The sequence below is a fragment of the Pelophylax lessonae genome (genome assembly GCF_965119305.1).
Source record: "Pelophylax lessonae genome assembly, chromosome: 8".
NCBI lineage: Eukaryota > Metazoa > Chordata > Amphibia > Anura > Ranidae > Pelophylax > Pelophylax lessonae.
In genome coordinates, this window is record NC_138775.1 from 74,041,219 (window position 1) to 74,185,397 (window position 144,179).

Genomic DNA, 144,179 nt, shown 5'->3' on the forward strand with positions numbered 1-144,179 from the left:
TTGTAACAAGCTCTGCAGCTCCATGAGTAATATCTTGCTGGATCTGGAACAGGTATATAAGGGATTTTTCCCACTTACAGTGAAGTTCAGTGCCATCTGAAGAGTGATCCGCATTTGACAGGTGGTAAAGACCTGTCATATTGCAGCAGTAACAGTATTTGTAACATTGCCTGTAATAGTAGCATTAACCATAGTTATTGTATGGTTAACCAGTTGTAATTTCATGTTCAAGCTGCAGGTAGTATTAGCAATAGTAGTATCCATAGTTTAGTAGTATTCCAGGGCTGGATTTCATTTATATGCCCCCCCCCCCCCCAGGTCACTGTGACGGAACTTCTTCTATGAGTACAACCATTGTTGTGCTGTTCAAACATGTGTGACTTCAACTAATATGTGTAGCTAGAAGTGCATGCCTGACCTGGGCAATGTCTGATGTGTACGCAAAGCCTGGCTTGTAGGAAAATTGTCTAAGGATCAATTACTTTTACCTGCTTGGCAGCTACATATCACCTGTGTCTGGCCAAGACCAGCTGTCACATAGCAGATATCCCCTAAAGGCTGCAGAGGAAATAGGCATGGAGGCACTTAACTTGTACAAGAACAGTAGTGAAGGTCCATCGTACAGCCTTTTTGCTGCATTCCTCTAGTGATAACCTGTAATTATACACATTCGCTGTAGTGTTTTCTTTACAGGCCATTTATTTCTGTTTGACCCATTTGCAATAATTTGTCAACTCTCCCATATATTGCCAGGGAACTGCTTGGTGATACCTGACTTAAACGCATGGAGGTATAGTATACCCCATTACTGCTATTAAATATATTATTAAAATTGAAAAAGTAGTGTTAACACCTTGGGATTGCTGGTTTCTTGATGCACAGAGGAATTTCCTGCCATTTACATCTCTTGTGATTGGCTGATTTCTCCCCAAATAATTGATCCCTCTAGCCAGTTGGCTTTGGCTAGTGACAGCAGGCATATTTACAAAGTTCATTTGAGATTCAGCAATGACCGAATCATACGGTTTGTGCACATTTTAAATTATGATAGTTGAGAACACAAAAAAGTAAGTCCCTTCACCCAAAACAAGTGAATAAATAACTCAAAACAAGAAAAATCTATATATAAATGATTAATGAATTAAAAGTTATCACAACTCGAAAAAGTTTATAACCACTAAGTCCATTAATGATGAGTTAAAGCGGAGTTCCACCCAGGGGACACTTTTTTTAATAAAAATCCCCCCGGGACAGTCAGGGCTAGTACATTCCACAATGGATAGCCTCTGATCTGTCCCGGGTTGCACTTACCTTTTAGGAGAAATACTTACCTTGAAAAAGTATTCTCCAGCGCTGCCATCTCAGGTGTGGGCAGCTTGAAGCCAGCGCGATCCTCTTCTGTGTCCTCTTCCTTCTTCTTTGGTCCCATGATGCACTGCACCGGCCCCGCCGTCACTTCCGGTGCGTGCGCGTCATCTCTCCACAGCTTCTGGGCATGCCCAGAAGCTGTTTAGAAGGGAATGACGCGCGCGCACCGGAACTGACGTCGGGGCCGGTGCAGGCGCATTGATTTCTGGGAGCGATGACGTTCAGCTCCCAGGAATCATTGCAAAAGCCAGGAAGTGACGAATCGCCGTGGCCGCCGAGGGGAGGAAGACGGAAGTAAGGTAAGTATATTTTCTCTACAAGTAAAAAAAAAAAAAAATTGTGATTATCCATTTGTTTTTCAGGTGACCCGGAGCGAGAAGATGGAGGTAAGTATAAATTTAGGGTGGAACTCCACTTTAAGTGTCCCAATAACCGTGATGATAATGTAAGTTTTCACTCTTCTTTATTCCTCCTGTTCAGATACATGTGCCATCACGTGTGGTAAGAATGCAAACTCACTGCAATAAATTGACCTCTTGCCCAATAAAACTGGTAGATCAGATTACCCCATCAGGTCAGGGGTTGCCTGATTACATTATCATATGCAGATGAAATTGTATACAGAAATATAATTACCCTGAACTAATTAGCAATTAATAATGGGACAGACAGGCTTAACAGAATACACATCACACCTCAATACACAGACAATAGGAAGAGACCACCAGTGACAGACTGTCCGTCTCTGACACTGAAGAACGTGGAACAGAGGCCAATGTGATTAGCTCTTTCAATTAACATGTTCAGATTTAAACAGGCCAGGAATAGTTCTCACATATTTCTCGAGATACATGGCTGACAAATATTACTGTCCCACTTGAAGAAATTCCAAACCATATTCTCAGTGTCCATTAAGTACCTGTCTTCCACTCCCAGTGACGTGAGTCCCGTCACACCGCTTCACTTGGCCACGTGTCTTTTTAAATTCCCTTTTGCTAAAAAGTGTGTTCCCTATGCTAGGGTCGCCAGTACGGTATTTGTACCATGATATCATATCCCCTCTCAAGCGTTGCTTCTTCAGCGAGAATAAGTTCAATGCTTGTAGTCTTTCCTCATAGCCTCCATAGTCCTCCATTCCCCAAATGATCTTTGTTGCCCCTCTCTGGAATCTCACCAGTTCCAGCACATCCCTCCTGAGGATCGGTGCCGAGAACTGGATGGCATACTCGAGATGCGGCCAGACCAGAGGGTTGATTTACCAACACCGGAGAGTGCAAAAGTTGGTCCAGCTGTGCATGGTAACCAATCAGCTTCTAAATTCAGCTTGTTCAATTCAACTTTCACAATAAAACCTTGAAGCTGATTGGTTTCTATGCAGAAGATGTTGCACTCCAATTTTAGTAAACCAACCGCAGTGTTTTGATAAAAATGGGTCAGGTGCACTTTAGGATGCAACGTAATGTCCGTTAATGAGTTTGTGTTAATGTGCAAAGCTGGCATTAGGGCCCATTCAAGCCTATTCACACTAATTTTTTTTTTTAACACACATTAACCACTTTAGCCCCGCTCACTGTGCCTCTACTGCGGCACAGTGGCTCGTTCCCGTCCAGCGACGTAGACCTACGTCGCTGGACTCCTCCCCTTTTGGGCGGCGCTCGCGCGCCGCCGGAGGCTCGCTCCCGATGTAGTCAGTCACAGCGGGAGTCGGGCCAGGGGAGGAGCAGCGGCGATCGCCGCTGCTCTTCCCCGATCGTCGGGGAATCGAGTTTGGAGATCCGCCTGCTTGTGTAAACAAAGCGGGCGGATCTCCTAAGTGACAGACAGCATAGCTGAACATGCGATCTGTCCCTGTGTCACTCAGTCACCTCCCCCCACACATGTCAGTAAGCACCAGGCATACATTAACCCCTCCCTCTCCAATAAAATTAACCCCTTCCCTGCCAGTGTCATTTTTACAGTAACAGTGCATATTTATAGCACTGATTACTGTAGAAATGTCACTGGTACCCCCAAAAGTGTAAAAAATGTCAGTCAGGGGTCCGATCTGTCCGCCGCAATGTTGCAGTCCCGCAAAAAAAAATTGCAGATCGCCGTTATTACTCGTTAAAAAAAAAACACCAAAAATGACAGAAATCTTTCCCTTAGTTAGTAAACGCAATAACTTTTGCGCAAACCAATCAAAATACGCTTATTGTGATTTTTTTTACCAAACATAGGTAGCAGAAAACAAATTGGCCAAAAATTTAAAAAAATTTAGATTTTTACATTTTTTTGGGGGGAATTTCATATAAAAAAAATTGAAAAATATTGTTATTTTTTCAAAATTTACGCTTTTTTTTGTTTATAGCGCAAAAAGTAAAAATTGCACAGGTGATCAAATACCACCAAAAAAAAGCTCTGTTTGTGGGAAAAAAAGGACGTAAATTTCATTTGGGTACGGCGTTGCACGACCACGCAATTGTCAGTTAAATTCGCACAAGCCGAAACGCAAAAAGTGGCCTGGACGTAAGACAGCAAAATCCTCCGGTGGTAAAGTGGTTAATGGATGTTCACAGACTTGCTAATTTATTTATTCAAATTTTTTTTTTTTACAGAATAGGGCTAGTTTTACAAATGTGTGATGTGCGTTAGCTGAAAAAGTCCATGTTTGTATTCTAAGGTGTTGACACACATTAACAGGCCCGGTGATAACAATAGCACCTCATAAAAGCATGATAACACATGTAAAATTGCATGAAAATGCATATGGAAAGGTATACACTCAGCATGAAGGAAACATACAGTGCTTGTGTACGTGTTTTATTTTCTTATTATGGTCAGCTCATAACATTTTAAACTATATTTTTATCATTTTGTGAGCTCTCTTGGGTTTGTGTTAAAATTATGACTGGCACATACCTTTATTTTTGGAAAGTCAAACTGTACTATACTGTATATTTCTTGAAACTAGCACTACCTCCTTTTGCCCAGAAGAGGGCACACTGATAAAGTTGGAGTACAAAATACATTCATCTGCAACTGTTACAAGTTTTAGCAGGCACTGAGCTGACAAAAACTCACATAGTTATTTAGATAAAATGCATTTTTTACATTCCAGTCAAAAAAATGTTTTTTTTTCTATTTTACATTTGTATTTTATACATTATGTCATAAAATATATTTAAAAAAGTGTTGTTTTGTTAAAATAAAATATATAATGTACAGGTAGGTGGAAAGTAGACATTTTTAAGGCTAGCTCTATCTATTTTTACCCATACAAGGATGCTAGTTTTTTATGTGATGGTCAAACACCCATATGGTTCTTCTTTGAGTAATATCCCCATCTAAGAAAGACCAACCAAGGCCCATTTCTATCGGCAGTCACGCACATAAAGAGAAGGATGATAATGAATGAGCTCTTCCAGTCTTTTTCATTATTCTTCTGGAAATGTGCATTCAGTGAGCAAACTTGGCCAACCGACATTTTGCTGGCCTGCTGTAACGATGAGTGAACAAACTCTTCTAACTTTTCCAGTCCAACTTCTGTCCTGCAACTTGTTGCTATCTGGGCTTTGAACTCAATGCTTGGAATAGTTTATTACATAAATTACTTAAAGTTATACTTAAAGCAGAACTCCAGCAGTTGTCTTTATTGTCAACTTACTGTGGTCAGGATTGTAGGTGTGGAGGGCTGTTGGAGATACTGAAAGCCACAGTAGAAGTCTAGTCTACATACACTGATGGCTGTGATCTTATGGGTGCTACTCTCAGTGGCTTTTCCACTGCATACTAAACGCAGATGGTTGCTTGTTTGGCTCTGCCACCAATCAAAGAATGCCTTGTATTTTTCCATTGAATACAAGTCGTTCTCTGATTGGATGAGGTAGATAGGAATGATAGGACATCATGAGCTATCTTCGTCCAGTAAGGGGATGATGCTTTGTATTCATTGAAAAAATGAATGGCGGGGTGGGGGGGGGGGGTGTCTGAGCGAGTGTGCAGAAGCAAAGCCGCTCAAGGAGGACCCAGAAGATCACAAATATGTAGCTTTGTCTTTCAGCAATTAGCATAGAGTATAGTTTTCGGGGGGGGGGGGGGGGGTTTTTGGCCATCTGTCTTTCCTAAGGAGGGTTTCTCTTTACTTCCTGTCTTGAAGACTTAACAGGAAGTGGGGGAATCTTTCCAATGTGGGAGAAATCCTGTATGTAATAGTTGTAACAGGAACAAGTGTTGTCATTGGAGGATTTCTCCTCTATTCTGTGGCAGCTCACATTTTTGGCATTACCCTCACTTTTGGTTCCTGGTGACATTGGTGATAAGAACAATTCGAGGGAGTAAATCCTAGGAGATATTGGTGGAGGGGTGTTGGGAGGGTATTTGTACAGGTTATCAAAATGTGGATAAAGTCATTACTTGAGCCCAATAGACTTTTATTTGGCAGTTCACCACAAAGACAGGGTCCCCTCCCCAAGGAGAGGACATTCACCCAATTTGAGAAATCCAAGTGTAATAGGTGAAAGAGAGTGCCAAATAAATATACCTTAGGAGAAGCAGGATAAAGATTATTCAATGCATTTCAGGAGCCACAGACTCTCCCTTCATCAGGGCTGCGTGAAATGGTATGGTAAATGGACTCCAAATAGAGTGAATGGTAAATGGACTCCAAATTACTCCTAAAAAGACTCATCTGTATGCAAAGGATGTTATAAACAACAGTCAGTGCTGGTTCACAGTAGAAGTGGCAAGGTTTGTCTATCCCTGATGAAAGGGGATTGTGTGGCCATCGAAATACGTTGGATGTCTTTTGCCCTGCTTGTTGTAACTAGTTAAACAAAAAAAAATGGGGACTCCTAAAGATTTCTTATTCGGCAGTCTCTTTCACCTATTACAACAGTAAAAAACCCGGCAGGGGTTCCAACCCCCCACAATTCCAAATAAAAAAAAAATTAAGCTTTGCATTTAGTTATACTTTAGACAGCAGGGTGCCTCTGTATGGTCAGAGAAATTCTCGTCTCTCTATACTCAAGTGCTTTGCACCATGTCATACAAAACTTGTTCTAAACCAATTCGTATGAGCAAGTGTACAAATGCTGGCATGCGATTCTTTTTATGGAGAATTTTTAGCATTAGTCATGGCACAGTACTTTTTACTCTCAGTCCTTAAAGTGATACTAAACACAAACTGTTGATTTATATTATCACTTATATTTCTGTGTATGGATGATGGCACTGTAATTATTTTAATAAAAAAAAATCTACATTCCATATGCTCTAATTGATGTACAGCTTGACCCATGCTCTTTCCCAGCCTGTCTGCAGGGAAATAGTGGCAGGAGGAGCTTCCATTCCTCTGCTGCTGGTCACATGTAAAAAAAAAAAATAGCCTTTGGGATACAAAGAAAAAATAGATAATTAATATCAATAAACTGTTCTAAATCATCATACGAATCTATATTTGACATCAAATCTTTATTATTTTATGGCAGTAACATGGTGTGGGCAGATTTGCTGTGTCACCCCCCCCCCCCCGTGCTTAGGTCTTAGAATAGGAGGGAGGTGAAGCCTCCATTAATCTACATGTAATATACTGCTGCCATTTTGTTTAGCTGGTTAGTGAGCATGGAGGAGGAGCAGGAGGAGGGAGGGAGTGGGCTGTCATTTACCACTGTGTATACATCCACATGTGTGATTCTATAGTCACACGGATTGCTCGGATCTGATAGGAGGAAATGCTTTGCGTAGAAAATCACTGAAAAGTGAGCATGTGCAGAGTTGCCACTACAGCTGCAAAATCCCTAGCTGAATTGGGAACATGAACAGAAGGTGGCAATAGAAAGCAGCAGGATCAACCAGTTTTTTTTTTGTTTTTTGTTTGCAGAATACAGAAAACGAATCTCATAGTGACTAAGTGAGTATGTACAGCGTGTAATACACCATTTATTAAAAGTTTTTTTAATGATGTGGGTTTAGTGACACTTTAAAGCTGAACTCCAGGCAGAAATGAAAAAGCATGTAGCCTAGTAGTCTGAGAACTAATGCTTTCATCACCAGCATTCCTTTATTGACATATCCTCAAGCAAATCAGTCATCAATCAGTTTGCTATGAAATAGACTGTCACAGAAATCACATCTACTGTTTAGTCCTCTTGCCTGTCTAGCTGCAGTGTGTCCCTCCCGGGTGCACCAATACAGTGCCTGAAATGGGCTAAAATGCTTTATCACAAAAACATTACAATTCCAGTAACCACTATCTATAAATTATACATTTTACAGGCTATCATACATTTTCAATATAACCATATAACAGGAAAGGTGGAGTAAGAATATATTTGCAGAAAGAAAGAAGCAGGAAGATATTTGCAATGCAGGCCATCAGGTACAGCTTCCTCTCCAGCAAGGAGAACAGTGAGTAGCACAGTACTGATATCAACAAATCCTACTCTGAATGTGCTAAAACTAGCAGACCCGGGAACAGTGCTTTAGATTATCTCACACTGCAGCTCTACACACTTATGAGACTTTAGGCTCCGTTCACATGTCAGCGTATGGATCGCGGGCAGAATCACAGCGATTCCGCCTGCGATCCGCAGATTATTGCAAATCGCGGGACGCCTGTGCGTTGCCCGTGATTTGCAATAGCCCCCCAAACGCTGAGCTATGTTGCCACAATTTCCACCTGCCAAATCGCGGTAACATCGCACAAAAAAATCGCGTGACGCAATACGCTCCAAAGAAGCTCTTGTACTTTTTTGGGGGCGTAATGCGTCCCACGATTTTTTTTGCGCGATGTTACCGCGATTCGGCAGGCGGAAATCGCGGCAACATCGCTCAGCGTTTGGGGGGCTATTGCAAATCACGGGCAACGCACAGGCGTCCCGCGATTTGCAATAATCTCCGGATCGCGGGCGGAATCGCGCCGCGATCCATACGCTGACATGTGAACGGAGTCTAAGGCAGGGGAGGGGAAAGTGCTATTTTTCAGGGAAATTGAAGACAAAAGTTACAGTTTCAGGGTGCTGCTCAGGCGCACTTAACATTTCTAGCTGTTCCTAGCCTAGTGACCAAAAAAAAAAAAACAGGCATTTTGGAGGTGGCAGTATTGCCTCCTGAATGCCTATAAGCCACATCAATGCCACTCTGTGAAATGTGATCCAACGTGGACTGCTCTTCAAAGAGAAACGCAGGTGTTACTGAGCCTTTAGAGTTTAAACACTCACAAGTCATCTTACCAGACAATCCTCTACCAGTGCAATTTTTTTCCTATTGCTTATCATTTATACCATAGTATATGTTTTGCAAGCGTTAAACATTTGTTAAAGATTCAGTCGAAAGGCCATTCCTTCTTAAAGCAATGTGGGAATTGCACATTCTAGGAAAAGGGATATGATCCTTTTCCTCTCTGGCCTATCTGCTATTTTCTGCACTTCTGTACAGGTATGATATAGTGCTCCAACATCAATGCATTATTTATTGGAATGCAAATGGTTCAGCTGGCCATAATGAGGAAGGGTATGGTGTATATCCAGATGGGGAGTTTATTATAGATGTAAGTGGAGGGCAGCAAAACTTTCTCAGATTTTATTGGTGAAGGCCTATACATTGATGCGCATCAGGAGAGAAAGCTCTGCAAAAAAGCTTTGCTTTGGGAATAAGTTAATAAATGGCTCCCAATAGACATATACAGTACAACAAAACCCATGTATTCTGTAGTGAACCAAGGCATGCAGATTGTGAGCCATTTATGTGTTGTGGTGCAAAAAAAGGGTGCAAGTACAAATTTTTTTGTGCATTGAGGAGCACTGCCAGCCCATTCTTAATGAATATGCTGCGCTTATGCAACACATTGAATGAATTGGTCTTTAAAGGAGAGGTACAGGCAAAGCTGAATTGGCTGTACCTCTCCTGTGGATCACTTATTCATTCTGCACTCCTGTGACCCATTTTCAGCATACAGCGGGCTGAAGCCCGCTGTCGCCTGATGTCCCAGAGCCGGTCCAAGCTTGGGCAAGATCGCAAAAATATGGTCAGGATCCACCCACAACCTTCGACTGACACCTCACTCAGCCTCTGCTTAGAAATGAGCCAGCCAATTCCACCCCCTCCACAGCCCAGCGCTCGAGTAAGCGCATGGGGGGTGCAGAGCAGAGAGCAGTGACTGATAGTCACCAGCTCTCTGCTCACAGAGTTCTGAGAACCGAGCGATCAGCGATGTTTGATGGCTCAGTTCTCAGTCTTAGAGCCAGCGGGGGACAGATGCAGCATCCACCTAGGTAAGTATGATTTTTGATAAAAAACAGAAACCTATACTTCTCTTTTTATCTGCTTCCGTGAGCTGTACTGTCAATCAGCCTGGTGCAATACAGAGGATGGCACAAGCACAGGATTGTTATGGGTGTCAAACTTTAGACAATGATTTATTTTCTCTCCCTTTACAAGAAAAGATAGGCAATAGTGATGACTAGTTATACTTAGTCATTTCAGCATCTCAACAGTATCCTGTTCTTCTTTGAGGCCAGAGTATTTCTTTAAGCTTACTTGCCACTTTACAGCACCTTGAATTGCACAAATTCATACATCACTTCTAGTGTTTGCTTTAGAAAGCAATCATAGTGTGAGTCTTACATTGCTGGAATAACTTGCAAAATGACGAGAGCCTTCTCAGCATCTCTTGAATAACACCTGGAACACTAGTGACTATTCTTCCTGATAGCAGCTGTAGACCTGGGTTCCCATTCTGCCAACAGAATAAATAATCAGGGACTCAATAAAAGGTAAAGCATACTTAAAACCCAACAACAAAAATTAAATATATTTCAGCTTGCCAAACCTTAGACATTGTGGTTGCATTAGTTTTATTGTTATACTTTTTTTCTTAATTCCTCATTCACATGGGTGTATGTGTACAGCTGCGCGAAGGGCTGACTTTTCCCACACAGGATGCTGAAGTGTTCCATACATCTGCATGCAGGCACTCCCATTCATGTCTATTGGGATGCAATGGCTGCATGATCACAGCTGCTGGTCCCTGTTTGACAGCTGTGTGGGTGCGTGTCCCTGAACGCAGACAGCATGCAGACAATATTTTCACCTGGCTATACTGCAATAACATACTCCCTGTCTTAGGGTGACAACATTTACTCACTGTACTGTACATAAAGAGGAGCAGCATTGTCAACTGAGGGCAGGACTACAGATCACCTCCTACTCTCCTCTACAGGAAGGTATAAGCTCACAAGATTTCTGTCAGGATTAACGGGTACCTTTGCATTTATTGAACAGATATATAGGAAAAAAACTCAGTGGTATATTTAACAGACCCAAAGAGAGCAAACAAGAGAAGTTAACGGTTAGGGTTTACTTACACATTAATTTGTAATCATATTCAATAATCAGAACAAAGAGTCCAGGGGATATGCGAGTACAAAAATATAACAATCAGTCAGAATTCAGTTAACTGCACTGAGTCTGAGAAACTGTGCTAGGATAATAGAATAAACACTTTAATAAGTGATCCAAGCTATTAATAGCATCAACACTAACTCTGAATAAGTTTGATATAGAGTATAGGATCAGGCTCATTCTGCATTGCAATCTTTAAAAAAAATGTTTAATTCTTTCATTTGTCACAGATAAGTCAGTCAACACGCAATGGAGAGACTATATTCACCACTGAGCCTCTGGAGAAACTATGCTTTACTAACACACTATGGAGAAACTATGTTTACCAACAAGCTATGGAGAGACTATGTTCACCAACAAGCAGTGGTGTATTTTGGTTTTGTGCTGCCCTAGGCAAGACTAAAATCGGGCGCCCCCCCCCCCCATGTCAATTTTCCCCACTCCTTTTTTAACAGATGTGACTCCATCCAAAACTGAAGGACTACAAGTCCCAGCATGAACCCCTGAGATCTCACGGGGGGGGGGGGTAAGAGAGAGAGAGAGAGGGGTGGGTGGGTGAGGGAGGGAAAGAGAGGGGGTATGAGAGAGAGAGAGAGAGAGAGAGAGGGTGGTTGAGGGAGGGAGGGAGAGAGAGAGGATGGGTGAGGGGGGATGAAAGAGAGGGGAGAATCAAAGAGAGAGAGAGGGGATGAGAGGGAGAGGGGGTGAAAGAGAGAGAGAGGGGGGGTGAGAGAGAGAAAGAGAGAGGGGGGATGAGAGAGAGAGAGTGGGGGATGAGAGAGAGAGAGGAGAGCGAGAGAGGGGGGGATGATAGAGAAAGAGAGAGGGGGTGAGAGAGAGGGGGATGAGAGAGGCAGTTCTAGCAACTAGTGGCCAATAGAGTCTCAGGTGGAGGGGGGGATGGCTTTTTTGCTACCCCTCTGCAAAGTGCTGCCCTAGGCCTGGGCCTTGTTGGCCTAGGCCAAAATACAGCACTGTCAACAAGTTATGGAGAAACTATGTTCACCAACAAACTATAGAGAGACTATGTTCACCAACAAACTACAGAGTGACTATGTTCACCAACAAGTTATGGAGAAACTATGTTCACCAACAAACTATAGAGAGACTATGTTCACCAACAAGCTATGGAGAAACTATGTTCACCAACAAACTATAGAGAGACTATGTTCACCAACAAGTTATGGAGAAACTATGTTCACCAACAAACTATAGAGAGACTATGTTCACCAACAAACTACAGAGTGACTATGTTCACCAACAAGTTATGGAGAAACTATGTTCACCAACAAACTATAGAGAGACTATGTTCACCAACAAACTTTGGAGAAACTATGTTCACCAATAAACTATAGAGAGACTATGTTCACCAACAAACTATAGAGAGACTATGTTCACCAACAAACTATAGAGAGACTATGTTCACCAACAAACTATAGAGAGTCTTATGTTCACCAACAAACAAACTATAGAGAGACTATGTTCACCAACAAGCTATGGAGAGACTATGTTCACCAACAAACTATGGAGAGACTATGTTCACCAACAAACTATAGGGAGACTATGTTCACCAACAAACTATAGAGAGACTATGTTCACCAACAAACTATAGAGAGACTATGTTCACCAACAAACTATAGAGAGACTATGGTCACCAACAAACTATAGAGAGACTATGTTCACCAACAAACTATAGAGAGACTATGTTCACCAACAAACTATAGAGAGACTATGTTCACCAACAAACTATAGAGAGACTATGTTCACCAACAAGCTATGGAGAAACAATGTTCACCAACAAGCTATGGACAGACTATGTCCACCAACAATCTATGGAGAGACTATGGGGTTGATTTACTAAAGGCAAATAGACTGTGCACTTTGCAAAGTACAGTACCACGCTGCAAGAGCAGTTGCTCTAGAGCCTAGTAAATGAGGGAAAGCTCTGCTGACTTCCATCACCCAATCACAAGCAAGCAAAAAGGCTGTCTTTTTTATGTTCTTTGCAAATAATTAGGTATTCTTTGCCAAGTGAAGCTTTACCTTATTTACTAAGCTTTGGAGCAACTACACTTGCAGAGTGCAACTGCACTTTGCAAAGTGCACAGCCTTTTTGTCTTTAGTAAATCAACCCCTTTGTTAATTAACCTATGGAGAGACTATGTCAGGTAACAAGCTATGAAGAGACTATTTTCTACCAAAAAGCCATGGTTAGACTATGTCTGCCAACAGGCTATGGAGAGATTATGTCCACCATCAAGCTAAGGAGGGACTATGTCCACCAACAAGCTGTGGTTAGACTATTTCCACCAACAAGCTATGGAGAGACTAGGGTTAAGGGGTGTATACCTGGGCAGAATATCAGGCGGCATCGGCTGGTTCAATAGAAACCGGATCAAATTCAGCCAGTGTGTACAGCAGCCAGTTCGACAGAAGCATGACCAAATATAGGTCATGCCCCTGTCAGATCACAATAGCTTAGCGGGGGGATTGCTGTACTAACATTGGATGGTTAGTACAGCGGCTCCTCTTGAGATTTTCAGTTTTTTTTTCATTCAGCCCGATGGATTGACCGAAAAAAAAAAAACGTATAGAGTGTACTAGGATTTAGACTATATTCGCCAACAAGCTATTGAAAGACTTTATCCAACAACAAACTATGGAGAAACTATGTCCACCAACAAGCTGTGGAAACAATATAGGGTTGATTTACTAAAACTGACAAAATGTGGTGCAGCTCTGCATAGAAACCAATAAACTTCCAAGTTTTTTTGTCATAGCTTAATTGAACAAGCTGAAGTTAGAAGCTGATTGGTTTCTATGCAGAGCTGCACCAGATTTTGCACTCTCTAGTGTAAGTAACTCAACATCTATGTTATTCAACAAGCTATGGAGAAACTAGGTTCACCCACAAATTATGAAGAGACTGTGTCTGCCAACAAGCTATTGAAGGGCTATGTCCTCCAACAACCTAGAGATAGACTATGTCCACCAACAAGCTTTGGAGAAACTATGGTGTTGATTTACTAAAGGCAAAACAACTGTGTAGTCTGCAAGTGCAGTTGCTCCAGAGAGTGGTAAATGAGGTAAAGCTTTACTTTGCAAAAAATACCCAAACACGAGCAAGGAAAATTAAAAAAAAATAAGAAACAGCATTTTTGCCTGTACATGATTGGATAATGTAAGTCAGCAGAGCTTCTGCTCATTTACTAAGCTCTGGAGCAACTGCACTTTGCAAAGTGCACAGTCTTGCAAGAGCACGAGTCTACTTACCTTTAGTTAAAGAGGTTGTAAACTCATAAAATTTTTTTATTTTTTTCCCCAACCTGAAAGAGAAACACATAATGAGCTAGTATGCATCGCATACTAGCTCATTATGAAATACCTTAGAATGAGCCCCCGTCGTGCCGCCCGCTTACCTGTATGACGGGCAACATGTTCAGTCGCCCGTCTTCCAGGATCGCGGCATCCGGCCATCTGATTGGCCGGACCCGCGATAACGTCATTCCCGCGCATGCGCGCGGGAGCTGCTGTTCACAGCATAGGGCTCTGAAGGAGCGGCACGGGTGGCCGTTCCTTCAGAGCGCATGCGCCAATTATGTCATCGGCTGCATTCAATGTAAATATCTCCTAAACGGTACATGTGTAGGAGATATTTACAGTACCTATAGGTAAGCCTTATCATAGGCTTACCTATAGGTAAAAGTTGCAGAGGAGGGTTTACTTCCTCTTTAATCCACCCCTATGGCAACGAATAAGCTATAGAGAGATCATGCCAGAGCACAAGCTCCACCAACAAACTGTGGCAGATGCAGAAAAGTTGTTACATTCAGCACAACACTCATCACATTGGTGAGGATAATTGTGTTACAGTTGCGAATAGTACTTTCCACACTCACGCAAGATGTATCTTTATATCTCCCTGTTACAGAATCACAAAACTTGGTAGCAAATTTTTGTTTTTTTTAACAGCAAAGATGGTCCTAAGAGCTCATTCACACTGCCGCGACTTGTCAGGCTGACAAGTCGCGGTATGTCGCGGTCCATTGACTGGTACAGGACCCGTTCTAATAGGAGCGTCACAAGTCGCTCCGACTTAGAAAAAGGGTCCTGTACTGCTTTGGGGCGAACTCGGAGCGACTTGCATAGTCTTCCATTATGTGAAGTCCCTGCAAGTCACGCCGAAGTCGCGGTGCACAGCGTTGCACGCGACTTCACGGGTCGCCCCCCGAAGTCGTGCCGCTTCAGTGTGAACCGGCACTAATGGTCAATAACATTATCTTTACTATATACCTAAGCCCAGCCCAATGGGGTCGTGGTGGGCAAATATAAACTGCAGACAGACTGCAGTTTTTTGCTTTAGTTTATTGCTACTTCTGGCTTGTGTATAGAAACCGGGGAGGGAAATACTTTTGTAATTCAGGTATGCGTGTTGTTGTTTTGTATAAATACTACATTAGTAATACTGTACTGCAAGCTTGAAATCAGTTTCGGTGCTGTGATTTATGTCCTGGATTCCAGGAAAAGGCTATAAATCTACTTCTCAAGCCTGTACTAAACCACAATTCAACCTGGGATCAAGCTTCGCTCTGCCATTCAACAATCAATTGCCAGAACCTTAGTGACCAGTAGAAGCCCTGATATTGGATGGTTAATGGTAGCGGTTGGGCTTAGTGCCTGAAGGGGTGAGCCTAATGCAAGCATGGAAAGAAAATGACATGAAAACTGATCTGAAGAGTAACCCATACTTGACCAAAATTCTTAGTGGAGATAATGAGTAGAACCTGACAGGTTTAAAGTTATGCTAAGTCCTAAGTATTTAACCAGTTCTGGACCAGAAGGATTTGCCCCCTTAAGGACCAGTCCATTATTTGCGATTTGGCACCGCGTTATTTTAATGGAAAATTGCGCGGTCGTGCGACACTGTACCGTAATAAAATTGATGTTCTTTTTTCCCCCCACAAATAGAGCTTTATTTTGGTGGTATTTGATCACCTCTACGCTTTTTATTTTTTGCACTATAAACAAAATAAGAGTGAAAATTCTAAAAAAAAAACGAAAAAAATATATTTTTCACATTCAGCTATAAAACATATAAAACATTCCTCCAAAAAAATGTAAAAATCAAAAATTTTCATCCTTTTAAGCCAATTTGTATTCTGGAAAATATTTTTGGTAAAAGAAAATCGCAATAAGCGTATTTTTGATTGGTTTGACCAAAAGTTACCGCGTCTACAAACTAGGGGAAAGATTTATGTAAATTGTATTTATTTTATACTAGTCTGCGGACTGCGACATTGAGGCAGACAGATCGGACCCCTAACTGACATTTTTGACACTTTTGGGGGGACCAGTGACATTACTACAGTAATCAGTGCTAAAAAAATATGCACTGTTAATAATGACACTGGCAGGGAAGGGGGTTAACCTAGGGGTGATCAAAGGGTTAAATGTGAGCCTAGGGTAGTGTTTTCTAACTGTGGAGGGTGGGACTTGTGAAATGACCATAGAGACCTGTGATCCTATATAGAAGGATCACAGGAGCTCTATGACCATTTCAGAGAGAAGAACGGTCAGCTGTGTTTACAACACCTGACCGTCCTTCTCTATCAGCGGGGAGCGGTCGCGGGTGCCCAGCGGCAATTGCGGCTGCCGGCCCCGTGCATCGGCATCCCCGCTGCCTAGTGCCACGCGCGTGACCAACGTAGAGCTACGTCGTTTCGCGTAGCTGAGTAAAACTGCGGCGGGCGGTCGGCAGGTGGTTAAGCTAGCCATACACTGCTCATATTTGGTCTGATTTCTGCTACGCCAGACAAGATCAGAGCTGTGAATGGCCCTGTGGGCACTGGATCCAATTGACAGAAATGGATTTCTTAATCGACTGAACAGCATCTTAATGTAGCTTATCTCATGAAGCCTCTTTGCAGCTGCAGAGCATTTCTCAGGGGGAGTTTCCTGATGGTGACAACAGTAGTCCATGCCTGCATAATGTGTGTTGAAATAGCCAGTCTTGATCCGAGCATCATTGAAGCAGAGAGCTGCCATTCTATTATAGAAGGTTCCCAAACACTGACCTGCACCACTGAATCACCAGATATTATTATGCTAAGAGCTGCGGATTTTAAAAAATATTAAAAATGACTTTTGAAATGACATTGAAGCTGATCTCAGGGCCCCCCTATCCCCCACACCCTTTCCCGTTCCAACTGAACACTGAAGAAACAAACAAAAAAAAAAACTACGTGATTGCCCTTTTTACTCACCTATAGCCCCTGACATGTGACACTTCAGTCTCAACTCCTCTCTCTTCTTCTGTTTACAGGAGCCTTTGGGTATCCTTGTTACGTAGACACTTCCTATTGGCTGTCCAGCAGTGGGATACTCTCAGGATCCAGAAGAGGAATCTGCAGTGATGCTGTAAGTGCAAGTAGACTGTCAGGATCCGCAGTGCTGGGTTTGCAGTACTTCTAAGCGACCAGGAAAGCAGATAAAGGGGATATAGCTTCACAAGGTAAGGCGGTAAAACAAAAACAGATGGGTTGGGGGGGTGAGAGAGAGAGAGGGGTGGGGGTAATATTTGCCTGGAGATGAGATGTAACATATTAAATCAATATTAAACCCAAAAGCAAACATTTATTATATTGCAGCTTACAAATTCTTAGATGTGATGGCTGCATTCGTTTTCTTTTTTAGGCTTTTTTTTTCTTCTATTTTCATCTGGTGATCCAGCCAGTAAGTCTGTTGATTTTCAAAAGAAGCTCTCTACAGATGTATCAGCTTACAGGTATGAAACAAACCATGTAACACTGACAGGGATGCTTACAATGATCATATGTTATTTACTTATATAAAACCTTTATGCCAAAAGAGAAAAAAAAAAACATTTGCTGTAACTGCTTTTAAAGTGTGAGCTGGAGTTTGGCTTAAATTTGCTAGTGTATTTAAGTTTGCTAGTAAATCTAACATTCTTCTCATTCTTCTGCCCCCAGACTGACAATGCTGCTGTCCAAAGGTGCCCCCCTGTGCTTCTTCATTCAGAGTGGTGGCACTACAATAGGTGTGGGTCTCTCCAGATCACCAGGCGAAAACAGAGAGAAACAGAGAGAAAAAAGAAAACGAATGCTGTCACCACATCTGGTGATTGGTAAGCTGCAATACATTACATTTTTGGTTTAATACTGCTTTAAGCTCATATATGAATTTAGTGTTTGGGTTTACTTTATACTTGAATGCACCATTATATTTAATAGCCATATTATTTAGTTTGTAGGTGATTATGGGCTGTTTAGCTTTGATCTATGCAATCTGACAGCTGTAGGCTCAATTCATAAAAACCAGGGCCAAGTCACACCACATGCAGTCCAGTGCTTTCTTTCTGCATCACAAACACATGGAAAGTAGGTCATATGGTTTCCAATGGCATAGTTCACATCAGTGCTTGCAGTTCCAGTGCATTCAAGTTCCATAAAAGAAAAGTAGAACATGCTGCAATTGTCCTGCACTGGACTGTACTGGAATGCTGTAAAACGCATTAAAAATGCATTGGAACGCCCTGGAATGCACCTAAATGCACCAAAAATGCACTGTAACACACATGTCCTTATTTAGGGTTAAGAAAAGAGGGGGAAAATGCACTGGACTGCATCAAAAAATGCACTGGAATGCATCACAAACGAGCATGGAAAAAAGCATATGGAACGCATCCAGACTGCGTTTCTATGGTGTTTCTATGGTGTGAATTGGCCATCAAACAACAGGATAAGGATATTGTAGCGGTGTGACTGTATTTCTCAAACGTCAAACTTTTGCAAGTGGCTACATGAGAACACGCTGAGACAGCTTTTGAATTTACTTCGGCTTTTATTGATTGTTTTTATGTAAGTGCAATTGTGTTTTATTCTTTACTAAAAGTCAACAGTTTTTATTAATGTTCTCCCGTCCTTTTCATGGTGATATCTACGCTGGTTCACATTTGGAGAGTGAAATGGAGGAGAGGAGGTGGTGATAAGGATCGATTATACAGTCATATGCCTGAATTGGATACCACTAACAGCCAAGCACCAATACGTGGAAGAAGTATATATAATCAAAGCCTGTTTTATACATACAGCTGGTGAGTGGGGGCACATAGGAGGGGAGCACGCCATTTTGGATTCACATTGCATCAAAACTCAGCTTTGGGGTCCTTTCACACGAACGATCCGATCAGATCCGCCTGTCAGTTTTTTAGGCAGACCTGATCGGATGCCCCATGCATTCCTATGGGGCAGCGGATGTCAGCGGTGACATGTCCGCTGACACCCGCTGCTATCCGATTCCGATCCTGTCCGTGAAATCCGGACGGATGGAAACCCTATTTTCCATCCGTCCAGTGGATCGGATGAGAATGGACAGACGGACCGTTCTCATCCGATTCCCCCATAGAGGACAGCGGGGATCTGGCAGCTCCATCTCCACACACAGAGCGGAGACGGAGCTGTCATCCGCCTGCTCAGCAGGGATCGGCGGATCGATCCCCGCTGAGCAGCACGGAGTCCGCCGGCGGAGGCAGACCGTGTCAAAGGAGCCAAAGTTTATGGGCTTTTTTCGTGTATATGGACTATTTGATTTGATACTGCACTGAGCACTTTTATTACTAGCACTGTCTAACACAGTTAGCACTTTATCTTTAGCACTTTACCAAATGTTTATTTTGTATCACAATAGATGAATGTTTTGCTCATTATATGAATGAACCTTAATTAGGGCAGTGCTGTAGTCACTACACACTACACACTATTACCGTTTCAAAGTGATCAGTCTATGGGGTTAATTTACTAAAGGCAAAAAGACTGTACACTTTGCAAAGTGCAGGTGTAGTCTGCAAATGCAGTTGCTCCAGAGCTTAGTAAAATCTTCTACCTGGCGCCGGCATCACTAGTGTGGGCACCCGGCTGTGACAACTTGCGGCTTCACAGTCAGGTGTGCACTGCGCTTGCGCAAGTCTCGCTGCGCGTCGTAAAATGGCCGGGCAATCATCTTGGACCTGTGACGTGTTCCAGAAGATTGCAGGGAGGGAGGGGGAGAGGAGAACTTCTGCTCGAGTCTAGGCGGCCGAGTGGAAGTGGGATCGGGTACCTGTCAAATCTAGGTACCTGCTCTCCCCCCAAAAAAATGACATGCCAAATGTGGCATAACAGGGGGTCGAGAGAACTTAAAGCAGAAGTTCCACTTTAGTGTGAAACTCCGCTTTAAAAAAAAAAATTGTTTTGGTTAGAATTACACTTAGAGCCAAGCAATCAGTCTGGGGAAACCAGTGTGACTCCCTTTTCCCCTGACTGACAGTGCTGCTGTCCAAAGTTGTCTCTGTTGCTCCTTCATCCAGAGTGTAGGCATCTAATACAGGAGGTGTGTTACTGGCCAGATCACTAGGTGAAAACAGAGGGAACAAAGCCTTAAAAAAAAGAAAACGAATGCAGCCACCATATCTAATGATTGCTAGATTTATAGGGTTAATACAACTTTAGAGTCCTTTTACACAGGGAAGACTCTTGCTGTGATCCACTTGCTCAACAGAGGATCTGTCCGCTGACAGTAATGTAGCAGTTCCTCTCATTGCACAATTTTATATACTATCCTACATAGCAGCGTATAAGGAATCATATAAAACTTTGCAAAGTGCACCACCTGTTTGCTTTTAGTAAATGAACCCCTTGTGTGCTTTTAGTAATTCAATTGCCTTACGTCGCTTGCAACCTGTTTTATTCTTCAAAACTTAAAAAAAAAATAATTTTGGTTAGAGTTACACTTTAAGCCAAGCAATCAGAAAAGCGAGACAATGGTGTGACTCCGGTGAATGCTCTCTCGGGTTTCTGTCCAGTGGAGGGTATAGGACAGAGGAGACGTCTTCATCTGCTGGCTTGTCACTGACTTTCAAAAAGGGGGAGGGAGCTGTCAGAACCCGGCAGGGAACAATATGTTACATACGCCTGGCATAACTTTAGGAAGAGTCCGCCGTACAAAAAAAAAACAAAAAAAAAATGAAAAGATCAGAAGTCTAAGTGGAGAAGGAGGGGCTGCGATATGAGTGGTAAACAGATATAACCAGCCCCCTGCAGCATTGTCCATACTACAGTAGAGGAATACTACACACCCTGCTAAAGGATCGCCTGACAGACAGCCTGAGCTGGAAGATTCACAACACAAGAGGAATGCACGCCGTGAAACAGGATCCCAGTGTTCCAACTTCAGGTATTCACCAGACACTGGCCAAGCTGTCTACCTGTTGATTATCACATGAAGAGACTGCTGGCTCTTCACCATGAAATCCACTCTCTCCGCCGACATCGGCTGCAAACCTCCAGCTTCAGGAAACAGGTGAACGTCCTGCGGATTTTTTATTTTTTTTGGCTTTTTTAAGTTTTTAAATTTTTTTTTTTGATTCCCCCCCCCCCCCCCGCTACGAATCTACCCCCCAGTGGGAGACCACACTCGAAAGGAAACATGCACTGGATGATGGAGAAGTGCGATCACTAAAGGGTGAGCTTTGCACGCTGGCTGCATCACCCAACTCCACGTGTGACTGGCATACAAAATCCTCAGCTAGCCCCGAGTAAAGGAGGAGACGTTTTTTGGGGGGGGGGGTGGGGGGGGGAGAGGCTGCCCACACAGACCGGACCTGGCTCTAGTCCCTTGGGATTTACAAACACTCACTGACTGATCTCGTCACCAAAAGGGCTTTTGGTGTGCTTTGCTTTTTGATGCTTTGACCTGGATCTCCAGTCCCCCCCCCTACCCCCTCCACCCCCAAGACTGCCGGCTCTCAGCGCTTTGGATCCCCCTTTCCTAATCCAGGAATATGAACAAGAAGACGAGACGTTGGATTTTTCATATCTTTCTAAGTCTGGGGATTGTCTATATTAAGATTGGGTAAGTAGGATGGCAGCGAGCATGACCAGCAGGCAGTGATCACTGACTGGGAGCTGTGGTCAGTACGCATTGCTGGCTCCCAAATTCATTCATTCATCCTGGCTGCAGCATGTGAGAAGTTTGGGACTGGATTGAACTTAGTTTGGGAGGTGCAGGGTGTGAGGAGGTGTATTACACACATGACAAGTCCACTGATGCTCAAAGACCATAGACTGTGTATTGTGTGTACCTGTAATTCCATGCACAGAAAAGTATTCCTATGGTATTGGATCAGCGAGCAGCCTAAGGCTCACCATACACGTTACAATCTGACCATACAATCAACTTTATGTTAGATACATGTGCACCAATTTTATTTTCAGATCAAATTGATACAATTGAATAACTTTCCTTTTTGTGATTGAGCAAGACTTGATGTAGATCAGATTCCATCAAAATGAGCTGATCAGCCAGGGTGGAAAATTATTGATCGATTCCACATCTATCAGTTGCACTACATCTGATTGTACCTAAAATTGCATATACAATCATTTACTTAAGATCATATCTTCCACCAAATGATCGTAGCCCATCTTCTTTTATGTGTTTTAATGGTCAAATAGGTTGACATCTATAGATCAATTTTAATTATCTAGTGATAACAATGACCGATTTTATTATCCAATGATATTAATGACCGATTTTATTATCCAATGATAATAATGACCGATTTTAAAATCCAGTGATAATAATGATCAATTTTATTATCAAATGATAATAATGATCGATTTTATTATCCAGGGATAGTAATGATAACAATGCCCGATTTTAAAATCCAGTGATAATAATGATCAATTTTTTTATCTAGTGATTATAATGATAATATGATCGCTTTTATAGTCCAACTGAAATGATGAACAATTAAATAACCATACCTTCCTTTGCAATCGAGAAAGCCTTGATATAGACCAGATCCAATCACAGTGAGTCGATCAACCAGGGTGAAAAGTTATTGATTTATTCTGCATATATCAGCTGCACTATATTTAATTAGGATATTGTACATGAAATTGCAGATGCAATCAAATTACTTAAGATCGTATCTTCCAACAAATGATCGTAACCCGCCTTCTTGTATGTATTGGTCAAATGGATCGACATCTATGTCCAATGACTGATTTTTTTTATCCAGTCGAAACAATAAATGATCAAATAACCATAACTTCCATTCCAATCAAGCAAGACTTGCTATAGATCAGATTTGATCAAAGTGAGTCGATCAGCCACAATGCAAAAAATATTGATTGATTCTACATCTGTCAGCTGCACTACATCTAATTAGGAGATTGTACATGAAATTGCAGATATGTTCAATTACTTAGGATCGCATCTTCCAAGAAATTATCATAACCCACCTTCTTTTATATGTTATAATGATCACATTGGTTGACATCTATAGATTGGTTTTATTATCCAATAATAATGATAATAATGACCAATTTCATTATCCAATTAAATCGATAAACAATCAAATAACCATAACTTCCCTTGCAGTCGAGCAAGACTTGATATAGATCAGATTCAATCGAAGTGAGGTGATCAGCCAGGGCGAAAACATTAATTGATTCTGCATTTATCAGCTGCAGTGCATCTATTTAAGAGATTGTATGAGAAATTGCAGATACAATCAACTACTTAAGATAGTATCTTTCAACAAATGATCATAACCCGCCTTCTCATATGTGTTATAACGATCAATTGGGTTGATGTCTATAGATCGATTGCACATAACGGGATTGATAGGAAAATGAATTGATGATTTATCAAAGCATGTGCTAGATTTGCCAAAACTATATAAAATTGCAATTAATTACTTAAGATCGTATCTTCTAACAAATGTTTTACAACAATTGAATGGATTGATGACTGCAGATCAATCATTTTTATGCATGTGTTAGATTTACCAAACCCATGTAATATGAGGACCTGTCTAAACTATCCAATTAATCTGATTGAAATCCACCTTCCTGTATGCTTTATAAGGATTGAATGAATTGACAACTATAGACTGATTGTTCAGAATACATCAATCGGAAAATAAATCAATGATTTATTGATGTGCCTAAATTTGCCAAAATACATGACATTTCAGGTGAGATTACTTAAGATCGTATCTTCATGCCTTCTTGAATGTGTAATAATGAGTAGTCAAGTAGACTATAGATTGATTGTTCTTACTGGAATAAATCAATCAGAAAAGAAAATGTAACGTGTGTGCTTAGCTTACTGCTGGCCATACACTGACCAATCCAAGTTCTTAATCTTGGTTATTGATACTTTTTCACCACCATTTCAATAATTTTTGGCCATGGGATGAAAGAGATTGGTTGCTAGGAAAAATCCAGCTGATGTGATTTGTGTATGAACACTTTTACTTCCTATATAGTATAGGGCAGGGTGAAGCAATCAGCACCTTGGTATGTAGCTCTTATCCTGCTTCTTGTACCCAAACAGACACCCAAAAGGGATTTGAAAAGTCTAGATTTCCAAACAGAAGCTTGTGTGTCTATGTGTGCCATACACATATCAATCCAATTGTTTGATGAAACCTTTGTTTTTATATACTAATCTAGCCATTGTCAATTCTTACAACTATTTAGATCTTATTTTGACCAATTTTGTATGATTGTTTTCAAGATAGTTTTGTGGAATAATCTATTGTTTCTAAAATGATCACTTTAGATTTTTCTTTACTTTTTCCACTTTTGAAAGTGATTAGATGGATTTGGGCAATCAACAGTTGTTTTAGACATCTAACTAATGAAAACAATATGAATGAATGAAAACTCAGGGTGTATGGCGAGCATACCCTGTGCACATTGGTAAACAGAAGCTTTTTTCCCATTGGGCATAATGTATAATTCAAGAGTCTCTGCAGGCACAGGAGACACAATAGGTAATCCATTGTATTAATAAAGATGATTATTTTACTGTCCCGCGTTACCATTTGGAGAGTGCAGTTAGGACAGCCATAGACCGCATAGACTTGGGTACAACCAGCCTGCCGGATTCACTTGCGATTATCACTAGCTGCTACTATAGCCGCTAGAAATAATCACTGTGTTCTCCCGGGAAGGGACGGCTTCCCCCCTCCCCATCGGGAGCAGACAATTGCTCAGCAGGAGGGATTCCCCTTTCAGCACTGTCAGTGTTGATGGGGGAATCATGTACATTTCTTTCCTGCAACCCATGGTTACGGAAAACAAAATTTGTACCGTCTATGGTAGACCTTACTGAAAGCAATATCAACTAGTCACTTTGACATATAATGGCATGGCACTGATTATTGACATGACACTGATTATTGACATGACACTGATTATTGACATGGCACTGATTATTGACATGACACTGATTATTGACATGGCACTGGTTATTGACATGTCACTGATTACTGACATGACACTGATTTTTGACAAGGCACTGATTATTGACATGGCGCTGATTATTGACATGGCGCTGATTATTGACATGGCACTGATTATTGACATAACACTGATTATTGACGTGGCGCTGATTATTGACATGGCACTGATAATTGACATGGCACTGATTATTGACATGGCACTGATAATTGACATGGCACTGATTATTGACATGGCGCTGATTATTGACATGGCACTGGTTATTGACATGGCACTGGTTATTGACATGTCACTGATTACTGACATGACACTGATTATTGACATGACACTGATTATTGACATGGCACTGGTTATTGACATGTCACTGATTACTGACATGACACTAATTAATGACATGACAATGATTATTGATATGGCACTGATTTTTGACATGACACTGATTTTTGACATGGCACTGATTATCGACATGCCACTGATTATTGATATGCCACTGATTATTGATATGCCGCTGATTATTGACATGGCGCTGATTATTGACATGACACTGATTATTGACATGGCACTAAGTATTGACATAGCACTGATTATTGACATGGTGCTGATTATTGACATGGCACTGATTATTGACATGGCACTGGTTATTGACATGTCCCTGATTACTGACATGACACTGATTGCTGACATGCCACTGATTATTGACATGGCACTGATTACTGACATGGCACTGAATATTGACATGGCACTGATTATTGACATGACACTGATTACTGACATGAGACTGATTATCGACATGGCACTGATTATTGACATGGCACTGATTATTGACATGGCACTAATTACTGACATGGCACTGATTACTAACATGGCACTGATTACTGACATGGCACTGATTATTGACATGACACTGATTACTGACATGACACTGATTATCGACATGGCACTGATTATCGACATGGCACTGATTATTGACATGGCACTAATTACTGACATGGCACTGATTACTAACATGGCACTGATTATTGACATGGCACTAATTACTGACATGGCACTGATTACTAACATGGCACTGATTATTGACATGGCACTCATTACTGACATAGCACTGAATACTGACATGGCACTGCTTTTTGACATGGCACTGCTTTTTGACATGGCACTGATTACTGACATGGCACTGATTACTGACATGAGACTGAGTATTGACTTGGCACTGATTAATTAACCTCCTGGATCAATGAAGGAAAGTAGTCACAGGTCACACTGGAACGTTTCCAGACCTTTGTTTAGACATACTGGAGATGTCTAAGCTTTCACTTGCTGCTTCTGCTGTTGGCACTAAAGCCAGCCATAGACGGAGCGATTTAATCATTTTCTACTCATATCTGGTACCCTTGAAAGCCTTTTGCCATAGAATTTCTTGGCAATTTTTTTGCAAGATTGGTTGCCAGGTTTCCAAAATTTGTCAGCTTGGGACTAGCATAAAGAATGTGATAACACATGTGCTTATCTGATTTGTTCACACATAGTAATGCCAATTTAGATGGGGGACTTTCCAGTATTTCTTTGGAGTGTGGGAGGAAGCCCACATAAACAAACCCAATGTATATAGTGTCCTGGCCAATATTTGAACCAAGGCCCCAAGTGCCCACACAAGCGCAGAGCGAGCCTGAAAACTCAATGCAGATAGTGTCCTGGCCAACATTCAAACCAAGAACCTAAGTGCTGCAAGGCATAAGTACTAAGCCCCTGTGCCACCCAGACAATTTCATATCTGTTGCCAATGTGGGAAATGCAAGCTTAACTGGCAGGACCTTTTAGAACTTGCTCACACCAGTATGCATGCTTTACCAGGAGTGCATTGAGGTACACTGTTATGTTTCAAAGCACATTCCATTTTTGAAAGACTCCGATTTTAAATTACTTGAATGGCAAACGGTAGGTCTGTATATACACATTCACCATACTTTTGCCCTCACCACTCTGACGCATGATCAGTGGTTTGTAAAGTATTTGCATCAAATTCCTATATCTTGGAGGACATTGTAAGAAAAGAATCTTCACATTTGTGTTTCAGAGTAGGAGATGTTGGATGTGGCAATCCAAAGAGCAGTGATAATCTTCCTGCAATAGCGCCATCATTCTTCATCTTCATTCATCATTATCCTGCAATAGCAAACCATCCATTTAAGTTTTCAGGAGACATGTGCTTGAATAATAAATTCTTGATTGGTTATTTGGGGTTGTTTTACAAAAACTGCTGGAGAGTGCAAAATCTGGTGCAGCTCTGCATGGTAGCCGATCAGCTTCTAATTTCAGCTTGATCAATTAAGCTTTGACAAAAAACCTGGAAGCTGATTGGTTTCTATGCAGAGCTGAGCCAAATTTAGCACTCTCCAGGTTTAGTAAATCAACCCCAAAGTGTTTTCTGCGTATTGACATTGCCATGTCCTTACTAAATAAGCCCATAATAGCATCTTTATGTTTTTTTAAACAGTGAACAGAGACATTTGTGGAACTACAAGTCCCATGTGCATATCTATACAATAATTAACGTTGAGGGTTAATCCAGGTCATATATGATGTAGAGACCAGAGCAGAATTTTGGCAGGGGGGAGATCCATATTATAGTAGATCTAAACTTTAGTTAGACAAATTATTTTGCTAAAGCACTGTATATCACATATACATGATCTGTTTTTTTGGGGTTTTTTTTTTCATAAAATACTGCTTTTAACTTTTCAACTTTTTTGCTTCTTGTTGCTGATCACCTTAATTTTTTTTCAGCCACTTCCTATGTACAGGTACTCATTCCATCAACGGCTGAACAGCCTAAAGCCCCGTACACACGCACAGATTGTTGGCCAACTGATCGGCCAACTTTTGTCCAGTGTTGTTTGTTGGTTGAAATGTGCTCTAGACTTGCACTGGACTTTTGTTGCCCAACAAAAACCAACTTCAGAAGTGATGTCATGTTCTGGTTGACTTTCAGTGTGTTTTTTCTTCTCTGAGCATGCCCAGTTTTGCTCATCTGATTTTTGTCTGCCGAAATCTGTACTGACTGAGGAACAATCGGCCGTTCTTTGTTGGCCAACAAAAATTTTATAGCATGCACACCAGATTTTGTTCGGCCGAAAATTTGCAGTTGGTTGTCGGAAGCATCATACTAACAAGCCTACAATCGGCAGATCGGATGTTGGCCAACAATTTACGGCCAACAATCTGTGCGTGTGTATGGGGCTTTACTCCCAATATTGACAGTGATGGACCATGGTAAAGCAGTGCCTGTCAGCATGGCCACTTGTAGTCTCCATCAGGGGTGCATATGACAGGGTCATATGTGCTCCATAGCAGTATTTGATCTTGTGTGTAGAGTGCTGGAGCCACTGATAGACGCCACCATATTCAACAATCATAAGATGTGTAACCAACGCTTATTTTCTTGAAGAATGCCAATACTTTATTTGTGTATGGTTGAAGGCACAAAATCAATGCAACATATTTGAACCTTGCATGCTTCCTTCGTCAAGGCACAGTGTCAGTTAACCTAACCAGCCTGCTGGATTCACTTGCGATGATCGCAAACGGCTGCTATAACCACTAGCGGTAATCACTGTCTTCTCCCGGGAGAAGGCAATGGGCTGGCAGACAGCGTTGATGGGGAAATAAAGCAAACTTTTTCCTGCAACCCATGCTTGCAGGAAAGAAATTCGCTCTGTGTATGGCCGGCCTAAGACCTGCCTCTGTGAAGCACTAACACTGACTGAGGGAATATATAAGAAATGGGGAGGGACTAGCTAGGACTAAACAAGAGGAGAAGACAGAGGGAGAAACTAGAAGTACATAATAAAGTTGTAATGGCCCAAAACCTTATGTAGATGTTAGCGTACTACGGAACAATAATAACCTGATGCAGTTCAATACAACAGGGATCTTCAAACTGTGGCCTGGGGCCAGATGTGCTTTGCTAGCCTTCATTCGGCTTTTGGAGCACTATTCATTCCACTGGTATGAGACACTATTCTGCCCAATGACACCAACAATGGGGCACTGTTTCTCTCACTGACACCAACGATGGGGTACTTTACCCAATCAGGTGCAAGGAAAATAAAAAAAGTTTTTGCTCACACATGATTTGATGATGTAAATCAGCAGATCTTTAACACATTTAGGCCATGTTCAGATCTCATGTACCCGAAATGAGCGTATGTCTGGGCACAGATGTCTTGATCTCATCCTGCTAACCTTCATGAGATTTTGGGGTTGTAGCACTCTCTATATTGTTTCATCTCTGTGTATCATCCAAGGCTGTTCGCTTCACTGGGTATATGTGAGGGTTTACATCCACTTTAAAGGTTAGGCTTTAACGCCCACTTCATGTGTTCACTGTGATTGGCTCTCACAGTAGTCACATGATCGGGAGCTGGCCCCACAGTTGGGACCAGCAGCAATGAGCATGCTCTCAACACAGAAACATCTGCTGTGCAGTGATGCGTATGTGTGGTATGTGGGCGTGAAAGCCTAACCTTTAAAGTGGATATAAACCCTCACATACACCCAGTGAAGCGAACAGCCTCGGATGATACACAGAGATGAAACAAATTTCCCTACATAAGTTTTATGTGTATACTGTATCTGCTGTCTTCAGCTTTCTATACTGTTTAGAAGGTGAGCAGTGTGTAAGAATTTTTTCTTCCTGTTCCAGCACTGGTTGTGGAGTCTAGGCATACACTTTGTGACAGCTGATTGGAGGAAAGGCACACCCCCCCCCCCTCCAGATAGGCAGAGGAAGGAAGAAACATGCAGAGCTGTGCTGTGAATAGACAAGCTCTCTGCTTATCTATCTCTATGCACCCATTCCGACACAAATTTCCAGCTGATTTTAAATCCTGTGTTGGAGAACTTGTCAGAAGTTATCATGCTGATAACAGAGGAACGGAGCAGCAGAAAGACACGGGACTTGGGGCTTTGGAGAGAGATAAGTAAACACTACAGGTTTATGTGTGAAACATTACACAACATTTTGTGCAATATAAACAAATGAGTATCAAAGGTGAACATCAACATTCCCTTCAGACTTGCACAGTTGTACAGACTCCTCTTTTGCACTGAAATTGCTTACTCTGATTTCGCTGAACACTGTAGGCCCCTTGCATTGTGCTTTAGAAGCTTAATGAGCCTATCTCATTTCCTGGCTGGTGGACGTCCAGCATCATAGAGCATTCCTACCCAGCCTTACTGTTCATGGCCCACCCCTGTCATATATTGGATTTCAGTTTCAATTATGGAGGACCAGCATTACTTGTTGACATTATCTAGGGCGGTCTGCATACAAATACAGCCTACCTAGCAACACTCACTCCACCAATCAAGGCATTTTGAGATTTGAATAACTAGATAAACCAAGATCCAGACCACTGCATGCTTCTGAAACGAATACGAAAGCGGCACCGTCCCACCAGTTGCATAGGGAAGCACAGATTACATCACTGGGTCTAACATAAAGTATCTAATGGAAATGGAAAGGCTTTTTTAAAATGTTCATTACCATGTTGATGAAGGGGAAAAAGAAGAACCAGGGAAGGCAGAATATAAGCAGAATATATAACTGCACCTTTAAATAGTAAATTTTTTATTCAGATCTCTACACCAGGCCTAAAAGAGGGACATTCAAGGGTGAAAAAGGGACAGATGGATTTGGTTCCACAAGAGGGACAGTGTCTTCAAAGGAAGAACAGTTGGGAGCTATGCTAGTTTAACATAATGGCTTTGGCAAGTAGAAGCATGCTGGCTGTGCTGGAGAATGCAGCAAAATGAAGGAAAATGCTTTTGTGAACAAGTCCTCATATAAGGGCCACTTTGAGGCACTACTGAGGCTCTCAACAGACTGTGCTGGCATTTGTCTGTCTGAAGGTAGATAAGATACCATACCTGTCTGGAAGGCAAAGTAATCTGTGTGGGGCTTGATGACTGAGACAAGTGATTCTTAAAAATGAACCCCCCCCTTCTAAAATAAATGTTTTGGGTTTAGATATCATTAATCAGAAGCTTCAGTATCCCCCCAAAATTTAAGTCAGCAGCTACAAATACTGTAGCTGATGACTTTTATTATAAGGACACTTACCTGTCCAGGGATCCAGCGATGTCCTCTTCAATCGGCTTCGGGTGCAGGTGTCGGCATCTTAGGTAAGGAAAACTGGCAGTTAAGCCACAGCCGGTTTCCTACTGTGAATGCCTGAGCCGAGCTGTGTTTTGTGAATGGTCCTGCAGTCTTCTGGGACCTCTGATGTGTCCCAGAAGACTGTGGGGGGGGGGGGGGGAGGAGGAGGGGGATGAACTTCCGCACACATTGTCGCTGCGATCTGACCGGAGGTGGGAGTGGGTAACTGTCGAAACCAGGTTCCCTCTCCCCCCTTATGTTCAAAAAGTGTGCAAGTGGAGGGGGTGAAAGCAAGCAGAACTTCCCCTTTTGGGGGAAGTTCAGCTTTAATGTTTTTTGGGGTTTTTGACTGGAATCGAGGGAACCCACATGCAACCCATAAAAGCATGACAAATACAAACTCCAAGTACATAGGTCTGTGGTAGGCATTGCACCCAAGCCTTCAGCAATGCAAGGTAAGAGTACTAGCGTGGCTCAGCCACCTGATTTCACTCCCCCCCCCCCTCCCAGCTGCCTATGTGAACGAGCCCTTAGGGTCCATTTAGGCTCATTTTTTCTATATTACCGATTTTCAATGCACATTATAACGTGTTATGACGCGCTGTTGCATTAATTCCATACACCTCACAACGCTTTAGAATAGACAGGTCACATTTTTGGAATTATGCTGTAAACAGTGCAAAACCTTATTTATAACACTGGGACTATGTGCACACATTTTGTAGTGAGCTGGTACGGTGTGAACCGGCCCCTAGTATTCCAGCTTGGACTCTGGATCCGGTACTATAGACCAGACTTTTTCAAGTATGGTGCCCAGGATCCTTGGTATGCCTTGAGGTTTCTTCAGGGGTGCCTTGGCAAAATGCATAAAAATTTAATAAAAATGATATACAAGCCAGCATGTGGATAAAGCCTGCCTTTAATTTACACAAAGCCAAGGTTTTTTTTTATTATGCACCATTACAACTTTCTAGACATGAATGATATCATCAGTTAATAAGGAGGATGTCTGGTGCCTAACAACCAATGACGTCATGAGTTAATAAAGAGGATGTCTGTTGCCTCCACAGCATCCTTGTTTGACCTTTCTCTGCTTCTCTCCCTCAGCACTGGGGTGACATTAGCTGACTGATCGAGAGAAATTGAAGGAGAAGAGAAACATTGGAATACTAGTCAGTACCAATGTGCAAAAGTGTATTTGCTTTGGAAGAATAAATCACCTCTAATGTTAGGTGTCCTACTTGTGGATGTTGCTGCTTAATATAAAGATAGTAGAATCGTTTTCTTACATTTTAGAATGGGGTGCCTCGAGACTGTCCATAATTTTTAGGGGTGTCTTGAGATTGTCTATAATTTTAAAAGGTGCCTTGACTAAAAAAAGGTTGAGAAACACTACTATAGACAACTAGTAATAGCTTTTTCCTTCCACACTTGAGAATCAGTACGGCAGCTTGATCGCCCTGCACCGCTTCTACTATAGCCTTGTGTGTTATTGTACACTTGTACTGAGCGCTCTTTGATTTATGAGTCAGGAAGTAATGTCAGGATTTGGCACAAGACACCGGCTTTTTATCAGTGTTATAATTATAGCAAGAAAAAAAAAATCACAAAAACACACACTCGCAAACTGATAGGGAAAAGGCGAGGTTGAGCTGTCTGTGAAATTTACACAATTCTTCCTCCCAGCGTCATTTGTGATTACAAGAGCTACTTTTGGAGAGGGGGAAGATGTTTAATAACAGACAATAATGCACACAAAACCCGTGGTGTCTTTTGGATGGAAATGTCTTCAGATCTGCAGCTGAATGAACTTGTCATTGTTTAGTCTCTCAAAGCAGGAGACAATAGGTTAACCAAGCAATACATAAAACAGGGAGGAACTGAACGAGAAGAAAGGAGATCCCTACTTATTATTACAGCTGGGATATCCAATCCTGCAGGTTTCATCAACAAGGCTTTAAGGCTTCATTTAGAAGGGTGGTTGAGGGAGCAACGCGCAAATTGCGCATTTTGGTCACCCAACAACTGGTCCCCCCCCCCCCCTTAAGCTGCAAAAGGCAGAGGATGGAGGATTTACATGACGTAGTCACAATGCTTCTCTTTGCACCAGAAGTAAAGTTTACCTGACAAGCCCGCTGAACGCTACACATTCAAGCAAATATGGAAGTATCACAAACGCTGCAGTTGCAGCATGTTCGTCAGCAAAAATGGGGTTAAAACACGTGGTGAAGAGGTGTCAAATCCATTCCTCACCACCTGTCAGTAACCTCTGATGTGTGATCCAAAAGCATGTCAGGCTTCAGAGGACAGGGAGATTTAGTCGCACTTTTAAATCCACCCTAAATGAAAAAAAAAAAAAAATTCTGTTAATGTTTTTAGAAAAAAATAGATAATAGCAAAATGAGAAAAAGGCACTCCTGTTTTTTAAGCACTTGACCTTCGGAAAGGTTTTACCCCTCTTCATGACCAGGGCCTTTTTTGCTTTTCAGAATTTTGCTACTTTAACTGGCAATTTCTCGGTCATGCAACAGTGTACGCAAATTCAGTTTATATCATTTTTTTCACATAAATAGAGCTTTCTTTTGGTGGTATTTGATCATCACTGGGCTTTTTATTGTTTATTATATAAACAAAAAAAGACCGAAAATTTTGAAAAAAAACATTTTTTTTTACTTTGTGTTTTAAAACATATCCAATTAAAAAAAAAATGAAATTTCTTCATCAATTTAGGCCAAAATGTATTCTGCTACATGTCTTTGGTAAAAAAAAAAAAATAATAATAATAATAAAAAAAAAGTGTATATTAATTGGTTTATGTGAAAGCTACAAACTATAGTATCTATACTGGAATTTACACAGCTATAGATGCTATACTGTAAGGCGATCAGTGACTTATGATGTGACCGTGGTAGGGTGGCGGGCAATCTGGCGCTAACAGACACTGGATGGGAGGGTCACTAAATGACACTGACATTGCTAGTGACACTAATACAGTTATCAGTGATAATACTGTACACTGACACTGTACTAATGGCTGGGAAGGGGGTTTACATCTAATGGCAATCAAGGGGTTACCTGCCTAACAATGTGTAATGTGTGCTGCTTTTACTTACTAATCTGGCTATTTTTCTCTTTCGTTCATTGATGGACACAACTCCTGATCTTCGTAATCATTGGGTTATACTGCCCCCTACAGGAGTATACTGCCCCCTACTAGGCAGAAAAAAAGACTGACTACCCCTATGGGCAGTCCCAGGGGGTATACTCCCCCTCTCTGCTATAGGTACTCAGTTTTGTTACAAGCAATGTCAGAAGAATTACAACTCCAAAGAGGGGTTGGTGCTGTGCCCGTCAATGAACGTCAGAGAAATGGATTTTACGGTAAGTCAAAAATCCCATTTTCTCTTTCATTCATTGATGGACACAGCTCCTAATCTTTATAACCATTGGGACGTCCCAAAGCAGTGTCAAACATGAGGGGTTGGAACAGCAAGAAAAAATTCCCAAGGCTAAACAGTAGCCAACCAGGCAACAGGAGCTCAACCAAAAAAACAACTGGAGTCCACCTGAAAAAAACATTACACCCTTAAAGATGACCAGATCCTCTAAGCCGCAGCCTGCAAAAACCTTGCATCCAAAAGAAGCATCCATAGATGCCAACACATCCACTTTATAAAACTTTGTGAAAGTGTGCACTGACGATCAGGTGGCCGCCTTGCAAATCTGCGTCACTGACGCCTGATGACAGAAGGCCCAGGAGGCAATGAGCGCCCGAGTAGAGTGCACCTTGACAGGGAAAGGAGGAACCTGACCTTTAATTGAATAGGCCTGAGTCACCATCTGTCTGATCCATCTGGAAATGTTTGCAGCTCTCTGCTCTGCCCTCTCCTCGCTCATTGGAGCGCTGAGCTGTGGAGAAGCGGGGAACGGCCGGCTTAGGCTCCCAGCTGCTCCCTGGGACGCTGAGCCAGGTGTTGGCCCAGGCACCTGGCTGATCCCGACTCCTTGGTTGGCATGACGTGTTGCCTGGACCGACTTCTGTGACATCAGCAGAGAGCGTACTTCAGCCTGCTCTCTGCTGAAAACGGGTCACAGGATTACAGAACAAACTGCACTCCTGTGATCCATAGGAGATGTACAGCCAAACGAGCTTTGGTTATACATCTCCTTTGAATCAAATCAGGTTTTTGGGCCATGCTGGAACTTGTAACCTGTCGCTCCAACAGGTGTTTCAGGCCTGTGTAAAATAAAAAGGAATTGTTTGTTGCATCTCCTTGCAACTGTCACAAAGATTAAATATCCTGCAGTGCAGTGACCCCTACTTGCTTGCTTTTAGGGCTCATTTACACTTGCAGTTGGAGAAGGTGGTGCAGTAAAAACAAGCAGTTGAGCCAATTTTTTTACTGCCCCTCCTTAAAGTGGTTGTAAAGGCAGAAGATTTTTTACTATTCTATGCACACTTCTATGCACACTATGCACAGAGCATCAGACGGAAGATTTGGCCGCCGTATGCAGCCAGAATACATTGCGGGATCCTGGGGACAAGGTAAGTAACCTCTTCCAGGATCCAGCGACTTCTCCCTGGTGGTACCCCGAGTGTGGCTCGGGGTTACCGCTAATGGCACTGAAATTCCACCCCGAGCCTCTCTCGGGAATACCGCCAAGGAGGTTAAAGTAGAACTAGAGACAAAACTTTTTTTTTTCATTTTGGATAGTGCAAGGGAGGGTTATAACCCCTGTCAGTTTTGGAGAGATTTCCCTTCACTTTCTGTCCCGTAGCCAAAATAAAAAGTGAGAGAATCCATGGTTGTCACCAAAACTAGTGTCCCCATTGGAAGATTTCCCCATTATTACTGTTCTGACATCAACTGGCTGGTACTGCTGGTAGTTACTGCTGTCTGGTACTGCTGGTGGGAAATGCTGGCTAGCACTTTACTGCTGGTGGGTACTGCTGGCTGGTACTGCTGGTGGGTACAGCTGGCTGATAGTGCTGGTGGGAAATGCTGGCTGATACTGCTGGCTAGTACTGCTGTGAGTATTGCTGGCTGGTACTGCTGGCAATATATATATATATATATACATATATATGCGCATATATATATATATATATATATATATATATATATATATATATATATATATATATATACATATATATATATATATGCGTATATATATATATATATGCGCATATATATATATATATATACCGGTATATATTTGGAGATGGTATATGCTCACAACAGTGATCCCAGTTTACACTGATGATAGGAGAAGAGGATGGGACTATAGCGGACTCAAATGTCAAAAGTTTATAGGTAAGCAGGGAAAACAAGTTGGAAATATTAAAATATAACAATATTTATTAAGAGAAATATAAAAGTCGACACATAGAAAATGAAAAAAGTGACACAATTCAACATATTTCACATATGACTTGGTAGTAGTCGATCGAACGGGTGAAAGCCTTATGTTCAATGCATTTCGCCTTAAGCTTCGTCAGGAACTCTGGCATAATACATTCACCCTTTTGTAGAGTCAGGACTACATTAGGACCTTCAAAATGTTTTGATAGAGAAAAAGAGAGATATACATAAATAAACAAAAATCAATATCATGATAGTTTAGAAAATCTACAATTTTCATTTTAACCTTAGTATTAGTATATACTAGTAAGTATATATCATGAGATTTTTTTTTTTGTACTAGGCACAACATTTTGAAGTGTGGTAAGCTGTATGTTTTCTTTCTCATGACCTTGTATATACTAATACTAAGGTTAAAATGAAAATTGTAGATTTTCTAAACTATCATGATATTGATTTTTGTTTATTTATGTATATCTCTCTTTTTCTCTATGAATACATTTTGAAGGTCCTAATGTAGTCCTGACACTACAAAAGGGTGAATGTATTATGCCAGAGTTCCTGACGAAGCTTAAGGCGAAATGCATTGAACATAAGGCTTTCACCCATTCGATCGACTACTACCAAGTCATATGTGAAATATGTTGAATTGTATCACTTTTTTCATTTTCTATGTGTCGACTTTTATATTTCTCTTAATAAATATTGTTATATTTTAATATTTCCAACTTGTTTTCCCTGCTTACCTATAAACTTTTGACATTTGAGTCCGCTATAGTCCCATCCTCTTCTCCTATCATCAGTGTAAACTGGGATCACTGTTGTGAGCATATACCTTCTCCAAATCTCTAATCGGGATGAGGACCATTTGTCTAGACATAGGATATTTCCCATTTTTCCCATATACCGGTATATATATATATATATATATATATATACCGGTATATGGGAAAAATATATGCACACACACATATACATATATAAAATTATATTATTGATTCAATTATAATTAATGCGTTATATATTATATATATATATATATATATATATATGTGTGTGTGTGTGTGTGTGTGTATATATATATATATATATATATATACACACACACACATATATCTATATATAATATATAATGCATGAATTATAATCTAATCAATAATATAATTTTATTATATATATTATATATTAAATAATAAAATAATATTATTGATTCGATTATAATTCACGCGTTTGTGTTTCAAATTTATCACATCTGGGATGTCTACTAGACTCTTGTTTTGGTCAGGTTTAAGTCAGTAATTACTAAGAATTGTAGGCCTATAATACATAACGCTAAATTTCCATGAAAACAATTGTACCGCTTTTGGTATGTAATTCCTGACATAATCATACCGCCAGGGAGGTTAAGGGGACACCTGTAGCAGGAACCCTGCTTACTTTGGAAGATTACCTCTAACTTTCTGTTGCTTCTGTGGGACAGGAAGTAAAGGGAAATTTCCCCAATGACACATAGAGGTTGATTTACTAAAGGAAAACAGATTGTACACTTTGCAAAGTACAGTTGCCCTCTACAAGTAAAGTTGCTCCAGAGCTTAGTAAATGAGGTAAAGCTTCACTTTTCAAATAATACCCAATCATGTTCATGGGAGATAACAAAATAAAAACATATATTTCTCTTACGTCCTCCGACAGTCGCCGCCACTTCATAATCTTCACTAATGGGGTATTGACCTTTGCTCCGTAGGAGTAGCTAGGCAACAAGATTTGTTAATATAAAAGCTTTTAGCATATCACACCCCTAGGGGGCGGTCCCCTCAGTCAATACCTCCCTGCTTCCTGCATTCTCAACTCAGTTTCTAATGCCTAGCTTAGGAGTAGCTAGCTGATCCTGTGCTGGGGCTTTCAGTCTCAGCTTTCTATCCTCTTTTTGATTTTATTTTGAGTATTTTTCTCTTTCTTTTACTAGCTGTTCTTTTTCTCAGCATTAGTTTAGTTTCTTCGGATGAAGATGATCATGCGGAGCTGGGTCTCGGACTGGCCACCCTGGATCCCAGGGCTCAGGGGTTCCCCAGCCTGCCATCGAGCGTTCAGTCAGGTTTCCCTGGCATATTGAACGACCCATCCCTGTTCGCTGCAGGGATGCTGCCTGTGAGGTGGCTACCTCACCGGACGCCATTTGCGGTTTCGCACCGCAGTTTCACTGCGTCCTGGCTGCGACACTCCCTGTCCTCAGTACAGCGGTTTGGTCGCTGGAGAAGGCTCCCCACGCCATCCGGACTGGTAAGTGCAAATTCTATTTGGGGACCTGTCTGTTTTGGGTGTCGGTCTGTGACTGTGTGACCCTGCATGTCTGTGTATATGCTGAGCTCCCTGTCAGATTCCTGTGTGGAATAGCTGCCTTTCTGTGGGCTGCGGGGGGGGGGGGGCTCTCCCGCTCTGCTATGTGTACTGTGTGGGCAGACTGGGCTTAGACATGCTGTGCGGCAGCCGCTATTGCGGTCCGCCAATTTTTTTGCGGCAAAATTGTGGTGACCGGCCCTGTGTGGTAGGGCGCGGTGTTTTGGCGCCAAACGCCGCCATTTTGGCGGCGATCGATCGTACAACCACATGTCGGTGCCATTTTCTCATTGCCCAAAAATGCCTCAGCCGAACGGCCATGTTTGTGTAGCCTGCATAGGCTGTATAGGGCGGTCAGTCATTACATCACTTCCTTTTGCTCTGGGACAGCGATCGGTGGCAGCAGCCTGTGTGGTCTCTCCAGGTTTTTACCTTTCCTTATCCTGTATTTCCCTGCTCAGTGTTCTTATCCCTGTGGGGGTCGGTACATACTGTAGTGTGCGGTGGGCTACGCTCGCCGCGGTCTTAAAGGGGCAGTACTCCTTTTTCCTATTATTGCTGGGGCATGGATTCTCAGGATTGCAAGTTTCCTCCCATCTTGGTGGGGGGCCAAGGGGCTGCTGCATCCCCCGAGGGGGCTGATCTGGCTGCTATTGTGGCGAACCTGGCTTCTCAGGTGCAGATGCTAATGGCTGATCGATCCGCAAAACGGCCCAGATTGTCTATTTCCTCTGATTCAGAGGGCGATGGGGCTGCTATGGCTGGAGTGCCCTTCTCAGGGTCTCGTTCATCTCTGGACCTTGGGGGTCTGAGGGTGAGGCTGAGGTAGAAGGGGTTGATAATTCTCCCCCTGGCTCGCCTGAAGAGCTTGCACTCATGGAGGAGTTGGTTGCTCCTATCAAAGAAACACTGCGTTTGCAGGATGAACCATGTCCTCCTGCTTTGATGTCCTCTTATGGGATGCAAAGGAAGTGCAAAACCGCGCAGGTTTTTCCCTGCCCTGCGGAATTTCAGCACGCTGTTGATGAGCAATGGCGCAATTTGAAGAAGCCTTTTACTGTGCCAAGTAAGTTCAGGCTGCGTTATCCATTTACACCCACCACTGATGAGCGTTGGTGTGTGCCGCCTCAGGTGGATCACGCGGTGGCGGTGTTGAATAAATCTACTGCGATCCCTGCTGAAGATACCCCGGTTTTCCGGGACCCTACGGACAGGAGATTGGAGTCTCTTGCCCGTCATGCTTATACGGTTGCCGGTTCTATGCTGAAGCCTATTTTTGCTTCCATTTTGGCAGCCCAGGCTATTGCGGATTGGACGCAGGTGCTCAGGCGCACCCTGGTGGCTGACTCTGCTCCGCCGACAACATTGGCTATGGTGGATCAAATTCATCAGGGTGTCATGTATTTGTGTGATGCGGACTTGGATTTAGTCCCTTTGACTGCACGCCTCTCAAGTGTGGCGGTATTGAACCGTCGCCTGATATGGCTGAAATGTTGGTCGGTTGACCAATCATCTCGCAAGACTTTAGCTAATTTGCCCCACGCGGGTTCTCGCCTTTTTGGCGAGTCTTTGGATACGCTGATAAAGGGAATTTCCGGGGGTAAGAGCACTCTCTTACCCCAATCTCACAAGAATAAGTTTGTTCGCGGTAAGAAGAATACCTCGTTTAGGCCCTCTCAGGGGTCCTTTCGTGCCTTTAGGTCGCAATACAAGGGCAAGCCCTTCAAGGGCCAAGGCTCCCAGAAGAAACCGTGGGCAGGTAAGCAGAAGTCCGGCCAGTCCGGGTCCGCTGCCCATGCCAATTCGGCCTGAAGGGGCGCCCTCACCCGGCTCTGGGGTGGGGGGACGTTTGCTCGGTTTTCTTCAACCCTGGCTGGCCCGCATTCGGGACAGGTGGGTTCAGGAAATCGTTCGATCTGGTTACAAGATCGAGTTTCTCTCTCGGCCAGCGAGCAGATTTTTTCCCTCAAATCTTCAACTGTCTCCGGAGCGTTTGCAGGATCTGCACCTGGCGGTGCGGGACCTGCGGGCCCAGGGAGTGGTGGTTCCGGTGCCTCATGGGGACAGATTTCTGGGGTTCTACTCCAATCTGTTCACTGTGCCCAGAAAGGAGGGCAAGGTACATACGATTCTGGACTTGAAAGCTCTGAACCGCTCTGTGCGGGTTCGCAAGTTTCGCATGGAATCCCTGCGCTCGGTGGTGGCTGCCCTGGTTCCGGGGGAATTCATGGCCTCCATCGAGTTGAAGGATGCGTACCTTCACATCCCCATTTTCGAGGGTCACCAGAGGTACCTTCGATTCGCCATTGCGGAGGATCATTACCAATTTGTGGCGTTGCCCTTCGGTCTCGCTTCGGCTCCGCGGGTTTTCACCAAGGTGCTTGCACCGGTCCTGGCTTTGTTGAGAGCCCAGGGCATCTCTGTCTTGGGGTATTTAGACGATATCTTGATTCGGTCTGCGACCAGTCAGGGCCTGGTGAACGACCTGTCCGTCACGATGCAGACTCTACAGGAGTTCGGTTGGACGATAAATGTTCCAAAGTCGACGCTGTGTCCGTCGGTTCGTCTTCCCTACCTGGGGATGATACTGGACTCTGTTCAAGCGAAGGTCTTCCTGCCGGACACTTCAGGACGAAGTCAGGTCCCTCAGGGACACTCGGTGCTCGTCCATCCGGACATGTATGAGGTGTCTGGGATTGATGGTCTCGGCTTTCGAGGCGATTCCCTTCGCCCAGTTTCACACACGGAATCTTCAGGCGGAGATCCTGGCCAGGTGGGATGGGCGTCTGCAATCTCTGGATCTGCGGATTTCGTTGAGCCGCCTCACCCGAAGGGGTCTTTTGTGGTGGCTCCAGTCCCCGGCGGTGTCGGGGGGCAAGTCCTTTCGTCCTTTGTCGTGGACGGTGATCACCACGGATGCCAGCCTGTCGGGCTGGGGTGGTGTTCTGGGCGTTCTGTCCGCCCAGGGAACTTGGTCGGGGGAGGAATCCTCCCTTCCGATCAACATTCTGGAATTGCGAGGGATAAATCTCTGCCTTCTGCGTTGGACGGACAGGCTTCAGGGCCGTCCGGTTCGGGTGCAGACGGACAATGCCACAGCAGTGGCCTACATCAACCACCAAGGGGGCACCAGGAGTGCCCGAGCGGCTCGGGAAGTAGCCGACATTCTGTCTTGAGCCGAGACGCACGTCCTGGCGATATCTTCAGTTCACATTCCGGGAGTGGAGAACTGGCAGGCGGATTATCTGAGTCGCCAGACCCTGGACCAGGGAGAATGGTCCCTTCACCCGGATGTATTTCAGATGTTGTGCGCGAAGTGGGGTTCCCCAGATGTGGACCTGTTCGCGTCTCGTCTAAACAACAAGGTGGAAAGGTTCGTAGCAAGGACGCGCGATCCTCGGGCAGACGCCTCAGACGCGTTAGTGGCGCCCTGGTATCAGTATCGTCTGATGTATGCCTTTCCACCGATTCAGCTGCTGTCCAGGCTCCTTCGCAGGTTGGCCTCGGAACCACGCACGGTGATTCTGGTGGCGCCAGACTGGCCTCGCCAGTCTTGGTATGCAGACCTCGTGAATCTGGCGGTCGACGCTCCGTGGCGTCTACCCCTTCGGGAAGATCTCCTGTCTCAAGGACCGATATTCCATCCTGCTTTACAGTCACTGGCTTTAACGGCCTGGCTGTTGAAAGCCAGGTCCTGAAGGATAGGGGTCTCTCCTCTGAGGTCATTCCCACTTTGATCAAGGCTAGAAAGGCCTCTTCGGGGAAGATCTACTACCGTACTTGGAAAGCGTATTTTGCCTGGTGTGAGTCCAGGGGGTATTCTCCTCGTTCATACTCGGTATCGAGAGTGTTGGCCTTCCTTCAAACGGGCGTGGACCAGCGTTTGGCGTTGGCCACGATTAAGGGTCAGATTTCTGTGCTGGCCGTTCTCTTTCAACGTCCTGTGGCGTCTAATTCCTTGGTTAGCACCTTTGTTCAAGGGGTGCGACACTTGGTCCCTCCTCGGAGGGATCCTTTACCTCCATGGGACTTGAACCTTGTTCTGTCCGTGTTACAGCATGCTCCCTTTGAGAAGATCAGGGAGATCTCGTTGTCTCTGTTGTCCAAGAAGGTTGCCTTTTTGGTAGCGATCACTTCGGCTCGCAGGGTGTCGGAGCTGGCGGCCTTGTCCTGCAGCTCTCCCTACTTGGTGATTCATTTGGATAAGGTGGTCTTACGACCCAACCCTTCTTTTCTTCCGAAGAGAATCTCGGAATTTCATCTCAATGAGGACATTGTCTTGCCTTCGCTTTGCGCGAAGCCTAAGCATCCAAAGGAGGTGGCTTTGCATTCCTTGGATGTTGTTCGGGCGATCAGGGTTTACCTGTCATCGTCGAAATCCTTTCGCAAGTAGGATTCTCTATTTGTCCTTCCAGAGGGTCCTCGGAAGGGCATGGCAGCGTCGGCTGCGACCATCGCAAAATGGATCAGACAGACCATTGTGCAAGCCTATGCTTTGAAGGGGAAGGTTCCTCCTTTCCCTGTGAAGGCGCACTCTACCAGGTCTCTGAGTACGTCTTGGGCCTATCGTCATCAGGCTTCTGTGGCCCAGGTGTGTAAGGCGGCGACTTGGTCGTCCCTTCACACCTTCTCCAAATTTTACAAAGTGGATGTTTAGGCATAGGCAGATGCTTCCTTTGGCCGTAAAGTTCTTAGTGCGGCAGTGCCTTAGGGTCCCTTGTTTGGGCCCTTGGCTGTTGGGGTGTTTTTACCCCTAGGTTACTTGTTCTTTCCTGGGTTGTTGCTCCTGTTGAGCACGTTTTTTCCTGTTGCCCAGTTGGTTCTCTTACTTTGGTAAGGTTCCTTTCTCTGATGTGGGTACTGCGTTGCTTTAGGCGCGGCTGCGTTTTTCCCACCCCTCATGTCTACACTGCTCTGGGATGTCCCCATTAGTGAAGATTATGAAGTGGCAGCGACTGTCGGAGGACGTAAGAGAAAACTGAATTTTTGTAAAATCTTACCGTAAAATTCCTTTCTCTGAGTCCTCCGACAGTCCCCGCCCCTCTTTTGGGGTTTGTTTATGTACTCTACTGCTATGCTACTGAAACTGAGTTGAGAATGCAGGAAGCAGGGAGGTATTGACTGAGGGGACCGCCCCCTAGGGGTGTGATATGCTAAAAGCTTTTATATTAACAAATCTTGTTGCCTAGCTACGCCTACGGAGCAAAGGTCAATACCCCATTAGTGAAGATTATGAAGTGGCGGTGACTGTCGGAGGACTCAGAGAAAGGAATTTTACGGTAAGATTTTACAAAAATTCCGTTTTTTGCTTGCACATGATTGGATGATGGAAGTCAGCAGAGCTTCTGCTCATTTACTAAGCTCTGGAGCAACTGCTCTTTGCAAAGTGCACAGTCCATATGCCTTTAGTAAATCAACCCCATATACTGCAAACATTTTACCTGGTAGTGGTTTTAATGCTTCCCTACTCTATCCAAAACTAAAAAAAAAAAAGAAAAAAAAAGTTTGGGCTATTGATACATAATGTATTACTGATTGCTTTAGGGGGTTAAAAAAATCTTGTTTATTTCATTTAAATGTATATTTGCCATAACTTAATGAATCAACATAGACTCTGGGGGTTGATTTTCTAAAGGCAAATAGACAGTTTCTTCTGCCTCTCAGGGACTTTAGTGTTGGAGGTCCTTGGTCTGAACACCTTTTATGGCCAATACGTAAGATATATATAAGATCCTACACCCAGTTGAAACTATATGAATTTTGTAATATTGTGAATGCAATTGGAGGTGCTGAAATACCCAAAGCTAGGCAGGACCTCCAAAAAAGGGGCAAATAGTCTGTGCAGTGCAGTTGCTCCAGAGCTTAGTAAATGAGGTAAAAGCTTCACTTTGCAAAGAATACCCAATCACATGCAAGGGAAATAAAAAAACTACATTTTTCCTTGCACATGATTGGATGATGGAAGTCAGAAGAGCTTTTACTTAATTACTAATCTCTGGAGCAACTGCTCTTCCAGAGTGCAACTGCACTTTGCAAAGTGCACAGTTTATTTGTCCTTAGTAAATCAACCCCTCTGTCTTCTGATAAGTATGGAGGCTGCCATTGCCGGCCTTCCTCAGAAAAGTGTCAACAGTGCTTATTTCCTCTTGTTGCTTCAGCTCAGTCATATAAAAGCAATGAAGCCAATGACTGCATGATATCCAGGCAACTAGCATTTTCATAAGAGGGGCTGCAATGACAGACTCTATACTTCCTAATGATGATTAAAGGACAAGTTTATCCAGGACTGATATTTTAAGTTGAACCACTCAAAGGCTTCTTTTATCTCTTGTGCATCTCACATTTCCTTACCATAGTTCTCCACCATTTCTTATACTGCCTTGGAATCCTCCTGGACTTTTTCTGTGTAACGGAGATTCCAATTCTGCAGGCCATTTAAAGCGAGGGCTGCACCGAAACAAATGCAAAAGTGGGTGTAACTTTTTTTATTATTTATATAGGTCTTTCACATTTTACATATTGGTAGAGTCTTCCTCTATAGTAACTCCTATTTTTCACTGCTGGTGAATAAAGGATTCCAAGCAGAAGCAATGTGCTGCCATTGAGTTCTTCACAGAGAAGAGGTACAGGCTGTCCGATATTGATGGTCTTTCAATGCGTGGTTTATTTTCAGTGCTGGTTTCCCCTTCTGTAAACTTCTTCATCCTTCTGTGAACATTGCTCTCGTCAATGGTGTGATCCCTGTAAACATTCTATAGCCTTCTGTGGATGACCGACAGCCTGTAGCCCTCCTACATCAAAAACTCAATGACAGTACAGTGCTTCTGCTTGGAATCCTTTATTTATCTGCAATGGAAAAGAAGAAGGAAGAGTTATTTGAATGACCTAGGTAAGTTAATAAAAAAGTTCCGTCCAGCTTTGCATTACTTTCGGTACAGCCCTAGTATAAAGCATATTAATATTACAAAAGGGAACGTGAGATCAGCTTGTACTGACCTCAGCATGTAGGATCCCAAGGACCACCTTGTCCTTAAGAGGTAAGAGAAGCTGGTGGGTTATTAAATTAACAAGTATATACCAAAAAGTGAGTTTTTGTATCAGTCGCGCATGGGATGATCCTCTTGGTAATGAATAAGAGCCAAGCGAAATGTGATACGCACAAGCAATGAAGACAGATGTTATTTCTAATTAACAACATTGTTAACGACAGACAATTCCTATGATAGTTCTACGTTTTAGAAGGACCTGTGATTGATTTATTAGGTCAGGCAATGGCTGGTACTAATGTTACTCTTTCTCCTGTCTCCTATAATAGAGGCTTCTCTTCCGTGGTGGCACTGGGGGCCAGTGTAATCTGCAGTAAGATTCCAGGCTTGGCACCCAGACAGAGGACTATCTGTCTCAACAGACCTGATGCTATCATCGTGATCGGAGAAGGAGCTCAGATGGGGATCAATGAGTGTCAGTTTCAGTTCAGACATGGACGCTGGAACTGTTCCGCCTTGGGAGAAAGGACAGTGTTTGGGAAAGAGCTGAAAGTGGGTATGTTACTAATGATTTGATACTGTACAGCTGACATCTCAGTCATTTTCTTACCTCTGAACAATAGCAAAGTTATCTGTCCAAGTCAGCCATCTGCAAAACTGGGTCATGTACTGGGGAGTCACTCATCGTAGAATCTTCAAGGAGTCATTCATGAAAGTCTTCTTTCTACTTAGTGTGGAAAATTCCACATCTAGAGGTATTTGATCATAACCCTTTTTTTGTCTGTGGTTCATTTTTAATCCTAAAATAAAAGTTATCTAAAATAAAAAAGCCTGCAAAAATTTCACAAATATATAGTAAAAAAAAAAAAATCCTATGGCTGTATAACACAAGTTCACAGGCTCTGAGCCTGCGTTTTGCCCATGCCGGACAAAAAATGGTTTGCATCATTGCTGCACTACTTTGCTACTTGTTCTCATCTTCCATTCACTTCCTCACCACCCCACTCTCCTATTGGAGCCCAAAGCAGACAGGTTGGAGCTTAAACAGAGTTAAGGACACAACCCCACATGACAAGCTTGAGGGCCTCCTCCCCATTCTAACCTGCATGCATACAGTCCACTGGTGTATATCCGTATGCTTGTGCATGTTTACAAAAGTACCGGCCTATACCTGCATAAAGCCATTGATTTCTATCTTTGTGGCTGTACGCAACACCTCTGACTCCTCGGTGGGGAAATATGCCCATATTTTATGTCATAGGGCCCAGAGTGTCTGTGTGCATGAGGTCTTACATTGTATGTAAACTCTTAATTTCTCTCATGTGCTTCCTTTTGATCTGTTCTATATATACCATAAAAAAGGTTGTATTATATTTGTTCAAAAGTGCGAAAAAAGGTAGCTGCTCATCCAGCCGGAAATCTTGTAAAATGATCATTTCTTGTGCTCTTTTCCTCTGTACAGCAATCAGCATTGTTCCCTGTTATCTCCATGAGCTACAAAACATCTCCCACTGTTATGCAGAAGAGAGAGAAATTTTATGTAGTCTTGACATAGTTTTATGTAGTCCTAACACACTCCTGTCCTAGGGTGACAATGTTGCTCAGTATGACTCTGTCTTGTCCTTGGGGAATTAATTAAAGCGGTTGTAAACCCTAAAATAAAAAAAATAAAAAAAACTGCAAGACAAAGGCATAATGAGCTAGTATGCATCTCATACTAGCCCATTATGTGTAACTTACCTTAGAACGAAGCCCCGACACGGACCCCCGGACATCGCTGCGGGCGCTGCCATGATCCCTCGCCGTCTCTTCCGGGTTCGGCGGCTCCGGCGCGGTGATTGGCCGGAAGAGACGGCTCCGGCGCGATGATTGGCCGGAGCCGCGATGATTTTCCGGCAAGCTCCCGGCAAATAAATTGAAGGTCTCCCCGGACCTTCAGAGCGCATGCGCCGCTCGCGCGAGCGGCTGCATGCACTGTAAATATCTCCTAAACCATGCCGGTTTAGGAGATATTATTTGTACCTACAGGTAAGCCTTATTATAGGCTTACCTGTAGGTAAAAGTGTCAAAAAGCGGGATACTACCGCTTTAATTTAGGCCATCAGCAAAAGAGCTGGTGGTGGTGGGGGGGGGGGGGGGTTGTTGTATAGGTATGCTTTAAAGTATTGAAACCCAATATTTTATAGCAAACTATGCATTTTTTTTATTTTGATATTGCTTCAGAATGCTATTTTCATCATCCCATATAATGCCATTTGTCTGTTTAAGGGGTTGGTATAGGCATAGGGGTTGATTTACTAAAGGAAAATAGTCTGTGCAGGTACAGTTGCTTCAGAGCTTAGTAAATGAGGCAAAACTTCACTTTACAAAGAACAGCCAATCACATTCAAAGGAAATAAAGGAAATGATTGGATGAAGTCAGATGAGCTTTTACGATATTTACTAAGCTCTGAAGCAACTACACTTGCAGAGTGGAACTGCAACTATTTGCCTTTAGTAAATAAACCCCCTCATCACCTCATGCGCCACTGTCTCCAGGGTGCATGGGCAGCATAGGAATCATTTGTGGGCAGAAAAGGGGGTGATCATTGCAGCCATTGAGACCCTTTTAACAACTGATCACATTGTGTGTCCCTCCCTGCAGCAGCTGAAAGCCAGCTTCTAATTCTCTCCCTCCCTCCCTCCAGCTTTTAGCTATTGCAGAGAGAGACATACACAACAAGATTGGTTCTTGTAATTGCCTCCGCTGCACCAATCATCCTCCCTGTCTGGGACTTGATAACCCTGCTGACCAGGCCCCCCTGTGTGCTCCTTGTCCCCCCTGCAGCTTTGCTGGCTTCCCTCCACTCCTCTCCCACCAGCTGCTGCAGGCACACAGGATGGGAGATCTTCAGGACGGAGAGCTGGATTTACTGGCCCCATCCTTTTCTGAATATCTACAGGGAGTGATCGGGACCCATCACTCACTGTGCTCATTCATAACTGAAGCATACTTAACTGTCTTTATTATGCTTCAGTTTGTGAATGAATAGGAGCCTCTGTACAGAGCCTTCTGTTTATTCACTGTCCAGTGCAGTTGAGGCTGCAGAGAAAGGGACAGAGGAATTAACGTTCTCAGCTACTTTCTCTGTCTCAAAAGTGAGATATCAGTGGTCTTTTTAGATCCCTGATATTTCACCAAAGCCCCCTGCTCCTTACAGTAATGTAAAATAAATAAATAGCAATACAAAAATTGTAAAATATAAAAATAAAAAATTGTAAAAAAATAATAAAAAAATGTAAACAATAATAATAAAAAAAAAAGTGCTTATTCACTATACAGTGTTTGTTACTCTATAAGTATACAGCAGCTGTATGAACACATGTGCAGGTCCTATTGTGACAGGTGTGCAGGTGTGGGTGAGGGGTCCCAAATGCACACTGTATTCAGGGTCATACATCTGCATCCACATGCCTGCAAATTAGGACCTGTAGCTGTGGTTGTACAGTTGCTGCATCCCCCTAGTATACCATAGGCTGCCTGCACACAGCTCCAGCCACATAAGAAAAAAACACTGTACAGGTCACAGCACCCATGTAAATGAGCCCCAAGGCCTCATTTACACACAGAGCTTTATTTATTACTTAATACAGTTTTATCTTTATCTACAGTTTTATCATGCACATGTGTGTTTGAGCTTTGTGGTGCACACCCTAATGCAATAGGCTGTGCACACCTATGTTCTGGTATGAGGTCTGGCCATACAATAGATTTTCGGATGAGAATGTTCGTAGGAACATTTGTACAAAAATTGTTTGTACATTGGATGAATGGATGAATGTTTTTCAAAAACGTAACATTTGATTTTACAGTAAATATAATTCTTGAAAGAAAACCACATAGACTGTCTAAAAATGCTTGTTTGAGAAAAATTCTCTTTCCTGCTCCTTTGAATTTTCTCTTGACTGTAGTAGAAAACGAACATTGATCTTACCCAACTAACGATTCGAAAAATCCAACAAACGTTTAAGAACGAAAATTTTCAAATTAAAATCTATACGTGTATGGCCAGCATTAGTTCATATTTGGACAAATAAACTTGTAAATTTTTTTGATAATTGTGGGGAAAAAGTATATAATCGGTATAAATAAATCTCCTTGCATTAACGATCAGATATAGAGGACTGGCAGAGATGTCTTTTAAATTGGGTTATTTATGTGATATTCATCTTTATTAATTTACTGCAGATCTCTCACTATTTCCCATTCATCTTATTGTATTTAATCTCTTTCTGTACTAAAGAATCTATCCAATCCATTCAATCTCAATGCATCAGGATGGCCTATTTTAACTTTCTTTGTCCTGCAATTTTTCACGCATTTTTTGCATGTTAATAAGTCTTTGAGTTTCTGAATTGACTCATCTCCATTTAAAAACCTAAAAACCCTTAAAGGGTCTTATTATCACGTACTTTTCATTCTGTGACAGCTCTCATGGTTTTACAAAGGGTGTTCAGTTAAGCATAATATCCATACATGTTAAAGACACCACAATACGATGTTGTTTAAGTGACTTTAGAAAATACAGTTAGCCTTGCTCTTAACTATGTTTTTACAAGTGTGGGCTTTTTTTGTCGAGAGAACCCAGGTTTCTCCCACGGTCCAAAAACCATGCTAGTTGGTTAATTAGTATCTGACAATAATTTGCATATTTAGGTAAGTGCAAGTTGGCCTAGTATATATCAAAGCTGCAATAGCAGTAAACCTATACTGGAAAATGTCTTGTAATGTCCACAAATGTATGTGTTAAAATATCCATGTAAATAATCTAAGACAGCTTTCTAAATACCCTTGAAATCATTTTCAGGTCTCAGGGAACCCTTGTTAATATGGACTATATCTACAGCCACAATACATTAGCGTGATGGTCAGTAGGAAGCATGCTTTGTATATTTGTGGTCAGGGAGAAGAATGAACTCTACAGATTAATAAAAAGATCAGTGGTTACTAATGTGAGATGCAAAAATTGCTTGTCAATTAAGGAACGCCTACCAACCCATGGCAGAACCATGGTTGACAAAGTTTGAAAAGATGTTTACATTGTGTCAGATATTCTGTTGTTTCTATTTGCTACTTTAGCCTGGCACACTTAAAGGGTAAGTCCACTTATGTTGAGAACTTTGTTATGTCCGTCACAAGGACTTTAACAAATTTATTTACTCCTACATTTTTCTACTCTGAAGAAAAAGTTGTTTTTGTAACCATGTCCTTTGCAGACTGAATGCGAATTGATGGGACTGATTCATTATAGTTAGCTGGTGCCCTCTCAGTGTTCTGATAGGAAAAACTGCATTGTCTGCATCCCTTTAGAAGTCTTTAACCCTTGGATAGTTTTTCACCAAGACTGAAATTCCTTTTGCAGAGGGTGCTTAAAACATGGCTTCTGGGAAAAAACAGTGCGCCAATCACACAAGCAGTAAATTACATTTCTGGGGGGTGTTTCATACACTAGTTGTGTACAGAACGCCTGCAGGTTGCCATATTGCATTGCATTTTACAGAAAACTACAGTGGACTACTGCGGATTAAAAAGGAAAGGTCATTTTTAAAAACATTAAAATAAAATATGGCTTTTCTAGCAATTGTATATGCTATATTAATATTGTTATTATTATTATTTTTTGCTATTTTTCTTACATAAACTTGGAGTTATCCCACATACATTAGAGAACATACACCCAATTTTAACAAATGTGGTCCTATCAGGGAATGTTCATGGAATTTTTGTAGGCACCCCCACGACTGACATGAAAGTGGTAGGTATCAGCATTGATGACTGTACCAGCAGGGCTTTGAAAAGTGCTGCAGGTACATACATGCACTTCTAGTAAATACTGATACGTTAAGGTTGTTCTTAAAGTTAAGAGTTTACCAGAAGTGATGTTAAATGGGAAATATGCAGCTGCAGTGCTCTGTTCTAAAATGCACCCCTTACTAGTGGACTTACAACAACATGGGGTTTTCAAGGAAATTTCCTTTAACTTGTTACTGTGAGATCCGTGAAAGAGATGGCACTCTCTCTCACCAGAAATCTAAAAAATTAAATGTGTTGTCTACTACTCTGGGGCCTCTGAGGTCCTGGCAAATTCAGATGCCACAGACTGTGTTCTGTCTTGGGCCCCACTTCTTACCTTCAAAGTCTCACTTATAGATAATGAACTTTTCATCTTGGATTTGCTGTGGCAACTCATCTGCTACACTTGGAATTCTTACCCAAACCTGGTCATGTCAGTAATAGGAGGGCTGTCTGTAAAGACCAAACCCTACTGAAGTACTTACTGAGGTAGAAGAGGCAGGATTATTGTTGAGCAAGCAAATATTCTTGGGTTGGAGAATAACCTAAAGCTGGCCATACCCTAGAATTAGAGTTTCATGCAAACATTCACATAAAGATCATTAGAGATATCGATAATACAATCAATGACTTTACAAATTTCATATAAAAGTCCTGCAATTTTTTATAGGTTTGCCATGCTAATGATGCAAGATTTTACATTTGATTTGGGATGAACAGAAGTTAACATAATTCCAAACAGGATACACATTCATGGTTAGAAATGTGGTTAATCAGATAATTTTAAAGGAAAAAATTCCAACCTTCACTTTTGATATTTCCCGTCATTACGGTTGAAAATGATCGTCAGTTCCACCATACTAACCATTAGAAAATCTAATAAACGTTTCAAAAATGACAGGTTTTCAACAAAGTTCTACCAGTGTAAGGCTAGCTTTACTAACACAGTTTAAGTAGAATTAAGGACAAAGGATAAAAAAGAGTAACAAAGAGTTAAAGCCCCTGACAGTTTCTAATTCACCATCTGTATCTCTTTGGAGAGAATTCCCTTCACTTCCTATCCCATAGCCAAAATCAGAAGTAAGAGGAAATCCTTCTAAAATTAGGGAATCCCTGGCTGTCAACAGAACTAGCACCCTCATTGGATGATTTACCCCTATTCCTGTTCTGGTGACAACACAACATTTTGGATTTTCTTTCACTTTTACTCGTGGTGATTAAGGTAAACAGGACAAATGGAGAGTGTAAATATCCCTAACAGGGGCACAGACAGCAAAAATAAAACCTTAAATGATCCCTCTCCATAGTATCCAAAACTAAAAAAAAAAGCAGATAAGTGCTGACTATTTTTACTTGTAATAGTTTTTGCTATGTACTGATGTGCTTATTAATATGCATTTTATTGTAAGGAGATAGGAAGATGCTTGGTTTTGCTTTCTTTTGCCACTGTTTTATGTCAGCCAATTGTCATTAGGTTATCAATTGTCATTAGCAATATATGTTTCTACTGCCATCATTTTTTTATTCACATTTTTCCCTTGTGTAAAATATTCTCTGAATTCCCATAGTTAATATCCTAAAGTTTTGTTTATTTTATCTTGCAAAAGTGGCTCCTTAACTGAACATAATATTCAAGATGCAGCCTTAGCCCCCTTTCACACAGGCTGTCAGTTTTTTTGGCGGATCTGACCTGTCCCCCCATGCATCCCTATGGGGCATCGGATGTCAGCGGAGACATGTCCGCTGACATCCGATCCGTCAAATCTGGGCGGATGGAAACCCTATTTTCCATCCGTCCAGCGGATCGGATCGGATGAGAACGGACCGATGGTCCGTTCCCATCCGATTCCCCCATAGAGATGTATGGGGCTCTGACAGCTGTGTCTCCGTACACAGTGTGGAGAACAGCTGTCATTCTCCTGCTCAGAGGGGGATCGGCGGATCGATCCCCCGCTGAGAAAAACGGAGTCCGTCCGACGGACACATAGTGTGAAAGGGGCCTAAAAGTATATGTAAACCAATAAAAAAAAAAAAATCAGATCATTTTCAACATGTTAATGTCATTTCAAAAAGACTTTTTAAAATGTTCAAATCTACAGGTTTTATTAAAATAATACCTGGTGATCCCACTATTCCGCAAGTTCCTTGTTCAAGCATTTCTTAATTTAGCATGACAACTCGTGCGTATTTTAGATGAATTTTATTATGCATTTAGAGTTTCTCTAAGAATATGTTTTATGCATAATTGCTAGTTTTTTTGTCAGCCATCTTCCTTGGACATCTATGGAAAATAACTTGGAGAATATATCACAAAGTAACTGCACTTTCATGGGAAAAAAATTATATGCAAATAAAAAAAATATGGCATATACAATTGCTACACAAGCCTTGTTATATATTGTTATTAAAAAATACATTTTATTTTCAATCTGCATCCACTGTAATTTTCTGTAAAATACAATGCAATAGGACAACGTGGAGGCGTTCCATACACCCATGGTGTACAGAATGCCCCCGGAAATGTAATTTCCTACCTGTGTGATTGGCTCAACAATTTCCTAAAAGTCAACACTAAGACACAACTCCCATTTTAGATACCCCTTGCAATAGGAATTTCAGTTTTAGTAAGATACTCCCAAAAGGTTAAAACTTTTTGATTGATGCAGGCACTGAAGCTTTTCTCATTAGAACTGTAAGAGTGCACCAGGTGATTATAATTAACCAGACCCTCCCAATCAGAATCAGTGTTCGAAGGACATAGTGAAACAAATGACTTTTTCTTCAGAGCAAAAAAAAGTAGGATCGTGCAACAAAGTTTGTTAAAATCCCTGCATTGTACTGATCCTCCAGAGGGGATTATTTTTTTTTTTTCCCAACAAAAGTGAAGTTATTCTTTATAGTGTATCTAAATCCAAGATCAAAAATATAATATATTGTATAGGGAAGTTATGCTGAATATCTGAAAGTCACAGGTACCACACGCCTTGAAATTGTAAAAATAGGCAAATATAAAGAAAATAGGGTTTTCAAGGAGCTACACACAGAATAATATTTTTGCAAAAATATCCAAGTTTATTAGTACATAGTTAAGAATCAACAGTAAGAACCATCTTTGCATATAACATGCAGTTAATCCAATTCACTCAACATGTTTCGCTATAATTTAGCTTCTTCAGGAGATAATTATGGATGCTGCATATGTAAACACTATGAGAGAAAATATATCAAATCAATCAAAACACAAAATTGAGTTTATCGTACGAGAAAACAAAACAAAACCAGCACAATATTTAAACAGTGTATTTTTATGCTTACATTGATAGGTCCTCTGGAAGGACTTTTAGCCTTATATGAATACATGATGGCCTTATATGTATTAGAAGCAAGGGAGACACTTAGACTGTAACAGGTGGTGTTTAATAGGGAGATATCAGCATACCACAGGGGAAGACAAACCAAGTGTTTAGGTACTCCAGGCCTCTGCGTTCCCATTTAAAACTTCCCTTTGTCCAGGGGTACTTAAACCCTTGCGCCACAATGAATGGGAGGATGCTGTAGCACCATTTGGTTTGGCGTCTGCAAAGATGCTCCACGGTTGCCAATATTTGAGGGCTCCATGTACAATTAATGGAACCCCTTGTGCCTGCTAAAAATGCAGAGTGTTTCACTGTGGTGTGGAAACATACATGATTTTGTGTGCGTTTCTCACGCGCAAATATGTGAACCTAGGGTAAGACTTGTACCCACACTGCAAATTGTTCTGTTTTATAACACTAACACCCATATTTGTGAATATTTTCTTCTTAAAGCCCATTGCTTTTACATAAAAGGAGTACAAGGGATTCTTGGGGAGGGGCTGCCTTACAAGCCTTTAGAAGTGAGAATTCCCAAGACTTTGACACTACCATTTGTGCTGCCTCATTGCATCTTCTGAGAAAATGACACCTGGGCCTCTTTCCGTTAAGCTTTGATGCTGTCTTCTTCAGGATGAAATGCTTCATTTTCTTTCAGTTAAAGAAGCCAAACACTTCTTTTAAGAGAGTGTTTCTGTATGGCATAATGAGCCACAGTCAATCAGTGAAACAAATTGAGATAGAGCATTGTGATTTGTGTAAAGATGTTGTCATTAAATGTCCTACATTTTTAAATGCCATGCCACTTTCCCATCTTTTCTTTTGAAATATATATGGAATCTTGGCAATGCATGGGTCACTAGGGACACAATGCACTAACCTTGTCCCTCCTTTTTTTTCTAAGAGGGTTTCTTTTGTTGTCAACTTTGATTTAGTAGTTAAAGTGTGCCTTTCATTGAACAGTTAAAATTAAAAATATTATATTGAATACATACTGTATATTACAAAAGCTTCCTGTGAGATGTACACAACATGATTAAAGAAGAACCCCATCCAGAAATACCAATAGCCCATTAAAAGATAAAATAAAAAAGCAGCTGTTGTTGCAATATTCACTTTCAACCAGGAGCTCCCTCTGTAGTACTTCTTCTTCTGCCATAAGATGTCCTCAGTCTGATGACCAGTATCATTAAGTCCGCTTCCTCTAAGTCCAACCTGTCCTACCCCAGGTTGTGAGTAGACAGTGAAAGCAGAAGCAGCATAGTCATGAGCTCACCTCTCTGCCACTCTGACCTCTCATCCTATCAGCATGCTGCTTGTCAGTACATGAACTTATTGCCTTCTTCTGCTGCTTTTTCTTCCCACACTTAAGCCTTAAGTACTTAAGCACTTAAGCTGAAAAGAGGCCACAAGAACGATACCAGACCAAATTCAGGTACCTATGGTGCGTGCATTAAAAAAATGTATTAATGTTTACAGCGCTGCATTCACTTGTGTCTATTACGGCCTAGAGTTCAGCTTTAAAGGGTTAGTTCACCTGTACAATAAAATTGCCGGTGCTACCTGTAAAAAAAAAAAAACTGCCCATGCATTCCAGCATCCCCAGTTAATAAAATCATTACTACTACTAGATTTTGAAAAAGAAGCTTCAATGTTATACATGTAGACCATGCCTGACCTTTCCTAAGCCTGTCCAATTAGCTCCTAGGTAAGCGACCTCTTGCAGGAAGGAGTTGCTTCTTGCATAGAAGATAGCCCAAATGAAGGGTATTAGCAACACAGAAAAGGATTTTGGGACTGAAGATACAAATTAAAGAATTAATCTGGGTACGCACTGGCTAAATAAGGTAGGTTCGGCAGGAAATGGCTGAGTTTTGGCCCATGTGTACAGCTCTTACAACCGGCTTCTGTCAAACGAGCATGGTGGAAAACCAGCATCAGATCACTGGCAGTCCCCCTGTCAGAACACATTAGCTCAGAGGGGATATTGCCGCACTAACATCAGATGTGTTAGTAGGGCGATCTTTACGTTTAATTTAATTCAGCCCGATAGGTTGAATGAAAAACATTTCCCGCGTGTACCCAGCATTAGTAAATGCAGGTCTAATTTGCTGTCTTTGTTATGGTACAAAAACCATGCTCTCTAAAGAATCTAACTACCAAGATTTTTTGAAAAGTGACAGACATCAGTGTATTTTTTCTGATTTCCAAGTTGTAGTGATGTTTATTTAAGTGTTTTTTATGCACATACAGTATGTAATATTAACGTGCTGGTCATGGTGACAAAAATGTGTTTTCCCAGTTTTGGTCATGCAGTTCGTGGCCAGTCTTAAATAATCATGCATTCAATCTCCCAAACACATTCTCTTTGAAAGACCAGAAAGTATAGCTACTGAGCATACTGTTTAATTGTTGTTATTAAATGTATAGTATACTAACTGAGATTTGTGTCTTCCTGGAGGTTTCCCAGTGACAACCACACCCCCAGTGTTTTGTACTGGTGTCACAGGGCAAAAGCTTCAAAACATTTTACCAGTCAGGACACAGACAGAAATAAAAACCTAAAATATTATTCCATTAATTCCAAAAGAAAAAACAAAATCAGTGAAATAAGGCTTAAAGAGATTGTAAAGGCAGAAGTTTTTTTTCCTAATGAATTCTAAAAAAAAACCTTCTGCGAGCAGCAGCCCCCCATTTAATTACTTGAGCCCATCTTTATCCAGCGATGTTGCAGGAGTTTCTCAGCTACCTGGGACTACCCTTCTAATTGGCTGAGACAGCAGCGCAATGCGACTGGCTCCTGCTGCTGTCAATCAAAGTCATTCAGCCAATCAGGAGAGAGAGGGGGCGGGCCAGGTCACGGCTCCGTGTCTGAATGGACACAGAGAGCTGTAAAGAGAGTATACTCCGTGTTAAAAAATAAAGGGGGCATATAAGGCTGCGGCCTCCCCTAAATATAACCAAAGTTATATAAGTCTCAGTTTGGGGGGGGGGGGGTAGGGGAATGGCGCTGCCGAAGGAAATAGAGGGTGTAGCAAATTAATACGTGGGTATAGAAAGAATGACTTAAAACACAGACTGGGTCCTAAATGATAAGTAAAGTAAGTCCAGTGGCGAATGGAGATAGTATGATAATAAATATAACATTCATGGTGTAGACAGGTAATAATAAATCTGATAATATATTCAAAAAGCTAAACATGTAGTGAATAAGGTGATGGATGCCATAAAGTGCAAAGGCTAAACAATAATACATTAAATTCCGTGATAATAGTGACAAGTATACAATAAATGAACAATAAAATTAAATAAAAAATAATATTATATAAAAAACAATGAAGTAGATCAAGGTGCTGGTATTAAGGGACTATGAAATGGAAAGTACTGTGTGACTAGGTGTTAGCAATGATCCGTGGCTGGATAAATAGCTAAATAAAGGTGGACCTGTATAGGGTATATACAATATCTGAATAAAGTGATACTGTGCAGAGGTAGATAATGACTAGTAAATATAACAGTCCATAATAGTGTAAAGCAGGTGCTTAGATCTTCATGCGATAATCCTAACGGTACATACGTGGTGGGTACAGTGGTAGACTGCTGGTGATCCCTTAACCTCAAGTAAATAACGCACTCACCAGAAATATCCACCCCACACAGGGGTATTGGGCAGGATATATCATGGTCTTTAATTTATTATTGTTTAGCCTTTGCATTTTATGGCATCAGTCACCTTATTTACTAAATGTTCAGTTTTTTGAATATATTATCAGATTTATTGTTACCTGTCTACACCGTGAATGTTATATTTTTTATCATACTATCTCCATTTGCCACTGGACTTACTTTACTTTTCATCATTTAGGACCCAGTCTGTGTTTTAAGTTATTCTTTCTATACCCACGTATTAATTTGCAACACCCTCTATTTCCTCCGGCAGCGCCATTCCCCCCCCCCCCCCATACAGGGAGCTGTAACTTGGCTCAGGTGCCCACACAGCAAGCTGCTTGCTGGGGGGGCACTCAACAGGAGGGAGGGGCCAGAAGCACAGAAAAATTTAAAGGTGAACTTTACACCTTCTTCACCCCCCCCCTCCCCAGTCCCCACTGTACTTACCTCCATGGGTGAGATATCAGTGCCCACACTGCCGGTGTAGTGGTCTTGAAAACTCCGCTCTACTCCCTCTTATTTTGGATGCTCTATTCTGAAACTCTGCCCTGATCAATCAGAATCCCTCTTGTTCATCCCTTATGTCAGATAAATAAGAAACACTGCATGTTACTATTATCTATTCTTCTTTTAAATCAGTTGATTGTTTTGTAGTTTGCTTTTTACCTGTTTGGCTGTTATAGATTTCTGTGCTAAAAAGAAGTATGCTTCTTACAGAAGTAGCTCAAGCAGAATGGGACAAAAGGATGGCTCATCCCTTATCAAACATCTCTCTAAAGTTTCAGTCAGACAATGAGCCACAAAGCAATCAGTGTCCATTGAGCTGTGCCTTTAGCTAAGCCATACTGCTCTGAGAATCCTTTGTTGTTTTTCTTGGATGTTTACATGCAAAAAAGTTTTATACAGTACATAGTAAAATATATTGAATAACAGTATAAAATGAGTAAACCTTTAAAAATATAATTAAAAAAAAAAACAACATTTCCTTCCACTATAATAATTCAGATGGTGGGAACGTTTAATAAGTTATCTCCACACTACTAGAATTTCCCTGCTTTCTTTCAACTGTAGTTCCTTATGTAACCAATAGATGTTAGAAGGCACATTCGAGGTCTACTGGAGTCAAGATTAACTGGAGTCTCCACTAAGATTTTCCACCCTTCAGTTAGATTAACTGCACTGCAAATAAACTTATTTGTTTTTCTTTAGTAGACTTCAGTTCACCTTCAGAAATGTATGCAGGCCATAGACCGTGCAAATTTCTTTCCTTCAACCATGGGTTGCAGGAAAGCGATTTACACAATTCCCCATGAACACAGACAGTGCTGACAGGTGAATTCCTCTTGCCAAGCAATTGTCTGCTCCCGGGAGGGGGTGGGAGTGGGGCGGAAGCCGTCCCCTCCAGGAGAAGACAGGAATTATTGCTAGTGCCTATAGCAGCCGCTAGCGATAAGTGAATTCAGCAGGCTGGTTGTACCCAATTTGATTGATCGATCAACTTGGTACATTGAGGCTGCCTACACACTGTTCAAATCTTGGCCGGTTCCTGCTGAATCGGCTAAGTTTCAAACTATCTATGGCCGGCCTTATAACGCAATAGGAAAAGCCATGTTAAAAAGAACCCCTGTCAGGTGTCCTTGTTAAGCAGATACACTTTCTTTATTTACCCTGATGATCATTGCCATTGAGACTGAAATTGAAGGAGAATCCAACATTTTTTGTTGTCACCAGATCAACAATGGAAGGGGAGATACTCCAGTGGGGACATTTGTTCTAGGGGACAACTAAAAGGGGATTTTCCTCACTTTGGAAATTTCCTCTCACTTCCTTTTCTGTCTACTGTACTGAAGTGAATAGAAAGCTCTTGAGTGGGACACATATGCCAAAAAGAAAAGGTTTAATTCCAATTAAGATAAAGGTTTGGGATTATTTAATACTTTAGGTGACCTATGAACTAAAAAAAACGAAGTTGGCTAACCCTCTAACAAGAGTGATGTTTATAATGCTGGGCATCCTGGCCTAATCAAGCCTAACTGAACTACTTGCGTAGTTTGCTTTTATTGAGGAGGCAACTACATTTAGAGGGGATCTTTCAATCCTTGGGAAAGAACAGGCTGTGCTGGCCTGCAGATAGACTGTGTGGTAGCAGCTCTGTAAGTGAAAGATTAACAGGGTTAAACTCTCTGGCATAGAGGGACATATGTTGTAATTTGTATGTAAGTACCAGACCGGCTAGGATTTATTTGAATTTATTTTTTTTTCTCTGGAGACCTAGTTGATTTGGGTGTTGGAAATACTGACCATGTTGGTTTGCTGCTAAAAAATCAATATTGCAAACCCAAGATTTGGGTAAAGCAAGGCTGCTGTTATAGTAATTAACAATACTTTACTATTAACTCACTGCTGAAAAGGCTGCAGGGACATTAATATATAATCACAGGTCCTCATTAATGTATTTCTTTAGAGTCCGATAATTTCCAACCTCTGTCCTAAAGACATTCGCAACGCAGAGGCCTAATGTTAACTTATGCTCAGATGTTTGCTATGTTATGTTTACAGTCTTGAGTGATGATTAGAAGGACTGAAATACTTACCTGGAGCAAATGTTCTTTCTTGCTCCCTTTAGTAATGGTCATGTGACTAAAATTTTAGGCATTTGGTCATGTTATCTCTGTTAAAGTATCATATTTAACCACTTTACCACTAGAGCATTTTGCTGTCTTACGTCTGGGCCACTTTTTGCGATTCGGCGCTGTGCGAATTTAACTGACAATTGCGCGGTCGTGCGACGCCATACCCAAACGAAATTGACGTCCTTTTTTTCCCACAAACAGAGCTTTCTTTTGGTGGTATTTGATCACCTGTGCGATTTTTACTTTTTGCGCTATAAACAAAAAAAGAGCGTTTATTTTGAAAAAATAACAATATTTTTCAAATTTTTTTATATAAAATTCCCCCCAAAAAAGATGTAAAAACCAATTTTTTTTTAAATTTTTGGCCAGTTTGTTTTCTGCTACCCATGTTTGGTAAAAAAAATCGCAATAAGCGTATTTTGATTGGTTTGCGCAAAAGTTATTGCGTTTACTAACAAAGGGAAAGATTTATGTAATTTTTGGTGTTTTTTTTTTAACGAGTAATGGCGGCGATCTGCGATTTTTTTTGCGAGACTGCAACATTGCGGCGGACAGATCAGACCCTTGACTGACATTTTTGACACTTTTGGGAGTACCAGTGACATTACTGCAGTAATCAGTGCTATAAATATGCACTGTTACTGTAAAAATGACACTGGCAGGGAAGGGGTTAACTTTATTGGAGAGGGAGGGGTTAATGTATGCCTGGTGCTTACTGACGTGTGGGGGGGGTGACTGTGTGAGACAGGGACAGATCGGATGTCCAGCTATGCTGAACACTCCGATCTGTCACTCCCTGTCACTGAGGAGATCCGCCCGCTTGTGTTTACACAGGCGGGCGGATCTCCACACTAGATCCCCGATGATCGGGGCAGAGCAGCGGCGATCGCCGCTGCTCCTCCCCTGGCCCGACTCCCGCTGTGAATGAAAACAGCGGGAGCGCGCCTCCGGCGGCGCGCGAGTGCCGCCTACAGGGGAGGAGTCTGGCGACGTAGGTCTACGTCGTCAGACGGGAACGAGCCACTTTGCCGCAGTACTATTCCAGTACTCAGCGGTAAAGTGGTTAAGATTTGTTTTCTTTTAGTAGAGGTCATGTGAACAAATGCCTAGGGTTCTGGTCACATAGCCAGCAAGGTAGAAAATACTTGTATAACAGTTTCAATAGCTGCAGATAACATTTTTCATAAAGCTAAATATGGTGTTCTACCATTAAAATAAACTTGTAGCATGCTCCTGCTATTCAAACTGCCTATATGAAGAAAAAATGCATAAGAAGAGGTTAGCTACAGTAAATGAAAACGCACACATCAAAACAATCAGTGAATTTAGTAATACAGACAGCTGACACAAGAGACTAGAAAATACCCCATCATTAGTGGGCTAAATAATGCCTCAGACTTGGTGGCAAGTGGGGGTATAAAAATGAAATAGTGCCTGTGGTCATTGGTATTAGTAGAAGGACTACTGCGGCTCAGTGGCGGCTGGCGCCGCCCCCCCTATCCATGCGCCCGGCCCCCTAACCTACATGCGGGGTGCTGGACGCATGGAGTTCAATGGGTTTTTTTTTTTAATCACCTGATTAGAGCCAGAGGCTCTAATAGGCTTCAGAAAAGGGTGGACCCGGGGCACAGAGCAGTGCGCCCCAAGCCCACCCATTGTGTGGCAATAGCGAATGGATATTCGCTATTGTCACATGGATCCTCCTCCTGGCCAATCAGGAAGCAGGTCCGAGACCCGCTTCCTGATTGGCCGAAAGGCAAACGCATGCCATTGGCCGAGGAGGAGGTGGGAGGACTCGAGGAGACGCGGGGAACTAAGGGGAAGCCGCCGCTGCAGGTAAGTCTCTCTCCATTGAAGGGGGCACGCTGGTCACTCTGCATTGAAAGGGGGCACGATGATCTCTCTGCATTGAATGGGGGCACGCTGATCTCTCTGTATTGGAGGGGGCACGCTGGTCTCTCTGCATTGAAGGGGGCACGCTGATCATTCTGCATTGAAAGGGGGCACACTGGTCATTCTGCATTGAAAGGGGGCACGCTGGTCTCTCTGCATTGAAAGGGGGCACGCTGGTCATTCTGCATTGAAAGGGGGCACGCTGGTCATTCTGCATTGAAAGGGGGCACGCTGATCATTCTGCTTTGAAAGGGGGCATGCTGATCATTCTGCTTTGAAAGGGGGCACGCTGGTCTCTCTGCATTGAAAGGGGGCACGCTGGTCATTCTGCATTGAAAGGGGGCATGCTGGTCACTCTGCATTGAAAGGAGGCATGGCACGCTGGTCACTCTGCATTGAAAGGGGGCACGCTGGTCTCTCTGCATTGAAAGGGGGCACGTTGGTCATTCTGCATTGAAAGGGGGCACGCTGGTCATTCTGCATTGAAAGGGGGCACGCTGGTCTCTCTGCATTGAAAGGGGGCACGCTGGTCATTCTGCATTGAAAGGGGGCACGCTGGTCATTCTGCATTGAAAGGGGGCACGCTGGTCTCTCTGCATTGAAAGGGGGTACGCTGGTCATTCTGCATTGAAAGGGGGCACGCTAGTCATTCTGCATTGAAAGGGGGCACGCTGGCCTCTCTGCATTGAAAGGGGGCACGCTGGTCATTCTGCATTGAAAGGGGGCACGCTGGTCATTCTGCATTTAAAGGGGGCACGCTGGTCATTCTGCATTGAAAGTGGGCACGCTGGTCACTCTGCATTGAAAGGGGCACGCTGGTCATTCTGCATTGAAAAGGGGCACACTGGTCTCTCTGCATTGAAAGGGGGCACGCTGGTCACTCTGCATTGAATGGGGGTACGCTGGTCTCTGCATTGAAAGGGGGCACGCTGGTCACTCTGCATTGAATGGGGGCACCCTGATCTCTCTGCATTGAAAGGGGGCACGCTGATTACTCTGCATAGAAAGTGGGCACGCTGGTCACTCTGCATTGTAAGGGGGCACACTATACCTTGATTACTGAAGGCCCCTTTCACACTTTTGTGACCTAAAGTCACGCAATTTTTTACAGCGTTTTTTGCTGCAAAGCAATGCCTATTACATTTTTCTGTTTGCGCCCCCCCAAAGATTTTGAGCACCAGCCGCCACTGCTACTGCCCATTGTTTGTGTCAGTGGAAAGAATGGTACCTCATTGTTTGTCACTGTTCCTCATCATTGGGAGGGATAGTACCTCATATCAATAGGAGAAATAGTGCCCCAAGAGCAAGAGGAGGGGAATCAAATGGCCGCATTTGGCTTGCGGCCCACAGTTTGAAGACTACTGTTTTAATCTGATGGGTATCCTCATTAACCGGAATGCTTAGAAAGACAGAGGGGCTGGAGCCAACTCAACTTTACAGCAAAATGTAGCCTCAGTTTGTACATTTTTTCATCATTTTCTTAGCTTGATTTGCCAGAGTTTGTGGCAGCTTGCGTTGAGTTAGTTCACACTTGGGGCCCCTGATATGGTGGCTTCGGTCCCCGGTGCTCAAACAAGGAAAATCCTTCCTCCCCCTATATTGGATAGTTGTCACCACGGATGCCAGTCTGTCCTGGTGGGGAGGTGGTCTCGGCAAGCTTTCTGCTCAAGGAGTCTGATCCCCAGAAGGATCCAGGTTACAAAACTGACATCCTATAGCAGAGAGGGGGAGTATACCTCCTGGGACTGCCCATAGGCGTAGCCAGAACTTTTTTTCTGCCTAGTGTCCTACTCCTGTAGGGGGCAGTATAACCCTACTGTTATGAAAAATAGAGACTGTGTCCGTCAATGAACTTCAGAGAAAAAATTTTTACGGTAAGACAAAAATCCAATTTTTATATTTATGGTTATGATAGGTGTAGCAATACATATTCTGTATTTAAGCAATAAGCAATATCATTTAGGTCAGCGTTAACAGCAGAATCCCAAATAAATAATGATTATATTAAACAACTAATCTTTAAAAAGGTACACAAACATAGTATAAAAAAGGTACACAAAATGGCTAATGTGCTCAAGTGAACTTTATGAAAAAACCCTCATGTTCAATTCATATTTCTTTTGTTTCATATGGTCTAAATTATTGTCACGTACACAAAAGTAAGGGATGTCAGAAATGTAAAACCGGAGCTGTATGTTGAAAAATGTATGTTTTATTTATTACCCCTTCATAAATGCTAATCTCACACAATTGTCATTCATCTATGCATGAATGCATTTGTGCCTCCCCTTAGGTTTAGGGACAATCATATTTTCCATTAATTTATTATTCAATGCTTCATCATGAATCCCCTCTGTATGTGCTACGTATTTATTTTAGAAATAGGTACTGAAAAAGGGCCTGTTTGTTTACCAGACAGATCTGACAAGTCACCCGGTGACTATTAAGGGACAGTGAGAAGATTCTCTTACACAATTTCTTTAACTGTACTATCCCTCTAATTAGGAAATGTTGACGCCATATAAAAAAACCTTGCAAGATAAGGATAAAATGTTTTCAGGTCAAACTTTTGGAATCACCTGTCAGTTCATAGAGGAATCCAATATATGCATAATAGCGCCCCCTAAATACAAATACTACATGGTGCTAATTAATAAGCTGCTGTCATCATTCTGGTGCTACCCCAAAAATTAAATGAACTATGTGTTGAGGCGTTCACTTAAACTTGTGGTAACTAGTGTAAATATTAGTACATTCATCAATACAATCATAGAAACATCAAAACAAATCCATGCTACATAAAAATTGTAACAAGTGAAAGTCCTGTTATAATTTATTTCTGAAAAAACAATCTTCAATTTTGCCATCTTTCTTTCACCACGTGCAAAACAATGCTCTTCACACTCAGTAGTGCTCCACTTTGCTATGTGCTCCACCACCTATTATATGAGGTGCCACTCACCGGATATCTTTGGGCCACCAGGACCCTCACAGCTTAGGTAATTGCAATCCTATGAATGGTATGGTTCATAGAGGGATCTGTGGACTCAAGGCAAAGAAGTCTATCAAGCTCCAATTTGTATTTTAATTTTATTTTGACTCAGCTAGTTCCACTAAAAGTAATATCCTCAGGATGTGCAATTGTTCAAAAATGTTTAAGCTAGTTTTAAAATCCAGACAACCCTACCAGGCGCTTTCCAAGGTCTTGACTATGTTTTTTTCTTCATTGCAATCTTAAGAATACAATTTAGCCCAAGATGGTGAATAGGTAGTGCAGGAACAGTAGGTCACTGATAAGGTAATCTCTGAGCTCTCTCCTCCAATTACAAAGCTCCATTCTGTGTAGTCACAATACTGTGCAACACTGTTAACCTTTATTGGCTTACAGCACTGTTCCTGCCTCTCCCAGTCTAATGATGATGTGAAGGGGATTACAGGAGGCCAGGACAAAGATGATGGAAGTATTATTTAAACATAGATTTTTACATCTACTGTATATAAAATGTGTGTGTGTAGGTCTGTATGTGTCTATATTTATTATTACAATGCAAACTGCCAACAAGCTACTTTCCACCATATTTCTCTTTGGACTCAACATTCTTTTTCCAGGATAGAAAAACTACTTAAACCCCTTCCAGTGTGTAAGAATAAGTAGGATTCTGGCTTGAAAATTAGCAGATCAGGTTGGTCATTTGTAATGGTTTTAGGGACCTAACTTGCAGAAACCTTAAAACAAAGAAAAAATTACAACATTTTCTAGGCAACTGTATCAAAACTTTAAATGTTAATATAAAGGTTACAGTGCAGTACTATTACTAATGAAGTCAAAATAAATATGAAACCCTTTGTGATCTGCATACAGAAGCTATTTAACAGTAGTTAATAACTGCTTAAAATATTTTTACAATAATACTTTAAAAATGTATCAGTGATACGATTTTAAAATAGAAAATGTATTATGGAAAGTATTCACTTCTTTTTTAACCCTTTTTCCTAAATGACACAAAAAGATCCTTTTAGTTTATATGATCATTGCAATTGTTTCCAAAGAGCAAATTAGCAATATTTTTAACTTCATGTCAGCCGTGATTAATGGTCCCTTATCTTATGATATGGACATAACTGGCCATTGTTAACAGGGAGTGTGGAAACTTCAAATGCAAATAAATATGGCAGTTTTTAGTGCTCCTATAGTTTGGATATATTTCCAACATACTTAGTTACTTTATTATTTTCTTGCTTTATAAAATTACACTTTAGCAGGTAAGACATTAGTTGTATTTTAGCACATTAAAAAAATATTAAGTTATGTTTTGTGTTTTAAGGACTTAAATCCTAATGAGTAATGCTATGCAAACTTTTTTTTTTTTTCTCGGAAAAACCTTAAAAAACTTGCTTTGGAAAATGAGATAAGATCCATTCTAATATATTTGGAAAATGTCTGGTGATAATAGAATAGAATGGAATTTCCATTAGACACCTTACAATATAGAAGGATTCTGGATTGTTTTAAAGTCTAAGGAATAATTACTAAGGGTTACCAGATCATCAGACCCATGTTCTATTTGAACTATGGTTGTAGTAATGAGAAATATATAATAACCTGGTTATTAGAAGCAAACCAAAATTAACCTCATGTAAGAAACTTTAACTATAAAAAAAATCACATACACAAATATACTATATATTTTACGTGCTATATATTTGACTTTTCTCATGTATATACTCTACGTAGCCCTGCAAGGAATAAAAAATATATAGGTCCGTTGCTGATTATCAGGTACTGTAAGCTCTTCCTTGCAGATGGAACCCCTGAAATTCCTGTGCAGATCTAGACTTACACAGTTGAACCTTGCACAGACATAGGCAAGTTCCCTGGTCCCATGTAATAGTGCCTAGGTCTTGCAGTTGGCACTTCATGTTCCAAGCACAGCATTTTAGAAGCCAGTGAGACCATGCATTAGTGGCCCATACCCAGTGGCCCATACCCAGAAGTACAAATACATAAGGGACTTTTGTCGGTAGATACAGCAGGAGGAAGTGGAATAGATGTAAAAGATGCTATGTAGTGAAACATGTTGTTATCCTTTTTAACTACAGGTTCTGGTTAAAGTGGGTCTAAAGTTTGAAACTTAGTTACATCCATAAAAACATAAGCATCAATATATTTACCTGTAACCTAACATGTTCCTCCTTCAGGTGCTCTGTATCCCTGCTATTTCCTGTGTAACTCTAAAACTAGAGATTTGTGTGACAATGGCACTGGTTGACTGCCCCTGCTTAAAAAGCCAATAAATGCCTTTCCCTCTAATATCCCCAGCTCTTCGCTGGTAGGCAGTAAATATGGGGGATGTAGAGGACCCATTGGAGGACTGCCCTGAGTCCCAGGTAAATATCTGGGTTTCACTTATGACTTAAGTGAAGCTAGGCAGCATGGGATCAAGCTGGACCTAAAATCAGTACTATGACCAGTTCTTAAAAGAGTTGCACTGTGTTTGCTTGTGCAATTTATTTCTAAATTATTGTTAATATGTATTTATGAGCTATATGTTGAATGTAAGCATTATTAATCACTGTTTGAAATGGCCGTTGTGTACAATTTGTGTAACATTTCTTATCTTGCTCTACAGGCAGCAGGGAAGCTGCATTCACTTACGCCATCATTGCGGCTGGTGTGGCCCACGCCATTACGTCTGCTTGTACTCAAGGAAACATGAGTGACTGTGGGTGTGATAAGGAGAAACAAGGACAATTTCACAGGGAAGAAGGCTGGAAATGGGGAGGCTGTTCTGCCGATATCAGATATGGATTAGTATTTTCCAAGGACTTTGTGGACTCAAGGGAAATCAAGCAGAATGCAAGGACGCTCATGAACCTGCACAACAATGAGGCTGGACGCAAGGTAAGAATCTGACCTCAGGCTCTTACTTACATCCAGGCATTGGCATCATTTGGCATGTGTTGGTCATGAAGACTGAGGTCAGACTTCCTAATAAAGGAACACTTTGCTAAGTATTGCTTGTATGTAACATGGCCACGTGGCGTGGGCTTAAAGTTGCTGTTAAAATTTGAACTCATTCTGTGTCCTCACCATTGCAATTGCTAAATGTGAACTTTGCCCCAGTGTAAAAGCACTTTCCCTCCTCAACAAGCCATAAGTTAGAACCAGGAACTCAGAGTGAGCTCCTACTATACAACACAAACTTTCAGCACTTAAGGTATGTAAGCTGTCCAGTCAATCAGTCTGGTGTAGTGGAGACCTCTATATGTGGGGATGTCAGACAAAGGGCTACAAATTAGGTACATTGCAGCTAGAAATTGGTGAAGGCTTTTTACATACAAGTTAAATATATTTATCATTTTTAATCAGTCTTTAAATATATGATAGATTGTTCTCCAAAAACATTTTTAGTATAAATACCTACTTTAAATCAGTTGTGATTTACACTGCAGGGCTGGGACAGTTTGTGGGCCTTCACAGTCTCAGTGTTCCCTTGAAATTTGATGCTTTTGTCCAGAAGATTCTATTGAGAATAATGATTGTCCCCATTTTTAGAGTTAAGGTTACCATTAATCTGTATGGTGGCTCATGTCATATGTACCAGAATAAAAAAGATGCCCTAGAAGAACTGGAAATCTGACAGTTACACGCCCGAGTAATCTGGTTAGTAAAAAGTACAGCTCAAGGATATTTAAGGAGGACTTATAATGTTTAAGTGTTTTTGAACTGCTTCACCTACCATATCATCTCCTTTGGAGGGTTTAGCCTTTGAGATTCAGCACTGGCCAGCAACTGTCATACTTCAGGTATCCTCTGACACTCCAGTTGAACTGTCATTCTGAAAACAAATAAGTAAGATTTTTTCAAAAATAAGCATGCACAGTTATAATAATAATTAAAGTGAATCGGCCCACTCGTTATTGGTAGAAATGGAGGACACCAGTGAAAATGATTTTCCACCTTGTAGAAAAATCATTCTAAGCTGATATTTGGTTTAAAAAAAATGTTGAACAATTATTTAGATTGCAGGGATAATGCAATAACAGATATCTAAAATTGTTCACAACACAGACAATCAATAAAAAAAAAAAATCAGTTACCCAAAAGTCATGCAAGTTGTATAAAATGAGGCCAGCTGTACCACTATCATTTATTCCCTTATAGCCATTATGGTAAAGAATTTTCATTGAATTTTGAACCCTATAAAATCTACCTGGGCTTGACCCTTTTAAGAGTATTCCTTTGTTCAGCTGCTATCCTATTACTATAGCTGCATTGTCTCTTCTATGCATTCAGTTTACTGCATGATATGTAGATAAGTGTGCCATCCAGCTTAAGTTTCCATGGAAATTTAATTAAAATGTTGGCAGCAATTGATGCCTTCAGGATGGAAGTTTAACAGGCAGTGGATGGCTCAGAAGCCAAGAACCCAACAGGGAATTTACCCCTTGGCCAGTGTATTTATCTAATAGAGCTGACAAATAGAGAAGGAAAGGACTCATTTTATGGCATAATTAGTTCTTTAAGCATGCAATTAATGCATATAGTAAGGGAAAGTGTGGTTGTGTTCTACGTCCCACTAGTACAGTATATAGCACATTTTTGGAACAAGAAGATTGCATTAATACTTCCAGGGTTATATACACTGAACAAAATTATAAACGCAACACTTTTGTTTTTGCCCCCATTTTTTATGAGCTCAAAGATCTAAGACTTTTTTTATGTACACAAAAGGCATATTTCTCTTAAACATTGTTCACAAATCTGTCTAAATCTGTGTTAGTGAGCACTTCTCCTTTGCCGAGATAATCCATCCACCTCACATATGTGGCATATCAAGATGCTGATTAGACAGCATGATTATTGCACAGGTGTGCCCTAGGCTGGCCACAATAAAAAGGCAGGAAATAAGGGAGTGCTTCTGGTTATGGCTGTAACAAATTGATCAGTCATAGTAAAGTAAAAGCAAAAAGCATGGTTGTATAGAAGAAACTTAAATAAGGCTCCACTCCGAAATAGAAAGTCAAATTCCAAACAATTTATTAGATTAAAAACCAATAACCAATAAAAGATGAAATGGTCACTGATAGGATGTCGGGCTGAGCCCGTGTACTTGCCCCACTGCTGATATCCTACTTGCTGGGTCTCTGGCCAGATGATATGGCAAGCAGGTGTCCGTGCTGTCACTTGAATGGGTGAGCAGTAGGTGTGACAGGGCTCCAAGTAGACAGTCGGTGCAGAGACCAATGCGGAGGTCGATGCACAGGACAGCTGATCCGAGCAGCGGCGTTGCGGGAGATGACGTCACTCAGCCACGCCAACAAGAAACAGGAAGAAGAGCCGGGGAGAGCCTGCGACTCCTACAGCAAGAATGCCAATGGTCCCGTCACCATGACGACATGTTTCGCACTCCACGCTTTGTCAAACTCAGGTGACGGGCCGGACCGGGCCATGTAATTTAAAAAGCACCAAATTAGTGTGTTAGTTGACCAATTAAACTTGCAATTGCAGATGTATAAATAAAATTGGCTGTGGGGAAAGTAAACACAGGGCTCCATAAGGCTATATATGACCCTAAGGGAAATAAACTTTACAGACAAAAAATAATACAATAAATATATTTGCCGAGATAATCGATCCACCTCACAGGTGTGGCATGTCAAGATGCTGATTAGACAGCATGATTATTGCACAGGTGTACCTTAGGCTGGCCACAATAAAAGGCCACTCTAATATGTGCAGTTTATTCACACAGCGCAATGCCACAGATGTCGCAAGTTTTGAGGGAGCGTGCAATTGGCATGCTGACTGCAGGAATGTCCACCAGAGCTGTTGCTCATGAATTAAATGTTCATTTCTCTACCATAAGCCGTCTCCAAAAGTGTTTCAGAGAATTTGGCAGTACATCCAAACGGCCTCACAACCGCAGACCACGTGTAACCACACCAGCCCAGGACCTCCACATCCAACATCTTCACCTCCAAGATCTGAGACCAGCCACCCTGACAGCTGCTGCCACAATCAGTTTGCATAAACAAAGAATTTCTGCACAAACTGTCAGAAACCGTCTCAGATGAGAAGCTCATCTGCATGCTTGTCATCCTGATCGGCTTCTCGACCTGACTGCAGTTTGTCATCATAACCGACTTGAGTGGGCAAATGCTCACATCTGCCACTTTGGAGAGGTGTTCTCTTTATGGATGAATCCCAGTTTTCACTGTACAGGGCAGATGGCAGACAGCGTGTATGGCATCGCGTCGGTGAGCAGTTTGCTGATGTCAACATTGTTGATCGAGTGGCCCATGGTGGCGGTAGGGTTATGGTATGGGCAGGTGTATGTTATGGACAACAAACACAGGTGCATTTTATTGATGGCATTTTGAATGCACAGAAATACCGTGACAAGAACCTTAGGCTCATTGTTGTGCCATTCATCCACAACCATAACCTCATGTTGCAGCACGAAAATGCACGGCCCCATGTTGGAAGGATCTGTACATAATTCCTGGAAGCTGAAAACATCCCAGTTTTTGCATGGCCAGCATACTCACCGGACATGTCACCCATTGAGCATGTTTGGGATGCTCTGGATCCGGGTATAGAACAGCGTGTTCCAGGTCCTGCCAATATCCAGCAACTTCGCACAGCCATTGAAGAGGAGTGGACCAACATTCCACAGGCCACAATCACCAACCTGATCAACTCTATGCAAAGGAGATGTGTTGCAGATACTGACTGGTTTTTGGATTCCCCCCCCCACCAATACAGTAAAACTGCACATTTTAGAGTGGCCTTTATTGTGGCCAGCCACACCTATGCAATAGTCATGCTGTCTAATCAGCATCTTGATATGCCACACCTCTGAGGTGGATGGATTATCTCAGCAAAGGAGGAGTGCTCACTAACAGTTTTAGACAGATTTGTGAACAATATTTGAGAGAAATAGGCCTTTTGAGTACATAGAAAAAGTCATAGATCTTTGAGTTCAGCTCATGAAAAATGGGGGCAAAAACAAGAGTGTTGCGTTTATAATTTTGTTCAGTGTAGTAAAGCAAAGCAAAGACATACAAGGCACGGGCTGAAAACCAAAAGACAAAAATATATCAATTAGAGCGCTTTGTTTTCACAAATGTAAGCCTGTAAGCTGTTTAAGAGGAAAGCAAAAAAAAAAAAAAACCTTATAAAGCGTGGTCCAATTTTTTTTTCAAAACGAAAAAAAAGAAAAAAAAAAAAAAAGATTTATTAAGGCAACGGGATAACCTCTCCCCCCCCCCCCACCCCAATTAAACAAAAGCAAAAATGTAATATATTGTAGGTTACCTGTCCTTAGATGAGGTGACTGCAATCGTTTTATCTTCATGTTTTTTTTCACCTGGTGCCCCACAGATGCTCAATAGGGTTTAGGTCGGGAGACACGCTTGACCAGTCCATCACCTTTACCCTCAGCTTCTTTAGCAAGGCAGTGTTCGTCTTGGAGGTGTGTTTGGAGTTGTTATTATGTTGGAATAGTGCCCTGCGGCCCAGTATTCGAAGGGAGGGGATCATGCTCTGCTTCAGTATGTCTCAGTACATGTTGGCATTCATGGTTCCCTCAATGAACTGTAGGTCCCCAGTGCTGGCAGCACTCATGCAGCCCCAGACCATGACACTCCAACCACCATGCTGCACTGTAGGCGAGACACACTTGTCTTTGTACTCCTCACCTGGTTGCCGCCACACACGCTTGACACCATCTGAACCAAATTAGTTTTTTTTGGTCTCATCAGACCACAGGACATGGTTTCATTAATCCATGTCCTTATTCTGCTTGTCTTCAGCAAACTGTTTGCGGGCTTCCTTGTGCATCCCCTTCTGGGATGACAGCCATGCAGACCAATTTGATGCAGTGTGCGGTGTTTGGTCTAAACACTGACAGGCTGACCCCCCACCCCTTCAACCTCTTCACCAATGCTGGTAGCATTCATACGTCTTTTTCCCAAAGACAACCTCTGGATATGACGCTGAGCACCTGCACATAACTTCTATGGTCGACCATGACGAGGCCTTTTCTGAGTGGAATCTGTTCTTATAAACCGCTGTATGGTCTTGGCCACCATGCTGCAGCTCAGTTTCAGGGTCTTGGAAATCTTCTTATAGCCTAGGCCATCTTTATGTAGAGCTACAGTTCTTTTTTTTTTTAGATCCCCTGGGAGTTCTTTGCCATGAGGTGCCATGTTGAACTTCCACTGACCAGTATGAGAGAGTGAGTGCGATGACACCAAATTTAAAGGGTAACTCCACTTTCGTGGGGAAAAAAATAGCAAAGAAAAAAAATAATATAGTGTATACAATTGCATATTGAAAAATCCGCGCTTAGGATATATTAGAATCTCTACAAACACCGGCTGCAGCCCACCTATTTGACTATATTCCAAGGATATATAGTGAGAGATAGAAATAAAGGAAGGTGTATGGCGCTGCCAATGTGCTCTTAGTAATAAATAAACACCTCTAAAAGTGCCAAAGTGCAATAAATATATGCTGTGTTTCTTATAATAATTAATAAATGAATAAAATTGGTGACTAGAATAATATAAATATATAAAGTGATATAAATTGCGGGTGACTGTATTAAAAAATAAATATGTATACGGTGAAGTGTTAAACAAGATCCAAAACCATAAAGAAAAACAAAATGTACAAGCCTTGGGCTGGTTGAATTAGTAACGGGTATATGGTGATACTATGACCTGTCACAAATGGGTGACAGGAAATAGAAAATCAGGAGTGGCGTGTAATAAAAAATGATGAAATTACGTCATAAAATTGTGAAAAAAATTAGGTATTGGTGAACAGCTATATCAACCCCTAGGTATAGCCGAATAAATAATATAAATATTACAATATAATCCAATGGCACATTACAAACCAACAGGAAATTGTATATAAAACCTTCCAAGAGGTATAAAAATGTAAAAAATTTAAAAAAAAATATAGCAAACAGCAGACAACCATAGGAGAACGTAGCAGCAATAATCAGGATCTCAAATAAATAAATAGTCCATAAATAGTTCACTTGGTTCCTAAAAATCGATAATCTCACAGTTATGAATAGTCCATAAGTAATCAGTGCAACAAATTTTTCAGAAAAAGTGACTTCAGTGCAGGTGCTTCTATGTATCTCTTTAAGGGTGCCCAAACACAGGTGATCACTCCGTGCTCCCCGCACCCCCAGGGCCGCACTCACCAGAATTGATCACCCCTACAGGGGTACCGAGCCTTGGGTATATTATTCTCTGGATCCCCCTCTAGTCTCCCTGGATGGTCCAATGGACACAAGCTGTCCTGTAGCCTGCCCGAGTCCTCGTCACACTATCCTTAAGGCTATGCTTATCCACGGGTATGTATGGGGAATAAAGGGCTCACATAGGGTAGTACCGTCGTCACACTCACGAGCCCTGATTACACAGTGGTCAGTTCCCGCTGACCACTGTGTAATCAGGGCTCGTGAGTGTGATGACGGTACGATTTTTAGGAACCAAGTGAACTATTTATGGACTATTTATTTATTTGAGATCCTGATTATTGCTGCTACGTTCTCCTATGGTTGTCTGCTGTTTGCTATATTTTTTTTAAATTTTTTAAATTTTTATACCTCTTGGAAGGTTTTATATACAATTTCCTGTTGGTTTGTAATGTGCCATTGGATTATATTGTAATATTTATATTATTTATTCGGCTATACCTAGGGGTTGATATAGCTGTTCACCAATACCTAATTTTTTTCACAATTTTATGACGTAATTTCATCATTTTTTATTACACGCCACTCCTGATTTTCTATTTCCTGTCACTCATTTGTGACAGGTCATAGTATCACCATATACCCGTTATTAATTCAACCAGCCCAAGGCTTGTACATTTTGTTTTTCTTTATGGTTTTGGATCTTGTTTAACCACTTGCCGACCGCCGCACGACTATCTACGTCGGCGGTCAGCCCCTCACAGGCAAACTAACGTAGGTCTACGTCGCTTGCTTGTGAGGGTCTAGGGAACGAGCGCGCGCCCCCGGAGGCGCGCTCCCGCGCGGTCACGGACCCCCCCGCGCGTGTGACCAACGGACCCGATGTCCGCCGGTCACTCGGCGATCGGCGGGGGAGAGGGAGAAAGTCAGACGGCTTGTGTAAACAAGCTGCCTGTCATTCTCCCCTGTGTATGATTGATGATCATACGGTTCTACTATGTAGAACCGTTGATCACCGTTCATACAGCTGAAGCCACAGCCAATCACAGTAGAAAGCACGCCCCTAGGGACACACACAGCCCCTCCCTTTCAAAAAAAGTTAACCCCTTCACTGCCAGTGTATTTTTACAGTAACAGTGCATATGTATAGCACTGATTACTGTAGAAATGTCACTGGTAACCCCAAAAGTGTCAAAAATGTCAGTCAAGGGTCCGATCTGTCCGCCGCAATGTCGCAGTACCGCAAAAAAAATCGCAGATCGCCGCCATTACGCGTTTAAAAAAAACCAACAAAAATGACAAAAATCTTTCCCTTTGTTAGTAAACGCGATAACTTTTGCGCAAACCAATCAAAATACGCTTTTTGCGATTTTTTTTACCAAACATAGGTAGCATAAAACAAATTGGCCGAAAATGTTAAAAAATTTTGATTTTTACATTTTTTTTGGGGGGAATTTCATATAAAAATATGTGAAAAATATTGCTATTTTTGCAAAATTTACGCTCTTTTTTTTGTTTATAGCGCATGATCAAAAAATCGCACAGGTGATCAAATACCACCAAAAGAAAGCTCTGTTTGTGGGAAAAAAAGGACGCCAAATTCGTTTAGGTACAGCGTCGCACGACCGCGCAATTGTCCGTTAAAGTCACGCAGTGCCGAATCGCAAAATACCCCCTGGTCAGGAAGGGGGTAAAATCTTCCGGGGCTTAAGTGGTTAACACTTCACCGTATACATATTTATTTTTTAATACAGTCACCCGCAATTTATATCACTTTATATATTTATATTATTCTAGTCACCAATTTTATTCATTTATTAATTATTATAAGACACACAGCATATATTTATTGCACTTTGGCAGTTTTAGAGGTGTTTATTTATTACTAAGAGCACATTGGCAGCGCCATACACCTTCCTTTATTTCTAGTGTATACAATTGCGACACAAATCATATTGTAATTGAATGTTACTAAAATGACCTTTTCAATCTGCAGCTGTTGTAATTTTCTGGAAACGCAATGCAATATGACTACCTGGAGCTGTTCTGTACACAGAATGTGTACTGACCACACCCCAGAAACATCATGTCCTGCTTGTGTGATTGGCTCACCAATTTTCACAGAAGTCTGTCTAAGATACAAGTCAGATTTCTGGCATCCCCTGCAACAAAAATGTAATTAGTGGTGAGATACATCCAACAGGAACACGTCTAAAGGGATGCAGGCCCAGCAGCTTTCCTTGTTAGAGCTCAGCAGCTTCCACAGCTGATAGATAATTATGAAACCACTCCCATATGACCCACTCAGCACAAACAATGATTTCTTCAGAATAACAAAAGGTAGGAATCTGCAACAAAGTTTGTTAAAATCCCTGCAATGCGCATAGATCACCCGGGGGGGGGGGGAATGTTTTTTTCTCAACAAAAGTGGAGTTACGCTTTAACACACCTGCTCCCCATTCACACTTGAGACCTAGTAACACTAGCAAGTCACATGACTCTGGAGAGGGAAAATGGCTAATTGGCCCAATTTGGACATTTTCACTTAGGGGTGTACTCACTTTTGTTGCCAGCCGTTTAGACATTAACGGATGTGTGTTGAGTTATTTTTAGGGGACAGCAAATTTACACTGTTATACAAGCTGTACACTTACTACTTTACATTGTAGCAAAGTGTCATTTCTTCAGTGTTGTCACATGAAAAGATATAATAAAATATTTACAAAAATGTGAGGGGTTTACTCACTTTTGTGCGATACTGTATATATATATATATATATATATATATATATATATATATATATATATATACACTGTATATATACTCATGCATCGTTTTTTACATTTTGGATATAACAGCTGTAATTATTAAAAATGTATAATAGGCAGGATCATCAGTGTTGTAAATTAGATTCAAGTTATTTTTTTCTCATACTGCTCATATGATTTAGAATTTGGGAGTTGCCTTTATCTGTGGGTCAGACGTAGCATTTCCTGAAGAATGCAGTCAAGGTTTCAACAATGGCAGCAGAAAGAGGCTAATTTTTCATCTTCTATTGCAGAGTTATTTGGCCAAGAAGGGCTGACTTCACTAGCAAGGCAGGAAGAGAATCCCAATCTTATTGTGCTTCTCTATTTATTGCACTTAGCAGCCTGTCAGAATGAAGTCAGTCCATTGGAAGGTGGTGGCCTCAAAAAGATCAACAAAGGACACCTTAGTAAGCAGGAGTTAGCACTCTTAGCACAGTTAGCATTTAGACTTTTGAGGAATATTACCAATATGTAACAGCAGAAGCCAGTGATATAATGCAACCTAGGATAGTTATTTGTTCGTTTTTGCTAAAAAAAAGATCTGGTTTCTAATGTGGTTCTGTGGGGTCACTGAGGTTTATTAAGTTTAGTTAAAGAAAAAAACAATTTTTCATTACAATTTTATTTACATAACGTTTCTGTAATTAAGTATATCTCATGATGCGCAGGCTCCTGGATTCTGTAAAAATCTTCACTGAAGAACTGCCCTGTCCTTGTCTTGCTGCTGAACAGCAGGGGGTGTTCAGCTTTAGGTCTCTGGGCTTGGCTGCTCGAAGGATGATCTGATGGGGATACCTTCCCTTCATTGGAAAACATAGTTTCCACTGGTAACACTGCTTGTAACATGACTTGTGAATAGGGAAAGAATCCTGAGACTGATTAGATTCTCCCTCATTTAGAAATCAACAGGCAATGTAATCAGTGAAAGAAGTTTTCTCAATGAGTGACACCTTGTCGGAGCAGCTGAGCCTGAAGTCCTGAACTCCAACCTCCTCAGCACCAGAAGTTCAGCAGCAGGAAGAGGAGCAGTATTAAAACAGTATTAAACTCTGTTAATTTTTTTTTTTTTTTACAGTCCCCTACATGTTTATGCCATAATGTGCTAGTATGCACCACATACAAGCACATTAAGACAGACTTACCTGTCAAAACAAGCCATCCAGTGGTGCGCTGTCACCATTCCCACCAGTCCCAGGGGCGTTCATCTTCTCCCGGTCTTCCCTCTGGGTTCATCTGCTCAACCCATTGAATGGCCAGGGCGCAATGACATCACTCCACCATGTGCACACGGAAATCACATCACCATTGGGACAGAAGGTGAAAGTTTATGGATGACACTGAAACAGAATTTGCACAAGGACATCTGCTAGACCTGATTAATAAAATATCAGGGCTAGTGACCTCTCTAGTGACCAGAGGATACCCTGTACCGGGGTGTTGGAGGTATTTAACTTGTGATGGTTAATCTGCTTCTGGAGGCTGTTATTGCACTCTGGCATCCTTCACAGCAGAGTTTTTTTCTGACCCTACTCCATCCCAAGTGTGCATCTTAATACTGAGTCTTCACAGTATAGCTTTGACGTTCCATCTGACTCATATTTGCAAGGAGTTGCTTCTAGCCTGATGAAATCAATCCTTTACAAGGACTGTAAACAACCTTTGGAATCAGGAGCCTCTCCTGACAATATGAAAGAACTTTATCTCTTTGAAACAGAATTTATTGCAAAATAGTCCCTGTCCGTTGTAGACACTCCAGTCATCTACCTGACAAGTATAACATTGAACAGGATGATGGTCTTACCTTTCCCTACTTATGTCTCAGTTTAAATCAATTGTAGTAACTCTCCCTCCTCCATTGTCAGTGACTTTGATTTTTTAAACCATGTCACAATGTATCAAATTCCATAAAGGAGACCCCTCCAGCAAAACGTCAAACCCCTGTGTCATGGAAATTTTGAAACAAATGTCTGTGCTTCATCTGTGATGGCCGTTTACAAGCAACCAAGCTTGTGTCTCTTATGGCAATGATTTTGGTTTACGTACCGGGGACGCTAGGGATTTTTCCAAGGAATGTCTGGTTCACTTGCTCCTTAAGGGACTCTCTTTGGACTTGCCCTTGACAATGTAATGTCAAAAGATACTGATGACACTCTGCACCTACCTCAGTGCAGGAGATCTGTAAATCACCAATGACTGGCATTGTTTTGGGGGGGGGGGGATTTAGATTGTTTTGGCGTTAACCATGACATCTAGCCATTTTCAACAAGTGTGCTGCAATTTCAATCTTTAGGGAACTTTCTTCCACTAATAAAGGAAGACTTGGCTTCAGTGTTCTACTTTTACAGTGCACCCTAACTACCTCAATACCAGCATGTTTGTTGATTTCCAAAAAATTAAAAAAATAAAATAAGGGGGTATCATAAAACAATGGGGTATCATGGAGCTGCTTTACAAAAAAGGGGACATTTTTGGGGTGGGGTGTCCTGACATTCCTATTTGAACAGAAAATAAAGGAAACAGATGTTTAATTTTTCTTTTTCTTTATTAATAAATCTTTTTAAAAAACTGTAGGTATTAAATACCAGCAAAAATGGTCTGAAATTAATTTAGGTACCGCGTTGCACGATCCAATAACTGTTAGTCAAACTATCTCAGCACTGAAAATGACATAGAAAAGAAGGCGGTGTCACATGCTGGTATTGAGGTTGTTAAGAATAATTTGGGGTCAGCATCCTTTCATTTTACTCAGTTTAGGGGTTCTTTCCCTTCTCTCGATTTGCATTTTATGCTGTAAGAGCTGGCACTTTAGGAGATTAGCTGTACAACAAGTAACATCCTTACTTATGTTGAACCTCTTTCTCCCTGAAGTTAATGGTTAAAACATTCAACTTACGTAAATGCTTAGTTCACCTTTTCACTTACCTTCAAGGATAATTAGCTGTCTGACTGGTCAGCACCAGCACGTAAATATTTTGACAAATCGGAATAGCTCTATTCCATTACAAAAGCCCTACAGAGAGATATGGAAGAAAAGCGAGGGTTTCAAATCCCCAGACAGCTACACCGGCTGCGTAGGAACTGCCAGCCACAAAGAAGTAGTGCAGCGGAGACTAGGTGGGTGGTAAGGTGGGTTAAAAGGTGAACCTACAGTTGTTGATTGGTTAGTCGTTTCTCTTGACCTGTGTTTTCTGTCCAAGCTTTCTTTCCCTGAGCTCAAGGGTTAGGTTTGCTAGTCTTTAGCCTTACTGCGATTTTCCAAAATGGTTTCTTCACTATTGGATGTGCAATGTCTTTTTTTCTCTGAGACTTGGCCCAGTAACTATATCTTTTTTGTTGCCCACATTAGTCGTTGGTCTAGTTTTTTCACATTCAGGTGGTGTGCATTCCACCTGTTTTAGTGTTCGTGGATGGTTGTTCCTCTATTGGCCGGTTTCTATTCAGTGCTCCTTCAGGTAGCCCATTTTTTTCTTAGTGGTGTTGTCCTAATCTTCAGCTGTCCTGGTCTTCAACACCAGATTGATCCATGGTGCCCTCTTTCTATCACAGCAATTTCCTACGTTGGTTGGCCTTTCTTCATCTAGATTTTGTTCAGGTGCTGATTCCTTCTGATACTCTTTGAAGTATATTTTCCACATTGATGGTTCTAAATGTGGGCTATTCCCCTCCCCTTAGTTGGACTGCTTCTGGATGTCCCGACTGTTCAGGAATTTCTAACACTCCTGTATCTCTCAATGGACTTTAAGAAAAAGATTTTACGGTAAGTACAAAAATCGTATTTTTAGCTTGACATACACTTTAATCCTAGCCGGAGTTATATTTTAACTTTGTTTCCTGATCCTGAAATGAATATTTATTTTACATATACAGTGATCCTACTCGGTTAGACAGCAAATTGTAAACAGTTAAGGTTACCTAGCAAAGAAATCCTAAAACACTATCTTGTTCACACATTTCCCTACACTCCCCCACAAATGTAATGTGGATGAACATGCCCTGCATCTGACAAATTACTGACACTCCTAAGCTTACACAATATGTTGTTTCTGTTTTAAGAGATCACTAGGAGAGATTACGACTATCGTGGAACACTTAAGCTGTATTATATAGGAAAGTCAAACTTGACACACAAGTCTGTATCTTTTCAAATGCAAGAGATAACGAGACATTAATGTCCTGAATTATGAATGGGAACCATAGAGAACAAAAGTTGGAATACGGAAGATAAATTTTACATTAGGGCTATTTTATCTTGTCCAGTTTATCTTAGAAGATCCTAGTGATTGACCTAATTTTATTTCATTCCTTCACTTACTTGGATTAAAAAGCTGAATACTTGCTTTGTGCACTGGGGGTAACACTGTTATCTTTTTTACATGAAAGTAAAGATATGGAGTTCGTTTATCAGCAGGTGGATTGGAAGGCCAGTAAATTTAAAATACAACCCGGTTTAAAAAAAAAAAAAAAACGTATATACTATACTGTACATACTTTCCGCTTCTCTGCTCTGAACCATATGCAGAGAGTGAAGTCAGATCTCCCTATTTCCTTATTTATTCCAGTTCAGTGACCCAGAATGTACTAAAGGCAAAGATCAGCATGATAGACAAGTGACTAGCAGGTTCAGAGGGTGGGACCAGCAATAGGGATGAACAGAAAAGTTTTTTACCCTCCAATGCTGCTCTGAGCCATACTCCAGCTACCGGATGTTGGCAAAACTTTAGGTTCCATCACCTGCCCGTTGCAGTAGGAACAAATGAAGTTCAAGGCACTGCTTCTTCCTATGCATTAAAAACTTTATTGTTCAAGTGTTTTGCTCCCTACAGGCACTAATTTTGTAGAACTAAAGAATGAGAGTATAGTACAAAAAAGTGCAGCACTAACTGTGAACAATTCAAATAATATCACTTAAATAAGCAAAATAGATAAATGTTCCAAAAAATCCAAGAAAAGGTTGGAATAGTGCAGTAGTCCCACAACTGTGTCAGTTTAGTCGAAATGCTATAAGAACCCGGTGACACCTCACACGCTCAGGTACTGCTTACCAGATAGCCAGTGACCCCCTATTAGAGTGGTCAATCTGCGCTTGTTTATATTCCCGCTCTCCAGCATAAACGATCAAACAATTACTTTCCAACACAAGGCCCCATCCAGTATATAGAACAGCCCGAGGTGGATGTGAATAAAGGAAAATCCAAATACTCCAAAGCTCGAGATAGGTTCAATAGAAAAAAACAAAGGTGGTCATAATAGTGTGATATTGTTTAAAAACATCTATTTATTTATAGAGAAAAAACACACACACTTTCAGGTCAGTACGAGCATTAAACAGCATTCCAAACGCCAACACTCCAAAGTTCCAGGAACAAAAATGGCTGATCCTTGACCGCACATGCGTAGTTGTGTGCGTACGACCGCCCGACCAGTTTTGTCACAACTGACGTCATCAGGGGCACGTTTATGTATCAATGCAGGGATTCCCAAACTACGGCCCTCCAGTTGTTCAGGAACTACAATTCCCATCATGCCTAGTCATGTATGTGAATGTCAGAGTTTTACAATGCCTCATGGGATGTGTAGTTCTGCAACAGCTGCAGGGCTGTAGTTTGGGAACCCCTGTGTTAATGTATCTTGGCACAGTGCACAGCAGCTTTTTTTTCTATTCTATCTGGCGCAGATTTATTGATAAGATTTCTATAAAGAATAAGGGTAGACTTATGGTTTCCTAAAATAAAAATAAATATTTTATTGGGCCCAATAAAAATGTTTTGTTTTTGCGTGTTCAGGGAGGTTTTTGAAGCAAATCGTAGCATCCATCTATTATTATGTGAACATTTTGGTGAACAGCAAATATGGATTTCCAGTTCCACATATTCTGTCCTTTCCTATGACTTTGAGTGATAGACACTTTAGGATTACTTGTCGAACAGTTCTAGGAAACCTTAAAAGCCTTAGAAGCCTCACCTGTAGTCATTTACATCTTTAAAAGGATCCTTCTACTACTTTGCAGTCAAACATGGCCTTCATACATCTTTCTGAGACTCTAATGTTTCTTTTCTAGGAAATAACTACAGGGGGTGCTAATGCTGTAAGGGCCCCTGAGCTCATAAGATTGGGGGTGCAAGCAAAACCAATATTTCATCTTCCAAAAAGTTGTACTTTCATATTTAAAGCAGTATTAAACCCAAAATGTATTATATTGCAGCTTACCAGTCACTAGATGTGGTGGCTGCATCCGTTTTTTTTTTTTGGCTGGAGACGTGGCCAGTAACACATCTCCTGTATTAGTGAGGCACAGCTCTTCACGGATGAGCCTGGGGAGGCACAGCAGACAGCAGCATTGTCAATCTGGGGGGAAGAGAGTGTTATGTTGATTATCATATTAGCAGATTTAGAACCACCAACACATTGAAGCCAAACTCTAACTTACACTTTATAAGCAGTTACAGCAAACATTTTTTTTACCTGTGGGGATAAAGGCTTTGCATGAATAAATCAAAGCTGATCATTTTAATCACCCCTGCCAGTGTTAAGTGATTTGTCTCATCCATGTAAACTGATACATTCTGCTGGAGAGTTCGTGCTGTCATATCTTAAAACTGAGCCTCAGGCAGATATAAAAGACTCAACTTTAAATGCAACCCCACCTTTATTGAAAAAATAAATCCCTTTAGGGTGGTGTTTGTACATTGTGAAGATTTTAACAAACTTTGTAGCAGATTCCTACCTTTTTCTGTTCTGAAGAAATAACTGATAGTTTGACCATGTTCTTTCTAATTCCTGTATAGGAGGGTTAGCTTTCATTATAACCACCTGAGCAAAACTTAGTGTGCTAATGAGGAAAGCTGCAGTGCATGCATCCCTTTAGTAGGCAAGCTTAAAAATGGTTAAAAAACCTAAACAGTTTTTACTTGAATACATTCCCTGCATTAAAGTAAAAATGTTTAGGTATCAGTATCGCCCCCCCCCCCCCATACTTCTCTGGGTCCACATGATCCAGCGCCGTGCCCGTCTGCCATTGACTTCTGCTGCTGTTGGTCAAATCCTGTGGAGGGAGGCGGGGCTGAGCTGCTCTGCCTGTGTCCATGGATGCAGTCATCACGGGCGGGATCAAGCCCACACGAGTGCCCCAATAACAAGTGTCTAGAAGCAAGCAGAGGAGGAGCCAGGAGTGCCAGCAGGGGGACCCAAGAAGAGAAGGTTTGATATAGCAGGGTAATATAGCATGTTTGTTTTTCTTTTTTTAAATAAAAACATTTCCATTACAATCCCTTTAACGAGTATATCCCCAAAGACAACATTCCTGTTGCAGTGAATGGCTAAAATATGTTTTGCATCTCAGTGCAGACGTCTGAGAAAATTATTGAGCCAGTCGTACAAGCAGGAAATAAAATTTCTGGGGGCACTGCATAACCTGGAGGTGTATAGAACGTCTTCAAACGACCATTTTGCATTTCATTTTTTTACTGTTTTAGAAACTGACAGTGACTGCAGACCAAAACAGTAAGCTCATTTTTAGCTTTTTAACATTAAACTAGAAACTGCCTTTTGTAAGAATTGTAATGCTATATATAGGGCCCTACTACAATATAAAGGTCAGAACTGATGGGTGGCCAAGAGAACTTAGATACACAGATCTCACTGCCATAATTCCTGACAGAAAGACCATGTCTGATTAGGCTTATCAGCCTCTGCCAGAACTTTAATATCAGTTTTACATGACTTTTAAACTTTAACCTCCCTGGCGGTATGATTCTTTTGGATTTTAGGTGCTGAAAGCGGTACAATTATTTTAGGTGCTGAAAGCATGTAATTCTTGTGAATGAGCAGCCCAAACCAACTGTATACATTTATTATACATATTATATATATATATATATATATATATATATGTATGTATACATATATTATGTATACATATATTATATATATTATATATATATATATATATATATATACGTATATATATATATATATATATATATATATATATATATATAATGTATACAGTTGGTTTGGGCTGCTCATTCACAAGAATTACGTGTATATATACATATATATACACGTGTGTATATATATATATATATATATATATATATATACATATACATATATATATATATGTGTATATATATATATATATATATATATATATATATATATATATATATATATATATATATAATATGTGTGTGTGTGTGTATATATATATATATATATATATATATATGTATATGTGTATATATATACGTATATATATATATATATATACTGTATATATATGTATATATATATATATATATATACATATATTTACATAAAAAGTACAGTAAAACTGCAGGAAAGGGCACTGGGGGGCAATGTAATGTGATTTTATTTTATTTTGAACGGTATCAGTGTGTTTGGTGCATTTTACATTCGAATTTGCCGCCGGTTCCACCCCCCGGCGGACGTCACGTCGCCGGAGACGGAAGCCGGGGCTCGCAGACGATCGGGAGAGAGCTCCGCCGCCGCACACCGCTCGCAGTCTTCGCTGGATCCCGGAGAAAAGGTAAGTAAAACCTCCTCCAGCATCCAGCGATCTTCTTAGCGCTACCCCGAGTGTGACTCGGGGTTACCGCTTTTGGCACTAAAATCTTACCCCGAGTCACACTCGGGAATACCGCTAGGAAGGTTAAAGTGCACCTGTGCTTTGCCCATGTGAGCAAAGCAATGATGCAAATGAAGAAGCAAAGGGAAAGCAAGTATAAGCTGCTGTTACTGTTACCTTGCCCTGCATTATCACAGTAGATGTTCACTTACAGTATCTCACAAAAGTGAGTACACCCCTAACATTTTTTAAAATATTTTATTATATTTTTTCATATGACAACACTGACGGAAATAAACACACAGCCATTATTGTCTAAACTGCTGGCAAGTGAGTACACCCCTAAGTGAAAATGTCCAAATTGGGCCCAAAGTGTCAATATTTTGTGTGGCCACTATTTTTTTACAGCACTGTTTTACTCTCTTGGACATCAGAGCTTCACAGGTTGCCACTGGAGTCCTCTTTCACTCCTCTATGAGGACATCAGGGAGCTGGTGGATGTTAGAGACCTTGCGCTCCTCCACCTTCCATTTGAGGATGCCCCACAGATGCTCAATAGGGTTTAGGTATGGAGACATGCTTGGCCAGTGGTCATCTTAGAGGTGGGTTTGGGGTCATTTTCATGTTGGAATACTACCCTGCAGCCCAGTCTCCAAAGGGAGGGGATCATGCTCTGCTTCAGTATGTCCCAGTACATGTTGGAATTCATGGTTCCCTCAATGAACTGTAGCTCCCCAATGACGGCAGCACTCATGCAGTCCCAGACCATGACACTCCCACCACCATGCTTGATTGTAGTCAAGACACACTTGTCTTTGTACTCCTCACCTGGTTGCCACCACACACGCTTGACACTATCTGAAACAAATAAGTTTATCTTGTTTTTATCATACCACAGGACATGGTTCCAGTAATCCATGTCCTTAGTCTGCTTGTCTTTAGCAAACTGTTTGTGGTCTTTCTTGTGCATCATCTATAAAAAAGGCTTCCTTCTGGGATGAAAGCAATACAGACCAATTTGATGCAGTATGCTGCATATGGCCTGAGCACTGACAGGCTGACCCCCCCACCCCTTCAACCTCTACAGAAAGGCTGGCAGCACTCATACATCTATTTCCCAAAGACCACCTCTAGATATGATGCTAAATATGTGCACTCAACTTCTTTGGTCGACCACAGCGAGGCCTGTTCTGAGTGGAACCTGTCCTGGTAAACCGCTGTATGGTCTTGGCCACCGTGCTGCATCTCAGTTTCAGGGTCTTGGAAATCTTCTTATAGTCTAGGCCTAGGACATCTTTATATAGAGCAACAGTTATTTTTTTCAGATACTAAGAGAGTTCTTTGGCATAAGGTGCAATGTTGAACTTCCAGTGAACAGTATGAGAGAGCTTATCAAATGGAATTTTCTTGAAAAAATACACTAAAATGAATTTTAGTGCACACAAACACAATATAATACCCATTTTTTGGTAAAAAATAAAATGATGTTGCGTTGAGTAAACAGATACCATACATGTCAAGACTTAAAAATTGCGTGCTTCTGCCATAAGCAGCAGCCATGAGCTTGTTATACCCATTTGCAGGCAGGAATTTTTTGCAGGTTCAGCGGTCAGCAAGTGGTTATTGAGACCCTGCCATAAAACCCCTGAAAAGATAATTATTTATTCTTTCCTGTCCTCACACATATTCTAATAATCTTCCTACCCTTGCAGAACAAAGCTGCTGACATAATCGTTAGCATCTGACATATTTGGGTATATCAGATGCCTGAGCCCCCATCGTGCACTGCTATTCCACCAATCAGGAGGCACTAGTAACGTAGCAGCTGGCAGGTGGAATCATAGAATTGCAACAGGAGACCAGGCATGCCACTTATATGGAAGTGCATCAGATGCTAAAGTGTCTTTTTGCATTTGCTCTTTAAAAGAGCAAGGATTGACAATACCACCATAGAGACAATTAAGTATAAATAGTCTTCTTTTATAGAGTGTTTTATTTTTTCCTCAAATTGGCACTTTAAAGGATGATCATTTTTCTTAAAAGAGAAATAAAATGTTTGATAATTTCATTTTACAACAACTTCATTGAATTCTTAACAGCCTTTGTTCATGCCAGACTTTCTTTTAGGAATCGACACACTGCTTGTCATTCTAAAAGATTTGTGACTCTCTTGAGACATCTATGACAAGCACAAAATACTATGATATGAATGCAAGCAAGTATGATCCTGCTCGGTGCTCTAGGCTGAGTTGTTTGTTGCATAGTTGAAAAGACTTAAGAGGATAGTTTATTAGACTGTTTAAGTTACTCCAAAAATTCCCTGTTTTCATCTGAAGGATATATTTATCATATACAGGCTGTCCCAAAAGTCTGCATTCATAGGCAAAAAAAATATTTAGAGGTTTTATTACAGTAAATGCTTAAATTGATGGTCTTGGACTCCAAAACACTGAATACAAGAACTTTAAACATGTCTTTGTGTAGCAGAACTGATGTTGTTACATGGATAATACTCCTTTTTTCCAACAATAGTTCTGGGCAGACACCTATAGACTACTGGATTCAGCTGACCCCAAAAAAAGTAGAATAGAGATCTAGAAGGCCATTTAGCTAGACTTTGCCTTCTAACCTACATGTAAGGAAAAGTTTGATTTAAAAAAATTCTATCAGCAGCAGAAAAGTGTGGGCATTGTCTTGCTGAAAGCACATTTTATGTTGTTCCAACAAATTAAAAGACAAGAAAAGAATGTAGCACAAAGGTTACTATAAAAATATGACCCAATTATTCTGTCACCATTTATCCCTGCCCACATTATAATTCTTGGATCAATTTGAAAATGTTCTTCGGCCATTCAATTTGGGTTGTTTTCAGACCATTAATGTGCATTGTGCTGGGCAACACTTCCATTAAGATGAAATGAGACCCCATCAGTTTAAAACACCATTAAAGTGAACCTTAACTCTGATGTAAAAAAAAAATAAATAAAATTCTATACATATGTACTCCGAAAAGTACCTTCTATTGTTTTTAGTCAAATTCCATTTTTTTTTTTGCTGCTGTGATCCAACTTACTGTTAGTGGGTGGCTATGTTCGTTCCCCATATTCCCACTTTATGTAGGAACCTACCGTATTTTCCGGCGTATAAGACGACTGGGCGTATAAGACGACCCCCCTAATTTTCATCTACCGGTAATACTTATACTTAGGTTACCTTGGAGATATTATACTTGGCGTATAAGACGACCCCCCATTTTTGGGGGATTTTTTTGAGGTTCAAAAGTAGTCTTATACGCCAGAAAATACAGTAGTCTCTTTTGCTTGGTCCCAAGATTGACTAAAGACTATGCACTATAGACTATGGGATTTATAATATGCAAAGAGGAGTGCATACAACTTCATAAAATGTGCACTGCTCATTCCAAACAAAGAAGGAATAGTAAAAAGGAAACTGAGAGGTTTGAAAGCTCACACAGAACATTACAAGGAGGCAGAAAAACACATAAAAAAGAAATTGCGAAAAATAGATTACAGAGCCATAGTGGATGTGTATTGAGTTTTTTTTTTTATTTTAAGTTTCAATAAATCCAGCCATAAAGTTATACATGACTAACAGTTTTAACAAATACAAAGCCATCGGTATTCCATACCTATACAAACACAGTGAAAATAAATTACAGTACAGTAAAAATACAGTAAAAAAATCAAAATAAAAAAATAAACAATATTTGCGTAGACAGTTGCCAACTAGATACCAAATTAGAAACTGTGTAGGGATTATTTTTGAAGGATAAGGATATTTTTTAGTGTCACTTTAAATCCTGCTGTTGTAAGAACCACTCACAATATTTCATATAACTGTCTGTGTCATCATCATGCAGTTCAAGGACCAGCTGCACTTTAGAGGGCTGAAAATAATGTTTTCTGGTAATTCAGTGTACATAGATCCGAACCTTTGGCACACCCTGCTTATTCAGCATAGACTAAAGGTGTAGTCAGGGGAATTCTTCTCAATACACAGAATTCCACTCTCTTCTAAAGTTTAATTCACACAGGTACCTATCTTACTGCACTTGAATTAAAACTTGGCACTATGTTAAAGTATAACTCCAGCCAAACTTTTGTTGTTTTTTTTTTTTTTTTTTTACAGATAGAGCAGGAAAGGGTTAGAGCTGATGTCACTATTGAGGAAATGTCATTTTGCTTTCTGTCAGCACAGGGAATAATAGGATCTCCCTAATGGGGACACAAAGTAGGAAAATGTTAGAACTGCTGACAGTGCTTTAAATGGTGTCTTTGCCTTCCTGTCCTGCTCACAGCTACTCCTGTCATGTAATTTCTTGCCCCACTCTATCCTAGCCTAAATGAAAAAAGTTTTAGTTGGAGTTAATTTTAAAGTGGCCACATACTAGTGTTTTCTGGATAGTGTTAGCTGTCCAGTAACTCTGTGATACCTGTACTGTATTTCTTGTAAATACATGGCGTGACATTATGCTGTACATGAAAAGTGTTAGTGGATCCTATAGTACTTAGAAATACCAACTTGTTTTCTATACATTTTTTATATTTTTTTTGTTTTGCATCTTATAAAAATGAAGTACCGTAATATGATTTGATAAAGGTGACACATTAATTTATTTTGTTATATCGCTATTTAGATATCTGGAACATTTTACTATAATGAGTAATATTGGGAAATTATTATGTTCTGACTCAGAATATCTAAATTCACCTTAATAACACTCACTGAACACAACACTCTCCATGTATAATTGATGGGAATCTACTGATTGAAAGATAAGAATGTTATTTACTGGAAGTTAAGAAATAATAACCATTCTTTTTTGACCTTTAGAAATTAGAAACTTTAGCTATCAGATTTACTGTATGTGAAATTCAGGATGCTTTGCAAAACATAGTCTTCAGTACATCAAAAGAATAGACTGGATGATATATGATAGTTGTATTCTTCAATCAGATACATCAGGCTTCATCAGGTAAACATCTAGCACAGTAAGGCCTTCTAAATAAAAAAAAAAAAAAAAAGAAGGTTTTCACATGGGCCATTTCAAAATGTAATTGCTTTAATCTCTTCTTACCATAACCTCTAGGGTTATGCTGCTCTTTGGATCCTAAGCCCTATTCCATAGAAGCTATGGTTTCCGTATATAAATGCTGTGATGATGGCCAAATAGCCTGCAACACCTGTAGGCATAGGCAGTTTGGAATAAATGACTCTATAATAGTAGGGTCAGCATTAAAGATAAATTACAGGCATGGTATATTTTTACATTCCAACATTTACCATACCTGGATGCTACCCCTAGAAGCTGGAAATCACTGAAGTAGACACCGCTATTTCAGTGATTTAGACTTGCTTCTGGGTCCCGTGCTGAGTAGTCGGCCTGATGCATTGTCAACACAGGATGTTGGCAGCTCAGAACAGACACCCTTCAGAGATTACTTTTAATTTTCTAAATTGGATGAGAGGGAGAGGCAGGGCAGTGATGTCACACTCTCCACCTTGTCCAATCAGAGAACAGTTTGCATTTATTTACAAAATGCAAACATTTCCTAAATGTTCACAATGTATCAGTCCAGCAACTCCGCATAGGACCCAGAAGCAATTGGAGATCACTAGAGTAGCAGTGTCTCCTTTATTGATTTCCAGCTTTCAGGGACATCGTCCAGGTTGGGTATATACATAGCTACATTGGACCAATGCTGGGCCAATGTAACTATATAAAAAAAATATATATATATACTGTATATATACAGAACAAAATTATAAACGCGACACTTGTTTTTGCCCCCCATTTTTTTTGAGCTGAACTCAAAGATCTAAGAAAACCGGGATCCATCCGCAAAGAGAACACCTCTCCAAGGTGCCAGATCCCAACAAATGTGAGCTTTTGCCCACTCAAGTCAGTTACAGCGACGAACTACAGTCAGGTCGAGACCCTGATGAGGACGGCGATCCTGCAGATGAGCTTCCCTGAGACAATTTCTCACAGTTTGTGCAGAAATTCTTTGGTTATGCAAACTAATTGTTGCAGTAGCTGTCCGGTTGACTGGTCTCACATAATCTTGGAGGTGAAGATGCTGGATGTGGAGGTCCTGGGCTGGTGTGATTACACATGGTCTGTGTTTGTGAGGCCAGTTGGATGTACTGCCAAATTCTCTGAAACACCTTTGGAGACAGCTTATGGTAGAGAAATGAGCATTCAATTCACGGGTCAACAGCTCTGGTGGACATTCCTGCAGTCAGCATGCCAATTGCACGCTCCCTCAAAACTTGCAACATTTTTGGGCATTCTGCTGTGTGATAAAACTGCACATTTTAGAGTGGCCTTTTATTGTGGCCAGCCTAAGGTACACCTGTGCAATAATCATGCTGTCTAATCAGCATCTTGATATGCCACACCTGTGAGGTGGATGGATTATCTCGGCAAAGGAAAAATGCTCACTAACACAGATTTAGACAGATTTGTGAACAATATTTGAGAGAAAAAAGTCTTTGGTGTACATAGAAAAAGTCTTAGATCTTTAGGTTCATTCAGCTCATGAAAAATGCGGGAAAAACAAAAAAAAGTGTTGCGTTTATAATTTTGTTCAGCAGTGTGTGTATATATATATATATATATATATATGCACTATATAAAAAATACCATGCCTGGTATTCTTCTTTAAAGACAGGCAACTAACATTTGCAGAATGCAAAATTAGCAATGGCAGCCTCCATGTTTCTAGCTGAAACTCTACTACAGCTATTTTTTTGTAACTGTGTTGCTTCTTTGAATAGATACAGTAGGTAAAGCTGTATTGAGTACATTTCCTTAGTTATCGGTTTAGAAGGGACACCAAATCTGTACAGTGGTACCATGCCAGGTATGTGAAACCCAGAATGCTCTGAGCTCACCAAGCTCCTGACTCAGCTGGCATATTGTGTGATACCGCATGGGGGGCTCCATGAACAGTGGCCTCTTTCGCTTGTTGATCCACTTTAGCAGCACACTCAGCTTTTTCCAATCAAACTGTTTATTCCCTCAGAGCATAACCATTGTCTGTAGCTTGGCTGCTAATGAAATACGTGGCTAGGAAATTGATGCTTTTTGGAAGAGGCGTATTAGGAACACATGGATGGATAGACAATATATTGACAGTTTAAATTCGCAGCTCATCTGGGTACTTAGCTAAATTCTGGCTGAGCAGCACTAAGATTTGCTTCCCCTTTGTTCTCCATTATTTTATACAGTTATATTGAGCCTAAAAATAACATTAAATCCAAGCTAAGTAGAATAAAACAGGAACACAATTTGCAAGGGCTGCATGTTTGTTTAACTGAACAGACATTGCACATTTTACAGTGTGAGTGTACCTTGAGTTTTTTTTTCTGTGGGATACATGCACTAGTTTAAACCTATTTAATTTTTCTTCTTCATTTTTACTCCCCATTTCCACTTTTGTTAGTAAAAAATATAATTAGAACCTAATAAGAGTTTCCAACAATTTACTCCAGCTATCACAGACATTCTATCTTAATCATACAGTACAAGACGTAGGCAACCTATTCATACACCTTGGGTTAAAGTCCCATTCCTTCAGGTGATACGAGCCTATAACCCATCGTATATAATTAGGTTGCCTTAAAGCGGTGTTCCAGCCTCCCCCTCCAAAAATTAAAAGTCAGCAGCTACACATACTTAATATTAGGACACTTACCTGTCCTGGAGTCCAGCGATGTTGGCACCACAGCCGATGTTTCTATTGGCTGTTGGGTGCTGCCGCTACCATTGCCGGTAAGGGAAACCGGCAGTGAAGCCTTGCGGCTTCACGGGTGGGCCCCTACTGCGCATGTGCTGCACATTCGGATAAGCTCGGTGGCAGGGGAAGGATGGGGAAGGAGGAGGGGGCCAAACTTTCCTGTGCCGTCTCCTGGAAGTGGGAAAGGGTACCTGTCAAAAACAGGTACCCGTTCCCCCCTCCCCCCTGAAAGGTACCAAATGTGGCACCGGAGGGGGGGGGAGGCAAATGAGCAGAAGTTCCACTTTTGGGTGGAACTCCGCTTTAATGTGTCCTGTACTGTACTCCAAGATATGGAATTTAAAGCTAAGACAAAACTGCTATTTTATTCTGGTCTGTAAAACACCCCTCTTCTCCTTTAGAGAGGCTTGTCTCCTAACTGTCACTGTGCATACACACAGTTGACAGTTACTGTAGCAATCTATAGTGCCTTTGGTTCATTTAAAGCGAATCTGTCACTTTGCCTATTTAGTGACAGGTTCTCTTAACAGCCCACACTGCTGGATCCTACCTTCCTCGTGCTACCTTGCATGCCTGTTCACTTTCCAGGGCTTTTAGTAGAAGGGCCTCTGTAAACTCATTAATGGATTGAAACAGATCTTTTACAGGGCTAATAACCTCCCCCTCTGCCCAAATGTTATAGTGCTCAGTCCTGGTAATCGGCTGCCTAGGTGCTAAGTCTAGCATAGCCGTAGGAAGAGGAGAAGGTCATATGTTCCCATATACCCAGATATACTAGGCATTTCCAAGGATCCCAGCAATGGAACAGTAAATATTAGGAGAAGGGGTTTCATATCAAGAATGACTAAGTGTCAGGATTACTTTAAAGGTAAACTATGGGAAAATATGTAATAAAGAAAAAAAAAACACAGCATATACAATTTCTAAGGTCCATAAATATTGGGACATCAACACAATTCTAATCTTTTTGGCTCTATACACCACCACAATGGATTTGGCATGAAACAAACAAAATGTGCTTTAACTGCAGACTCTCAGCTTTAATTTGAGGGTATTTACATCCAAATCAGGTGAACGGCATAGAAATTACAACAGTTTGTATATGTGCCTCCCACTTTTTAACCAGTTCCCATCCGCGCTACAGCCTATATACGGCTGCAGCGCGGACTCGAATTTTCGGGAGGCCGTTTTTAAACGGCCTCCCAGTGACACGCCCCCCGCGCGCTCCCGCGAGCGCGCAGCGGGGAGAATCTGTGTCGGCCGTGTCCCTTGGACACAGCCGATCACAGATCGTGGTGAATGGCCAATCACAGCGGCCATTCACCACGTGATCGGATCATCCAATGAGAGATGATCTCATATGTAAACATATGAGATCATCTCTCATCGCCGGCGCTCCTTCCTCACACGGAGCCTGCAGTGTGAGGAAGGAGGGAGAGCCTCACAGCGCTGGGGACACAGAGACATCTAATCAGGGCACTGATCACCAGTGCCCTGATTACTAAAAGGTAAAAAACATACACAGTGCCCCCCCATCAGTGCCCACAGTGCCCTCCATCAGTGTCCCCCATCAATGCCCACAATCAGTGCCCATAGTGCTGCCAGTCAGTGCCCATCAGTGCCTGCTCATCTAGGCACTGATAAGCACTGACTGGCAGCACTATGGGCACTGAGTGTGGGCACTGATGGTGCTGCCCATCAGTGCTCATCAGTGCCACCCGTCAGTGTCCATCAGTGCCATCCGCCAGTGCCCATCAGTGCCGCCTCTCAGTGCCCATCAGTGCCACCCGTCAGTACCACAATGGATTTGAAATAAAACAAACAAGATGTGCTTTAACTGCAGACTTTTAGCTTTAATTTGAGTTTATTACATCTATATCAGGTGAACAGTGTAGGAATTACAACAGTTTGTATATGTGCCTCCCACTTTTTAAGGGACCAAAAGTAATGGGACAGATTAACAATCATAAATCAAACTTTCACTTTTTAATACTTGGTTGCAAATCCTTTGCATTCAATTACAGCCTGATATCTGGAACGCATAGACATCACCAGACACTGGGTTTCATCCCTGGTGATGCTCTGCCAGGCCTCTACTGCAACTGTCTTCAGTTCCTGCTTGTTCTTGGGGCATTTTCCCTTTAGTTTTGTCTTCAGCAAGTGAAATGCATGCTCAATCAGATTCAGGTCAGGTGATTGACTTGGCCATTGCATAACATTCCACTTCTTTCCCTTAAAAAACTATTTGGTTGCTTTCACAGTATGCTTCGTGTCATTGTCCATCTGCACTGTGCAGCGCCATCCAATGAGTTCTGAAGCATTTGGCTCAATATGAGCAGATAATATTGCCCCAAACACTTAAGAATTCATCCTGCTGCTTTTGTCAGCAGTGACATCATCAATAAATACAAGAGAACAAGTTCCATTGGCAGCCATACATGCCCACACCATGACACTACCACCACCATGCTTCACCGATGAGGTGGTATGCTTTGGATCATGAGCAGTTCCTTTCCTTCTCCATAGTCTTCTCTTCCCATCACTCTGGTACAAGTTTATCTTGGTCTCATCTGTCCATAGGATGTTGTTCCAGAACTGTGAAGGCTTTTTTAGATGTTGTTTGGCAAACTCTAATCTGGCCTTCCTGTTTTTGAGGCTCACCAATGGTTTACATCTTGTGGTGAACCCTCTGTATTCACTCTAGTGAAGTCTTCTCTTGATTGTTGACTGACACACATACACCTACCTCCTCGAGAGTGTTCTTTTTCTTCACCAGGGAAAGAATTCTTTAGTCATCCACCACAGTTGTTTTGCATGGTCTTCCGGGTCTTTTTGTGTTACATAGTTACATAGTAGGTGAGGTTGAATAAAGACAATAGTCCATCCAGTTCAACCTGTGTGGGTGTCTGTGGCTGTAATCATCTCACATAGCCCTTAAGAGTCTTTTGAAAGCCACCATACTACCCACAGAAACCACCTCTTGTGGTAGAGAATTCCACAATCTTGTAGCCCTAACAGTAAAGAACCCCCCTCGTTGCCTGGGGTTAAAACGCTTCTCCTCTAATCGCATGGTATGCCCTCTTGTCCTCATGCAATCCCTTCGAATGAACAGCTTTTTTTCTAAGCTGAGATCCCCATTGAGAAATTTATAAATTGCCATCATGTCCCCCCTCAGGCGTCTCTTCTCCAGGGAGAATAAATCGAGCGATTGCAGCCACTCTTCATACTTAAGGTCTTCCAATCCCCTAATCAGTTTAGTTGCCCTTCTCTGGACTTTCTCCAGCTCCAACACATCCCTCCTGAGGACTGGCGACCAGAACTGGACAGAATACTCCAGATGCGGTCGGACCAGAGTTTGATAAAGTGGAAGGATTATAGTCTTATCTCTAGAATACATCCCTTTCTTTATGCATGCTAATATTCTGCTGGCTTTGGCAGCTGCCACTTGACATTGCATGCTGTTGCCTAATCTATCATCAACCAAGACTCCCAGACCCTTCTCCATTTTTGATTCCCCCAAGGGTTCCCCTCCTAACGTGTATTGTGATTTTATGTTTTTAGTCCCCAAGTGCAAAACCTTACACTTCTCCACATTAAACCTCATTTGCCATGTCGTTGCCCACTCCGTTATTTTGTCCAGGTCATTCTGTAGGATATCTGCTTCATGCTGGGCAGTTATTGCCCTGGCCAATTTTGTGTCATCTGCAAAAACTGATAACGAACTACTGATCCCGTCCTCAATGCTGTTTATGAATAAATTGAACAAGGTTGGTCCCAGGACTGAGCCCTGGGGCACCCCGCTTACTACCTCAGACCAGTCTGAGTATGCGCTGTTTATTACCCCCCTTTGGACACGCCCTTTTAGCCAGTTCCGTATCCAAGAGCAAACCCTGCTGTCGATACCTGCAGACCTTATTTTATAAATTAAGCGCTTGTGGGGAACTGTATCAAACGCCTTCGCGAAATCCCAGTACACCACATCTACTGGTCTGCCCCAATCTAGCTCACAGCTCACCTCCTCGTAGAATGTTAAGAGATTGGTTTGACAAGAACGCCCATTTGTAAACCCGTGCTGATTATTGCTGATGATGTTGTTGTCTTTAGCATACTCTATGATATAGTCCCTTATCATCCCCTCCAGAAGTTTACATACTATTGATGTCAAACTGACAGGCCTATAATTTCCCGGGATATGCCTCTGCCCCTTTTTGAATATCGGAATCACATTAGCCTTCCTCCAATCCCCTGGTACATCTCCTGTCCTAATACTGTCAGCAAAGATCAGGAACAGTGGTCTAGATATAACCTTACTGAGTTCCTTGAGTACTCTCGGTTGTACGCCATCCAGGCCTGGTCACCGTTGCGTTCTTTTTTAAGGATGTTCCAAAGAGTTGATTTGACCACACCTAATGATTTTGCTATCTCTCTGATGGGTTTGTTTTGTTTTTTCAGCCTAATGATGACTTGCTTCACTGGTAGTGACAGCTGTTTGGATCTCATATTGAGAGTTGACAGCAACAGATTCCAAATGCAAATGGCACACTTGAAATGAACTCTGGACCTTTTATCTGCTCCTTGTAAATGGGATAATGAGGGAATAACACACACCTGGCCATGGAACAGCTGAGCAGCCAATTGTCCCATTACTTTTGGTCCCTTAAAAAGTGGGAGGTACAAATCCATTGTGGTGGTGTATATATATATTTATATATATTTATGGACCTGACTGTACAAGTCAAATTTTAGGCATCCCCTGCAATAGAAATTTCAGTTTTAGTGAGATACTCTGCAAGGGTTACCTACTTCTAAAGGGAGTCAGACACGTTCACTTTCTTTATCAGCGCACCAACTTATTATAATAAACTAGACCATCCCATTCAGAATCAGTGTGTAAGGACGTGGTAAAATAAACAGCTATTTATGTATATTTTCCACCAAAAGCTGAAGTTTGTGGGTTTGAGACAAACCAAATAACACAGCTGATGATGCTTACAAAGTTAAATTTTTATTTCTTGAAGCTTTAGTTTTTTTGGAAAAAATTATTTGCTACAACTGCTTAAAAAGTGTTAACTGGAGATAGGCTTTATTTATTTGTCGCTTAATTGTCCATCTGAAATGATCAAAAGTTGGCCAAGTTTGAAAGAATTCAAAACATTATTTAGATCTTCAAATGGTTAATGTGGTCAAATCAGCAAATGTTTTTGACTGTAGTGACAAAATAAATTGAAGGAGCACGATGAAACAGTTTTTCTCAAACAAGTCTAACTGTTATACAAAAACAAGATGCCGTAAAGGATGGGCCACACCCCTACGTAGTGTATAGTGTACAAAAACAAGAACAGAAAAGGGTGGGGTTTTGTAGGCTCAAATGAGGTGGTCAAATTATCCAACGCCACACAATGATAAGGTTAAAATACATGTTTATTAATTTAGTTAGCATAAAAAGCATGAAACAACATGTCTAGTGGACACACATACATATAACAGATATAAAATAAAATTGAAGAACACAAGGTAGGTAACCGGATAGTGGGATCTCAGTCAAAAAAGATGGATATGGTCCCTGTACAGCCACCATATCCATCTTTTTTGACTGAGATCCCACTATCCGGTTACCTACCTTGTGTTCTTCAATTTTATTTTATATCTGTTATATGTATGTGTGTCCTCTAGGCATGTTGTTTCATGCTTTTTATGCTAACTAAATTAATAAACATGTATTTTAACCTTATCATTGTGTGGCGTTGGATAATTTGACCACCTCATTTGAGCCTACAAAACCCCACCTTTTTCTGTCCTTGTTTTTATAAAGTCTAACCGTTAATATGGTTTTTGTTTGGAAAGCTCCACTAATTCCACAATCAACCTAAAGGACATTTTGAAGTGGACATATGTCGGGTGCACGTCTTCCTATCTTGGGTCAGTGTCCTGACTTTGAAACAGAAAAATTGCCCCCTAGTTAAATGTATGTATATATACAGTGCCTTGAAAAAGTATTTATACCCCTTGAAATGTCCACATTTTGTCATGTTACAACCAAAAATGTTAATGTATTTTATTGGGATTTTATGTGATAGATCAACATTAAGTTACACATCATTGTGAATTGGAAGGAAAATGATAAATGATTTTCAAATTTACTTACAAATAAATATCTGAAAAGTGTGGCGTGCATTTGTATTCAGCCCCCCCCCCCCCGAGTTAATACTTTGTAGAACCACCTTTCACTGTAATTACAGCTGAAAGTCTTTTTGGGGATGTCTCTACCAGCTTTGCACATCTAGAGAGTGAAACATTTGCCCATTCTTCTTTGCAAAATAGCTCAAGCTCTGTCAGATTGGATGGACAGTGTTTGTGAACAGCAATTCTCAAGTTTTGCCACAGATTCTCAATTGGATTTAGGTCTGGACTTTGACTGGGTCATTCTAACACATGCATATGCTTTGATCTAACCCATTCCATTGTAGCTCTGGCTGTTTGTTTAGTGTTGTTATCCTGCTCAAAGGTGAACCTCTGCCCCAGTCTCAAAGTCTTTTCCAGATTTTCTTCTAGGATTGCCCTGTATTTGGCTCCATCCATCTTCCCATCAACTCTAACCAGCTTCCCTTTCCCTGCTGAAGAAAACCATCCCCACCACATAATGCTGCCACCACCATGTTTCAAGGTGGGCATGGTGTGTTTAGGGTGATGTGCAGTGTTAGTTTTCTGTCACACATAGCATTTTGCTTTTAGGCCAAAAGGTTCAATTTTGGTCTCATCTGACCAGAGCACCTTCTTCCACATGTTTGCTGTGTCCCCCACATGGCTTCTCACAAACAGCAAAGGGGACTTCTTATGGCTTTTTTCAACAATGGCTTTCTTCTTGCCACACTTCCATAAAGGCCAGGTTTGTGGAGTGCACGACTAATAGTTGTCTTGTGGACAGATTCTCCCACCTGAGCTGTGGATCTCTGCAGCTCCTTCAGAGTTACCGTGGCCCTCTTGGTTGCTTCTCTAAATAATGTTCTTCCTTGTCAGTTTAGGTGGACGGCCATGTCTTGGTGGGTTTGCAGTTGTGCCATACTCTTTCTATTTTCGGATGATGGATTGAACAGTATTCCATGAGATGTTCAAAGCTTGGGATATTTTTCTTATAACCTAACCCTGCTTTAAACTTCTCCACAACGTTATCCCTGACCTGTCTGGTGTGTTCCTTAAGGCCCGTACACACGTACCGATCGTCGGCATACAAACGTCGGTGGACGAAGGATCTGCCGATTGTACGCGTGTTAGTATGGTGCCTCCGACAGATGTCTGCGCACAATCCGCGGACAAAAGTCTTTCTTGCAAACATGAAAATTTTTGTATGCCGACACCAGAACGGACGATTGTTCGCCTGTCAGTACACAATTCGGCCGACAGACCGCAGATTTGCAAGACTGGGCATGCTCAGAAAATAGAAAACACAGGGAAAGTTAACCATTACATGACATCACTTCTGCAGTCGGCAGACAAAATTCTTGTGCTGTCCTTGTGCTGTCTTTGCACTTTTCAGCAGACACCGACATCCCGGGGAGAAAAGAGGAACATTTGTATGCCGACCATCGGTACGTGTGTACGGGGCTTTAGCCTTCATGATGCTCTTTGTTCACTAAGGATTTCTAACAAACTTTTTAGAGCTTAACAAAATAGCTGAATTTATACTGAGATTAAAATACACACAGGTGGACTCTATTTACTTATGAGGTGATTTCTGAAGGCAAATGGTTTCACTAGATTTTAGTTAGGGGTATCAGAGTAAAGGGGGCTAAATACAAATGCACGCCACACTTTCCAGATATTTATTTGTAAAAAGTTTTGAAAACGATTTATCATTTTTCTTCCACTTCACAATTACAGTATATACCACTTTGTGTTGGTCTGTCACATAAAATCCCCAAAAAATTAATTTACTTTTTTGGTTGTAACATGACAAAAGGTTGAAAATTTCAAGGTGTATGAATACTTTTTCAAGGCACTGTATATCTAAGTGTAGTGCTCCTATTCCTACCTTCACTATAGTTGGTTAAGGGGGAGGAATAAGAGTGCTACACATTTTGTATACATTATATGGAGGTCTGTGATGGGTGCTACAGCATTAAATAGGTTTAGGTAGAGTGCAAAAGGATCTTGTTAGAGATAGTTTAGACAATAAATACATTGCATGAACTATGGTTTTTGTTTGGCACAATGCATTTTGCTCTTTCATAAATCTTAGTCACCCTTTGTCATAGGAACCAAAGGTAAATTGGAGGCTGACAGTGCTTTGAAGCAGCAAGTTCAAAAAATTAATAATAAGGCCGTCTGTCCAAGCTAAGCATTGTTGTTAATCTTCCTATGATTAGACCTAATTTTCTGTGGCTGTGGATCAAGGGGGAAGTCAAATGGTGGAGACATGTAGAATACATCTTTTACATAAGATTCAAGACCAGCACAGAATTTAGGCTGCCATAAGGTTGTCTTAAGAGTACACCCTAATGCATAGTGAAATTTGTAAATGTCTATATCCATGTGTAACTTAATTTCAATGTATCCTGTATGATGAACTCTGTAGTATCAAAAAATATATTTGGCTTATTTAACATTTGTTTGAAATGGTTAATGTGGTCCACACAATGTTTTTCCTACAAGGCTCTACAGACCTTCATCTAGCCCTATACATATCACTTACCAGCATCTGCCCATATATTGCCACCTTTAGACCACAGTTTGAAAAATATATAAAGCTCAGAACAGGTTTCAAGTTTTCAGGTGTGTAATCTGTGGGGATATAAGTTCTATGTTCCTTACTCTTTTTTAACCTCATTTTACTGAACTGATCCTTTATCCTTTATGGAATATCTAGGCAAATACTGTGAAATCTCACTTTTAATTTGAAGATATGGCACTTTACCCAAAGACAGAAATTGGTTATTAATTCATACTTCTTGTACTTGGGCTTGACTTATTTTGGGATGGATCAAAGTAGGAGAAAGGGGGATCCAAAGCGTCAACAATAAAAAAAAAAAAAAAAGTTTTGAAATCAATATGTTGTAAGCCAACATCAACAAATGAAGAGGAATGAGAAAACAATGCACTTTGCTGGCTTTTTAAAAATATTTATTGTATTAGCAACATACTGTAAATTGGTCAATTTTGTGGCCAGGACCAAGAAAACTTAAAGGGAATAAAAACACCTCCATATCACCATATATTTTTTAATAAGTTACCTGTATTGCATGTTTGGGAATTTTACAAATAATTTAGTTGATACCAACAGTAATATTTTTTTTTCTCTTATGTTTTCTATTTTACTGCAGGTCCTGGAAGAAAACATGAAACTGGAGTGTAAATGTCATGGTGTATCTGGATCCTGCACCACAAAAACCTGCTGGACAACACTGCCAAAATTCAGAGAGGTGGGATTTCTTCTGAAGGACAAATACAGTGAAGCTGTGCAAGTAGAGCCAGTGCGTGCCAGCCGAAATAAGCGGCCAATGTTTCTCAAGATTAAAAAGCCTTTGTCCTATCGCAAACCCATGGATACAGACTTGGTGTATATTGAAAAATCCCCAAGTTATTGTGATGAAGACCCACTGAGTGGTAGCGTTGGGACACAAGGCCGCATGTGCAACAAGACAGCTCAACACGTCAGTGGTTGTGACTTAATGTGCTGTGGGAGAGGGTACAATACACACCAGTACTCCCGGGTGTGGCAATGTAACTGTAAATTCCACTGGTGCTGTTATGTAAAATGTAACACATGCAGTGAACGAACAGAGGTGTTTACCTGTAAATGAGAAAAAATCCTGAAACAGAATGCGTTTCAGCTTTGGGAACTTTTGCCGTACATTTGCACAGAATCTCAAGCTACATACCGCAAATTGGAGGTCTATTGCTCCTATGTCTTTTAGGAGCTCAAGCGAACAGACCCTGTTGTCTTTCATTTGATAACTATTAAAATCGCTCATCCAGAGACAGCCTAACAATCTAGTAGATTCTTACTTACTGTCTTCTGATTACTAGCACAGGGCATAAAGATGAGAATAGGAAGGGCTCTCCATACCTTAATTCATTCAGTTATGCATTCCATAATGGAACCCACTTCAAACTGAGTGATGTTGTACAAGTAGGTAAGGTGCGTAATCTGTTTTATTTTCTTTATCTGGATACACATGAATAGTCAAATGGATCAGATATTCATTGATGGTTCACACCTAAAAGTTAGTGGTTACACATACTGGAATATAGGATATATCCTTAAAACAGAAGGATATGAAAAAAAAAAAAAACAGCTGCCATTTTGAAAGGGAGATTAGGATGAGCTAACAATGAACATGTGTGAATTTCTGCTTCGAGTGTGCATTATACAGATTAAGGTTGTAAATGCTCAGAACTTTGTTACCTCTGTTTCAGATTGGCTGTAGTGTTTTTTTTCTCCTGACCAATTTTTTCTTTTTGTTTTTCTTTTTTTTATAAGGTGTAATTTTATATATATATATATATATATATATCCATATAAATAAATATATATATATTAATTATTTTTGTTGGCACATGGACTATAAATATTAGCATTGAATATTTAACACTATATTTTAGAATAAACTAATATTAACTTATTTAATAAATAAACCTACTGCCATGTGCAACTGTTCTTCGCGAAAAAATATAATTAATTAGGGAATTAAAACGCTGTCTTGGGAAACTGGAGATGTAAATAGTATATATAACTCAAATCCCACTTATAGCTCTGCACAAGGGATAATCTTGTTACTTTTACTTTTTCGTGGTGAAAGCAGACATCTTTACATTAATACTTTAATGCTGTTTGCTGCTAGCTGTCTGGAATCTCATTTATCAATATTTAATTGTTTGGTTATGTTTATTTTATTTTCTTTTTCTAAATTAAGTAATTTGGATTTCATTTGTTGGAATGTTCCAGACAAAAAAAAAAAAAGGAAAAAAGGACCATATGGAAAAAAAAAAGAGTATATTTTGTAAGAGACTATTTTTATATGAATATTTTATTTATATTATGTCTGCTTGTATAATTCCATAATCATCAGTTTCTCAATAAATAAACACCTTATATCTAATTTCTGGTGTTTAAAAAATCAGTTCAAATTTAGTCCGTACTTCACAAAATATTTGCTGATTTCTTTTAAAATATTTTTTTGTAAATCAAAATCTTCAATTAAGATAAATTCTTTGGATTAACAAATAATAGATGGCGTGTGTGTTTCTTGTTAGGCACTTTGGCAGAATACACACACTAGACAAAGGTCATTTAACATTCATATGATCACATGGCTTAAATTTGTGATTATCATTAAATTTTTTCTTGCTGATCCCATTCGGAAGAGGAAAAAGAAAAATCCAAATTTGCTTCCCACATGCATCAGTCATTAAACTCTAAGTTTTCTATTAGCAAATGTGCTGCGTATGCTGCCTATTAAATCTCTATATTGTGTTACTGTCAAATTTGATTTTATCAGTGACAGACTATAGACGATGACTGTACAAACTAACTTGACATACTCTGTCTGATTCTCACAGATAGCACACAAAGCTTACAGGTTTTTCAGCCAACTGCTTTGAGCATTTGCCCACTTTGTGCCTTAAAAAAATAATATGCAATGTTAAATAATTTCATCTTAATAACAATGCCATACCAAAAAAAAAAAAAAAAAAAAGGAAAAACTCTCCTCCTTACACTCAATTAACAATTAGAACAGTATTTTTTTAATCATTAGGTCCACTATATTTTTGATTTCACAAACAGTGTTAGACCAGTGTACATCAATATATAAGATGTCAGAATAGATTTTAGATTAGATTAATTTATTGTCAGACTACTGAGCTGGTAAAAGAAATATAATGCAAATATTTTTATAACTTCTTTTGTTTTATTAACTACTGAAATATAATGCACAATGCTGATAGTTCTGGTAAGAGGGTATAGAATGGGTGTTTCTTTGGAAAAAATGGCTTCTCTATAATTCACTGTGGATTTCATTCTCTTTCTGGAAAAAAACACCAATTGCTCTTTGGAAGTCAGAAATAGTTTAGGGATTTAAAAAAATGGTTTAATCCTAAATGACTTGTGTAAGATGGCTTCTTCCAGAAATTGTTGGGTTTTATTTTCATTCAACAGTTAATTTACAGTGTGGGCTTATATCAGTTCCTCAATCCATTTTAGTTACAATAAAAACTTGGATCTCAAGCTTTGTTTTTTTGTGTTGTTTATTATTTCCTAAAGGGTCATTCTCTCAGGCTTGTTGAGCTAATTTAACGACTGGCTTCTAATATGTCCTGGTACTCGCTAGTGAAAGTTCTGCCTCTGCTATCTCTTGCAGGGTAGTTTTTGCACCTTCTGCAAAATAAATTAAACATCCCATAGAAAGAATGAATTCCAATTCTTTAGGCTGCTGTAGGTGGGAGGAGCTGGAGGCAGAAAACAAATTCACTATTTACTTTGCCATCCACTGGAAGAAAGAAGTAGCATTGTTTTCTTCAGAAGTGTTTCACAGCTTCAAAAACACCTTATATTTTTGGAGAATATGCAAGACAACACAGCCTTTTCTCAATTGTCTGATGATCAAAAAATTTGTTCTGCTATAAAACCAATTTCCAGCCTCTTCACCAGAGCTTACTCCAACATGTCTTTTTTTATTCATTTTTTTATACTTACCTTTTTCAGATGTCTTCAGGCTAGTCACAGGACATGCAGGGTCCTATTCCTCTTCATTTCTTCTCTGGCCCTGGGGAGGCCTCAGTTATCAGGTGACCTGATGATGTCAGCTCCATTCTCTGCATCTTTGTATTATACATCTGGGGCACTGTGGTGATGCTTCACCCAAAGGGATGACTGTCTGCACTCATAGGAAGTAGGTTGAATGACAATCAGCAATATTCTACCCGAAAGAGGACCATAGAAAAGGAGGTGAGCATTTCCACCAGAGCTGCGTGACAACACTGAAGAAATTACTCTTTGCTACAATGTAAAGTAGTGAGTGTACAGCTTGTATAACAGTGTAAATTTGCTGTCCCCTCAAAATAACTTAACATACAGCCATTAATGTCTAAACCGCTGGCAACAAAAGTGAGTACACCTCTAAGTTAAAATGTCAAAATTAGGCCCAAAGTGTCAACATTTTGTGTGGCCACCATTATTTTCCAGCACTGCCTTAACCCTCTTGGGCATTGTGTTCACCAGAGCTTCACAGGTTGCCACTGGAGTCCTCTTCCACTCCTCCATGACGACATTAAGTAGCTGGTGGATGTTAGAGACCTTGCGCACTTCCACCTTCCATTTGAGGATGCCTCGCAAATGCTCAATAGGGTTTAGGTCTGGAGACATGCTTGGCCAGTCCATCACCTTTAACCTCAGCTTCTTTGGGTTCGTTTTCATGTTGGAATACTGCCCTGCATCCCAGTCTCTGAAGGGAGGTGATTCAATATGTCACAGTACATCTTGGCATTCATGGTTCCCTCAATGAACTGTAGCTCCCCAGTGCCGGCAGCACTCATGCAGCCCCAGACCATGACACTCCCACCACTATGCTTAACTGTTGGCAAGACACATTTGTCTTTGTACTCCTCACCTGGTTGCCGTCACACACCCTTGACACTATCTGAACCAAATAAGTTTATCTTGGTTTTATCAGGCCACAGGACATGGTTCCAGTAGTCCATGTCCTTAGTCTGCTTGTCTTCAGGGAACTGTTTGTGGGCTTTCTTGTGCATCATCTTTAAAAGAGGCTTCCTTCTGGGACGACAGCCATGCAGACCAATTTGATGCAGTGTGCGGCGTATGGTCTGAGCACTGACAGGCTGACCCCCCACCCCTTTAACTTCTGCAGCAATGCTGGCAGCACTCCTATGTCTATTTCCTAAAGACAACCTCTGGATATGACGCTGAGCACGCGCACTCAACTTCTTTGGTCGACCATGGTGAGACCTGTTCTGAGTGGAACCTGTCCTGTTAAACCACTGTATGGTCTTGGCCACTGTGCTGCAGCTCAGTTTCAGGGTCTTGGCAATCTTCTTATAGCCTAGGCCATCTGTATGTAGAGCAATAATTCTTTTTTTCAGATCCTCAGATAGTTCTTTGCCATGAGGTGGCATGTTGAACTTCCAATGACTAGTATGAGAGAGTGAGAGCGATAACACCAAATTGAACATATCTGTTCCCCATTCACACCTGAGACCTTGAAACACTAACGAGTCACATGACACCGGGGAGGGAAAAGGGCTAGGGCCAATTTGGACATTTCCACTTAGGGGGTATTCACTTTTGTTGCCAACAGTTTAGACATTAATGGCTGTGTGTTGAGTTATTTTGAGGGGACAGCAAAAGTACACTGTTATACAAGCTGTACACTCACTACTTTACATTGTAGCAAAGTGTCATTTCTTCAGTGTTGTCACATGAAAAGATATAATAAAATATTTACATAAATGTGAGGGGTGTACTCACTTTTGCGAGATACTGTGTGTGGGTTTATATATATATATATATATATATATATATATATATATATATACTATATATATATATATATATATATATATATATATATATATATATATATATATACAGTACAGACCAAAAGTTTGGACACACCTTCTCATTCAAAGTGTTTTCTTTATTTTCATGACTACGAAAATTGTAAATTGTAGAGTCAAACTTCAAGAGGTAGTCACCTGAAATGGTCTTCCAACAGTCTTGAAGGAGTTCCCAGAGATGCTTAGCACTTGTTGGCCCTTTTGCCTTCACTCTGCGGTCCAGCTCACCCCAAACCATCTCGATTGGGTTCAGGTCCGGTGACTGTGGAGGCCAGGTCATCTGGGGCAGCACCCCATCACTCTCCTTCTTGGTCAAATAGCCCTTACACAGCCTGGAGGTGTTTGGGGTCATTGTCCTGTTGAAAAATAAACGATGGTCCAACTAAACGCAAACTGGATGGAATAGCATGTCGCTGCAAGATGCTGTGGTAGCCATGCTGGTTCAGTATGCCTTCAATTTTGAATAAATCCCCAACAGTGTCACCAGCAAAGCACCCCCACACCATCACACCTCCTCCTCCATGCTTCACGGTGGGAACCAGGCATGTAGAGTCGCACAAAGACACGGTGGTTGGAACCAAAGATCTCAAATTTGGACTCATCAGACCAAAGCACAGATTTCCACTGGTCTAATGTCCATTCCTTGTGTTCTTTAGCCCAAACACGTCTCTTCTGCTTGTTGCCTTTCTTTAGCAGTGGTTTCCTAGCAGATATTCTACCATGAAGGCCTGATTCACACAGTCTCCTCTTAACAGTTGTTCTAGAGATGTGTCTGCTGCTAGAACTCCGTGTGCCATTGACCTGGTCTCTAATCTGAGCTGCTGTTTACCTGTGATTTCTGAGGCTGGTGACTCGGATGAACTTTCTCCGCAGCAGAGGTGACTCTTGTTCTTCCTTTCCTGGGGCGGTCTGCATGTGAGCCAGTTTCTTTGTAGCGCTTGATGGTTTTTGTGACTGCACTTGGGGACACTTTCAAAGTTTTCTCAATTTTTCAGACTGACTGACCTTCATTTCTTAAAGTAATGATGGCCACTCGTTTTCCTGTACTTAGCTGCTTTTTTCTTGCCATAATACAAATTCTAACAGTCTATTCAGTAGGACTATCAGCTGTGTATCCACCTGACTTCTGCACAACACAACTGATGGTCCCAACCCCATTTATAAGGCAAGAAATCACACTTATTAAACCTGACAGGGAACACCTGTGAAGTGAAAACCATTTCAGGTGACTACCTCTTGAAGTGTGACTCTACAATTTTCATAGTCATGAAAATAAAGAAAACTCTTTGAATGAGAAGGTGTGTCCAAACTTTTGGTCTGTACTATATATATATATATATATACATATATATATATATATATATATATATATATATATATATATATATATATATATTTGTGAGCTGGGAACAGCTAGCAGGTACAAATCTCCCTGGGATAAGCAGTCTCTCAGGCAAAGATACCAAATCCAAGAAGTTAGTGACAAAAGAGTCCAGTGTTTACTTGTGATATATACAACTCTATATACAGGTTCTATACAGTGTCTCAGAAAGTTAACAGGAAAAATAATAGCAGAACAAAAACCTAGCCATGTCTCTGCACTCACTATACAAAATACAGACGCTAACTAACAGGCTGAGCAAGCCTACAGCTTGTCAGCTGTTACCTGTCTTACACACAGGAGTTGTCTGATTTCCCAGGATGAGAGCCCTGGCTGTTTGTCTCAGGTGAGTTTAAATTGGCTGGATCGTGGATCATAGATCCCTGAATGTGTATAGGAGGAGCCTGGGAGATGTATAAAACCAAAACAGGACTTTTGCCTGGCTCTCTCTGGGACGCTCTGCTACATATCCCCCTCTTGTTTCAACCCCAGGGTTGGAACACCTGTGGCCCAACAGGAGTAAACACAGGACAGGCCATCTACATTCCCAATCTCAACACCTGGCCTGTGTTTTACTGTGAAGGAGTAATCCTGTAGAGCAAAAAAAACACCGGTTCACCTGTCTATTAGTCTTCTTCTTTTGGGTCATCCATATCAAGGGAGCATGGTCAGTTTTTAATTTAAACCGGCACCCTAACAAATAGTGTCTTAGCGTGTCCAAGGCCCACTTTATGGCTAAACATTACTTTTTAATGACTGCATACTTTTACTCATGTTCACTGAGCTTTCTGCTCAGGTACACCGAGTGTTCTTCCCAGCACTGGCTGTGCACAAAAAGCTTTCTTCAGGACTTGGAAAGCCTCCTCTGCTACTGGGGACCATTTCACCAATACTGAGTCTTTCCCTTTTATAAGGTCAGTCAGTGAGGCAGCCAGAGTTGCAAAATTCGGCATAAACTTTCTATAGTTATCTGCGATCACAAGAAAGGCTCTGATCTGCTTCTTGTTTTCAGGGTGTGCCCATTCTTGGGTTGCTTCTACTTTGTTCAATAGAGGTTTTATGACTCCACGGCCAATAGTGTAGCCCAAATACCTGGCTTCCTCTAAACCAATGGCACATTTTTTGTGTTCGTCATAAAACCTTCCTTGAAGAAGGAATCCAGAACAGCCTGGACATGGGGCAAGGGAGACTCCCAGTCAGTGCTATGTACCACTATATCATCCGGATAGGCTGCTGCATACTGTCAGTGAGGTCCTAGGGTCCTGTCTATGGCCCTCTGAACTGTCGCAGGGGCATTTGCAACCCAAAAGGCATTTTTTTGTACTGAAATAAACCCTTTGGGGTCACAAACGCAGTCTTCTCTTTGTCGCTACCAGTCAGAGTTATTTGCCAATATCCTTTGGTCGAGTCCAAAGTGGTCCGATAGTGGGCCTTGCCAAGTTGGTCTATAAGTTTGTGTACCCTGGGCATTGGGTATGTGTCAAACGTTGTCACTGCATTAAGCTTTCTGAAGTCATTACAAAATCTCCAAGTACCATCCGGTTTTGGGACTAACATGATGGGGCTAGACCAGTCACTATTGGATTCCTCAATGACATCTAGCTCCAACATCTTTTTAACTTCATCACTGATGTCCTTTCTCCGAGCTTCGGGAATTTGGTACGATTTGAGCTTAACACGGACCACAGGTTCAGTAACAATATCATGCTGAACCGCTGAAGTCATACCAGGTAACTCTGAAAATGTCTCTCTATTACTTATCAGGAACTCTCTACCTTCCTGCTTTTGGGAATAAGACAGGGTGTCAGGAATCATGACCTCAGGGACCAGAGGGGACTCAGTACCCCTAGGCGTTACAGGGATGAACCTGGCAGTCAATGCCAGCCTATCCTTTCAGGGCTTTAACGTGTTTATATGGTATATTTGCTCGGGCTTCCTTTTACCTGGAACACTTCGTAATTGACCTCCCCAACTCTTTCAACTACTTCAAAGGAACCATGCCACTTAGCCAGGAACTTTCTCTCAACATTGGGAACAAACACCAGGACCCTGTCACCAGGTAAGAAAACATGGAGTCAGACCTCCCTGTTGTATATTCTTTGTTGGGCTGCTTGGGCCTGCAGTAAGTGTTATTTTACCATAGGCATGACTGCTGCAATCCTGTCGTGCATTTGAGCGATATGCTCAATGACACTTTCGTGGTGTGACTGCTTTCCCTCCCAGGTTTCCTTGGCTATGTCTAAAAGTCCCTGAGGGTGTCCCCCATAAAGCAACTGGAATAGAGAGCAATGGGATACCTCCCTGATGGCAAACATCAAGCACAGAATCATGAAGTCCCAGTTTTTCCATTCTTGTCAACAACCTTTTTTAACATACTCTTTAATGTTTTATTGAAGGGTTCCACCAAGCCATCAGTTTTAAGGTGGCACACGGAGCTTCACAACTGTGTCACCTTAAAGTTCCAGCCCCCCAAAAACTTTTTTTTTAAACATTCCTCTGTACTTTTTTTAACATATCTAGCAACATTTAGAACATGTCCTATGTATAGTCCCTGTAGTTTATGTTAAAATATTTAAAGACTTACCAGATCTCGGAAGAAGGCCAGTTCCATGTCATCTGTGATCATCTGAAGCCCTCTTCTCTTTATTTCCAGGATTCGGTGCACCTGGCTACCCAGCATGCACCTCCCGATCTCGCACCTGCGCATTGAGCGGCTCTCTGTCTTCCCAACAGGTTGCCATAACAATGGCGGCGTCAGTCGAAGTTCCCGCCCCATTGCTTTAGCAACCTGTCAGTCAGGACATCCTTATCCTCTCGTTCGCATAATTTCTGGTCCGAAATAAAACAAGATTTTGTCACTAGGCGATTCGCAAGAACTCCTGGGATACATGACGCTGCTATCCCAGGAGCCCTTGCAAATCACCTGATGACGTAATCACCTAGGCGGCGGCAGCCAGGAGTGCTGCAGAAGAACAGGTATAAAAGGAATGTACAAATAACAAAAAAAAAAAATAATTGACATTTGCTACAGCATTCAGGGTGGGCATAAGAGTGATTGGACCTTCAAAAAATGGGTGGAACTGTGCTTTAAATTACTTGCACAGCTCCCTAGTTATTCGTGAATCAAATGGGGTGCCCTGTTCTGTAAGAACCTCCTTAGGGATCCCAACGTGACTGAATACCATGAACAACTCTTTGGCAATGTTCTTAGCAGATGCGGTGCATTAGGGAACTGCCTCATGATAACGGGCAGCATAATCAATGATTAAAAGAATATGCTGATGACCCCGGGCAGACTTGAGGAGTGGAGTCACAAGGTCCATGGCATTCCTCTCAAAGGGCACTTCAATAATGGGTAAGGGCACTAAAGGACTTCGGAAGTGGGGTAGTGGGGCTGACATTTGACACAGGACAGGACTGACAATAATTCTCAAATCTTTCTATATCCTGGGCCAGTAAAATCTGCGTAACACCCTTTCAGTGGTTTTCTCAACCCCTAAATAACCTCCTAGCAAGTGTCCATGGGCAAGTTCCAACACCACTCGCCTGTAGGGCTTAGGGACCACCAACTGTTCAACAATTCAAATCTTCATCATTCTTTTTATATACACGATACAATAAATCCTCATTGTTGCTGAAAAAAAGGAAAACAGGGCCATTTCCCTGGTTCGACAGGTACATAATTAATCACTACTACATTTCCCCAGGTCCTGGCAAGTTTTTGTAAAGAGTTTGCACATTAGAGTCAGCAAACTCTAATGAAGCTTTAGGGTCAGCAGAAGGCTGTCTACCTTCACTGGCTTTGGGGACTTCCTCAGGCTTACCCAGTTCTCCTGCCATAACTGAGAAAGGAAAATCTGAGAGAAGTCCCCTGAACCCACATTGTTGGTGCTGGGCAAGAGTTCTGGCTCTGCCACTGAGTCAGTTACTGTGACTGAGTTGGGACGATCCCACAGTTCCCAAAACTTAGGGAAGTCCCTACCAATGATGGCCTTGTCTGACCGGGTGGGTCACCGTACCCAAGTCAGTTTTAAAGTTAACAGTGGCTAGAGGATACACCTGGGTATCCCCATGTACACAGATCACAGCTACTTTTTTAGCATGACCATTCACAGTTTCAACCGTCTCAGCTTTAACCAAAGTCACCAGACTTCCCAAGTCCAGCAAGGCCATAATAGGCTTATTATTAGAAGTAATTTGGCACATGTGTTTTCCAACACTTGGCACTGCAGCACATGAAACAGCAGCAAACATAGACTGCCTTCTAAGAGATACGTCACACTGCATGGATTCATCTGTCAATGGACAGTTTGCTGCAACATATCCCTGTTCTTGGCAACAGAAACACCTGATGTTGCCCTAGTTTGGTTTGCTTCCCTTGTTTGGCACCAAAAATCATCCCCCTGTCTCCTTGCCATGCTCACTACCCACTTCCCCACTTCTTACCGGTTGCCTGGAGAGACAGTGGCTTTGGGTGCAAAGTCCTTGTGGCTGGAGCAGTAGAGAGCAGGCTCTCAGCAAAGTACCTCTCAACGAGCTCCACCAGGTTGTCTGCAGACTTGGGATCCCCTTGACTCACCCACTTCTGCAGGGGAATTGGTAGTGACCTCAGGAATCGGTCCATAATTACACGCTCCACTATTTGTAGCTGTAGCCATTTCCGCTCTAGGTGGATTAGGTCAAATATCTGTTTGGGGGCCTCTCATCTCGGAAGAACCTGCTGTTGACCCGCTGTGCTCGAACGGCCAAGGTGACACTGGGATTTCCTGCTTGACCTTCTCATATTCTCTTGCATCCGTAGACTCCAAATCATAATAGGCCTTCTGCAACTCCCCAGTAAGTAAGGGGGTGACCAGTCCTGGGTTCTGGGCCAGCCTTTTCTTTTAGCAGTTCTCTCAAAAGTAACCAGAAAGGTCTATGGGTCATCATCAACAGTCATCCTGGATAAGAAGCGACTCACATGGATTTCTGAGGATCTGTCTCCAACCAACTTCTGCCAGGGTCTTTCTGTCTTGTCTGTCTCTGCCGCACTGGCCAATTTTTCAAACATAAACTGGGTTTGTTCTTGTACAGCACCAATCTGTTGTTAAAGTAAAGAGTCTGCTTGCTGCTGTGCAGTGTTAGATAACACCAACTGTTTAAGGATTTCCTCCATGTTTAGTCACTCCAAGTACTGGTCCTTAAAGTAGTAACTTAGTAGTAACTTACTACAGCTACCCACATCCTCCTCCATACCACAGATACCAAATTCAAGAAGGTAGTGACAAAACAGTGCAGTGTTTATTTGTGATTTATACATGTCTATATACAGGTACTATACAGTGTCTCAGAAAATAAACACGAAAAATAATAGCAAAACAAAAACCTAGCCATGTCCTCGGCACTCACTTTACAAAATGCATGCCTGGCGGTTGCCCGGGGGCCCCACTTGCCAAGGGGCCCCACATGGATGGTGGCACTGGCAATTACTGTCCCTGGTGGTCTAGGGCCCCCCCGTTCCGTTGTCCGCCGGCGGCGGCCGTGGCTCGAGTCTGCACTGCACTGACACTGGTTGCTAAGGCCAGCCCGATTGGCATCTAGCAACCAGTGACGTTAGCAGAGCAGACCCAGGGCTGAACGCCGTTCCCATTAGCTGCCAATCCCTGCAAGACTGACCTTTGTCCTCCCCTCCCTCGGTCTTCCTCCTCCTCCATTGGCTGCTATAGCAAAGTCCCGCCTCCTAGACTGGCTCCAGTGATAGGCGGAACACTGATCCAATGCCGGCAAATTGAATCAGTGTGACGTGTATTGTAGGAGCCGGTCTAGGAGGCGGGACTTTGTCACAGCAGCCAATGGAGGAGGAGGAAGACGGAGGGAGAGGAGGACGGGCGCGCCGGGACATTCAAAGTCAGACTCTGTAAGCATGATCACTGTTGGATCGGCAGGAAGCCAGCCAGGGTCAGTAATAACAGCATACACTTCTCACAACAGCTATTTTTTTTTTTTACTAGGCATTGGCTTTACATAGCAGGACTTAACAGATATATGTCCATTATATTTACATCAGGTTTTCTGTAGGTGAAAGGCAGAGGGGGTGTTCCAGCATTACAAAAAGACATGGCTGGCTGTGTTCCTCTCTGCATCTAAAGACATTATTTTAATTTTTGATTGGAGAGTGATTGAGAACTTTTAAAGGATACTAACTTATTTTTATTACCTTCAAAACCATTTTGTCTGCATCTAATGCTTCACAGTGCTAGTAAAATGTTAATGTAAACATGTTTTAAGAAATGTTTTGTGATATACTGTGTGTGTGTATATGTATGTGTGTGTGTGTATATATATATATAGTGGTTTAGACATTAATGGCTGTGTGTTGAGTTATTTTGAGGCCACAGCAAATTTACACTGTTGTACAAGCTGTACACTCACTACATTGTAGCAAAGTGTCATTTCTTCAGTGTTTTCACATGAAAAGATATAATTAAATAGTTCTAAACAGTGAGGGGTGTACATCACTTTTGTGAGATACTGTATATACATCCAGTGCACATCAGCACAATACCCCTGTCACCTCTGTTTGCCTCAATGTTTCCATGCACTGCTCCAACACTTTCTAGGTATACCTAACATCCACTGCTGTGTGTCACCTCTTTCTCTAAATATATATATATATATATATATATATATATATATATATATATATATATAACCCCCCCCCCCCCCCCGAAAGCAAAGTGGGATTTGTGCAGCATTTTGTAAACAAACATTTTGTTTTATGTCATGCTCAGTAGCAAAATGTCCCTTCTGGTGTCCCTTTAACTAGGGGGTAGGAAAGTCTGCCTAATCATGTAACCACTGTGATTGGCTGCCATAGCAATCACATGATCAGGAACTGGCCCTGATTAGTACAGACAGAGGATTGTCTTTTAAAGCTTGGTCTCTGTGCTGGAAGTGTGCAGTGAGCACACTCTAACCACAGAAACCTGTGGCGCCCATGTTAAAGCCAACCCTCTTTGCCACCACACATATGTGTTACATGTGCAGCAAGAGGTTAAAAAAAAAATACCTATCGGGCATGTGATGTTGATTTTAATGAAGTGAACACTTTCAATCCTAATTAAATATTTTGAATCTCAGAACCAGTGCCTCGTGCCACATGCAGATTTAGTGCCAGCTGCCTGCATTGAGAGCCCCTGTGCACAAACTATCCATGATTTGAACCCACTTTCTGTACTGGAAAAATGTGGCTACCTATGACCTGTATACACAGCATATTACACAACGTAGGACTATAAGACCCACCATGCCCTCTAGGTATTCTGTAGGCCAGTGTTTCTGAACAAACATTTTGTTTTATGTCATGCTCAGTAGCAAAATGTCCCTTCTGATGTCCCTTTAACTAGGGGGTAGGAAAGTCTGCCTAAACATGTAACCACTGTGATTGGCTGCCATAGCAATCACATGATCAGGAGCTGGACCTGCCAGCTCCTGATCATTAGTACAGACAGAGGATTGTCTTTTAAAGCTTGGTCTCTGTGCTGGAAGTGTGCAGTGAGCACACTCTAACCACAGAAACCTGTGGCGCCCATGTTAAAGCCAACCCTCTTTGCCACCACACATATGTGTTACATGTGCAGCAAGAGGTTAAAAAAAATTATACCTATCGGGCATGTGATGTTGATTTTAATGAAGTTAACACTTTCAATCCTAATTAAATATTTTGAATCTCAGAACCAGTGCCTCGTGCAACACGCAGGTTAAGTGCCAGCTGCCTGCATTGAGAGCCCCTGTGCACAAACTATCCATGATTTGAACCCACTTTCTGTACTGGAAAAATGTGGCTACCTATGACCTGTATACACAGCATATTACACACCGTAGGACTATAAGACCCTCTAGGTATTCTGTAGGCCAGTGTTTCTGAACCCTTTTTCAGTCGAGGCACCCTTTAAAATTATGGGCAGTCTTGAGGCATCCCATTCTAAAATGTATAAAAATATTCTAATAGCTTTACATAATGCAGCAACATCCACACATAGAACACCCAATGCTGGAGGTGATTTATTCTACCGAAGCAAATACAATTTTGTACACTAGTACTGACGAGTATTCCAATGTTTCTCTTCTCCCTCCATTTCTTTCCATCAGTCAACTAATGTCACCCCAGTGCTGAGGGAGAGGGGCATAGGAGGGTCAAACAAGGATGCTGTGGAGGCAACAGACATCCTCTTTAATAACTAATGATGCCCCTGGTTGTTAGGATGCCAGTGTCTAGAAAGTCGTAAAGGTGCATAATGAAAACCCGTGGCTTTGTATACCTAAAAGGCAGGCTTGTTCCACCTGCTGGCTTGTATACAACTTTTGATACATTTTTAGGCATTTTGCCAAGGCACCCCTGAAGAAACCTGAAGGTGCCCCAGGGTGCCTGGGCACCTTGGTTGAAAAAGGCTGCTGTAGCCAATATACATCAATAATCCATATCTGTCCCCCTTCTGAATTACCAGACACTGGATTCTTTAGAGTCTCTCAAGTAAAGTGAGTTGGATTTTGGCCATTAGAGCAGCTGAAGTGTTTGCTGACTAGCGTTAGCAGATAACTAACCTCCCTTTGTTAAAGTACAACTCTAGATATAACTTCTGTTTTAAAGCGGAACTAAAGTCTAAAAAATCAAACTTATGAGCAGACAGGCTCTTTATTGAAGAAGAGACATGCAATGCTCCTTCTGCAGTCAAAAAAAAAAAAAAAACAATGCAGCTCAGTCTACATTCCCAGCATGGCACCTGAACGAACTCCTGTGCCTCTGTGGGAGATACGGTATATTATACTGTATACCATCCTGTGCTGGCCAATCAAGATGGCCAAAGACCTGCCGCCTGGAAAAAGCCAAGTGTAGGTAAGGGACCTTGCAGGTGTTGGACCATTGGATCAGAGTTATGTAATGGGCACTTTAGTTCTGCTTTCAACTTTATGTACAGTGAAAACTTTTTTTTATTAGGGTACAGATCAGAACCCCTATCTGCCCTAATATTTTAGTGACCAATATCACAGAGAAAGAAAAGGATGGAAAATCCTACACTTTTAAGCTGTTACAGAACAAGAAGTAAGGAGAAATCTCACAATAAGGACCATTGCCTTGGTGACAACTGTCTAAAGGGAATTTCTCTCACTTTGAAGATATTTTCTCCCCTTTTTTTTCACCTCCAGGCCAGATAGCAAAAATAAATTGCCAGATGTTTTACCACCTTCAAACCTCCCCAATTTTATGCAAAACTAGCACATGAAGCGAGAAGGGAGGCGGGATATACACCATAGCTATGATACAGACACGTGAATACAGCGTGCAATGCAAGAATATATATCTACCCTCCGGGTCACACAGTTTCGACAATTCCTGGTAATCCACAGATCTATGAATCAAAACACACAACCCCCTAGAGAAGGAGGCATGTGTGGAATGGTATACCGTACACAGCTAATCGTGTCCGCAGTGAGATGTGTCTCCTGAAGGCCGATAACTGCCGGGTGATACTTGCGCAGGACAGAGTTCACCATGGCCCTTTTTAAAAGATCTCCCAACCCCCGGACGTTCCAAGAAACTAAAGGTACACTAGACATAGTCCATATTGTGCATAATCTCAGATAGGGTAAGGAAAATAAAAAAGCAACCTGCAGGGGCGCAGCAGGACCAAGCACTCTGGAGCACTCGCTTAGCAGGAATCAGTCCTCCTCTGGGGGATGCACTTAGCAAAACATGTAGCAAAGCCTGCGTGAAAGAAAAAGGCAAAACAGCAAGTCCCGGAGTGCGGGCATCCAGGGCCAAATAGAAGTTTAGCAAGAGAAAAACAAAACAGTGCCAACGTGGCACAAGAGTCATCCACGATTCAGTCACCTTGTGGGTACACTCCATCAGGCAACACGCTAGGTGCCGCATAGCAAATGTAGACATCTCCATCACAGTTTAAGTAGAGCCATCCAGCCTAAATAGGCCAACGGTAAAGGCCTCCGGTAAGGCAAATAAGGTCACCCCCAAAAGGAGGGTATACAGGAAAGCATTCAAAAGCCAATGAGATTCTCAGGGGTCAGCCACCTCACGCTGTCTCGCCCTCAGGGACGGTTCGTTGACATCCAGCCATACCGCAGCTTCACCAGCAGTATTAAAGAAGTGGGTTTGACCTCTTGCAGTAACCCGCAAGCGGGCAGGGTAAAGCATAGCATAGGGCAATTGCACCATCTGCAGGTGTTGTTTGACCTCCTGGAACTTAGCTCGTTTCTTTTGTACCTCCGCTGAGAAGTCCGGATAAATAGACACCCGAACCCCATTATACTTGAGTACGGCCTTCTCCGTGGGCCAGACGTAGGGCCTTCTCACGATAATGCAGTAAGCGTGCCAACACGGGACGGGACACGTTGCCAGGTATAGCCCGAGTGGGAGTGCAATGAGCCCATTCCACAACAAATAAAGGGGAATAGGCATCTCTGCCAAAGGTCTCCAGGAGCCAGTTCTCTACAAAATCTGTGGGGTCCCTACCCTTCACCTTCTCAGGAAGCCCCACAATTCTGATGTTATTGCACCTGAGACTGTTTTCAATGTCATCAGTTTTGTCCTGAATGGCCCTAGCAAGGGACGAGGTCGCACGGCGCTCTGTGATAATGGAGGGCAACCTATCTTCCACTTCACTGATGCACCCCTCCACCGCTGTAGTGCGTTCTCGCATTTTTTGAAGATCATGGGACAGCAGGTAAACTTCCTCTGTGACTCCCCCCAGCCTCTCCTTAACTGTCTTGACCGAGGCTGTGCACTGCTGTTGCCAATATCTGGCCCAGGGTGGGCTGGGGGTCCCCTTCCAACAAGTCCCCCTCAACCCCCAGGTCCATGTCAGCAGGGGGTGCATTTATAACAGGATCAGCATCCAGGCCTGCCTCCATTGGTGGCTCGGTGGAGCCCCCCCTCCTCCCCTCCATTATGGGCACATGTCGCCTTGTCATAGGTAAGCTTCTGAGCGTAGTATAATATGTCTTTAGTACCCTCCTTGCGAGATTTTCATGGCTTATTGTCCTGTTCCTTGCCTTTGTCAGCAGCGCGCGGCGTCCCCTTCAGCGTGTAGGCCACGGCGCCATTTTGGGTCTCCAGGCCGACACTTTCTTCCCGTTTTTTTTGGGTCATCATGGTGCGGATCGGGTTGCGGATGGTACCGGGAGGTTCCCCAGGGGAAGAGGAGAAGGTCTGTGGTGGGCAGCGGTGAATTGGTTACCAGAGGAAGGATCGGTGACAAGGTAAGAAGTGGGAGCTCCGTGATGCGCGCCCGCTCACATGCCCTGCTCGGCCACGCCCCCAATTTTATGCAAAACTAAAAATAAAAGTTTAGAATCTATCTATAAAGAACCCCAAGCAGTAAGAGCAGACAACTGGAGGATAAGTGTGTTTGTATTTATTAAATGAATAAATAATAGCATATCCAAAGTCAACTTTTTGGATAGGGAGTGGGGAAATGGTTAAACTCCTCCTTCAGTATCCTGTCTTTGTCCCATTAGGGGGAGATTTCTCCTCAGTTTCTATCCAGAAGACACAATCGATAGTAGGAGTACATCTCTCCAATGTAAAGGGAATTTCTCTCTTCGCTGCCAGCCAGCAGACAAGGTCCAAGCCCCCCCCCCCCCCGCCCTTCTTTCTGTTCCAGTGGCAACTGTATGAGTTTGGATTTCCTATCACTTCCTGTTTTGGTGACAGTGGTCACCAGGACAATAGGTAGGGCTGAACCAGCAATGAAACAGACAGCAATAGAAACCTGGAAAGTTTTTTTTTTTTTAATGTTCCGCAACCCCCAAAAGAGCCGCCAGTGAGAGAAAATAAATAAGACACCTGCACACACATAATATATACATGTAAACAATTAGGATGTACTGACATACACAAGTCCCCTATTACACTACAAGCATTAGCTATCTTAACAAATGTTGAAGGTTAAGCATAGTAACAAAGGATCTGTTTTAGTATATTGTAACGGTGAAATAGTAATACTTTTGAAATGTGAATGCCGAATTTATACAATATTTTTTAACCACTTCTGGACCGGAAGATTTTCCCCCTTAATGACCAGGCCATATTTTGCGATTTGGCACTACGTTAATTTAATGGACAATTGCATGGTCGTGCGACACTGTACCCAAATAAAATTGATGTCCTTTTCTTCCCACAAATAGAGCTTTCTTTTGGTTGTATTTGATCACTTGTGCGATTTTTATTTTTGCGCTATAAACAAAAAAAGAGCGACAGTTCTGAAAAAAAAAAACAATATTTTTCACATTCTGCTATATAACATTCCCCCAAAAAATGTAAAAATCAGATTTTTTTAACATTTTAGGCCAATTTGTTTTCTGCTACATATTTTTGGTAAAAAAAACAAAAACGCAATCAGCGTATTTTGTGCAAAAGTTATCTCGTCTATTAACTACGGCAAAGATTTATGTCATTTTTATTGTTTTTTTTTTTTTACTCGTAATGGCGGTGATCTGCGATTTTTTGCGGGACTGCGACATTGCAGCGGACAGATCGGATCCCTGACTGACAGTTTTGGGGGGACCAGTGACATTACTACAGTAATCAGTGCTAAAAATATGTTACTGTAATAATGACACTGGCAGGGAAGGGGATAACACAGTAAGTGATCAAGGGGTTAATAGTACCTAGGGGCATGTTTGTAACTGTGGGGGGACGTGGCTTGTGAAATGATCACAGAGACCTTTGTTCCTATATAGAAGGATCGCAGGCACTCTGTGATCATTGCAGAGAGAAGAACGGTCATATGTGTTTACAACAGCTGACCATTCTTCTCTCTCAGCAGGGAGCGATCGTGGGTGTCAGGCGGCAATCGGAGCCGTCTGCCCCGTGCATCGGCATCCCCGCTGTGGAGTGGGGGCGGGAGCCCCCTAGCTGCAGGCGCGTGACTGACATATACCTACGTCGGTTCGTGCAGGAGGGCCGCCCTGCCGCAGTATAACTGCGGTGGGCGGTCGGGAAGTGGTTAAAGCAGAACTATGCTCACTTTCAGTCCAGCGAGGCAACGTCCCAGAGGTCCCAATCTGCTGAAATCTTTGGACGGCCAGCTTCTGGGTATCAATCGCCAGCTGCTTTCATTGACCAGGCCGAGATAACATCACTCCCATGCATGTGCAAGAGTTCAATCAGCTTGGTGCTAATGAATTTGTACAATGAGCTGCACATTTGCAGCTCACTGTACAGGGTTGGACAGACAGGTAAGAAACTTTAATGCAGCATATCTCTTCTGCATTCAAAATCCTGCCTGTTCAGCCATTTTAATATTTGCCATAAAGATCCACTTTAAAATTAACACCGTTTTATCTGTCTTTTAGTATTAATTTTGATTATTCTGTTGTTTTTTGTGGGCTTAGGATTTTAGTGTGTTTTATCATCATGTTAAACATTTGTACAGTTTTCTTGAGTTGTACAAAATGAATAATACTGCATTTCATCCTATGGTTCTTTTGTTTTAAAATAAAACTTTTTGAGGTCTTTAGTAAACTTCAAGAATGTTATGTGCATTTTGTTGGTTAATATCTGCTGGCAGGGATAATATTTTGGCTTTAGCAAAGCAGAGAAGAAGCTCAAGGCAGTGTGGACCACCCCACCGGCAGGAACCTGAACCCCTGAGGTTAAGGTTAGGGTTAATATTTAAAGATTCAACCCATCTCTTCCTCCCATGTAATTATAGTATTTGGGGGATCTTTTGCATTTTGCAAGGTGGAGACAATTTTCATTTATATTTGGTTTTATACATCTATTTAACAAGGCATTTCCAGCCCTGTAAAGTGAATAGAAAGGATGATATATATATAATGTAATATATATACCTGCTCTGTGCAATGGTTTTGCACAGAGCAGTCGCTTACCTCCTCTTCTGGAGTCCACAGCCAGCGTTCTCTGCACCTTCTCCCTATCAGTGCCCCCTTAGTAAGCCTTGCACTGAAGGGGTACCTGTGCAGGTAGGCATCCCAAGCCAGGCTGTATGCAATCACAGACACACAGAGCTTGGCTTGGGAATCTTCTCCACTGCCTCCCCACAGGATTAACTGAGAGCAGCAGAAGCCTACGGCCCCCACTGCAGGTGAGAATGCAGGTAAGTGTTTAGGAATGGGGGGGGGGGCGGTAGTGGGATGTTTTTTACCTTAATGCATTGAATGCCTTTAGGTAAAAAATGCTAAGACTTTAGAACCATTTTAATCTAGCACTGATATACCGATGAGGTTAGGGTTGATGCAGTGCACTTTTCTCCCTAATTGGCTTCCTGATGAGAATTTGTAGGTGCATTAGCTTTGTATGTGTGTAGCACTGTCCCTGTAGGGCTTGCTGTATAATGACTTGTTGGGCCTCTTCTGATTACCAGCAAACTGTCACTTAGGGTACAGTTCACACATTCATCCTTACTCCCAATGGCTCGTTGCTCAATAAACAGTCCAGGGGTTTTGATTTTTAGTATTTATTGTGGAACTTGGATGAGAGAAGGGAATAGTGGGATACTCCGACTGGAACTATATACATTGGATAAGGACAACTCCAACTTGGCCTCACCAGGCTGCTTGTAGAAGCAGTCTCAATGCTTAAACCATACTGCCACGTGTATGGCTCTTTGCTCTTAATCCAGCAATAAACTTGGTGATCTACTTTAGCTTCAGAATACTCTCTAGCATCCCCTTTACTGACAGCCGTCCACTGACACTTCTAGCTGCAGGGGTGCCCCCCCCCCAGGTAAGGCCCCTTGACACAGATCTATATGCACTGTACTGCAGAATCAGATCCTTCCAGTGTCTTCCCTTCTAGTCAGCTTTACAGGACCTCCGGGTTAATTTCCTCTCTAGCTCTTTAGGCCCTCAGGTTGACCACTTGAGGCTGCATGGCACCTCTACAGAGAAGGAGGCAGCCGCCCCCTCCCTCTGGAACTTTGCTCTCTAGCTGAAAGACCCTGAGCACATGTGCTCCTGGTATTTATACAGTATCCCAGCAAGTACTGAGGCATTCTCCACTGCAAAATCACCAGGGCTGTACCAAATGCCTGTGCACTCATTTGTCAGGTTTCCTCCCACTTTTCAATATTACTGTTCTCCTTATTGGACCACTGTGAAACACCCTTCAGACAGACTGAGTTGCACCTGAGCACATTGAGCAGACCTCACTAGCAAATCCTGTTCTCTGGTAGGCAGAGAACAATATAGATTTACCTGCAAACCCTCTGCGGAAAGGGTTTAAAGCTTTATTCTTTAGAGAAAGCTTTATTCTCTCTCTAGCACCTACCTAGGAGGATGCTACATGTGTACTAGCAATCAATGATGCTCTGCAGCCCCATGCATCCCAGCAACCAAATACACTTCTCAAACATCATCCCTATATGTAAACAATCTAAATGGGTTGTAATATTCCCCTGGATTCTGTTACCTCACAACTACTGTACTGTTGCAACTACTACTACTACTCTCTCACTCACATCATTAATCTCTTCCTCTCTAGTGGCACCTTCCCCTCTCCTCCCCTCTAAAGCATGCACAGATCACTCTCATACTTTCAAAGCCCTCACTGGACCCCACCAACCTGAACAACTTAAGATCCATCTCATTGCTCCCATTCACCTCTAAACTTCTAGAATGCCTAGCTTACAACCATCTTAGCTCCTACCTCATTGAAAATAACCTTCTTGACCCTTTACAGTCTGGCTTTTGCTTGCAGCACTCCACAGAAAATGCCTTCCTTAAACTCAGTAACGATTTACTAACTGCGAAAACCAATGGCCACTACTCAATATTTCTACTACTTGACCCCTCCGTGGCCTTTAATACTGTAACATCTGCTCCTTCTCAATAAACATTGTTCCGTTGGTCTCCAAGATTCTGCTCTATCCTGGTTTTCCCCCTATCTAACACAGCGCTCCTTCAGTTTTACCTACAACTCTGTCTCCTCCTCTCCATTTCCTCTTTCTGCATGGGTACCCCAAGGTTTGGTTCTTGGTCCCCTTCTCCCTGCTCTATCCACACCTCCTTCCTTGGTCATTTGATAACCTCCCATGGCTTCCAATACCATCTCTATGCCAATGACACCCAAATCTATCTCTCTACTCCTCACCTCACTCCTTCAGTCTCCTCTCACATTACTAACTTACTAATTGACAAATCAGCATGGATGTTGCACCACTTCCTTAAATTACATCTCTCCAAAACCAAGCTGATAATATTCCCTCCTGTCCTTTCAACCCCAAACCCAATTGCTGTCAAAAGTTTGTAGACTACACCTCTGTAACATCTCTAAAATGTGCCTCTTTTTAACTAATGAAACTACCAAGCTATTAATTCACTCCCTTGTTATCTCTTGACTTGACTACTGCAATTCCCTCCTCATAGGCTTAACTCTCCATAGGCTATCCCCTCTTCAGTCTATCATGAATGCTTCTGCCGGACTCATCTACCTTACTATTTGCTCAGTGTCTGCCACCCCTCTCTGCCAATTCCTACACTGGCTTCGGATTGCCCAGTGAATTAAATTCAAAATACTAACTACAATATACAAAGCCATTCACAATTCTGCCCCGAGCTACATCACCAATCTTATCTCCAAATATCACCCATCTCCCATGAGGGAAGCCTATTACGCCTCCAACTAATGTCTTATCACTTTCATCAGATCATTCCCACAGTTACAACCTTTTGTACCACTTGCCCCACCTTATTAGATTGTAAGCTCTTCTGAGCAGGGCCCACTTAACCCTATTGTATTCTATTTTATTGTAACTGTATTGTCTCCCTTTTATATTGTAAAGCACTGCGTAAACTGTTTGCGCTATATACAGAGGATAAAATAAGTATTGAACACATCAACATTTTTCTGGGTAAATATATTTCTAAAGGTGCTATTGACATTAAGTTTTCAGCACGTCGGTAACAACCAATGCAATCCATACATAAGGTAAAAAACGAAAACAAATACGTCTAAAACTTAAATTATTTGTAAAAAAATAGAATGACACAGTGAAAAAGTATTGAACACGCTAACTGAAATGCATTCAATATTTTGTACAAAATCATTTGTTGATAATGACAGCTTTCAAGACGCCTCTTGTATGGAGAAACTAGTCACATGCATTGCTCCGGTATGATTTTGGCCCATTCTTCCACACAGTCTTCATATCTTAAAGGTTTTGTGGGCCTCTTCTATGAATTTTGATCTTTAGTTCTTTCCATAGATTTGCTATTGGATTTAAGTCAGGTGATTGGCTGGGCCATTCTAGTTTCATCTTCATCATCCTGGTAGAATGTCTTGGTACATTTTTCCATTAATCCTTCCTTTAATGACATGAAGTTTGCTAGTATTGTATGCTGAAAAACAGCCCCACACCATGATGTTCCCATCTCCAAACTTCACTGTTGGTATGGTGTTTTTGAGGGGATGTGCAGTGCCATTTGACCTCCAAACATGTTGTGTGTTATGACATTCAAAGAGTAAAATTTTGGTCTCATCTGACTAGACTATATTCTCCCAGTATTTCACAGGCTTGTCTCAATGTTGTGCAGCAAACTTTAAACAAGCTTCAACGTGCTTTTTTATCAAGAGTCTTGGGTGGCGAGTGTGCATACAGGTCATGGCGATTGAGTGCACTTCTTATTGTTTTCTTTAAAAAAATTGTACCTGCTAATTCCAGGTGTTTCTGAAGCTCTCCACAAGTGGTCCTTGGCTCTTGGACAACTCTTCTGATAATATTTTTCACTCAGAAATCATGTGAGAAGCACCTGGCCGTGGCCAGTGTACGGTGAAATTATGTTCTTTCCACTTCCAAATTTGGCCCCAACAGTGCTCACTGGAACATTCAGATGTTTACAAATCCTTCTGTAACCAATGCCCTCAGTATGTTTTGCAATAATAAGGCTGCAAAGGTTCTGAGGGAGTTCTTTGTTTTTACCCATGAGATGTTTCTTGTGTGACTCCTTGGTAATGAGACACCTTTTTATAGGCCATCCATTGAAACTGAACCAGTGGATACTAATTTGCATTGACAAGGGGCAGGGTTGCTTTCTAATTACTGATAGATTTAAGCTGGTGTCTTGGGTTTCCATGCCTTTCTGCACCTTCCTTTCTTCATGTGTTCAATACTTTTTACCTGTGTTATTCAATTTTATTACACATAACCCAATTTCCGAACTTATTTGTTTTGGTTTCTTTGTTTGTATGGATTGCATGAGTTGTTACCTACATGTGGTGAACATTTCAGATCAATAACACCTTTAGAAATATATTTAGCTAGAAAAATGGTGACATGTTCAATACTTATTTTGCCCGCTGTAAATTCTGTATAATAATAATAGTAATAATGTAAGAGGGAGTGACAGGACTTTTTATGATGAAATAAAAATTAGATTGTATTATTTCTTAGACAGAATTCAAACATATATTACAGTGGCTGAGGAGTATGTAACCAGCTTGGCTGGGCTACAATGTAAGAGGGAGAGATGAGGCAGGCTTTATGAAATAAAAATCTGTAAAATTAGTATATGATTTCACAGACAGTAGTCAAAAAAAATATTGCGCAGTTGATGCACACTGTATACATAGCTGTATTAGGCCACATAATATGTAGGCTTCCCACACTATATTTAACAGTAATGTAACACAATACAACACTATGAAGACTGTGGGAGGGGGGCATGCCAATAAGTAGCCCACTATATTGCAATTCCCCGTAATGCAGGGGTGGGGAACCTACGGTTCGGGGGCCATATGCGGCCCCCAAAGTCATTTGGTCCGGCTCCCTGTACAGCTGAGTCTGTGTCTCTCTCAGCTGATATGTCAGAACGGAGCCGGTGCTACCTGTATAGTTTGTGCTTCGTTATGACAGTCTGAGTGAGTCACAGGCGGAGAGCTATCAAATGCACTCCGTCTGTGACAAATACAGGAAACATCACCTCTTCCTCCAGCGTGGCGCTGATACACTTCTCCTAGCTAGCATTTCCCGCCAGAAGCACACACAGCAGTACCAACCAGAACCAGCAGTACTCAAAGCAGTAGCAGCCAGAACCAGCAGTACTCAAAGCAGTAGCAGCCAGAACCAGCAGTACCCACAGCAGTACCAGCCAGAGCCAGCAGTACCAGCCAGAGCCAGCAGTACTCACAGCAGTACCTGCATTACTCAAAGCAGTACCAGCCAGAACCAGCAGTACTCATAGCAGAACCAGCAGTTACAGTCAGAGCCAGCAGTACTCAAAGCAGTATACCAGCCAGAGCCAGCAGTACCAGCCAGAACTAGCAGTACCCACAGCGGTACCAGCCAGAGCCAGCAGTACTCACAACAGTACCAGCCAGAGCCAGCAGTAACCACAGCAGTACCAGCAGTACCCACAGCACTACCAGCCAGAGCCAGAAGTACCAGCCAGAGCCCGCAGTACCCACAGCATTACCAGCCAGAGCCAGCAGTACCAACAGCAGTACCAGCCAGAGCCAGCAATACCCACAGCAGAACCAGCAGTACCAGCCAGAGCCAGCAATACCCACAGCAGAACCAGCAGTACCCACAGCAGTACCAGCCAGAGCCAGCAATACCCACAGCAGAACCAGCAGTACTCACAGCAGTACCAGCCAGAGCCAGCAATACCCACAGCAGAACCAGCCAGAGCCAGCAGTACCCACAGCAGTACCAGCCAGCAGTACCCACAGCACAGTACAAGCCAGCAGTACCAGCCTGAGCCAGCAATACCCACAGCAGTACCAGCCAGCTGTACCCACCAGCAGTACCAGCCAGTTGTACCCACCAGCAGTACCAGCCAGCTATACCCACCAGCAGTACCCGCCAGCAGTTCTTTTCAAAACTTACCACCACAAAAAGTCGACTGCGCTCCAGACTGACCGACGCAAACCTGGAAAACCAGTTGAGAGTAGCAACATCATCAATACCAGCTAACATCACACACCTCACCAAAGAGAATCAGTTGCAGCCATCACATTAGGGGTGAGTTAATTAAATGTTTGACCAAATATAACAGGCTCATTTTTAAGTTGATAATTTTGTACGGCCCCTGAATTATTTTATAAATACCCAAATGGCCCTTGGCAGAAAAAAGGTTCCCCACCCCTGCCGTAATGTAACATTATAGCACTATGTTTTATTTAGCACTGTGCAGCACTGTGTAGGACTGTGTATGAGTTAGGATCACCTCAAACTCATTTTAAACCCAATTTCAAAGTTAATTTTCCCCCAAAAAATCTGAAATTGTTGACCCTAGTCGTTTACAGTGGTAGTGCAGCAAAACTTTTTCTGTTAGTTTTGGGGGACGGAAGGTACCCTTGCCAAATTTTAACAACAATCTTCGAAATGTGAACACTTGTTCAAACTAAAAAGAAGTTGTACTTTGTCAATTTTCCATTTTATAAAAAAAAAAAAAAAAAAAAAAAAAAAAACAAAGTGTTTTATGCCTATGCTTTTTCTTTGTTTTTTTTGTATCTGTGTATGATTTTTTGTGATATGTTGTTTTCTGCTTTATGGCTACTAAAAGTTAATATTATTCTAGAAAAATCCAAGATCTACCCCATCACAGTGTGGTTATATATAATCTTTTTTTCACAATACCTTTGCTTGATTTGTTATATCATTTTTGCTTTAATATAGACTTGCAGAGGACATCACTATGTAAATTTGTAAGAAACGGTAACAGTTTTAATGCTTGGCTCAATTGCTTAAAAAAATGTTGCTGTGACATGTAGGTTTTGCTTTTCATATATGTACCAAAATATACTTCTCTAATTTTGTTGAACTAAAGGCTTACAGAAAAAAAAAAAACTATTTAGAAAAGCATTATGCTTCCTATTTGAGCTGTTCACACATCTATATTTTGTCCATTCACTTTTTTTGGCTATGTTAAACTTTTGGCAGATCCAGAACTATGCAAAGCATGTACAAGCATATCTGTTCCTTTACTGTGGACATGAAAAATGCATTTTCTTCTTGTACTTAATGAGGGCCAGAGCCAAACCGTCACCTCTGTGTCTTGCTTGGGCAAGGAGAGTGGTAGGAGAATAGTGATAGATGGCTCATTCTTCGCCTTGCCACCCAAACATTCCCTTTATTCAAAAATTAGTGATGTGTTGCTACAACAACGGCGAGTGTGCTGCAGAAAATGCTGCTGAGAGGATCCTGTCTATCTAAAACACAATGTTAGCTATGCAAAACCAAACAACATTTAGGATTTTCTTCAGTCTAGAAAAGAAAATAAAGTCAAATTTAGGCAATGCGGAGACATGGTTGAAAGGAATTTACATTAAAAAAGAGAAATGTTTAGGGCATGATGTTACAATTACACAGGGACGCTTTCAATTGAAAAAGAAGAAATGAATTTGATGTATGGCCAACAAGAAGAAGCAAATTCATTTCAACAGCTCACAGTTATTTAGTGCTGCAATCTTGCTTTTGATATGGAGGTCATTAATGGTCTTTCTGGAGCAATAAAACTTTTTGAAATATTGTAGCGTGTTGAGGAAAGAAGAGGAGGGATGGGATTTGTGGATGTGAACTAGTAAAGTCATTTAAGATTAAGTGGTGGATTGTTTTCATGCTGGTCTGCTAAACGTTATATTGGTGTCCAAGATTATATTGATGTAGAAGCCTACATGAGAAAAATTAAAGAAACAAGCAGTTGTGCTGCCATGGTCAACTGTGGATGATGATTCACCTTTGTACAGACATTTCCTCATTAGCCATAGCTAACTGATTATCAGAAAAATGAAAAGTAGTTATGTCAATAGAAACAGTAGGTCACCTGCTTTAATTTTAGAAATGTTATTAGACTATACAATCCACTGATGATTAGCCCATACAGAAAGAAGAGGTACCATATGTCATTTGGGGTCTTGTTTTTCCACTGCCTCTGTCAAGCCAATCCTTCAGTTCAGGTTTACAAGACTGCTGTAAGGTGTAGGAACCATATCAGACTTTACTGGTTATTATATTCTATGCCTTCGGCAGCCATGTTTTCGAGCTAAATATGCATTAAGGCCCGGTTCGCACTGGTGCGACATACACTCTGACTTTGAGAGCATATGGCGCATGACGTGTATAAAATAATGGTTTTCTATGAGAGCCATCTTACACGGTCTGACACAACTAGGTTTGACTTTGAAAAAGGTTCCCGCACTACTTTGGTTTGACTTCAGCCCATTCAATATCACCCTAACTGATACGACTTGTGGCACGCGACTTGTGCTCTGAGGAACTTAAAGGGGAATCCCATGCCAAAATTTAAAAAAAAAATGGTGTGTGGTTCCCCCCCAATTCCATACCAGGCCCTTTGAGTCTGAAATGAATCTTGAGGGAAAACCCCATGCCAAAATTTTAAAAATAAAACGGCATGGGGTCCCCCCCAAGACCATACCAGACACTTTGGTCTGGTATAGATTTTGATGGGAATCTCCATGCCAAAATGGGGGTTTGCGGGCAGGGGCAGTTATTGGAATATGGAATCCGTTAACAAGGGGGTCCCAAGATCCCAGGCCCCCCCATGTGAATCAATATGGGGTACATTGTACCCCTACTCATTCACTCAAAAAAGTGTCAAAAATAAATAAGAACAGCACACAGGTTTTTGACAAGTCCCAATGTGTCTTCTTTCTCCAGTGATGTATTCTCCCTTTGGTTCTTTTCCCTCCGCTGTCTTCTTCCTCTGGTTCTTCTTCTGGTTCTTCTCCCTTCACTGTCTTCTTCCTCTGGTTCTTCTCCCTCTGCTATCTTCTTCCTCTACCGGTTCCTGTCCCTCCACTAGCTTCCACTGTTGTCTTAGCTCCGGGTTGTGCTGGATGGGGGTGGGGTCTCTGGATGATGTCACCGGATGACCATGCCCCATTGCTATTTAAGAAATGGCACACCGGAGCTAACATAACAATGGGAGCTAGTGGAGGAAGAAGACATCAGCGAAGGGAGAAAAAAGCACAGAGGAAGAGGACAGCGAAGGGAGAAGAACCGGAGAAAGAACCCAAGGAAAAAGACAGTAAAGGAAGAAGAACCGGAGAAAGAACCAAGGGAAGAAGACAGTGGAGGGAGAAGGCATTACTGGAGAAGACACATTGGAGCTACTTTAAGGAATTTGTCAAATACCTGTGTAATGTTTTTATTTATTTTTTTAAACTTTTTTGGGTGAATGAGTGGGGGTACAATGTACCCCATACTCATTCAAATAGGGGGGTTCGGGATCTGCCTCAAAGCACCCACCCCCCATGTTGAGGGCATGTGGCCTGGTATGGTCCAGGGGGGGGGGGCTCGCTCGCTCCCCCCCTTTCCTGGCCTGCCAGGCTGCATGCTCAGGTAAGGGTCTGGTATGGATTTTTGGGAGGGACCCCACGCCTTTCTTTTACATTTTGGCATGGGGTTTCCGATCAAGATCCATATGAACCCCACGCCATTTTTTTTTACATTTTGCTGTGGGGTTCCCCTTCAAGATCCTCAGAGCACAAGTCGCATGCCACAAGTCGGATCAGTTAAGATGATGATCCGACTTTGATCCTACTTCAATGATATTGTACAGGCTGAAGTCGGACCAAATTTGGACCAAAGTAGTGCAGGAACCTTTTTTAAAGTCAGACCGACTTGTGTCTGATCTTTTAAGACTGCTCTTGTAGGGAACTATTGATTTATACAGGTCGCTGTGCGATGTTGCCGCGATTTCCGCCTGCCGAATCGCGGTAACATCGCGCAAAAAAAAATCGCGGAACGCATTACGCCCAAAAAAGTACAAGAGCTTATTTGTAGCGTAATGCGTCCCGCGTTTTTTTTTGCGCGATGTTACCGCGATTCGGCAGGCGGAAATCGCGGCAACATAGCACAGCGTTTGGGGTGCTATTGCAAATCACGGGCAACGCACAGGCGTCCCGCGATTTGCAATGATTTCCGGATCGTGGGCGGAATCGCGGCGATTCTGCCTGCGATCAATACGCTGACATGTGAATGCAGCCTTAGGGCAGACTCACACCACCTGCAGTCCAGTGCATTTGTTATCTGCATCAAAAAGGCATGTACAGTACTTTACATGGATTCCAATAGCAAAGTTCTCACCATTGTAGTACATTCCAGTACAATCAACAAAAGTGGAACATGCTGCATTTGTTCTGCATGCAACTGCACTGGAACACAGCAAAACACATAAAAAAACGCCCCACAATGCACCTAAAAGCATCAATAACTCAGAACACACATCACTAATTAGCCTCCTTCACACTAGTACGACTTCTGATGCAACTTAAGTCACACAGAATCGCATGACAAGTGAAGTCACGCTGAAGGTTTAATTGAGCTTTGGCTATAATAATGGAAGACCTCCAGCACAACTCAGTTCATAAGGCACAGAACGCTTTGCTCCCTTACATCTTACTACCTTTAATTTTACAACACTCTATTAATAATGGTGCAGCTCTTCATATGCAGAGGAGATTGAGTTCAGGGGGAAACTTCTTGGGGTCATTAGGAACATAAAGGCCCTTTGTCCCCTTTTTTCAAAATGCTTACCCTGTACACAGGTGCCCCTAGAATAGAACATGGAAAGCACAATCTAAAAGGGGAAAGCTATGGTAACAAACTGTCAGAGGGTACCAGAGACACTAAACCGAACAGGTGCTATACCTTAAAATGATGGGCAATGGGTCCCCATAACATGGATTTGTAAGTGGGAGTGCACATATTTGGATTTTTGGAACCATTGAGGCTAATGCCCTCATGTTCCAGGTGGTTTATAAGTCACAGGAAGGCACAAAGTAATTGATAAATTAGCAGGGGCTGTAAAAGGTTGGACAAAAATAGTGCCAAAGGACAGGTTGGATGCTTAGCAAACAAGCAGATCCTAGGTTTATGCCAGGGGTAAATAGTTCTATTTATTAAAACCCAATCTAAAAGCCAACATATGATCCAGGATCAAAGATCAACCAGGGAGGGTGAGGTTTAAGTTAGGGCAGTATAAGTAAAGTCAATAACAACAGTCAGGGAAACAGAAAGACTTGGACCTAGGAGCCAAACAATCTCTAAAACAAGTAACTTGAGAGTGAAGTTCGCTACTCTTATAAAAGAGCCTTTCCTCATCAGGAAGTACCCCAACACCTGCAGATGTATGTCCATGCCCATGCAGGACACCTGAGGGCACAAAGGGAACACTGATGCAGGATAAAGATCAATAATTTATATTTAGTTTTTGTCTTTTATGTTCGTTTTAATAAGATCACACATTATTAAGGCACATATTTCCAGGTCAAAGGTTTATACCAGATAAAATGAATCTCTGCAGAATCGTAGTTGGCTGGTATTGGCTTGATTTAAAAACAAATGTCTAAGACATCCATAAAGGCTAATTTAAGGGAGACTTGCCTTTACACATACACTATATTACCAAAAGTATTGGGACACCTGCCTTTACACACACATGACCTTTAATGGCATCCCAGTGTTAGTCCGTAGGGTTCAATATTGAGATGGCCCACCCTTTGCAGCTATAACAGCTTCAACTGTTTTGGGAAGGCTGTCCACAAGGGTTAGGACTGTGTCTATGGGAATCTTTGACTATTCTTTTAGAACCGCATTTGTGAGGTCAGGCACTGATTTTGGACGTGAAGGCCTGGCTTGTAGTCTCCACTCTAATTTATCCCAAAGGTGTTCTATGGGGTTAAGGTCAGGACAGTCAAGTTTTTCCATCCCAAACTCACTAATCCATGTTTTCATGGACCTTGGTTTGTGCACTGGTCCAAATCATTTGGTGGAGGGGATTATGGTGTGGGGTTGTTTCTCAGGGGTTGGGCTTGGCCCCTTAGTTCCAGTGAAGGGAACTCTTAAGGTGTCAGCATACAAGACACTTTGGACAATTTAATGCTCCCAAATTTGTGGGAACAGTTTGGGGATGTCTCCTTCCTGTTTCAACATGAATGGATGAGAGAGTTTGGGGTGGAGGAACTTGACTGGCCTGCACAGAGCCCTGACCTGAACCCGATAGAACACCTTTGGGATAAATTAGAGCAGAGACTGACGAACCAGGCCTCCTCATTCAACATCAGTGCCTGAGCTCACAAATGCTCTTCTGGAAGAATGGTCAAACATTCCCATAGACACACTCCTAAACCTTGTGGACAGCCTTCCCAGAAGAGTTATAAGCACTTATAGCTGCAAAGGGTGGGCCAACTCAATCTTTAACCCTACGGGATAAGACTGGGATGCCATTAAAGTTATTATCATAATAATATCATTCAATATTATGTAAATTTTTGTAAATGTTGGGGCCCCATCCCAGACAATGATACTGTCATGCCCTGGAGCACACACTTCCTGTGTGAGCATACATCCCTGGCCTCTGGCCACTCAGTGTTCCAGAATGCCAGGCACGTGCAGCCCCCTCTGGTTTCCCGGGGGGGCGCTCTTGGTGGCAATGAGGATGCTGTTTTGAATATCTTCTCTCCTCCTGGTGGTTTGGGCAACATTCCATGTGGCCCAGTCCACCTATCGTGTTGGCGCTGTCTGGAGCCATAGCTGCCCTTTCCCAAAACTTCCGGTTTCGGTTGTGACGTCACTACCTTTCCGGCGGTGATGCGCTTCTGGCCAGAATAGGTCACTGGCTCTAGACAGCGGGTGACAATAGGAGACAGCTGTCTCCACTTCTTGGCAATCCTTCAGGGGCATCCCTCTCTCCATCTACACAGGAGGGAGTATAATTTTGGTGCCAAGCAAAGGCTCAGGATTGGCCGGGTCAGCACATATGACAAGGCCTTTCCTCCACTTAAAGCGCTCAGTTTGTATGCTTGTTTGCTCCATGTGTACAGCAATGATTAACTCTACGGATGTACCTTATACCTGTGTGTACTGACCATACTAGTAGGAACATATGTTATATATATCTTTTTATATATATCTTTTTCTTTTTACATGCCTCAAAACCACTTATATTAACTATATTATTTGACTAGGTGATTGACTGATTGATTTTTGATTATATACTCTAGGCATAGCTTGCTCTTTTCTGGGAGAAGCTAGGACTTTGTCTCTTTTCATGCCTCTACAGAGATACCCATTATACTATGCTTTTATTTGTCTAAATATTGGTCTCTACATACAGTTATGTGAAATTTTTTGGATTCTTATTTAGTACTTTTTAACTCTCCCCAGGAATTAAACTATGTATGACTGTGGACACTGTAATTACCACCATCTTTCCCCCCTATTTTGTCTTTTCTATAGATTGTATTTATATATTAGTAGACAGATATAAGTGCAAATGCCCACGTTGCCACTTTTTTTGTCCCTTGTATTCGGGTCCCAGCACTGCGGTTGTAGGGTAGCTCCATCTGGCCCTATCTCTTGAATGAACCCCTAGCATAATATATTTATTCTGTAATAGCTTTGTGTGCGTAGGACACTGTTTATTTCTTCAAGTATTATAGGTCTTTCTTTATGTGTATATATTTTGTCCTTGTGTAAATACAAAGAGCGAGTCTGACCTCCAAATGGACTCCCTAGCTGCCAGATACACCCGAATCGCCCAAACAACATCCAAGGTATGCAATGCAAATTCGCTGGGATGAGCCGGCTTGGGACAGAAGGAAGGCAACACAATGTCCTCATTCAAATGGAAGTCAGAGACAACTTTGGGCAGGAATGACGGACAGGGATGAAGAACCACTTTATCTCTATGGACCACTAAATAGGGAGTATGACAGGATAGTGCTGCAAACTCTGATACCCTGCAGGAAGGGAATCTCAAATGGAGGTTTTTGGAGAATCGGGAGCTCTAAGTTCAAATCCCATGGCAGCAAAAGAGACCGTACAGGTGGAGCCACATGTCAAACCCCCTTAATGAAGGAACGAACTAAAGAGTATGTGGCTAGGGGTCACTGAAAGAAGATTGCTAAGGCAAACACCTGGTCCTTGATGGTACTCAAGACCAATTTCTGCTCAACGCCCTGTTGAAGAAAGACCAAGATCCGAGCCACAGAAAAGGAGCGTGGATGAGCGCCAATCAACTCACATCAAGAAATGCACGCTTTCCACATACGATGGTATATCTTGCTAGAGGTCGACTTCCTCGCCTTCACCATAGTAGGGATCACTGATCCAGACAAACCTCGATCCTTCAGTACCTGGCTTTCAATAGCCAAGCCATTAAAACCAGCGACTGTAAAGAAGAATGGTAAATCAGCCCTTGGAACAACTGGTCCTCTCTACGAGGTAGCCCCCAAGAGATTTTTACGGCCACCAGAATGATTGGAAGACCCTTGCCTTTGATTCTTTGCAGGAACTGTGGCTTGACCAAGGATAATACTGGCCCTACAGTGTCCCTAGGACGTCTACCAGAGGGACCTGTGACCTCGCCATGAACCTCGGTATCCTCCTGTGGAGCTGAACCTGCTGAAGGAGCTGCATAAGGACTGTGCGAACAGAACTGTCTTGAAGGTGGATAGTACCAGACCCAGAACCTGCTTGGAAATCAGGAGATAGAACTGTCTGTGGATAGCAGCTGGTAAAACACGGCCTGTGGTTCCCGAGGTTTGTCTAGTGGAAGGACCAACCTGGTCAGTAATAAACCCAGACCTAGGTAATTCAATTTCCTGACCAGGGATAGAGGGGACCTTGGGTAGTTCAGACGTTACCTGAAGCTTTGCTGGAATTGTATCCTCACAAGGAGACTCTGGGGCATAAAACTCATGACAAACTCTGCCCCCTGCTTTTGTACCCCAAAAAGGATCACTTTGTGGATCCCCTTGACACCTACAAAGGCGGTCCATGGGGCCAGAAACCAGCGAAGATGTCCCCCCACTCCAGTTATGGGTGAGGGCAGACCTTCATGCTGCAGGGGTCTTGTCTGTGGGTGCGGAGAAGCCAGCTCTAGGCTTTCCACACCAAGGTTGCTTGGAACCTCCCAAGGAAGTCTTGAAAGATCTATTTCCTTTATCTGCAGTCCCAGAAGCATGAAATCATTTTCTACTGGCTGAGAAGAAGGGCTCACACTTGTGATAAGTCTCCTTCCCTTTACTATACTTTGGAAGGAACTCTTCCCCCTGTAAGACTCTTAATGATGCCATCCAGAGTAGCCCCAAACTGGCGATCCTCTTGAAAAGGCAGATCAATAAATGCTTTCTTGGAGGCTTGGTCTGCAGGTCAAGTCTTAGGCCACAGCACGCGCCTTACACCACCGCTGAAACAGAAAGCTTGGACAACACAGGAGCTGCATCCAAAGCTGCATCACAAATAAATTGCAACCCCTGGACCAACTGGTCCACTAAATTAACATAAGCAGCCGGAACCTGCTCCCCAGACCCTGCCGCAAAAGCCACATCCTCCATTTTTAAAGTCTCACGCACTGCAGTAATAAGTGCACCTGCCAGCATTTTCTCATTCCCTACTCAGCCGTAGAGGAATCATCCTCACTATCGGACGGATCGGGGGGCATGAAATCAAGTCCCCCTGGACAGGCCATGTCCATGGTGGCATCAGGCTCAGAATCAGATGAGACAGACTGAGCAGGAAAAGGCGGGGAACTCTTCCTCCTGGGCCTTTGCCCACATGCCACTCCCAAGGACTATAGGACCGTCGTCAGCGCAACAATGGGGAGCTGGGGTTCGGAGGGACCTGCCACATCCATGAGGTGGTCAGTGGGGGAGATGTGACCCCGAGGCTATCTAAGGATAAGGGATACCCTGCAGAACAAAAAGTGAGAGAGATATAGGGACCCCCCAAGGACTCACCCTACCAGCTGGAGGAGCGCTGCAAATTGGACCCAGCAGCTGCCATAAGTGCCATCCAATTCATATATCCTGGGAGAGAGGAAGAGGAGGAGCCTTGGCATCCACACATGGCTCCGGCCATCTCCAGCGTCCTGCCAAAAAAAATGGCCACAGTGACGTCATGGACTACACAAACATGGCCGCTGGCCAGAGACCAAGCCAAACCAAGGGAAAATGGCAGCCGTGACATTGCAGGCTTTTTAATCATGGCCGCTAGCTGCTCTGGATAGGCTGCCAGGATCCACCCTGTGCTCCCTGCACTGCTGCACCCTCTGCAAAGGGACCATCCAAGTAACTGTACATTACACGGCAGGACATACATTAGGGGACTCTGCTGTGCCCTCTGCACCGCTGCACCTTCTGTGCTGGGACACCCAACTGCTCTATACCCCACACTGCACACAGCAGGACATACATCTAGGGGTCTCTGCTGTGCCCTCTGCACTGGGACCCCCGCAGACCAAGGTACTGCACCCCATACTGCCAGGGTAGAACACACACCACCCCAAGAATTTTACAGAGGGGGAAGGAGGGGAGACACCCAGGGGTCTCAGCTACGTCTTCTGACCTGGGACTCCCACCAGACTCCTGGTCCTGGACATTCACATGGGGGGGAGGGGGGAAGCCCAGCTCAACTGAGGGACTTTAGGATGGAAGGAGGGAACTTGCAGGCAGGCCCGACCATCCCTGGAGGGTACCTGCGTCCACCCCAAAGCGCACAAAGGGGGAGAGGGGGGGCTGTACTTACCACTCCATGGTGCGGGTGATGCTCCAGACAAAACTCCTCGCCACTGAAGTGGGGGAGCTGTCGGCCAAGGTATCGCTGCGACTCAGACCAGTGCCCGTATATATGTGACCCTTTGAGACATTTAACACGTGGGCCAGCCTCTGTTGTTGCGCATAGCTGTGGTCTGCATGCGCTCGTTGGCCGGCCTGGGGGGACCACCTGATCTAGATTATCCAGCCTGTCGCCAAGCCCAGCAGTTGATTGTAGATTCTCTCAGAGAAAAACAGCAAAAAAGATGCATTGAAGGAGAGAACAAAAATTGCTAGGACCATTAGATCCCAGCAGAGAGCCAAGGTCTTTACTCCTGACTGGACAGATTAAAACTGAATACCTAAAGCAGAGAGAAGGTTATATACCAGCCGGCCCATGAGCATAGCAAAGTGTTTTTCGTTCTGCCTAGTCATACTCCTGCAGAAGGCAATAAAACCCTGTAGTTATGATTTATGGAGTGCTGTGTTCGTCGATGAAGGAAAGAAAAAATTATTTTTCTACACTTCCCCTTAAAAACCTATTAGAGGAATTCAGTTAAGTTATAACAATATTTTTCTGGAGGTAGTTTCCTTAAAGAAGAATTAAACCCATTGATTTAACTGATTTTCAAAACAGTTACATTCAAGGCATGCTGTGAACGATAACTGCCACAGTTGCTTGTGCTCTCAACCAAACTAAACAAAGGGTAAAATGGGAGCTTCCTTGGCTGTAAAAGAGAGGAGGGTTTAGTTCTGCTTTAAGAACTACATACTCCTAATTCAGGCAAGCATTTGTGCTAGTGTGAGTAACGTTATGGATTAGTGCGGCAAATTCAGGTGATTTTTACTACTGCCACTTTAGGAACCTGACACTATGGTAGCGACAGATTCTTAAAGTATTACCACCAGTTCTCAGATTAGGAAACTGGTAGTAATTAATACCAACTCTGGGCTGGTGTACAGAGGTATCCCAGTACTCAGTGTGGGACATATTTGTGCTTGGAAGCTAATATGTATGTAGCACCCTCTAGTGTATGCTAGAAGTGAGTGTAGAAGAAAAGCATATTGCTGGCCAGGAATAACCTGAGTCATGGAATTGGGTCAGAGTTTTTAGAGGCCAGAGCCGGATTACATTTGGGCAGCCCTCTCTGGTACCTCCCTGTGGTCTGGAAGGTTGGAGAATCTTCTATAATTAGAGGGTGTGAGTTAAGAGGGGCTGTCATGAATATTTGTGGGGCCTCAACCAATCCCTGGAGGTGGGTCGGCATGGTGACGGGGAGAATCCCATAAAAAGACATGGGCCATGCCAGCAGGGCAGTCGGGTGAAAGATGAAGATTCAGTGTTGAGGTGGCCCTGAGGGGTACCCCCTAGTCCGGGGGGGGGGGCTGCCTTGGGCCTGGGCTCGGGTGCTGGATGGATCCTGCCAAAAACACAATTGGAGGAGGCTTTCCTGGAGGCACAGGAGCAAAAGAGGACAGAGTGAGTAGTGCAACACTGTAGGGACTAACAAAGGGGAGAGAATGCCACATGTAGCCAGTCTCCCTTGAAGACAGCAGTGTGCTTAAAAAAGATCTCCTGAGAGTCAGCTGGGTGGGCTGAGGAAGAGACAGTCGGGTAGACTAGTGTAGAGAGGCAGCCATGAGGGCTGGTGAATAAGGCAGATGCAGCTGGGATCAGTGGCCACAAGGAAAGCTGTTTCACTTCAAATTGTGCTACTTTTAAGGGACTTTGAGTTCCCGCCTGTAAGGGGCTGCTATTGAACTGACAAGGCCTGTCAGTTCCTTCAAGAGTGAACCAGCAGGAGCTTTGCAGAGGAAGAGAGGAACAAAGTGTGTGCAGGTGGAAGGCTAAATAAGTTTGAGCTGTATATAGAAAGCTGTATATAAGAGACTGTAAATAGGAAGTTGTCCCTGAAGATTTTGTTCAAGTCAAGTGAGCATCCCATAATCTCCCATCCCTATCCAAGTTGTTAACCGCTAATAAACAAAAAAAAAGAAGCATTGGGCTGTTCTCTGACTCTGGGTGCTTGTGAAGATTTGGTGTGCCTAGCTGTGCAGAAGTGGGGGATCCTTAACAGGGGTAGTGCTACATGTATATGAAAGCTTCCTACACAGTGCTCTATTCCTGGCCATATTTAGCTGTCGGCTGGGAGAGTCTATGGCCCAAACCCAAATGTAAACAAAGGGGCCAAGAACAGAGATTTCCTCTTACCTCCTGTTGCATCCCCAAGACAGGAAGCAAAGAAAGATATCCTGAATGTAACACAGAGGGAAAAATACCTGACAAGGGTTAAATCATCCTCTACTCTATCCAAATTTGAAAAAAAAAAGTTTTGGGTTTAAATATATGTTAAAGCAGAACTTTACTCTCTCAATCAACACTATTTTTAATTCTTGTGGCGCTAGCATTAGTAATATTCCTAGGAAAGTATATTTTATTTACTTATTTTAAACTTTTTTTTACATTTCTTCACTTACTTCCTGGTTTACAGACCTAGGCAAATGATGTCATACATCTCAGGAGTCATCGGGAGGGGTTTTCTCAGCTAAGCACACCCTCCCACCAGCATCCTAGCGCATTATCCTCAGTAAGGCTTTTATTTATAACGAATTAAAAGATGTCTACTCACAAACGGGTCATGTAAACCAGCATGTCAGATTTGAATAACGAAGTCCATGATTATAGAGTCCACACTGGATGTTGGCTAACGCGTTTCGAGGCTTCGCCTTTTCCTCAGAGCCTAGGGACCATCGGTTTATATAACAGAAGTGATTCCAAATAGCCCAAAAAGGGCAGCAAGGTGTAGCCATTGGGGATGCCAAGTATGAGTCCCGTGACAGGAGTAGTCTGGGAGCCTTGTTTCTGAGCGCAGGAGTAAGGTGCCAAGCATCATACATTTCTTTTGGAACCTCCCACCAGCATGCCTGAGCTAAGGGCAGATGGATTCCAGGAAGTAAATGCTATCTGAATCATCTGCCCTTACTCAAGATGACCACAATCAAAAATGCTAGCAGGATGCTTTTCAAAGTGATTTGTCAG

At 42.0% G+C, this 144,179-nt stretch overlaps 1 protein-coding gene across 2 annotated transcripts; it reads left to right on the forward strand.

The window, feature by feature from the left end:
• Positions 1-20,688: 20,688 nt before the first annotated feature.
• Positions 20,689-105,119, forward strand: LOC309561476 (protein Wnt-7a). 2 transcript variants are annotated; one of them, XM_082265417.1, is made up of 4 exons: positions 20,689-21,102; positions 46,234-46,460; positions 68,916-69,187; positions 103,988-105,119. In XM_082265417.1, exons 1-4 carry the CDS (start codon positions 21,047-21,049, stop codon positions 104,465-104,467), a joined length of 1,035 nt encoding a protein of 344 aa, XP_082121543.1. In that variant the 5' UTR covers positions 20,689-21,046; the 3' UTR covers positions 104,468-105,119. The 2 variants fall into 2 exon arrangements, with proteins under 2 accessions (XP_082121543.1, XP_082121542.1); XM_082265416.1 differs by having other exon boundaries at positions 20,692-21,654.
• The last annotated feature ends 39,060 nt before the right edge of the window (positions 105,120-144,179 follow it).

Coding starts and splice junctions, on each gene's coding strand:
- LOC309561476 (XM_082265416.1), top strand. CDS start 21,584: ATGAACAAGAAGACGAGACGTTGGATTTTTCATATCTTTCTAAGTCTG. Junction 46,461..68,915: donor TGGGAAAGAGCTGAAAGTGG/GTATGTTACTAA, acceptor CTTGCTCTACAG/GCAGCAGGGAAGCTGCATTC. Junction 69,188..103,987: donor ACAATGAGGCTGGACGCAAG/GTAAGAATCTGA, acceptor ATTTTACTGCAG/GTCCTGGAAGAAAACATGAA.